This window comes from Bufo gargarizans, chromosome 5 (genome assembly GCF_014858855.1).
Source record: "Bufo gargarizans isolate SCDJY-AF-19 chromosome 5, ASM1485885v1, whole genome shotgun sequence".
NCBI classification, from domain to species: Eukaryota; Metazoa; Chordata; class Amphibia; order Anura; family Bufonidae; genus Bufo; species Bufo gargarizans.
In genome coordinates, this window is record NC_058084.1 from 336,225,258 (window position 1) to 336,328,864 (window position 103,607).

The 103,607-nt window shown below is 47.3% G+C and overlaps 1 protein-coding gene across 1 annotated transcript; it reads right to left on the reverse strand.

Moving 5' to 3' along the window:
- Window positions 1–1,216: 1,216 nt before the first annotated feature.
- Window positions 1,217–49,811, reverse strand: FAM8A1 (family with sequence similarity 8 member A1). Its single transcript, XM_044294731.1, has 5 exons — window positions 49,414–49,811; window positions 31,533–31,653; window positions 15,015–15,138; window positions 10,068–10,207; window positions 1,217–2,171 (listed from the first exon to the last, which is right to left on the reverse strand). Exons 1-5 carry the CDS (start codon window positions 49,739–49,741, stop codon window positions 2,030–2,032), a joined length of 855 nt encoding a protein of 284 aa, XP_044150666.1. The 5' UTR covers window positions 49,742–49,811; the 3' UTR covers window positions 1,217–2,029.
- Window positions 49,812–103,607: the final 53,796 nt, after the last annotated feature.

Here is a 103,607-nt window from a genome sequence, read left to right on the forward strand (position 1 = left end):
AGTAGGCGATAGTAGTGTATGTCCTAATTTTACACACAAGCAAAAAAATCCTATTTCTCCCAGATATATCCCATGAATGTATGTCAAAAAGACCTGGGAGGGATAGGTCATGCTATGATTTAAACTTGTCTGTTTTGGTAATTACTTGCATTACCCATTATTTCACTCTGAAAACCTTTCCTCATCTTGCTTTGTGTCGTTCCTCAATTATTCCGCCTGGAAAGTTATGAATAAATTGACAATTTGGCACTCCCCCTACCACACATTGTTTCGTCTGGCTGTGACCAAGGTCCGGGATGGACCAAAACACTAGTCTCAGCCTCCATGCCTGATTGCTGGAAATACTAACACGATCATCTGAATTATTGCACGAGAATTTGAGAGCCGTGGTCACGGATGTATTCTTACTGAGCATCTCCCTGTGTAATACCAGACTCTCGACCAGTCCCATCACTGTACAGTGTCAGATTGTAGAGGCACGCCTTTTGACGAGGGGAATAATAACTCCCAGTTGTCACTTTACTCATACGTTTCCACCAAGAATTACAGAGGGACAGCAGAATGGAGAGTCACAAGAAAAGATATTTTAGCAGAAGGGTTAGCAAGCTCCGGCACGCTATCTGTAAAGAATAAATCAAGGCAACTGGACTTACTGTAGATTTCTTGGAAACGTTTCACTCGTTCTTTCAACGAGCTTGTTCGTTTGAAGAACGAGCGAAACGTTTTCAAGAAATCTACAGTAAGTCCAGTTGCCTTGATTTATTATTTACAGATATACCATGACCTGGATAAATGAGAACCTTCACAGACCTCCAAGGACTCTAGCTATTGTAAAACTACAACTCTCAGTATGGACACTTGCTAAGCTGTTCTCAGAACTATAACAGATGAAAACGGAGCATGCTGGGAATTGTAGTTTCACAACAGCTGGAGTGCCGGAGGTTGCTGACCCCTGCTCTAGCGTCGATTTTCTGCTACCACTAAAACAAACAGGTCTTTAAAGGGCATCTGCCAGACTTGCACCTATGAAACTGGCTGACCTGTTACATGTGAGCTTGGCAGCTAAAATCACCTGTGTTGGTCCTTAATGTATATATATGTGTCCATATTACTGAGAAAATGTATGTTTTAATATGTGCAAATGAGCCTCTAGGAGCAACGGGGGCGTTGACGTTGCTCCTAGAGGCTCAGCTCTCTCTGAAAATGCAGCACCCTCTGCACTTCAATTGACAGAGCCAGGCAGCATAAATGTCATCATGCTTGCCTGGCCCTGTCGATCAAAGTGCAGGGGGTGCGGCAGTGGCAGGGGGGAACAGAGACTCCAGGTGTAATGACAACGCCCCCGTTGCTCCTAGAGGCTAGGTTGCATATAGTAAAACATAATTTTTCTCAGCAATGCTGGCACATATGAACATGGGACCAATACAGATGTCTTCAGCTGCCAAGCGCACATGTAACAGGTCAGCCAGTGTCATAGGGACAACTCTGACAGAGGCCCTTTAAGGAAACCAGCCTGGAAAATGCTGCTTTTGCCTGTGGATTAGTTACACACACGTGCTAAAAATAATCTTTATTATTTATTATATTATTTACACTTAATATTTCCATTGTGTTGTGGATATTACATATTAAATATATGAGCATTTTTTCTCAAAGGTTTTTAATTATTATTATTATTATTATTTTTTTTACAAAAGTTAGAGTGTGCAGGATTTCTCACTCCATACTACGTGCTCTCTGTAAAAACCATGAGAAGGTCCTTCATGAGAAAGCATTAGATGGGTCACGTAGTTCAGAGTATTTTTTCCCCACTTCACAATACTGATCATCTGAAGAGATTGGTGACAATGAGAAGATCATTCTTCAAGTAGTTGTATGAAGATTACCTTGTGTGACCAATCAATAACACCTCTTGCTGTTAGCAAAGATTTAGAAAAGCCCTTGACAATAAATAGCCTCTCAGAGGAATCGAGCAGTAAATGATCCAACCGCACATAGTGTACTCAACACACGTTTTCATACGTTTGCATCATCTCATGTTCCGTCTTACAACGATGGTGCCTGCTACAATGTCGTAGGCTGTTCGGTTATGCTGAAAGAAGAGCAATGTGATGAACGCAGGGAAGAAGAACGCTATGGAGAAGTTCTTGATCACGGCTCGCACCGTCGACCTAGGGAAAACATCAGAAAGAAAATTAAAAATGGTATCAGCATTAGAGCCAGCAGCAAAACAAGTATCTACTGAAGAAAAGTATACGGACACAAGCAAACCCCCCAAATTTCACAGCCTACTCACTACAGAGCCATCCCTATAATTACCTAATATACATGCACAAAAAGATCAACACTGTATACAAGTAAAAAGAAGCAACCGTATCGGTGTATATATATATACAGTTGCAAGAAAAAAGTATGTGAACCCTTTGGAATGATATAGATTTCTGCACAAATTGGTCATGAAATGTGATCTGATCTTCATCTAAGTCACAACAATAAACAATCACAGTCTGCTTAAACTAATGACACACAAATAATGAAACGTTACCCTGTTTTTATTGAACACAGTCACACCATGTAAACATTCACAGTGTTAGTGAAAAAAGTATGTGAACCCCTAAACTAATGACATCTCCAAAAGCTAATTGGAGTGAGGTGTCAGCCAACTGTAGTCCAATCAATGAGATGAGATTGGAGGTGTTGGTTACAGCTGCCCTGCCCTATAAAAAACACACACCAGTTCTGGGTTTGCTTTTCACAAGAAGCATTGCCTGATGTGAATGATGCCTCGCACAAAAGAGCTCCCAGAAGACCTATGATTAAGAATTGTTGACTTGCATAAAGCTGGAAAGGGTTATAAAACTATCTCCAAAAGCCTTGCTGTTCATCAGTCCACGGTAAGACAAATTGTCTATAAATGGAGAAAGTTCAGCACTGCTGCTACTCTCCCTAGGAGTGGCCGTCCTGTAAAGATGACTGCAAGTGCACAGCACAGACTGCTCAATGAGGTGAAGAAGAATCCTAGAGTGTCAGCCAAAGACTTACAAAAGTCTCTGGCATTTGCTAACATCCCTGTTAGCAAATCTACAATACGTAAAACACTAAACAAGAATGGATTGCATGGGAGGATACCACAGAGGAAGCCACTGCTGTCCAAAAAAAACATTGCTGCACGTTTACAGTTTGAACAAGAGCACCTGTATGTTCCACAGCAGTACTGGCAAAATATTCTGTGGACAGATGAAACTAAAGTTGAGTTGTTTGGAAGAAACACACAACACTCTGTGTGGAGAAAAAGAGGCACAGCACACCAACATCAAAACCTCATCCCAACTGTGAAGTATGGTGGTGGGGGCATCATGGTTTGGGGCTGCTTTGTTGCGTCAGGGCCTGGACGGATTGCTATCATGGAAGGAAAAATGAATTCCCAAGTTTATCAAGACATTTTGCAGGAGAACTTAAGGCCATCTGTCCACCAGCTAAAGCTCAACAGAAGATGGGTGTTGCAACAGGACAACGACCCAAAGCATATAAGTAAATCAAAAACAGAATGGCTTAAACAAAAGAAAATACGCCTTCTGGAGTGGCCCAGTCAGAGTCCTGACCTCAACCCGATTGAGATGCTGTGGCATGACCTCAAGAAAGCGATTCACACCAGACATCCCAACTGTAAAGAGGAATGGTCAAGAATTACTCCTGACCGTTGTGCATGTCTGATCATCAACTACAGGAAACATTTGGTTGAAGTTATTGCTGCCAAAGGAGGTTCAACCAGTTATTCAATCCAAGGGTTCACATACTTTTTCCACCTGCATTGTGAATGTTTACATGGTGTGTTCAATAAAAACATGGTAACATGTAATTCTTTATGTGTTATTAGTTTAAGCAGACTGTGATTGTCTGTCTATTGTTGTGACTTAGATGAAGATCAGATCACATTTTGTGACCAATTTGTGCAGAAATCCATATCATTCCAAAGGGTTCACATACTTTTTCTTGCAACTGTATGTGGTCAGACATACGCCTGCCTAGTGCATGTGTCTAGGCAACAATCATGCCCCTTCCAGATAAGAAACTCCTCCATTATTCTAATGGAAATATAATTTTTTCTTTGGTTCAAGAAAAAAAAAAAAAACAACATTAACTGGGGAACAAACAGAACAATTACCTGGTGAACTTTTCATCTTTTTAGCTGCAGATCCGCAGTTTTCCAGGCTCCTCTTCTGTCATTCAAGATTGCTTCTCAGACTGCCTGATGAACACTGCGCTTTTGGTAGTCCAAGACACTTCCTGCTGCTCTTGGATTGGCCAGCACTGCTCACATGAACAGCACTGGCCAATCCAAGAGCAGGGCGGGATGAGTAGGAGGTGTTGGACTACCAAATGAACAATGTGCATCAGAAAGTCTGAGAAGCAGCACAGCCATCTTGGATGGCAGAAGAGAAGCCTGAGAATTTGCCAATCTGCAGCGGAAAAGATGAAAAGGAGGGCACCAGGTAAATCTTGTATTTCTTCCCCAGTTAATGTGAATTTTTTTTAAACCTGAGGGTTGATTTAAAATCCCAAAGTTAACACAAAAACAGCGTTTATACTGTCTAAAAATTGTTTGCTATAAACGTTAAAGAGTAACTAAACTTTTGAATACATTTTTGTGAACATGTCCCTAATGCCCTATTAGCAGTTTTTGTAATATACTTTATTAATGTATTTTGTATTTTTTAATAACCATGTGCTGTGGCAGGAATAGCTGAGCGGAGCAGGCTCCTGCCTGTGCCTGTTTCGCTAAGGCTACTTTCAGCATGCTGCGGTTTTCTTTCCATCATGGGATGCGGAGCAAGACGGATCCATCATGAGCCACAATGCAAGTCAATGGGGACAGATGCATTTTCTCTGACACAATAGAAAACGTATCCGTCCCCCCATTGACTTTCAGTGGAGTTCATGATGGAGCCGTCTTGGCCATGTTAAAGATAATACAACCAGATCCGTTCATAACGGATGCAGATGGTTGTATTATAAGTAACGGAAGCGTTTTTGCTGAACCCTGCTGGTTCCTATAAAAACGCTAGTGTGAAAGTAGCCTAAGCCAAGAGCTGACAGGGTACCCATGTGCTATGGCAGCATTTAGTAAACCTCTGGGGAGCAAGGGCAGGAGCAGCAATGTGCGCTCCTGCCCGTATTCACTGCGAGGGTTGAGCTGTAAACCGGTGTCAGCGATATACTGCATTATTAAGAAACAGTGATATGGCGATATCGCTGTTTCCTAATAACCGCAGTATTTTGTGACGTCATAGGAGCAGTCACATGTGCGCTGACAGCTTCTAAATCTGTGTCCGCCCGTCCCTGCATCCTGCATAACGGTACTCACAACCACATTACTGCCCGCAGCAGCTGCCCCGGCTCTTCCTAGCTCCACATATTCATGTCTCCGCCCACCGACGTCGGAATCGGATAACAGCAGAGGCGAGCACAACAGCCGGGGGGGAAAAGTCTCTCCAACTCCCATACAGAGTTTGGCATGGGAAGAGTGAGAGAGACCTTAAACATAGAATAGAACCGGCCCGGGTGTCATACATAAAAGGTGCTATGTCTGTCTGTCTTCTGCAGCCCTGTGGCCTGGTCCATCCTTCCTGCCTGCAAGCTGCAGTCTGCACATTGATCTATAATAGCAGGCATTCGGGAATATTAAGTCCTCCATACATGAGCAACATGACATTACTATACTGAGGGGGGGGGGGTCAAAACTTGTTCATACAGTATGTCTCCTTGTGGCTGCCCCCATACGGTAGAACGTCTCCTTGTGGCTGCCCCCATACGGTAGAACGTCTCCTTGTGGCTGCCCCCATACGGTAGAACGTCTCCTTGTGGCTGCCCCCATACGGTAGAACGTCTCCTTGTGGCTGCCCCCATACGGTAGAACGTCTCCATGTGGCTGCCCCCATACGGTAGAACGTCTCCTTGTGGGTGCCCCCATACGGTAGAACGTCTCCTTGTGGCTGCCCCCATACGGTAGAACGTCTCCTTGTGGGTGCCCCCATACGGTAGAACGTCTCCTTGTGGGTGCCCCCATACAGTATAAATGGGTATTTATCGCAATAAATTTCTTAATATCGTTATCGTTTGAATATTTTTGATATCGCCCAACCCTAGCTGCGACCCAATTGATAAACTGTCAACTCCGTACACATTAAAAAGTATATTACAAAAACTGTTATTAGGGCATTAGGGACATGTTCACAAAAATGTGTTTAAAAGTTTAGTTACTCTTCAAAGTAACAGCTGGATGCAGCATTTATGGAAAAAAAAATTGTTAAAACATCAATGAAAACACTGCAAACAAAAGCAAACTGCACAACACGATGTACAAATCAAAACTGTCATAATGACATAAAAGGTTTTGATCGGAGGGGCTTGAGTCCTGAGACCCCCCCACCGATTGCTCGAACCCTCACATAGCGCTCTCTCTCCTTGCTGCAGAACAGGAAGAGAGATAGACCCTTCTGGATTCAGTGTCCTGCAGTGAAGAGAGAGAGTGTTATGTGAGGATTGCTCTCTACTCGTTCTAGTTACAGTCAGGTCCATAAATATTGGGACATCGACATAATTCTAACAATTTTAGCTCTATACACCACCACAATGGATTTCAAATGTGCCTCCCACTAGTTAAGGAACCAAAAGTAATGGGACAGAATAATAATCATAAATTAAACTTTCACTTTTTAATACTTGGTTGCAAATCCTGAAGTCTGGAACGCATAGACATCACCAGACGCTGGGTTTCATCCCTGGTGATGCTCTGCCAGGCCTCTACTGCAACTGTCTTCAGTTCCTGCTGATTCTTGGGGCATTTTCCCTTCAGTTTTGTCTTCAGCAAGTGAAATGCATGCTCAATCGGATTCAGGTCAGGTGATTGACTTGGCCATTCCATAACATTCCACTTCTTTCCCTTAAAAACACTTTGGTTGCTTTTGCAGTATGCTTTGGGTCATTGTCCATCTGCACTGTGAAGCGCCGTCCAGTGAGTTCTGAAGCATTTGGCTGAATATGAGCAGATAATATTGCCCGAAACACTTCAGAATTCATCCTGCTTCTTTTGTCAGCAGTCACATCATCAATAAATACAAGAGAACCAGTTCCATTGGCAGCCATACATGCCCACGCCATGACACTACCACCACCATGCTTCACTGATGAGGTGGTATGCTTAGGATCATGAACAGTTCTTTTCCTTCTCCATACTCTTCTCTTCCCATCACTCTGGTACAAGTTGATCTTGGTCTCATCTGTTTATAGGATGTTGTTCCAGAACCGTGAAGGCTTTTTAGATGTCGTTTGGCAAACTCTAATCTGGCCTTCCTGTTTTTGAGGCTCACCAATGGTTTGTGGTGAACTCTCTGTATTCACTCTGGTGAAGTCTTCTCTTGATTGTTGACTTTTAAACACATACACCTACCTCCTGGAGAGTGGTCTTGATCTGGCCAACTGCTGTGACGGGTGTTTTCTTCACCAGGGAAATCCACCACAGTTGTTTTCCGTGGTCTTCCGGGTCTTTAGGTGTTGCTGAGCTCACCGATGCGTTCGTATGGGCGTCTACTTGCTGGTAGCAGCCGCAAAAAAACGCCCCCTCCTCCTGTTGATTGACAGGGCCAGCCGCAATCTCCTCCTCCGGCTGGCCCTGTCAGCATTTCAAAAATCGCGTGCCTGTATTGATTTGGCGCAGGCGCTCTGAGAAGAAAGCTCGCCTCCTCAGCACTCCCTCAGTGCACCTGCGCCGATGACGTCACCGAAAGAGAAGACGTCATCGGCGCAGGCGCACTGAAGGAGTGCCGAGGAGGCGAGCCGCCTTCTCTCAGAGCGCCTGCGCCGAATCAATACAGGCGCGCGATTTTTGAAATGCTGACAGGGCCAGCCGGAGGAGGAGAGCGCGGCTGGCCCTGTCAATCAACAGGAGGAGGGGGGCGGTTTTTTGCGGCTGCTACCAGCAGGTAGACAGGTAATTAGCATATCTTATAGGGTTTCTACCACCTGATTTTGACCTAATTAGCTCTCAGACACTAGCGATCTGCTAGTGTCTGATCTACCTAACAATGCTATTTTCAGACCTTTGTGTGGATCCGTTTCACTAAAAAACGAACTTTTATTGATATGCTAATGAGACTCTAGGTGCTATGGGGGCATCTTTTCAGCACCTAGAGGCTCCGTCTACTCACCCGGTATTCCGCCCCGCTCGTCCGTCAAGCCCACCCATCTCCTCTAGAATGCCATCCTCCATCTCAGCCAGCGGACGAATTCTCGCGCCTGCGCCGTGCGCGTCTGTATTCAGCGCAGTGAATGTCTAACCGCTCCCTGCACAGACATCTCCACTGCACCTGCGCCGATTACGTCAGAGTGCTCCGAGGAACAGATGGCGCAGTGGAGATGCCGGCGCAGGGAGCGTTCAGACAGTCACTACGCCTGCGCCGAATACAGACTCACACGGCGCAGGCGCGAGAATTCGTCCGCTGGCTGAGATGGAGGATGGCATTCTAGAGGAGATGGGCGGGCTTGATGGACGAGCGGGGCAGAATACCGGGTGAGTAGACGAAGCCTCTAGGTGCTGAAAAGACGCCCCCATAGCACCTAGAGGCTCATTAGCATATCAATAAAAGTTAGTTTTTTAGTGAAACAGATCCACACAAAGGTCTGAAAATAGCATTGTTAGGTAGAGCAGACACTAGCAGATCGCTAGTGTCTGAGAGCTAATTAGGTCAAAATCAGGTGGTAGAAACCCTTTAAAAGTACGTTTTTTAACATATCAACAGAACGAAAATGATTGATAACATAATGTATAACAATATCAAAGGATAGGGATTATAAGTACCCCAAAAAAAAAAAAAAAAAAAAAAAAAAAAAGGAGTTTAGTGGGGTGACAGAGGCCCTTTAATAATGTTCCAAACAGTTGTTTTGGCCACGCCTAATGTTTTTGCTATCTCTCGGATGGGTTGCTGTGTTTTTTCAGCCTAATGATGGCTTGCTTCACTGATAGTGACAGCTCTTTGGATCTCATCTTGAGAGTTGATAGCAACAGATTCCAAATGCAAATAGCACACATGTAATTAACTCTGGACCTTTTATCTGCTCATTGTAATTGGGATAATTAAGGGAATAACACACCTGGCCATGGAACAGCTGAGAAGCCAACTGTCCCATTACATTTGGTCCCATAACAAGTGGGAGGCACATATGCAAACTGTTGTAATTCCTACACCGTTCACCTGATTTGGATGTAAATACCCTCAAATTAAAGCTGACAGTCTGCAGTTAAAGCACATCTTATTTGTTTCATTTCAAATCCATTGTGGTGGTGTATAGAGCCAAAAATGTTAGAACTGTGTCGATGTCCCAATATTTATGGACCTGACTGTATTTTAACTTACAATGACACTAAGGCTTTGTCAACGTTGTGGATTTCCCATCTGCAGCATTTCCAAGTGCCAGCAAAGTGAATGCGACTTTTAAATATCTCATTCGCACACTGTGGAAACAATCTTTGCCCACACTGTGGACAATTTTTGCCCTATATATCGGTCCCTGAAAAAGTATCTTTAAGGTCCGATAACATGACGATATTTTCGGTCCTCGTCCGCTCCCCATTTTTTGCGGATTGCATGGGTATCCATTACAAAACATGCAGACAGCACACGGATGTCCACAGCCGTGCAGCCATGCCGCAAATGACCGAGTATGTTCTATTCGTGCTGCAGACAAGAATGGCCTTTTTTTTATTTTTTTTATGGGGTCCACGAAAGGTGCGTAACACATGGACAGCATCTGTATTTTGCGGATCCACAATTTGCAGACTGCAAAATGTACATGGTCGTGTGACTGCACCCTTACTCACAGAGACACCACGGAACATCAGGTCATTTAGAAGCACATCTGAAGACCTCACTTCAATCGCTCATCGTGTTCTTACCCAATATGCCAATAGCATCTGCGCTGACGGCAAATCCTTTCAGTTCAGTACAAAAACCAACCGAGTATCAGATTTATAACACACCAATAGATAGAAGACACCAGAAAGTACTTACGCCGTCAAATTTACATTTGTGGAAGGGATCACTAACACTCGGTTGGGTGCAACCAGCACAGAGGTGTCGCATGTCACAACTCGAAGACCAAGAAGGAACTTTCCTGGAGTTGCACCTCCAGCTCCCCAAATGCAAATAATCTTAAAAATGAAAAGAAAAAAAATAAAATAATGTGTAAGACATCTTGCAAGATGTATAAAAAGAAAACTGCCTAACTTTAAAACCGTTGAGTGTAACTAACTGCAAATTACAATATAGTAATGATTTAGATGATATATGGTACTTGGTAGCCAGGTCAGTGAACTGCTTCCATATCAGGTCATTATAGTAATGCTTTTGTCTTAAAGGGGTATTCTCATCATACCAACCAGAAACCACTTTTTGCATTGGCTCTTCACACTGACTGAGTGGAGGGTTCTCCTTTTACATTTATATGGTCATGTGGATAGAGGTTGGCAGCTTAAAAGGGTTCCCCCATCTCAGACATTCATGGCATATCCTGCGGATGCAGATCCTTGGACTTGCAACCCCTCCCCCATCCTGACTTGTGCCACTGTGAATGAAGTGGTGGGTGGGCATGCACGGCTTCCTCAATTCAATTCTACAGAAGCTCTGAAAACAGCCAAGCGAGTGTAGTTGCAGCTGCTTCCTGCTGCTCACCTCTCCATAGACTTCTATAGGCAGCAACTGTAACCTGATATCTCAGTGAATAGATAATCCATCTCATCTATGCCTCTCTAAAGATAGATTTCACTAGTGAACTGATAGTGAGTGACCAGTGCATAAGGCAACGGGAGAAGAAGTCTGATAAAGAAAGAAAGCTACAGTTTGTAGCTAACGCACTACCCAGAAAGGTCACTGGAGTAACTTTTCATCCGGTCTTACAACTGCAGCCTGAAAGATGGCATCATCCCAATATTTGTAATATAGTCTTGTCTTATATTAATCTTTACAAAGCAGGTACATGTCTTATCACAAATGCTGAAGTGCATAAGACTCCAGCAATTAAAGAGCAGTAATTATATGACTGGATGCAAATTATATATATATATATATATATATATATATATACACACACACACATATACATACACACATATACATACACATATACACAGTACAGACCAAAAGTTTGGACACACCTTCTCATCCAAAGAGTTTTCTTTATTTTCACAACTATGAAAATTGTAGATTCACACTGAAGGCATCAAAACTATGAATTAACACATGTGGAATTATATACATAACAAAAAAGTGTGAAAAATGGAAAATATGTCATATTCTAGGTTCTTCAAAGTAGCCACCTTTTGCTTTGATTACTGCTTTGCACACTCTTGGCATTCTCTTGATGAGCTTCAAGAGGTAGTCACTTGAAATGGTCTTCCAACAGTCTTGAAGGAGTTCCCAGAGATGCTTAGCACTTGTTGGCCCTTTTGCCTTCACTCTGCGGTCCAGCTCACCCCAAACCATCTCGATTGGGTTCAGGTCCGGTGACTGTGGAGGCCAGGTCATCTGGCGCAGCACCCCATCACTCTCCTTCATGGTCAAATAGCCCTTACACAGCCTGGAGGTGTGTTTGGGGTCATTGTCCTGTTGAAAAATAAATGATGGTCCAACTAAACACAAACCGGATGGAATAGCATGCCACTGCAAGATGCTGTGGTAGCCATGCTGGTTCAGTATGCCTTCAATTTTGAATAAATCCCCAACAGTGTCACCAGCAAAGCACCCCCACACCACCTCCTCCATGCTTCACGGTGGGAACCAGGCATGTAGAGTCCATCCGTTCACCTTTTCTGCGTCGCACAAAGACACGGTGGTTGGAACCAAAGATCTCAAATTTGGACTCATCAGACCAAAGCACAGATTTCCACTGGTCTAATGTCCATTCCTTGTGTTCTTTAGCCCAAACAAGTCTCTTCTGCTTGTTGCCTGTCCTTAGCAGTGGTTTCCTAGCAGATATTCTACCATGAAGGCCTGATTCACACAGTCTCCTCTTAACAGTTGTTCTAGAGAGGTGTCTGCTGCTAGAACTCTGTGTGGCATTGACCTGGTCTCTAATCTGAGCTGCTGTTAACCTGCGATTTCTGAGGCTGGTGACTCGGATGAACTTATCCTCTGCAGCAGAGGTGACTCTTGGTCTTCCTTTCCTGGGGCGGTCCGCATGTGAGCCAGTTTCTATGTAGCGCTTGATGGTTTTTGTGACTGCACTTAGGGACACTTTCAAAGTTTTCCCAATTTTTCGGACTGACTGACCTTAATTTCTTAAAGTAATGATGGCCACTTGTTTTACTTAACTTAGCTGCTTTTTTCTTGCCATAATACAAATTCTAATAGTCTATTCAGTAGGACTATCAGCTGTGTATCCACCTGACTTCTCCACAATGCAACTGATGGTCCCAACTAGGGCTGCAGTAAACGAATATTTTTGTAATCGAGTATTCTATCGATTATATTTCTCGATTCATCGAGTAATCTAATAAGAAAAAGCTACTTAAAATAACGTACGTAATTAGGCATGTATAAAGTTATTGGTTTGAAGGGGTTAATGGAAACACCTTGGCATTAGGTATGTATAAAGTTATTGGTTTGGAGAGGTTAATGGAAGCACCTTGGCATTAGGCATGTATAAAGTTATTGGTTTGAAGGGGTTAATAACTTTATACATGCCTAATGCCAAGGTGCTTCCATTAACCCCTCCAAACCCAATGGGCATGTATAAAGTTATTGGTTTGAAGAGGTTAATGAAAGCACCTTGGAGGTGCCTTCATTAACCCCTCTCTAAACCAATAACTTTATACATGCCAAGGTGGTGCCTGCAGCCTCCATTAACCACTCTCTCTCCATCTTCCTCCCCCCAGCCTCTGATCTGCCTGCCCCCTCTGGTAACGCAACCCCCCCCCCCCTCCCCAGTATTAATCATTGGTGGCAGTGGCCACAGGGTCCCCCTCATCATTGGTGGCAGTTTGCAGTTCCGATCGGAGCCCCATGCTGGGGCTCCGATCGGTTACCATGGCAGCCAGGAGTCACGCTACTGAAGTCCTGGCTGCCATGGTATGTTAGTGAGCAGAGAGCAGCGCTTTATACTCACGTGCGCTGTGGCCGCCGGTCGCTCCTTCTTCTCATAGGTCTGTGCGGCGCATTGCTAATGCTGTAAGCATTAGCAATCCGCCGCACAGACAGAAGAAGGAGCGACCGGCGGCCACAGCGCACGTGAGTATAATGCGCTGCTCTCTGCTCACTGCTCACTAACATACCATGGCAGCCAGGGCTTCAGTAGCGTGACTCCTGGCTGCCATGGTAACCGATCGGAGCCCCAGCATTACACTGCTGGGGCTCCGATCGGAACTGCAAACTGCCACCAATGATGGGGGGGAGTAGGGGGACCCTGTAGGATATGGCCGGCACATTCATTGGTGGCGCAGTGGCCACAGTCCCTCCCCTCCTCCTCCTACTCTGTCCTCATTGGTGTTCAGCGGCAGCCGTGCAGAGTGGGGAGGGAGAGACTCCCCCCTCCTCCCTCCGCTGTGCCGGCCGGCTCAGTCCTGCCTCTCTGGCCCCCGGAGGACACGGAAGCGGTGAGTGAGACGCTTAATTTCACTCCCGCTCCGTGATCATGTGATGTAAACGATTACTCGATGCAGGGAAACTGCATCGATGAATTTTTTTACTTGATTTAATCGAGTTATTTGAATAATCGTTTCAGCCCTAGTCCCAACCCCATTTTTAAGGCAAGAAATCCCACTTATTAAACCTGACAGGGCACACCTGTGAAGTGAAAACCATTTCAGGTGACTACCTCTTGAAGCTCATCAAGATAATGCCAAGAGTGTGCAAAGCAGTAATCAAAGCAAAAGGTGGCTACTTTGAAGAACCTAGAATATGACATATTTTCAGTTGTTTCACACTTTTTTGTTATGTATATAATTCCACATGTGTTAATTCATAGTTTTGATGCCTTCAGTGTGAATCTACAATTTTCATAGTGATGAAAATAAAGAAAACTCTTTGAATAAGAAGGTGTGTCCAAACTTTTGGTCTGTACTATATATATATATATATATATATATATACACACACACATACACACATACATATATATATATATATATATATATACACACATACATACATACACACACTTTTTTTTTTCGCTTTCTAAGACACTTTTTTTTATCCAAAAGTGGGGGGAAATGGCAGCACATCTTATAAAGCAAATACTGTTGAGCGCTTCCATTATGGAGGCAAGTGTAGTGCTGCTAGTGCTGGCTGTACTTATCGTTACTTAGGTCTTCTCTGGGACGACTGTGTACAGCATCAGGACATAGTGCCCATAGGCGTGCACTATAATATGATGCTGTGCAACATCAGGTCACAGTGCAGTGCAGCTCCGGCAGAAGACCAAGGAGCGACGAGTGCAGGAAGAGTGTTGATAAAGAGGTCTGACAAAGATTGGGGATTCTGATCTGAGGTCTGCTAAAGATTGGGGGTCTGATCCGAGGTCTGATGAAAAATATATTTTTTTCTTATTTTCCTCCTCTAAAACCTATGTGCGTCTTATGATCAGATGCGTCTTATAAAGTGAAAAATATGGTACTTCTATATATGGTTCTTAGTTTTATCACCCCTATTCTAATGGCCACTATGGGAATTTAAGGTTTTGATTACACTAGTAAAATGGCGGAGCCATGGCGGCTATGACTGATATTACACAGATCCCAGTGACTCCTAAGAGAGCACAATGACTTACAATGGGATTGTCAGGTTTAGGGTATTTTGCACTTCAAGAATAACTCTGCAAATTACGCTAATCATGCTGTGTAAAATACCAGGACCCTGAAATTAAGGGAAACAAGCAGCTCACTGGTTAACTTGATCCTATTGTACATAGGCTTTAGGTGTAACCAGTCCAAAGCAAAGACATAATAAATAGTAAATGTTACTCACTTCATAGAAGCAGACCAGTAGCCTATATATGAGGGCTACAACCATCATTTTCTGTAAGTCTTCCATTGATGTATCTTCATCTACTTCTTCAATTATGTAGTGCATAGCAAACTTAGAAATATCTCTGAAGATTTAAAAGAAAAAAAAAAAGCTTAGAATTAACAAGTTTTAAAGAAAAAATAAAAAAAAAAATCAGCATTTTTCAGGAACTGGTTCCATAAACTATATTAAAGGGGTTGTCTGTTTTAGACAACCATGTGTCGTCAAAAGGCTCCACTGACCCCCGATCATAAGCAGATGACAGGGTGTCCCTATTGCGACCTCCAGTCTTTTTTTTTATAGTTATCTACAGCAGCGGTCCCCAACCGCCGGGCCGTGGACTAGGACCTGGAAGATGGGGGGGGCCAGATGGCCGACATGGCGGGGGGGGGGGCAGATGGCCGACATGGCGGGGGGGGGGGGGGCAGATGGCCGACATGGCGGGGGGGGGGGGCAGATGGCCGACATGGCGGGGGGGGGGGCAGATGGCCGACATGGCGGGGGGGGGCAGATGGCCGACATGGCGGGGGGGGGGGGGCAGATGGCCGACATGGCGGCGGGGCAGATGGCCGACATGGCGGGGGGGGGGGGGCAGATACCCGACATGGCGGGGGGGGGGGGGGCAGATGCCCGACATGGCGGGGGGGGGGGGGCAGATGGCCGACATGGTGGGGGGGGGGGGCAGATGGCCGACATGGCGGGGGGGGGGGGGGCAGATGCCCGACATGGCGGGGGGGGCAGATGGCCGACATGGCGGGGGGGGGCAGATGGCCGACATGGCGGGGGGGGGGCAGATGGCCGACATGGCGGGGGGGGGGGGCAGATGGCCGACATGGCGGGGGGGGCAGATGGCCGACATGGCGGGCTGATAGATGGCTAAAGGTTGGGGGGTTGATCTGAGGCATTGGGGGTCTGATCTGAGGTCTAATTGACATTGGGGTCTGATTAGGGCTGTCAGCAGAGGTCTGATTAACATTGGAGGTCTGATTGCTGGTCTGACCTGAGGTGTAATGGAAAATATTTTTTTCTTAGGGCTGTTTCACACAAGCAATTCCATTGCGGGAATCGCGCTTCGTGTGTGAGTGTGATCCTCTGCTCTGGACTTGCAGGAGCGCACAGCATTATCATGATTTATAATGCTACGTGTCTCTGCATGGCCTTTTTTCCACAGAATCATAGTGACATAAAGTTGTCAGTATGATTCTGTAGAAATAAGGTCAAGCAGAGGCACATAGCATTATAAATCATGATAATGCCGTGCGCTCCAGCAAGTCCAGAGCTGAGGATCACACTCGCACACGAAGCGCGATTCCCGCAATGGACTCGCTCGTGTGAAACAGCCCTTAGTGTTCTCCTCTAAAACCTAGGTGCATCTTATAGGGCAAAAAATAAAGGTACAGTGCAGCAGAGACCCTAGTCAGTTTATAAAGTCGCTATATATTTTAATATGCACCTTGTGTTTTGTTAGAGTGAGAGGGCATTTCTGTAACCTCTCTGTGCTCTGTTTAACTCAGAATTCCTTAGGGTAGATTCACATTTGCGTTAAACGGATCCTGCTGGAACAGCCTGCCGGAGTTCTCCAGATCCAGCCTAGCTAGATACTGGTGTTAACTGCCAGACCCCACTGACTATAATGGGAATTGGCCACTTTCCGGCGATATGCCGGTGTTCTATAATATGACAGAACACCGGCTTTCAGCCAGACAAAAGAAATGCTGCATGTACGATTAAAAGCCAGCACTTATGCCAGAAAGTGGCCGGATCTTATTAAAGTCAATGGGGTCCAGTGCTGATCAGCATTGTCCAGGTAGGCTGGATCCAGTGAACGTCGCCTGGCCGCTCTCTGCTGGGACAGCGTGGCGGATCAGTTAAACAGAGGCGTGAACCTACCCTTAACTGGTTTACAAAACCCACTTTTAAATAGACGGACAACCCCCGTGAAGAAAGGCAAGTTCCATAAGTTCTGGGATGGGACAGTTTATAGTGTCACTCCTTTCTTCCTAGAAATGTTAAATATCTATGTCAAAAACTTTAACTCTTTTTGTTCATTATTTTCATAGAAAAACCAAATTCTGATGGGAAGAAATTGAGATTCAGGGAGGGATCAATAAAGCAAATCTAGCTGGGAGACTGTAAAACAGGTTTGCGTCATATACCTTCTGATGGATTGTAACACACACCCTCCCCCTCTCTGGCCCATGGTTACAGGAAGAGAGATTGCTTTATCTGCTACTGTACCAAGTATGCGGTCCCGGATGACTTGTATTGGATGACTATGATTAGGGTTGAGTGAAGCAAAGCATTCGAAGCAGAATTCGGTGAGAAGGATAGGAAAACTTTGTTTCGCAACAAAGCCGAATTTCCTCGCTCTTCGTGGTAACTAATCAGGTTTTCCTAAAATGGTGGCTGCACATGTTACAAAGTGAACGTTTGAAGCCCAGGAACTCAAGATCACCCATAATGCCATGCAGCCAGCCAATCTGCAGTTCTGTATTGACTAGACACACCTGCCCACACTGTAACACCACCACCACCAAAGGCTCATCTGCGGCTGATGCATAGCGCTCTCATTGATGTCTCCAACATCGTTGGCGGCCATCATTTCTGCTCAGCATAAAACAACTTTCATCAGTGAAAACGAACTGGGGCCCACTGGTCCCTCGTCCAGTGTAGATGCTGCCTGGCTCATGCAAGACAACTATGACCGTGTCTGGTGGTGTGGTCAGGTACCCTTACAGGTCATCTAGCATGCAGACCACGCTGATGTAAATGGTTTCGAATGGTCTGGCGTGACACTTGCGTGCCTGGAATTGTGTGGCATTCATCATCTGGTTCCGCAGGGCATTGTTCACAATGAAGCGGTCATCAGTGTGGGATGTGGCCAAAGGACGTCCCCTTCTATGCCTTTATGTGACTCTTTCAGTCTCTCTGTTGCAACCTGCTGATGACACTCTGTGATACTCTAAGCTCATCCTGCTTGAGAACATCCTGCTTGAAACCTCGCAATGGCGAGGTAGTGTTGATCAGTTGTTAGGTATCGTCTTGGTCTCATGATGTCAAATGTGCACAGCATGATGAGGAGGACTGTTTAAATACCAATTCTAATTGAACCAGGAAATTTACTGGGAGATTCCTGGATCAAACACCTGTTGTGAATTTTGCCATTAAGCTCCTTGTTAGAGAACAGCAGGTTGTGCAAAAAGTACTGAAACAATGAACAGTTGGACACGTGCATTCAAAAGTTTAGAGAAGGTCACATTAAGTTCACCTGTGAAGGTTAGAGTGCATTTTAGGTTCATCTTGAAATTTCACCCACAAGCCAAACGTCCCTAACTTTTTGTGAGTAGTGTATAATAGCCGTTTCCTGATCTACCGCAACTTAAAGGGGTTGGCCCATCTCAAATAGTGGTGGTATATCACTAGGATATGCCATCAAGGTCCAATAGGTGCGGGTCCCACACCTATCTCTAGAATGGTGCCCGTGAAGTTAGAGAGAGTGAATAACTCAGTGGGTATACTACATTGTTACTCACATGCAATGACAAAAGTATTCAAAGCGAGATGCTGGTTTGAAAACTACACAGATTTTTGTGACACAACCCCTTTAACCACATCCAATGACAGGAGAACTGAATAAAGTCTCAAAAATACTGTGGATAGTAGCTTTCCTTGCATAAATCCATTTGGGGCCTACCCCAATAGAGAAAATAACCTTTCCCAGATACTCTGTCCGAATCTGCGCCAATATTTTAATATCCATTTAATATTATTAGTCAAATAAGCCTCTATGACAATATTAATATTGGGCCCTTATCAGATTTACGAAAAATGTGATCATTGCTTTATGCATTGATTCAAGGAAGCTGCAATCTTTGTAGGCTGGTAGAAACACCTCCTCAAAAGAATCGTCAAACTCTTCATATACTTCAAACAAGAGACCATTAAAGGGAATGTGTCACCAAAAATGTTATTCTACCAGTTAAAACACATTTTATTTCCTGCACATGATTATGGGGGCAGCCATCTTGCCTCAGGTGTTCTTATTAGCATTTATAGATATGCCTTACAGCAGTCACCATTGGCCATAGGCACAATGGGCAGGAGTGGCCCTCACTGACTTTTACATGAGTTTTCTAGACGTGCCCCGCAACCTGTGCAGAGGTCAGGAGGGAGTATGTCTGTGAAAGCCAAGCTTGAATAGAGGCGGGGGGGGGGGGGGGTTAGACATCTATTGTCTGCCACATACAATGCTGTCTTGACACCTTTTTCTAGGCGGTCATTATCACCTACTGACTCCAATGAGGCTGGGTTCACACTTGAGCGTTGCGCAAACGCGCGTTTTACGCGCGTTTTTGACGCGCATTTTTATGCGCATTTTTGTAATAGTAAACGCGCGTTTGACGCGCGTTTGTGTGATTCACTACAGTGTCCTATGGCCACAAACGCCCCAAAAGTCGCTCATGTACTTTTTGGAGCGTCGGGCGTTTTACAGCGCGATCGTACGCGCTGTAAAACGCCCAAGTGTGAACCATTCCCATAGGGAATCATTGGTTTCTCCTTGTTGAGCGTTTTACAGCGCGTAGGAACGCGCTGTAAAACGCTCAGGTGTGAACCCAGCCTTAGGATAATGGAATCAACACCTTTGACCCCATGCTGGGTATAATGACCTCTGACCCAATGCTGGGTATAATTACCAGATGTTGATTCAGTTACATATTTATTCCCAGAGAATTCTTGTACAATCACTCAGAATTGAGAAAGCTCGTTGGAAGAACGAGTAAAACGTTTTCAAGAAATCTACAGTAGGTCCAGTTGCCTTGATTTATTCTTTACAGATTTCAGGAGGGAGTAGATAAGCTGTGATATCACCTATTGTGAATGGTGGATCTTGTGTCACCTAGTGGTGATATCTGTCACTTTAATCCTAACTGTAAAGATAAGCATATAACTGCAGTAAAGTGATTTGTGCAGAACATATTCTGATGACACATTCCCTTAAAGACCAGGCTCCTTTCTTTAAGGACTCTTATTAACCCTTTCAAGACCAAGCCATTTTTCACCTTCGTGTCAAGGCTTAATTTTGCATCTGACGTGTCACTTTATGTGGTGATAACTTTAGAATGCCTTTATTTATCCAAGCCATTCGGAGACTGTTTTCTCGTGACAACTTGTACTTGATGTTAGGGGAAAATTTGGGTCGATAACTTTTAGCTTTATATTATAAAAAAAAATTAAAAATTTACAGAAAATTTGGAAAAAAATAAATGTAATCGTCTAAATTTGAATTTCTACACATTAACCTCTTCCGGACACAGGGTGTACAGGTACGCCCTTATGTCCTGGTACTTAAGGACACAGGGTGTACCTGTACGCCCTGTGTATTTCTGATCAACGCCGCGCAGCGGGCGGTGATCGGAAGCCGGTGCCTGCTCAAATCATTGAGCAGGCACCTCGGCTAAATGCCCGGGGGGGTCCCGTGACCCCCCCACATCGGCGATCGCCGCAATTCGCAGGTCAATTCAGATCTGCGGTTTGCGGCTCTTCTAAGTTGCGGCGGCGAGCGGTGCCATCGGGTCCCCATGCGGCTGTAGGGGGGACCCGATGGCATGGAAGGCAGCGCGATGTCTGAGGAAGGCATCTGCGCTGCCTTCCTGTGACGTGCCTGTCATATCCAGCCCCCTGGATCTCACAGGCCCCGGAAGCTGTATGAGTAATACACTCAGTATTACTCATACAGCCAATGCATTCCAATACAGAAGTATTGGAATGCATTGTAAAGGATCAGACCCCCAAAAGTTCATATCCCAAAGTAGGACAAAAAATTAAGTGAAAAAAAAAAGTTTTCCCCCCCAAAAATTAAAAGTTTCAAGTAAAAAAAAAAACTAAAATGTAATTTTCCCCAATAAAGTTACCCCTCAGATGAACACCGTAACAAATAAAAACTGTGCTAAATAAACCATTTTTTTGTCACCTTACATCCCAAAAAGTACAACAGCAAGCGATCAAAAAGGCGTTTGCCCACCAAAATAGTACCAATCTAACCGTCACCTCATCCCGCAAAAAATAAAAAAATAAAAACTATGGCTCAGAATATGGAGACACTAAAACATCATTTTTTTTGTTTTAAAAAAGCTGTTATTGTGTAAAACTTACATAAATAAATAAAAAAAGTATACATATTTGGTATCACTGCATTCGTATCGACCGGCTCTATAAAAATATCACATGACCTAACCCCTCAGATAAACACCGTAAAAATAAAAAAATAAAAACTGTGCTAAATAAACAATTTTTTGTCACCTTACATTACAAAAAGTGTAATAGCAAGCGATCAAAAAGTCACACGCACGCCAAAATAGTGCCGCAAAAATCATACCCTACCCAAGGTAATCGCCCAAAAACTGAAAAAATTATGACTCTCAGACTATGGAAACACTAAAACATGTTTTTTTTTGCTTCAAAAATGAAATCATTGTGTACAACTTACATAAATAAATAAAAAAGTACCGTATTTTTCGCCCTATAAGACGCACCGGCCCATAAGACGCACCTAGGTTTTTGGGGAGGAAAATAAGAAAAAAAACATTTTTAACCAAAAGGTGTGCTGTGGGTTTGGAACTAATGGTGGTCTGTGGATGGCACTATTACTGGGGATCTGTGGATGACTGACACTGTTATGGGGGGGATCTGTGGATGACGGACACTGTTATAGGGGGGATCTGTGGATGACGGACACTGTTATAGGGGGGATCTGTGGATGACGGACACTGTTATAGGGGGGATCTGTGGATGACGGACACTGTTATAGGGGGGATCTGTGGATGACGGACACTGTTATGGGGGGGATCTGTGGATGACGGACACTGTTATGGGGGGGATCTGTGGATGACGGACACTGTTATGGGGGGATCTGTGGATGACGGACACTGTTATGGGGGGATCTGTGGATGACGGACACTGTTATGGGGGGATCTGTGGATGACGGACACTGTTATGGGGGGGGATCTGTGGCTTGCACTGTTACAGGGGGGGGGTCTGTGGCTGACACTGTTACAGGGGGGATCCGTGGATGGCACTGTTATGGGCTGGGGGGGGGGGTCTGTGGGTGGCACTGTTATATATGTGCCATCCACAGACCCCCCAGCCCATAACAGTGCCATTCACAGATCCCCCCCCCCCCCCCTGTAACAGTGCCATCCACAGATCGCAATCTGAACTGTCGACCCCCCCCCCCCCCCGCGCCCGTCGCCGCACAAAATATAAGTTGTCATATTGAATTAATATTAATTAAACATGCCCCCCAACTCCTATTACTACCGTTCATCCTAATCGCTGCTGTAGAAATCAGACCGGCAGGACGGCCGGCCGGCGCGTCTCACTGACGTCACTTGCCTGCGCCGCCTACTTCATTCATAAAGTAGGCGGCGCAGGCACGTGACACGAGTTACGCTGCCGCCCGCCCGACTGGCCTGAATTCTACAGCAGCGATTAGGAGGGAAGGTAGTAATAGCAGTTGGGGGACATGTTTAATAACTATTACTTCAATATGATTTCTTATATTAGTATACCAGAGCGGCGGGGCGGTGCTATACTACACTGACTGCACCGCCCCGCCGCTATTGCCGGCCCCCAGCTCCTCCCAGTCCCTCCCCGCTCACTGATACATCGCTGGCAGCGATGTAAAACTCCACGCATTCGCCCCATAAGACGCAGGGGCATTTCTCCCCCATTTTGGGGGAAGAAAAAGTGCGTCTTATGGGGCGAAAAATACGGTATACATATTAGGTATCGCCGAGTCCGTGACAACCTGGTCTATAAAAATACCACATGATCTAACCTGTCAGATGAATGCTGTAAATATCAAATGGGACATGGTGTAAAAAAAAACTGTCCAGCAAAATCTGCCTTCCAAAAACCGTATGACATTACTTTCCTTCTGCGCCCTGCCGTGTGCCCGTACAGCAGTTTAAAACCACATATGGGGTGTTTCTGTAAACTACAGAATCAGGGCCATAACTATTGAGTTTTGTTTGGCTGTTAACCCTTGCTTTGTTACTGGAAAAAATGGAAAATGTGCCCAAAAATTTAAATTATGAAATTTCATCTCCATTTGCCAATAACTCTTGTGGAACACCTAAAGGGTTAACGACGTTTGTAAAATCAGTTTTGAATACCTTGAGGGGTGTAGTTTCTTAGATGGGGTCACTTTTATGGAGTTTCTACTCTAGGGGTGCATCAGGGGGGCTTCAAATGGGACATGGTGTGTAAAAAAAAAAAAAAAAAAAAAAAAAAAAAACAGTCCAGCAAAACATGCCATCCAAAAACCGTATGGCATTGCTTTCCTTCTGCGCCCTGCCGTGTGCCTGTACAGCGGTTTACGACCACATATGGGGTGTTTCTGTAAACTACAGAATCAGGGCCATAAATATTGAGTTTGGTTTGGCTGTTAACCCTTGCTTTTGTAACTGAAAAAAAATTATTAAAATGGAAAATCTGCCAAAAAAGTGAGATTTTTAAATTATATCTCTATTTTCCATTAATTCTTGTGGAACACCTAAAGGGTTAACAAAGTTTGTAAAATCAGTTTTGAATACCTTGAGGGGTGTAGTTTCTAGAATGGGGTCATTTTTGGGTGGTCTTGATTATGTAAGCCTCGCAAAGTGACTTCAGACCTGAACTGGTCACCAAAAATTGGGTTTTTGAAAATTTCTGAAAAATTTCAAGATTTGCTTCTAAACTTCTCTATGCCTTGTAACATCCTCAAAAAATAAAACATCATTCCCAAAATGATCCAAACATGAAGTAGACATATGGGGAATGTAAAGTAATAGCTATTTTTGGAGGTATTATTATGTATTATAGAAGTAGAAAAATTTAAACTTGGAGATTTGCAATTTTTTGCAAATGTTTGCTAAATTTGGTATTTTTTTTAGAAATAAAAATGAAATTTTTTTTACTTCATTTTACCAATGTCATGAAGTACAATATGTGACGAAAAAACTCAGAATGGCCTGGATAAGTCAAAGCGTTTTAAAGTTATCACCACTTAAAGTGACACTGGTCAGATTTGCAAAAAATGGCCTGGTCCTTAACCACTTAAGGACCACAGGTTTATACCCCCCTAGTGACCAGGCCCTTTTTTTTACAAATCGGCACTCCACAACTTTAACGGTTTATTGCTCGGTCATGCAACTTACCACCCAAATGAATTTTACCTCCTTTTCTTCTCACTAATAGAGCTTTCATTTGCTGGTATTTCATTGCTGCTGACATTTTTTTTTTTTTTTTGTTATTAATCAAAATTTACCAAAATTTTTGCCAAAAAAATACATTTTTCACTTTCAGTTGAAAAAAATAAAAAATACATTTCTATATAAATTTTTCTCTAAATTTATTGTTCTACATGTCTTTGATAAAAAATAAATGTTTGGGTAAAAAAGAAATGGTTACAAACTATGGTACAAAAATGTGATTTTCCGCTTTTTGAAGCAGCTCTGACTTTCTGAGCACCTGTCAAGTTTCCTGAGGTTCTACAATGCCCAGACAGTAGAAAACCCCCACAAATGACCCCATTTCAGAAAGTAGACACCCTAAGGTATTAGCTGATGGGCATAGTGAGTTCATAGAACTTTTTATTTTTTGTCACAAGTTAGCGGAAAATGATGATTTCTTTTTTTTTTTTCTTACAAAGTCTCATATTCCACTAACTTGTGACAAAAAATAAAAACTTCAATGAACTCACTATGCCCATCACGAAATACCTTGGGGTGTCTTCTTTCCAAAATGGGGTCACTTGTGGGGTATTTATACTGCCCTGGCATTTTAGGGGCCCTAATGCGTGAGAAGTAGTTTGAAATCAAAATGTGTAAAAAATGCCCTGTGAAATCCTAAAGGTGCTCTTTAGAATATGGGCCCCTTTGCCCACCTAGGCTGCAAAAAGTGTCACACATGTGGTATCGCCGTGCTCGGAAGAAGTAGGGCAATATGTTTTGGGGTATATTTTTACATATACCCATGGTGGGTGAGAGAAATATATATCTCTCTAAAAGTCAACTTTTCCAATTTTTTTATACAAAGTTGTCATTATAGAGAGATATTTCTCTCACCCAGCATAGGTATATGTAAAAAGACACCCCAAAACACATTGCCCAACTTCACCTAAGTACGGCGATACCACATGTGTGACACTTCTTTGCAGCCTAGATGCGCAAAGGGGTCCAAATTCCTTTTAGGAGGGCATTTTTAGACATTTGGATCCCAGACTTCTTCTCACGCTTTAGGGCCCCTAAAATGCCAGGGCAGTATAAATGCCCCACATGTGACCCCATTTTGGAAAGAAGACACCCCAAGGTATTCAATGAGGGACATGGCGAGTTCATAGAAAATAAAAATTTGGGGGCACAAGTTAGCGGAAATAGATTTTTTTTGTTTTTTTTCTCACAAAGTTTCCCTTTCCGCTAACTTGGGACAAAAATTTCAATCTTTCATGGACTCAATATGCCCCTCAGTGAATACCTTGGGCTGTCTTCTTTCCAAAATGGGGTCATTTGTGGGGTGTTTGTACTGCCCTGGCATTTGAGGGTCTCCACAATCATTACATGTATGATCAGCATTAGGAGCATACGGGTAATGAGATTTTTTTTTTCCGTTCAGCCTCTGGGCTGAAAGAAAAAATGAACGGCACAGATTTCTTCATTCGCATCGATCAATGCGGATGAAAAAATCTCTGCCCAAAAAAAAAAAAGGAGGGGAAAGGCGTCTGCCAGGACATAGGAGCTCCGCCCAACATCCAAACCCACTTAGCTCGTATGCCCTGGCAAACCCGATTTATCCATTCACATCAATTGATGTGGATGAATAAATCATTGCCAGGATTGCCAAAGCATATGAACACCGCCGCCCCCTCAGCTCATAAGCCTTGGCAAACGTATCTTTTTTACTACAGAGGAGAAATCTCGTCTTGCAGCGCCGCATACACCGACTTTTGTGTAATCTGACAGCAGTGCAATGCTTCTGTCAGAATGCACATCAGTGCTGCAGCTGCTTGATCGCTTGGTCCACCTAGAAGTAGAAAGAAGAAAAAAAAAAAAAAAAAAAAAAAAAAACCAGGCCGCAACGCAATAAATTTATTAACATTAACTTTAGATAACATTTGAACTGAACATTAACTTTTATAAACTTTTGAAACAGAACAATAACTTTTTTGCTTACAGGTGATTTTTTTATTTTATTTTTTACCTTTTTTATAGGACAAACCTCTCCTTCCCCATGGGACAATGTGTAAAGCGCAAATCGCCCAGAGATGTGGCGAAGTACATTATGCACTTTGTCCCAGGTGAAAGGAGAGGTTTGTGGCAGCTCTGTGTGAAAGGGCCCTAAGACCCCTGTGTGCCTGTCCTGTGTCACGCAATCCCTATGCTAATAGTGTACCTGAGTGTGGAACTTGCAGAAACACTCCCCTATGCATAGGGCAGGCTGGTCAGGACAAAAAAAGGTGGCGTCACGCCTTATTCCACCCCTGCTACAGACACGACATCTTTTTCTTGGGGAACGTTGAGTTGGGGTACCAGGATAGACAGACGGGAAGTGTCTGTCATGTTGCCGGCTAACTACATCAGGGACTTGGGGCACGGACCCTCCTGGATACAGGATTTCCAAAATGATCTCTTCCTGGAATTTTAGGAAGGATCCTGTTCTCCCAGCCTTACTGTAGAAAACAAAACTATTATAGACAGCCAATTGAATCAAATATACAGACACCTTCTTATACCAGAGTCTGGTGCGTCGGGAAACTAAATAGGGAGCCAACATCTGGTCATTGAAGTCCACCCCTCCCATGTGAAGGTTATAGTCGTGGACAGAGAGGGGTTTCACAATGACTCCAGTTGCCCTTTCAATTTTGACAGTCGTGTCTGCGTAAATGGTGGACAGAAGGTAAACGTCCCTCTTGTCCCTCTACTTCACCGCAAGCAGTTCTTGGTCACACAGGGCAGCCCTCTCACCCCGTGCAAGTCGGGTACTAACGAGCCGTTGGGGGAAGCCCCGGCGACTAGGTCGCGCGGTGCCACAGCATTGAATTCCGACTAGATGCAAGTGCCGAAAGAGGGCCACGCTTGAGTAAAAATTGTCCACGTATAAGTGGTACCCCTTGTGGAGTAAGGGTGACACCAAGTCCCAGACAATCTTGCCACTGCTCCCCAGGTAGTCAGGACATCCGACCGGCTCCAGTTTTGAGTCTTTTCCCTCATAGACCCTAAAACGATATGTATAGCCTGTGGCCCTTTCACAGAGCTTATACAGTTTGACCCCATACCGGGCGCGCTTGCTGGGGATGTACTGTTTTATGCCAAGGTGCCCGGTAAAATGTACTAGGGACTCGTCTATGCAGATGTTTTGATTAGGGGTATACGCATCTGCAAATCCGGATGACAAATGGTCTATAAGGGGCCAAATTTTGTGGAGACGGTCATAAGCAGGGTGGCCTCTTGGATGACAGGTGTTATTGTCAGCGAAATGCATAAAGCACATGATGACCTCAAAATGTGCCCTGGAAATTGCAGCAGAGAACATGGGCATGTAATGTATTGGGTCTTTAGACCAATATTACCGCAATACATTTTTTTTAGTTAGACCCATGCTGAGGATAAGGCCCAAAAAAATGTTAAACTCGGAAACTGTGACTGGTTTCCACCGGAAAGGTTGGGCATAGAAGCTTTCCGGATTGGCGATTATATACTGTGTGGAGTAGCGGTTGGTTTCTGCCACAACTAAGTCATAGAGATCCGCTGTGAAGAACAGCTAAAAAAACTGAAGGGACGATCCTAAATGAGCCATCTCCACGCGAACTCCAGACTGGGCGGTGAAAGGGGGCAATACGGGTGCGGCAGAAGCAAGGGAGTGCCAATTAGGATTTGCCAGCACCTCCTGGAGACTAAGGGTTCTACGGGCCTGTGAACGTGGTGGCTGCGATGAGAGAGTTACTGCACGTGCCACCGTACCAGCTTGAACTGCCCTTCTGGTGCTCGCCACTTCACCAGGGAATACGGCAGTGCTGGTAGAAGGTCCAGGATGTGCTGCGCTGCTGGTGTATGCCGCACCATAAACAAGATCAGCGCTAGCACCACTCTGCTGCAAATGAGTCTCATCATGTGGGGTATGCAGAACCCGGACATTGGATCGGGTACGCCTGACCGTAGCAGGGACCTCTACCTGGCTATGAGCTGTGCGCTGTGATTGGCCAGTGCTGTAGCAAGGGACACGCCTCCTACAAAAAAATCAGTCCAGTACAACAGACGGAGCTGAGACACCGGAGCCTATACCGGGCGAACGGATCGGCGCCCAGACATACAAGTAAGTGCAGGGGGACCCCTGGGTGCCGCTCTGCCCACTGATATAGTTAGTTTTTAGTTTGTATACGAGTGAAAGGTCCTCTTTAAGGTGAAATAAGGCTGCGTCCTTAAGGAGTTAAAGGCAGATACTGTTACCTCTTTAGATAGTTTTTACTTCCCTATATGCCTACTTTATGTTGGCATCATTTAAAAAAATTACATTTGATTTTTTTAAGACGTTAGAAGGCTTAGTATTTAAGAAGCAATTTTTCTAATTTTCTATAACATTTTCAAAACTGACTTTTTCAAGGACCAGTTTAGTTCTGAAGTCACTTTGAGGTCCTTCCATAACAGAAACCAGCCATAAATGACCCCATTTTAGAAACTACACCCCTCAAATTACTCAAAACTGGTTTCACAAACTATGTTAACCCTTTAAGTGTTCCACAAGAATTAAAGCAAAATGGAGCGAAAATTAAAAAATTTCAGTTGTACAGATTTTAATCCAATTTTCTGTATAACACAGCAAGGGTTAACAGCAAAACGAACCTCAATATCTATTACCCTAATTCTGAAGTTTACAAAAACAGCCCATTTATGTTCATAAACTGCTGTATGGGGAGGACACAGAAGAACAGGAGCAACATATGGTTTTTGGAGAGCAGATTTATTTATTTTTGCACGATGGGCTGTAGTTTTTAATGGTACCATTTTTGGGTACATATGACTTTTTGATCGTTTTTTACTTAATTTTTTGTTAGGTGAAGTGGGCTAATATTGCAATTCTGCCAGTGTTTCTTTATTTTATTTTTTTATGAGGTTCTCCATGTGGTATATTTGATAAGACAATTTTATTCTGTGGGTTGATACGGTTATGGCGATACCAAATTTATATTGTTTTATTTATGTTCTACCACTTTTATATCATAAAATCACTTTTTATAAAAAAAAAAAATTTTTTGCATCACAAAATCGAAGACCCATACCTTTTAGATTTTTCTATCAATGCAGCTGTGTGAAAGCTTGTTTGCAGGACCGGCTGTAATTTTTACTGGTACAATTTTGGGGTTTATATGACTTTTTGAGTGCTTTTTATTCCATTTTTTAGGAGGTGAAGCAGGCAAAAATTGCATTTCTGTCAGTGTTTTTTATTTTTATTTTTTATGGGGTTAAAGATAATTTTATTCTGTGGGTTAATAAGGTTATGGCAATACCAAATTTGTATTGTTTCTTTCATGTTCTACCACTTTTTATCATAAAATCACTTTTTATTAAACATTTCTTTATTTTTGCATCACCAAACACCCCAAAATTTTTTTTCCATCAACATAGCTATATGAGGGCTTATTTTTTGCGGGATGGCCTGTAGTTTTTATTGATATAATTTTTGGTATGCATATGACTTTTTGATCACTTTTTATTCATTTTTTTGGGAGGTGAGGCAAAAAGCCAGCAATTCCACCTGTTTTTTTTTACTTTTACAGCATTTATCATGCGGGATTAGTACCATGATAATTTTATAGATCAGGTCATTACAGACGCGTCGATACCAAATATAAGTAATTTTTCTTAATTTTTTTGATCTCTTATAAATGAGCGGATACGTGAGAAGGCTATTTATTTTCTTTTTAATTTATTTTTTACCTTTTTTTTTTACTTTTTTATTTTCACACTTTTTTTTTTTATTAAGTCCCACTTGGATCTTGAAGATCCAGTGGGGCTGATGGCTGTACTATACTTTGCAATGCTCTTGCATTGCAAAGTATAGTACTATCAGGTTTCCTGGTAGATGGCAACACTGGACACCTTGGCAAGGCGTCCGGTTGCCATGGCAACCATCAGGCCGCTGACATCAAAGCGCAGCAGCCCAATGGTTAAGAGAGAGAGCACCCTCCCTCTATTAACCCCATGGATGCCGCTGCATCTAAGGGGTTATAGCAGAGTGTCAGCATACAGCTGACACGCCTGCTGATGGCGGCAGCTCAGGATCTGAGCCGCCACCATCACATTCAGGAGGACCACAACAGGGGGGACAGATGGGGGCAGGGGGCTCATATGGGGGCAGTGGACACAGACTGGCACAGTTAGGGACACAGGAAGCACGGTGGGAGACAGGGGCCGGCGCATGTAGAGCACGGCTGGCAAAAGGTAGATTGCGTACAGGGCACAGACTGGGGGAGGCAAGAGATACTAGGGCACACAGATCGGGGAAGAGGACACATCAGGGGGCACAGATCAGCCAATGCCTGATTTCAGGCTCTGATCTGCAAGGTGCAGTTCAGAGCCTGAAACCGGCATTTTAACACTGCCGCGCTCCGATTGGTTAGTCTGCAAGAGACCTCTCTAATTTGTCCCTTGCCGGCATTACTGCACTGTATGCTGTCCCTGACAGCGGCAGTGCAGCGGCAGAAGCTTTAATCCAAGCGCTTTGCAGCGCTTGGATTAAAGAGCTACCATGACGTTTATATACGTGCTATCTGCACGGGGCATGTGCAGATAGCACATATATGGCTGTATGGCAGTCGTGAAGAGGTTACTCACCATTGTCACCTCTTCCAGTATATGGGTAAAATTGATCAAACTTATGTAAAGGAACACTGGTTTAGTTGTGCATACCCACCAATCAGATTCCACCTTTCATTTAGACTTCGTTCACATCAGCGTTCAGCTCTTCCGTTCTGCTGCTCCGTTTAGGAGCAGGAGAACGGAAATTACAGATTCGGCACATAACTGACGCCAAACTGAACCTAAAGACCCGATAGACTATAATGGGGTCCGTTAGGTTTCCGCTCAGAAGATGATTTTGGAGCAGAGACAAAAGTCGTGCATGCAGGACTTTTGTCTCCGCTACAAAAATCTTCCTCTGAGCGGAAACCTAACGGACCCCATTATAGTCTATGGGTCTTTAGGTTCCGTTCAGCTCAGTTATGTGCCGAATCTGTCATTTCCGTTCTCCTGCTCCTAAACTGAGCAGCAGAACGGAAGGGCTGAACGCTGATGTGAACGGATCTTTTGGAAAAGGTAAGGTGGAATCTGATTGGCTGCTATATGCAAATAAGCCAGTTTTTCTTCACACTGGTTTTGATGAATCTCCCCCTTGTCACCATGCTCTTGAGCTCTTGCCACTAATTTGCCCATATAGTACACTTACTTGATGCCACTGAAGTGTATTATGGTTAATATAACAGCCGCTTTGATGAAAAACAGAATGAAGAAATCCACCATTTCCGCTCGAAACCTTTGTGCCAAGGATGGAATGATATATTCACGGCCTACAATGAGAGACATACAGCGCTAGTTAATGATATTCATTACTAACGGGAATATGCTGTAGACATGCACTGTATTTCTAGCAAAAGGTTAAAGGGATATTTCCATCTTGGACACTTATGGTATATCCATTCAAGAAACAGGTGGCCCATTCTAGACATAGGTGGGGGTCCTATAGGTGGGACCCACATCCATCAAATATTTATAGCATGTCCTATGACTAAGATGGAAATATCCTCAATTCGCCAACTGCTGGGTGCCCCCATCTTCTTCCAGCGCACGCGCCCACACTTCCGGTCCCAGGTAAATTTTCCCAGAGTGCCGTTGCATCGCATGTGCAGACGCCACAGTCGAGCCCAGAGCTCGTTCATAAGTGGCATCGACTTCCCCGATACGGCAGCCTACTCCAGAAGAAGCTCCAGCGCCACCTAACAGGTATCACGGGAAAAGCTAGGACCCCTTCCCAGAGGAGCTGAGAGGAGAGGCATCGACCCCCCGACTCAGTCCCAGCTCTTTTCCACTTCACCCGGTGGTACATTTAGACCTTTATACTTCATCCCAAAGCAGGGACTCTCTCTGCTTCACTATCCCTGTAGGGACAGGAAGAACACTGGAAATTGGGGCGGGGAGGGGCCTTTTAACCTCTCTCGCTTCCTGTCCCTACAGAGATCACTAAGGACATCCTCCAGTGGGGCTGTCATGGGGGGCTGTCCTGGACTGAGCTTTCAGTACTAGTCTTTAATGTCCCAGAGAGTGCGGCAGACTGTCAGACCTGTAACATTTCTATAACCGTGTTCACACAACATATTCAGCTAACCGACTACCATGAGAAGACATGCACAGCACTGGCTGGTGGTCACTAGATCTGGTCAGTCATAGACATAAGCAGCCATCAGATGGTCAATAGCAGTAGGTGCCCTTACAGGTTGTCTAATCAGCCACACTCACAAGATGGCTGACTACCGGACAAAACCTTGTGGTACTTTCACACTAGCGTTAGAAGAATCCGGCAGGCAGTTCCGTTGCCGCAACTGCCTGCCGGATCCGTAAATCTGTATGCAAACGGATATCAATCGTTTCCGGATACGGATCCGTCTGACAAATGCAATGCAATACCGGATCCGTCTCTCCGGTGTCATCCAGAAAAACGGATCAGGTATTTATCCTTTTCACAGATTTAAAGGTCTGCGCATGCTGCGGTATTTTCTCCGGCCAAATACAGTAAAAGGGACTGCACTGAGGACATCCTGAACGGATTTCTCTCCATTAAGAATGGGACAAAACTGATGCGTTTTTTTTCCGGTATTGAGCCCCTAGGACGGAACTCAATACCGGAAAACTTGAACGCTAGTGTGAAAGTACCCTAAGCCCGTCTTATAGCTACCTATGGGACACTGGGCCCGTCAGACCTCTCTACTAGAGAAATCTAATAGTAATAATATGGCAGGTGTGACCGCCAGCCCCTCCTTTAGAGCATATTCACATGCTGCAGATATGTTGCAGAAACTTTTGTGACCGCCATAGGGCTCAATCAGGCGACCGTATCTGTTTTTGCAGTCTGCAAATTTGCGGATACACAAAACACCAGATACCAGACGCGTGCATTCCACATATTGCGGAACGGCCAGCCCTATGATAGAAATGCCTATTCTTGTCTGCCATTGCAAACAATAGGACATGTTGTATTTTTTTGTGCGGCCGCTGAACAGATGTGTGGGGCCGCTGAACAGATGTACAGATGCGGACAGCCCCATTGAAATGAATGGGTCCACATCTGTTCCACAAAATTGTGGAACGGATACGGACCTAAATATACGGTCGTGTGAACGTGCCCTTATTCAGGTAAATGGGGGGTTGCAGAAATCCATGAACCTGCAGCAGAAACAGCCCCAGGAATGGATTATTAAGTAGCAATAATGTGATCACCAGGATCCTGTCACTGAGACCCCCAGTGAGGAAAGAGGCAGCGGATTTCTTTTCTTGGTCCGCGTGGACCCCACAGGAAACTGCGTCAGGAGTCTGTTTGCGGTTTAGCTCCATTCAATGAGGCTAAACCATAAGTAGGTTGGTGGCTCAAACTTTTGCCACGGAATAAAAGGTGGTTTTTGACAGTGTCAAAATCTGCAGTGTGAACGTGGCCCAAGTGTTATTAACCCCATGACAACACATTGCACACAAAGGAATCACATCAGTGCGGCTAAGGCTACTTTCACACTAGCGTTTTCTTTTCCGGTATTGAGATTCGTCATAGGGGTCTCAATACTGGAGAAAACCGCTTCAGTTTTGTCCCCATTCATTGTCAATGGGGACAAAACGGAACTGAACTGAACTCATGCAGACGGTTGTATTATCAGTAGCGGAAGCGTTTTTGCTGAACCCTGCTCCAGCAAAAAACGCTAGTGTGAAAGCAGCCTAATAGAGGGGAAGGCTATCAGGGACCCCGGCCTCCCTGGAGAGAAGCAGTTTATTAAAAGCTGCACATGTTCCTGGTTCCTAAATGCACTGAAAAAATATCATTTCCCTAAAGATTTTACCTTTCACATCCTCAACTTCCCTAGAAAGCAGCGTCTATCATGTGCAGTGACATCTGTACCAGACACAGTGATGTCACCGGAATCAGGAGGGAGAGTCAATTACACTTAAGAGGACCCCCAAATATACGCCATTATCTAAGCCAGATGGACCTCAAACCATAGCCCCCCACAGTGGGTGACAGGCGGTGATCTACCGGTGCTACATACAGGACTGGAGAGTGCATGGCAGTAAGGCAGCTGGGCACCACCAGTCTACCTGGGCTACACTGGGAGATCCCTGGAACACTGAACGATCATATACAAGGACGCTCATCCTGCAGCGACAGCCCCCGCGGGTGCAGCGACGGCCTCTATATATATATATATATATATATATATATATATATATATATATATATATATATATATATATATATATACACATACACACACACACGATCAGCGACGGCCTCTATATATATATATATATATATATATATATATATATATATATATATATATACGCGATCAGCGACGGCCTCTATATACACACACGCACAGCGACGGCCTCTATATACACGCGATCAGCGACGGCCTCTATATACACGCGATCAGCGACGGCCTCTATATACACGCGCTCAGCGACGGCCTCTATATACACGCGCTCAGCGACGGCCTCTATATACACGCGATCAGCGACGGCCTCTATATACACGCGATCAGCGACGGCCTCTATATACACGCACGAACAGCGACGGCCTCTATATACACGCGATCAGCGACGGCCTCTATAGACACGATCAGCGACGGCCTCTATAGACACGATCAGCGACGGCCTCTATAGACACGATCAGCGACGGCCTCTAGACACGATCAGCGACGGCCTCTAGACACGATCAGCGACAGCCTCAGCGACAGCCTCTAGACACGATCAGCGACAGCCTCTAGACACGATCAGCGACAGCCTCTAGACACGATCAGCGACAGCCTCTAGACACGATCAGCGACAGCCTCTAGACACGATCAGCGACAGCCTCTAGACACGATCAGCGACAGCCTCTAGACACGATCAGCGACAGCCTCTAGACACGATCAGCGACAGCCTCTAGACACGATCAGCGACAGCCTCTAGACCACGATCAGCGACAGCCTCTAGACACGATCAGCGACAGCCTCTAGACACGATCAGCGACAGCCTCTAGACCGATCAGCGACAGCCTCTAGACACGATCAGCGACTAGCCTCTAGACACGATCAGCGACAGCCTCTAGACACGATCAGCGACAGCCTCTAGACACTATCAGCGACAGCCTCTAGACACGATCAGCGACAGCCCTCTAGACACGATCAGCGACAGCCTCTAGACACGATCAGCGACAGCCTCTAGACACGATCAGCGACAGCCTCTAGATACGATCAGCGACAGCCTCTAGATACGATCAGCGACAGCCTCTAGATACGATCAGCGACAGCCTCTAGATACGATCAGCGACAGCCTCTAGATACGATCAGCGACAGCCTCTAGATACGATCAGCGACAGCCTCTAATACGATCAGCGACAGCCTCTAGATACGATCAGCGACAGCCTCTAGATCGATCAGCGACAGCCTCTAGATACGAGTCAGCGACAGCCTCTAGATACGATCAGCGACAGCCTCTAGATACGATCAGCGACAGCCTCTAGATACGATCAGCGACAGCCTCTAGATACGATCACGACGCCCGCTAGATACGATCAGCGACAGCCTCTAGATACGATCAACGACAGCCTCTAGATACGATCAGCGACAGCCTCTAGATCGTCAGCGACAGCCTCTAGTACGTCAGCGACAGCCTCTAGATACGATCAGCGACAGCCTCTAGATACGATCAGCGACAGCCTCTAGATACGATCAGCGACAGCCTCTAGATACATCAGCGACAGCCTCTAGATACGAACGACAGCCTCTAGATACGACAGCGACAGCTCTCTAGATACATCACAGCGACAGCCTCTAGATACGATCAGCGACAGCCTCTAGATACGATCAGCGACAGCCTCTAGATACGATCAGCGACAGCCTCTAGATACGATCAGCGACAGCCTCTAGATACGATCAGCGACAGCCTCTAGATACGATCAGCGACAGCCTCTAGATACGATCAGCGACAGCCTCTAGATACGATCAGCGACAGCCTCTAGATACGATCAGCGACAGCCTCTAGATACGATCAGCGACAGCCTCTAGATACGATCAGCGACAGCCTCTAGATACGATCAGCGACAGCCTCTAGATACGATCAGCGACAGCCTCTAGATACGATCAGCGACAGCCTCTAGATACATCAGCCAGCCTCTAGATACGATCAGCGACAGCCTCTAGATACGATCAGCGACAGCCTCTAGATACGATCAGCGACAGCCTCTAGATACGATCAGCGACAGCCTCTAGATACGATCAGCGACAGCCTCTAGATACGATCAGCGACAGCCTCTATATACGATCAGCGACAGCCTCTAGATACGTCAGCGACAGCCTCTAGATACGATCGCGACAGCCTCTAGATCGATCAGCGACAGCCTCCTAGAGACGATCAGCCGACAGCCTCTAGATACGATCAGCGACAGCCTCTAGAATACGATCAGCGACATGCCTCTAGATACGATCAGACGACAGCCTCTAGATACGATCAGCGACAGCCTCTATATACGATCAGCGACAGCCTCTAGATACGATCAGCGACAGCCTCTAGATACGATCAGCGACAGCCTCTATATACGATCAGCGACAGCCTCTAGATACGATCAGCGACAGCCTCTAGAATACGATCAGCCGAACAGCCCTCTAGATACGATCAGCTACAGCCTCTAGATAACGATCAGCGACAGCCTCTAGATACGATCAGCGACAGCCTCTAGATACGATCGCGACAGCCTCTAGATACGATCAGCGACAGCCTCTAGATACGATCAGCGACAGCCTCTAGATACGATCAGCGACAGCCTCTAGATACGATCAGCGACAGCCTCTAGATACATCAGCGACAGCCTCTAGATACGATCAGCGACAGCCTCTAGATACGATCAGCGACAGCCTCTAGATACGATCAGCGACAGCCTCTAGATACGATCACGACAGCCTCTAGATACGATCAGCGACAGCCTCTAGATACGATCAGCGACAGCCTCTAGATACGATCAGCGACAGCCTCTAGATCGATCAGCGACAGCCTCTAGATACGATCAGCGACAGCCTCTAGATACGATCAGCGACAGCCTCTAGATACGATCAGCGACAGCCTCTAGATACGATCAGCGACAGCCTCTAGATACGATCAGCGACAGCCTCTAGATACGATCAGCGACAGCCTCTAGATACGATCAGCGACAGCCTCTAGATACGATCAGCGACAGCCTCTAGATACGATCAGCGACAGCCTCTAGATACGATCAGCGACAGCCTCTAGATACGATCAGCGACAGCCTCTAGATACGATCAGCGACAGCCTCTAGATACGATCAGCGACAGCCTCTAGATACGATCAGCGACAGCCTCTAGATACGATCAGCGACAGCCTCTAGATACGATCAGCGACAGCCTCTAGATACGATCAGCGACAGCCTCTAGATACGATCAGCGACAGCCTCTAGATACGATCAGCGACAGCCTCTAGATACGATCAGCGACAGCCTCTAGATACGATCAGCGACAGCCTCTAGATACGATCAGCGACAGCCTCTAGATACGATCAGCGACAGCCTCTAGATACGATCAGCGACAGCCTCTAGATACGATCAGCGACAGCCTCTAGAACGATCAGCGACAGCCTCTAGATACGATCAGCGACAGCCTCTAGATACGATCAGCGACAGCCTCTAGACTTACGATCAGCGGACAGCCTCTCGCTTACGATCCAGCGGACCAGCCTCTCGATACGATTCAGACGACAGCCTCTAGATACGATCAGCGACAGCCTCTAGATACGATCAGCGACAGCCTCTACGATACGATACAGCGACAGCCTCTAGATTCCGATCAGCGGACAGACTCTAGATTACGATCAGCGACAGCCTCTAGATACGATCAGCGAACAGCCTCTAGATACGATCAGCGACCGCCTCTAGATACGATCAGCGACCGCCTCTAGATACGGATCAGCACGACAGCTCTAGATACGATCAGCGACGCTCTAGATACGATCAGCGGACAGCCTATAGATACGATCAGCGACAGCCTCTAGATACGATCAGCGACAGCCTCTAGATACGATCAGCGACAGCCTCTAGATACGATCAGCGACAGCCTCTAGATACGATCAGCGACAGCCTCTAGATACGATCAGCGACAGCCTCTAGATACGATCAGCGACAGCCTCTAGATACGATCAGCGACAGCCTCTAGATACGATCAGCGACAGCCTCTAGATACGATCAGCGACAGCCTCTAGATACGATCAGCGACAGCCTCTAGATACGATCAGCGACAGCCTCTATATACGATCAGCGACAGCCTCTAGATACGACAGCGACAGCCTCTAGATACGATCAGCGACAGCCTCTAGATACGATCAGCGACAGCCTCTAGATACGATCAGCGACAGCCTCTAGATACGATCAGCGACAGCCTCTAGATACGATCAGCGACAGCCTCTAGATACGATCAGCGACAGCCTCTAGATACGATCAGCGACAGCCTCTAGATACGATCAGCGACAGCCTCTAGATACGATCAGCGACAGCCTCTAGATACGATCAGCGACAGCCTCTAGATACGATCAGCGACAGCCTCTAGATACGATCAGCGACAGCCTCTAGATACGATCAGCGACAGCCTCTAGATACGATCAGCGCAGCCTCTAGATACGATCAGCGACAGCCTCTAGATACGATCAGCGACAGCCTCTAGATACGATCAGCGACAGCCTCTAGATACGATCAGCGACAGCCTCTAGATACGATCCCTAGCGACAGCCTCTAGATACGATCAGCCGACAGCCTCTAGATACGATCAGCGACAGCCTCTAGATACGATCAGCGACAGCCTCTAGATACGATCAGCGACAGCCTTAGATACGATCAGCGACAGCCTCTAGATACGATCAGCGACAGCCTCTAGATACGCTCAGCGACAGCCTCTAGATACGATCAGCGACAGCCTCTAGATACGATCAGCGACAGCCTCTAGATACGCATCAGCGACAGCCTCTAGATACGATCAGCGACAGCCTCTAGATACGATCAGCGACAGCCTCTAGATACGATCAGCGACAGCCTCTAGATACGATCAGCGACAGCCTCTAGATACGATCAGCGACAGCCTCTGAGATACGATCAGCGACAGCCTCTAGATACGATCAAGCGACAGCCTCTAGATACGATCAGCGACAGCCTCTAGATACGATCAGCGACAGCCTCTAGATACGATCAGCGACAGCCTCTAGATACGATCAGCGACAGCCTCTAGATACGATCAGCGACAGCCTCTAGATACGATCAGCGACAGCCTCTAGATACGATCAGCGACAGCCTCTAGATACGATCAGCGACAGCCTCTAGATACGATCAGCGACAGCCTCTAGATACGATCAGCGACAGCCTCTAGATACGATCAGCGACAGCCTCTAGATACGATCAGCGACAGCCTCTAGATACGATCAGCGACAGCCTCTAGATACGATCGACGCCTCTAGATACGATCAGCGACAGCCTAGATACGATCAGCGACAGCCTCTAGATACGATCAGCGACAGCCTCTAGATACGATCAGCGACAGCCTCTAGATACGATCAGCGACAGCCTCTAGATACGATCAGCGACAGCCTCTAGATACGATCAGCGACAGCCTCTAGATACGATCAGCGGACAGCCTCTAGATACGATCAGCGACAGCCTCTAGATACGATCAGCGACAGCCTCTAGATACGATCAGCGACAGCCTCTAGATACGATCAGCGACAGCCTCTAGATACGATCAGCGACAGCCTCTAGATACGATCAGCGACAGCCTCTAGATACGATCAGCGACAGCCTCTAGATACGATCAGCGACAGCCTCTAGATACGATCAGCGACAGCCTCTAGATACGATCAGCGACAGCCTCTAGATACGATCAGCGACAGCCTCTAGATACGATCAGCGACAGCCTCTAGATACGATCAGCGACAGCCTCTAGATACGATCAGCGACAGCCTCTAGATACGATCAGCGACAGCCTCTAATACGATCAGCGACAGCCTCTAGATACGATCAGCGACAGCCTCTAGAATACGATCAGCGACAGCCTCTAGATACGATCCAGCGGACCGCCTCTAGATACGATCAGCGACAGCCTCTAGATACGATCAGCGACAGCCTCTAGATACGATCAGCGACAGCCTCTAGATACGATCAGCGACAGCCTCTAGATACGATCAGCGACAGCCTCTAGATACGATCAGCGACAGCCTCTAGATACGATCAGCGACAGCCTCTAGATACGATCAGCGACAGCCTCTAGATACGATCAGCGACAGCCTCTAGATACGATCAGCGACAGCCTCTAGATACGATCAGCGACAGCCTCTAGATACGATCAGCGACAGCCTCTAGATACGATCAGCGACAGCCTCTAGATACGATCAGCGACAGCCTCTAGATACGATCAGCGACAGCCTCTAGATACGATCAGCGACAGCCTCTAGATACGATCAGCGACAGCCTCTAGATACGATCAGCGACAGCCTCTAGATACGATCAGCGACAGCCTCTAGATACGATCAGCGACAGCCTCTAGATACGATCAGCGACAGCCTCTAGATACGATCGCGACAGCCCTATACGATAGCGACAGCCTCTAGATACGATCAGCGACAGCCTCTAGATACGATCAGCGACAGCCTCTAGATACGATCAGCGACAGCCCTCTAGATACGATCAGCGACAGCCTCTAGATACGATCAGCGACAGCCTCTAGATACGATCAGCGACAGCCTTAGATCCGATCAGCGACCAGGCCTCTAGATACGATCAGCGACAGCCTCTAGATACGAATCAGCGACAGCCTCTAGATACGATCAGCGACAGCCTCTAGATACGATCAGCGACAGCCTCTAGATACGATCAGCGACAGCCTCTAGATACGATCAGCGACAGCCTCTAGATACGATCAGCGACAGCCTCTAGATACGATCAGCGACAGCCTCTAGATACGATCAGCGACAGCCTCTAGATACGATCAGCGACAGCCTCTAGATACGATCAGCGACAGCCTCTAGATACGATCAGCGACAGCCTCTAGATACGATCAGCGACAGCCTCTAGATACGATCAGCGACAGCCTCTAGATACGATCAGCGACAGCCTCTAGATACGATCAGCGACAGCCTCTAGATACGATCAGCGACAGCCTCTAGATACGATCAGCGACAGCCTCTAGATCGATCAGCGACAGCCTCTAGATACGATCAGCGACAGCCTCTAGATACGATCAGCGACAGCCTCTAGATACGATCAGCGACAGCCTCTAGATACGATCAGCGACAGCCTCTAGATACGATCTCAGCGACAGCCTCTAGATACGATCAGCGACAGCCTCTAGATACGATCAGCGACAGCCTCTAGATACGCAGCGACAGCCTCTAGATATCAGCGACAGCCTCTAGATACGATCAGCGACAGCCTCTAGATACGATCAGCGACAGCCTCTAGATACGATCAGCGACAGCCTCTAGATACGATCAGCGACAGCCTCTAGATACGATCAGCGACAGCCTCTAGATACGATCAGCGACAGCCTCTAGATACGATCAGCGACAGCCTCTAGATACGATCAGCGACAGCCTCTAGATACGATCAGCGACAGCCTCTAGATACGATCAGCGACAGCCTCTAGATACGATCAGCGACAGCCTCTAGATACGATCAGCGACAGCCTCTAGATACGATCAGCGACAGCCTCTAGATACGATCAGCGACAGCCTCTAGATACGATCAGCGACAGCCTCTAGATACGATCAGCGACAGCCTCTAGATACGATCAGCGACAGCCTCTAGATACGATCAGCGACAGCCTCTAGATACGATCAGCGACAGCCTCTAGATACGATCAGCGAACAGCCTCTAGATACGATCAGCGACAGCCTCTAGATACGATCAGCGACAGCCTCTAGATACGATCAGCGACAGCCTCTAGATACGATCAGCGACAGCCTCTAGATCACGATCAGCGACAGCCTCTAGATACGATCAGCGACAGCCTCTAGATACGATCAGCGACAGCCTCTAGATACGATTCAGCGGACAGCCTCTAGATACGATCAGCGACAGCCTCTAGATACGATCAGCGACAGCCTCTAGATACGATCAGCGACAGCCTCTAGATACGATCAGCGACAGCCTCTAGATACGACAGCCTCTAGATACGATCAGCGACAGCCTCTAGATACGATCAGCGACAGCCTCTAGATACGATCAGCGACAGCCTCTAGATACGATCAGCGACAGCCTCTAGATACGATCAGCGACAGCCTCTAGATACGATCAGCGACAGCCTCTAGATACGATCAGCGACAGCCTCTAGATACGATCAGCGACAGCCTCTAGATACGATCAGCGGACAGCCTCTAGATACGATCAGCGACAGCCTCTAGATACGATCAGCGGACAGCCTCTAGATACGATCAGCGACAGCCTCTAGATACGATCAGCGACAGCCTCTAGATTACGATCAGCGACAGCCTCTAGATACGATCAGCGACAGCCTCTAGATACGATCAGCGACAGCCTCTAGATACGATCAGCGACAGCCTTAGATACGATCGCGACAGCCTCTAGCATACGATCAGCGACAGCCTCTAGATACGATCAGCGACAGCCTCTAGATACGATCAGCGACAGCCTCTAGATACGATCAGCGACAGCCTCTAGATACGATCAGCGACAGCCTCTAGATACGATCAGCGACAGCCTCTAGATACGATCAGCGACAGCCTCTAGATACGATCAGCGACAGCCTCTAGATACGATCAGCGACAGCCTCTAGATACGATCAGCGACAGCCTCTAGATACGATCAGCGACAGCCTCTAGATACGATCAGCGACAGCCTCTAGATACGATCAGCGACAGCCTCTAGATACGATCAGCGACAGCCTCTAGATACGATCAGCGACAGCCTCTAGATACGATCAGCGACAGCCTCTAGATACGATCAGCGACAGCCTCTAGATACGATCAGCGACAGCCTCTAGATACGATCAGCGACAGCCTCTAGATCGATCAGCGACAGCCTCTAGATACGATCAGCGACAGCCTCTAGATACGATCAGCGACAGCCTCTAGATACGATCAGCGACAGCCTCTAGATACGATCAGCGACAGCCTCTAGATACGATCAGCGACAGCCTCTAGATACGATCAGCGACAGCCTCTAGATACGATCAGCGACAGCCTCTAGATACGATCAGCGACAGCCTCTAGATACGATCAGCGACAGCCTCTAGATACGATCAGCGACAGCCTCTAGATACGATCAGCGACAGCCTCTAGATACGATCAGCGACAGCCTCTAGATACGATCAGCGACAGCCTCTAGATACGATCAGCGACAGCCTCTAGATACGATCAGCGACAGCCTCTAGATACGATCAGCGACAGCCTCTAGATACGATCAGCGACAGCCTCTAGATACGATCAGCGACAGCCTCTAGATACGATCAGCGACAGCCTCTAGATACGATCAGCGACAGCCTCTAGATACGATCAGCGACAGCCTCTAGATACGATCAGCGACAGCCTCTATACGATCAGCGACAGCCTCTAGATACGATCAGCGACAGCCTCTAGATACGATCAGCGACAGCCTCTAGATACGATCAGCGACAGCCTCTAGATACGATCAGCGACAGCCTCTAGATACGATCAGCGACAGCCTCTAGATACGATCAGCGACCAGCCTCTAGATACGATCAGCGACAGCCTCTAGATACGATCAGCGACAGCCTCTAGATACGATCGCGACAGCCTCTAGATACGATCAGCGACAGGCTCTAGATACGATCAGCGACAGCCTCTAGATACGATCAGCGACAGCCTCTAGATACGATCAGCGACAGCCTCTAGATACGATCAGCGACAGCCTCTAGATACGATCAGCGACAGCCTCTAGATACGATCAGCGACAGCCTCTAGATACGATCAGCGACAGCCTCTAGATACGATCAGCGACAGCCTCTAGATACGATCAGCGACAGCCTCTAGATACGATCAGCGACAGCCTCTAGATACGATCAGCGACAGCCTCTAGATACGATCAGCGACAGCCTCTAGATACGATCAGCGACAGCCTCTAGATACGATCAGCGACAGCCTCTAGATACGACTCAGCGACAGCCTCTAGATCGATCAGCGACAGCCTCTAGATACGATCAGCGACAGCCTCTAGATACGATCAGCGACAGCCTTAGATACGATCAGCGACACGCCTCTAGATACGATCAGCGACAGCCTCTAGATACGATCAGCGACAGCCTCTAGATACGATCAGCGACAGCCTCTAGATACGATCAGCGACAGCCTCTAGATACGATCAGCGACAGCCTCTAGATACGATCAGCGACAGCCTCTAGATACGATCAGCGACAGCCTCTAGATACGATCAGCGACAGCCTCTAGATACGATCAGCGACAGCCTAGATACGATCAGCGACAGCCTCTAGATACGATCAGCGACAGCCTCTAGATACGATCAGCGACAGCCTCTAGATACGATCAGCGACAGCCTCTAGATACGATCAGCGACAGCCTCTAGATACGATCAGCGACAGCCTCTAGATACGATCAGCGACAGCCTCTAGATACGATCAGCGACAGCCTCTAGATACGATCAGCGACAGCCTCTAGATACGATCAGCGACAGCCTCTAGATACGATCAGCGACAGCCTCTAGATACGATCAGCGACAGCCTCTAGATACGATCAGCGACAGCCTCTAGATACGATCAGCGACAGCCTCTAGATACGATCAGCGACAGCCTCTAGATACGATCAGCGACAGCCTCTAGATACGATCAGCGACAGCCTCTAAGGGATACGATCAGCGACAGCCCTCTAGATACGATCCAGCGACAGCCTCTAGATCGATCAGCGACAGCCTCTAGATACGATCAGCGACAGCCTCTAGATACGATCAGCGACAGCCTCTAGATACGATCAGCGACAGCCTCTAGATACGATCAGCGACAGCCTCTAGATACGATCAGCGACAGCCTCTAGATACGATCAGCGGACAGCCTCTAGATACGATCAGCGACAGCCTCTAGATACGATCAGCGGACAGCCTCTAGATACGATCAGCGACAGCCTCTAGATACGATCAGCGACAGCCTCTAGATACGATCAGCGACAGCCTCTAGATACGATCAGCGACAGCTCTAGATACGATCAGCGACAGACTCTAGATACGATCAGCGACAGCCTCTAGATACGATCAGCGACAGCCTATAGATACGATCAGCGGACAGCCTCTAGATACGATCAGCGACAGCCTCTGATTACGATCAGCGACAGCCTCTAACGTCAGCGACAGCCTCTAGATACGATCAGCGACAGCCTCTAGATACGATCAGCGACAGCCTCTAGATACGATCAGCGACAGCCTCTAGATCGATCAGCGACAGCCTCTAGATACGATCAGCGACAGCCTCTAGATACGATCAGCGACAGCTCTAGATACGATCAGCGACAAGTCCTTCTACGATACGATCAGCGACATGCCTCTAGATACGATCAGCGACAGCCTCTAGATACGATCAGCGACAGCCTCTAGCTACGATCAGCGACGCCTCTAGTACGCTCAGCGACAGCCCTCTAGATACGAATCAGCGACAGCCTCTAGATACGATCAGCGACAGCCTCTAGATACGATCAGCGGACAGCTCTAGATACGATCAGCGACAGCCTCTAGATACGATCAGCGACAGCCTCTAGATACGCTCAGCGACAGCCTCTAGATACGATCAGCGACAGCCTCTAGATACGATCAGCGACAGCCTCTAGATACGATCAGCGACAGCCTCTAGATACGATCAGCGACAGCCTCTAGATACGATCAGCGGACAGCCTCTAGATACGATCAGCGACAGCCTCTAGAAGATCAGCGACAGCCTTAGATCCGATCAGCGCGACAGCCTCTAGATACGATCAGCGACAGCCTCTAGATACGATCAGCGACAGCCTCTAGATACGATCAGCGACAGCCTCTAGATACGATCAGCGACAGCCTCTAGATACGATCAGCGACAGCCTCTAGATCACGTCGATCAGCGACAGCCTCTAGATACGATCAGCGACAGCCTCTAGATACGATCAGCGACAGCCTCTAGATACGATCAGCGAAGCCTCTAGATCCGATCAGCGACAGCCTCTAGATACGATCAGCGACAGCCTCTAGATACGATCCGCAGCGACAGCCTCTAGATACGATCAGAGACAGCCTCTAGATACGATCAGCGACAGCCTCTAGATACGATCAGCGACAGCCTCTAGATACGATCAGCGACAGCCCTATAGATACGATCAGCGACAGCCTCTAGATCCGATCAGCGACAGCCTCTAGCTACGATCCAGCGGACAGCCTCTAGATACGATTCAGCGCCAGCATCTACTACGATCCGCGACAGGCCTCTAGATACAGATCAGCGACGCCTATAGATACGTATCAGCGACAGCCTCTAGATACGATCAGCGACAGCCTCTAGATACGATCAGCGACAGCCTCTAGATACGATCAGCGACAGCCTCTAGATTACGATCAGCGACAGCCTCTAGATACGATCAGCGACAGCCTCTAGATACGATCAGCGCAGCCTCTAGATACGATCAGCGACAGCCTCTAGATAGATCAGCGACTAGGCTACGGCAATTAGATAGATCAGCGACAGCCTCTAGATACGATCAGCGACAGCCTCTAGGACGATCAGCGACGCCTCTAGATCGCAGCGACAGCCTCTAGATACGATCAGCGACAGCCTCTAGATACGATCAGCGACAGCCTCTAGATCCGATCAGCGACAGGCTCTAGATACGATCAGCGACAGCCTCTAGATACGATCAGCGGACAGCCTCTAGATACGATCAGCGACAGCCTCTAGATACGATCAGCGACAGCCTCTAGATACGATCAGCGACAGCCTCTAGATACGATCAGCGACAGCCTCTAGATACGATCAGCGACAGCCTCTAGATACGATCAGCGACAGCCTCTAGATACGATCAGCGGACAGCCTCTAGATACGATCAGCGACAGCCTCTAGATACGATCAGCGACAGCCTCTAGATACGATCAGCGACAGCCTCTAGATACGATCAGCGACAGCCTCTAGATACGATCAGCGACAGCCTCTAGATACGATCAGCGACAGCCTCTAGATACGATCAGCGGACAGCCTCTAGATACGATCAGCGACAGCCTCTAGATACGATCAGCGGACAGCCTCTAGATACATCAGCGACAGCCTAGATACGATCAGCGACAGCCTCTAGATACGATCAGCGACAGCCTCTAGATACGATCAGCGACAGCCTCTAGATACGATCAGCGACAGCCTCTAGATACGATCAGCGACAGCCTCTAGATACGATCAGCGACAGCCTCTAGATACGATCAGCGACAGCCTCTAGATACGATCAGCGACAGCCTCTAGATACGATCAGCGACAGCCTCTAGATACGATCAGCGACAGCCTCTAGATACGATCAGCGACCAGCCTCTAGATACGATCAGCGACAGCCTCTAGATACGATCAGCGACAGCCTCTAGATACGATCAGCGACAGCCTCTAGATACGATCAGCGACAGCCTCTAGATACGATCAGCGACAGCCTCTAGATACGATCAGCGACAGCCTCTAGATACGATCAGCGACAGCCTCTAGATACGATCAGCGACAGCCTCTAGATACGATCAGCGACAGCCTCTAGATACGATCAGCGACAGCCTCTAGATACGATCAGCGACAGCCTCTAGATACGATCAGCGACAGCCTCTAGATACGATCAGCGACAGCCTCTAGATACGATCAGCGACAGCCTCTAGATACGATCAGCGACAGCCTCTAGATACGATCAGCGACAGCCTCTAGATACGATCAGCGACAGCCTCTAGATACGATCAGCGACAGCCTCTAGATACGATCAGCGACAGCCTCTAGATACGATCAGCGACAGCCTCTAGATACGATCAGCGACAGCCTCTAGATACGATCAGCGACGCCTCTAGATACGATCAGCGACAGCCTCTAGATACGATCAGCGACAGCCTCTAGATACGATCAGCGACAGCCTCTAGATACGATCAGCGACAGCCTCTAGATACGATCAGCGACAGCCTCTATATACGATCAGCGACAGCCTCTAGATACGATCAGCGACAGCCTCTATATATACGCTCAGCGACAGCCTCTATATATACGCTCAGCGACAGCCTCTATATATACGCTCAGCGACAGCCTCTATATATACGCTCAGCGACAGCCTCTATATATACGCTCAGCGACAGCCTCTATATATACGATCAGTGACAGCCTCTATATATACGATCAGTGACAGCCTCTAGATACGATCAGTGACAGCCTCTAGATACGATCAGTGACAGCCTCTAGATACGATCAGCGACAGCCTCTAGATACGATCAGCGACAGCCTCTAGATACGATCAGCGACAGCCTCTAGATACGATCAGCGACAGCCTCTAGATACGATCAGCGACAGCCTCTAGATACGATCAGCGACAGCCTCTAGATACGATCAGCGACAGCCTCTAGATACGATCAGCGACAGCCTCTAGATACGATCAGCGACAGCCTCTAGATACGATCAGCGACAGCCTCTAGATACGATCAGCGACAGCCTCTAGATACGATCAGCGACAGCCTCTAGATACGATCAGCGACAGCCTCTATATATACGCTCAGCGACAGCCTCTATATATACGCTCAGCGACAGCCTCTATATATACGCTCAGCGACAGCCTCTATATATACGATCAGCGACAGCCTCTATATATACGATCAGTGACAGCCTCTATATATACGATCAGTGACAGCCTCTAGATACGATCAGTGACAGCCTCTATATATACGATCAGTGACAGCCTCTAGATACGATCAGTGTCAGCCTCTAGATACGATCAGTGACAGCCTCTAGATACGATCAGTGACAGCCTCTATAAACGATCAGTGACAGCCTCTATAAACGATCAGTGACAGCCTCTATAAACGATCAGTGACAGCTCACCTGCAGCTGGCGGGGCAGTGGTCGCAGAGTTAGTATTGGCAGGCGCTGTGCTGGGGGCAGCTCTCCCTGCGGTACCGCTGGCCACCCTGCTCTGATCCCCGGAGATGCCTGCATTCATCATGACAAGAGCCGCTGCGGTAGCGCAGTTGTTCTGCCAGCACAGGGAGCCGCAGTAACACTGCCACAGCCATTCCTGCAGTTTCCGGGAATACTCCGCAGCGCTCATGTTGGGAGTAGTTGTCGGAGGATCTCTTCCTGCAGCAGCCTCCCCCGCACTGTGCGTTTTCCTTTCCCGCAGCTCTGCAGCTACTTGTGGCGCCTCCGCCATGACTCGTTACACAGAACCCATGGACATCTGCGTCATCAGCACGGCCGGAGTCTGACTGCGCGCGCTGATGACGTCACCCAGGGACCTGGGGGAAAGGTGCTGCTTGTAATCGCTGTGTAACACGGAGCTGATGCCATACACTATGGTTGTGTCTAAACTCCAGACACCAAACGGACCTGGTCGTTTTGCAGTATGGGAAATAGCCAGCTCTCTATGAGCTGTCTAAACTCCAGACACGGTACGGACCTTTTTGCCCCCTAGTGGACGGGTCCAGAACAGAGCTAGTGTTTAGCCAGCTCACATTGATTTGGCTAAACTCCACACACGGTGCGGACCTGGTCCTTACTAAGTATGGGGAATAGCCAACTCTATAGGAGCCGTCTAAACTCCATACACGGTACGGACCTCTTAGCCCCCTAGTGGTTAGGTACAGAACTATGATGGGATTTAGCTGATTCAAAGTGAATTGGCTAAACTCCATACTCCGTAAGGACCTTCTTAACCCTTTGTGGTATGTGATCCATTACAATAATTTTGCCAAATAAAGTTGAACAGATGAGTGGTAGAAAATCTCATTTTTATTTTTAATCCTTATAAGGCCTCCTGCAGAAGACCGGATGGTTTTGAAGTCCGTTTTAAAAGGATACGTTTTTTTATTTTTTTTGTTTCAGTACTGTCTCAGTTTCCGTTCTGTTTTTCTGTTTGGTTTGCGTTTTTTTAGGAACTTAAACAAGGCATATACAGTAATTACATTCTAAAATTCCGCTGGGCATAAAATTTTCAATAGACGGTTTATCAAAAAATGGAACAAATACGGAAAACATACGGATGCATTCTGTATCCGTTCATTTTACAGCCCCATTGACTTGAATGGAGCCACGGAACATGATTTGCGGGCAATAATATGACCTGTTCTATCTTTGAACTGAAAAACGGAAACTGAATGCATACGGAGTACATTCCGTTTTTTTCCATATATGGGATTTAAAAAGCCTTTTGCTAAACGGAAACAAAACTTTTGTGTGCAGGAGGCCTAACTGTTTAATATCACTATAAAACGTGAATCCATATCATGGACGCCCTTCACCCCGAGTCCTGTTAGAACAAGGTGTGACCTCAGATGATGCTGCAGAGGAGCCTCTAATCACTGAGAAATGTCCGCCTTCCAGTGTCCGAGAAAACGAAAGTATCGGCTCAAATTTTCTATTCATCAAGTGTTATCTGTGAAATGTTACCATCAAATTATACATCCAGATTGCAATACTCTGGCGGTAACCTGTGATTTCACCATCATCATGGTCAAAGGAAAGCTCAGCATGAGCCCCATCAGATCTGCTGCTTGTTAGGTCCTCTTCAGACATGGAGTTTAGCCTGCTCACAGTGAACTGTCTATTTCCCATACACCAGACGGCCCTTTTCTATGTGTTATATACAGAGAGGTTCTCCTGCTGGTGAGGTCCTCTTCAGACATGGGGTTTAGCCTGCTCACAGTGTAATGTCTATTTCCCATACACCAGACGGACCTTTTCTATGTGTTATATACAGAGAGGTTCTCCTGCTGGTGAGGTCCTCTTCAGACATGGAGTTTAGCCTGCTCACAGTGTAATGTCTATTTCCCATACACCAGACGGACCTTTTCTATGTGTTATATACAGAGAGGTTCTCCTGCTGGTGAGGTCCTCTTCAGGTATGGAGTTTAGCCTGATCACAGTGTAATGTCTATTTCCCATACACCAGACGGACCTTTTCTATGTGTTATATACAGAGAGGTTCTCCTGCTGGTGAGGTCCTCTTCAGACATGGAGTTTAGCCTGATCACAGTGTAATGTCTATTTCCCATACACCAGACGGACCTTTTCTATGTGTTATATACAGAGAGGTTCTCCTGCTGGTGAGGTCCTCTTCAGGTATGGAGTTTAGCCTGCTCACAGAGAACTGTCTATTTCCCATACACCAGACGGACCTTTTCTATGTGTTATATACAGAGAGGTCCTCCTGCTGGTGAGGTCCTCTTCAGGTATGGAGTTTAGCCTGCTAACAGTGTAATGTCTATTTCCCATACACCAGACGGACCTTTTCTATGTGTTATATACAAAGAGGTTTTCCTGCTGGTGAGGTCCTCTTCAGGTATGGCGTTTAGCCTGCTCACAGTGAACTGTCTATTTCCCATACACCAGACGGACCTTTTCTATGTGTTATATACAGAGAGGTTCTCCTGCTGGTGAGGTCCTCTTCAGACATGGAGTTTAGCCTGCTCACAGAGAACTGTCTATTTCCCATACACCAGACGGACCTTGTCTATGTGTTATATACAGAGAGGTTCTCCTGCTGGTGAGGTCCTCTTCAGACATGGAGTTTAGCCTGCTCACAGTGAACTGTCTATTTCCCATACACCAGACGGACCTTTTCTATGTGTTATATACAGAGAGGTTCTCCTGCTGGTGAGGTCATCTTCAGACATGGGGTTTAGCCTGCTCACAGTGAACTGTCTATTTCCCATACACCAGATGCACCTTTTCTATGTGTTATATACAGAGAGGTTCTCCTGCTGGTGAGGTCCTCTTCAGACATGGGGTTTAGCCTGCTCACAGTGAACTGTCTATTTCCCATACACCAGACGGACCTTTTCTATGTGTTATATACAGAGAGGTTCTCCTGCTGGTGAGGTCCTCTTCAGACATGGCGTTTAGCCTGCTCACAGAGAACTGTCTATTTCCCATACACCAGATAGACCTTTTCTATGTGTTACCTACAGAGACATGGGTTTTAGCTGCCATTCAAACCGCTTCGGGTTCATGGTCTGACTGAAAATTGGAGTCTGGTAGAAAATGTCAGAATTCCAATATTGTCTAACGTTTGGCTTCTTTACTACGCCCATATGCAGCACGAGTCCCCAAAACTTCATCATCTCTGCTGCATCTACTGGGGTCCAACCTAGGGGTCTAGCGTATGGAGAACTCGGGTTCTGAGCAATGAATTGTTGGGCGTCTAATTTGGTTTCGGTCACCATTAGATTTACAAAATTTTCAGAGAAGATTTTGAAAAAATCTAGCTCAGCGAAGTCCGCACAATCTATCAGAATTCCTGAGTGGCCCACGAACTCCGGAATTTGGGGCTGATAATGGTCAGGGGGTGGGGTCCATGTGGGCTCACTCTGGGGGGCTGCCTCCGCTGCTACCCTGGGGCACCTTCTAAAGCAGGCATGCTCAACCTGCGGCCCTCCAGCTGTTGCAAAACTACAACTCCCAGCATCCCCAAACAGCCTACGTCAGGGCATTGTGGGAGTTGTAGTTTTACAACAGCTGGAGGGCCGCAGGTTGAGCATGCCTGGTCTAAAGGGTCCCTCATCAGCGGATGAGGGGGTAGAGGAAAGTGGCATCCTCTTCTTCCTCACTGGCAGACTCTGTATCGGAGGCAAGCATGGCGTATGCCCCTTCAGCTGAATATAGTCGTTGGGATGAATGGGACATTTTTATTTTATTGAGGTGTGAAACGTGTAAACCTTTATTTAGTGTGGGGAGTGTATGTAGTGTTTTCACACTTGAAGGGGCTTGTAATAAATTTGAAATTTAAATTTAGAAGAAAAGTTCTAAAAAAATAAAAACATTTTCAGCAAAAAAAAAAAAAATTACTTGCAGCGCAAACTGAGCAGACGCGATCAGTAATGGACACTACTGATCGGTGCTCAGTGGTTGCAAAATGCACGTACACAGATGGTGCGTTCGTGCTGAAATCTAAACTGACTAACTGAAATTGAGATAGAGATATCTATGTATCTATCTAACTAACTAACTTAAACTAACTACCACTAACTGCAGTTATTTTTTCACACACAAATGTGAAAAAGAAAAAAACCCTCAAATGTGCAAATGCTACTGAGCACACTACTGATTGTGCGCGCTGCAGAGCACCAAAGATCGTATAAAACGTTACTACATTGGCTAAAATTTTTACTTATATCTATATAGAAATATATAACTCTATATATATTTATATAAAGCCCTAACTACCAGTTCTTTTTTAACCCCCAAAAATTTATATGAAAAAAATTTGCCAAAAAATCTGCACAAATAGTCCGCAGGTGCTGATCAGGCAGGTACGCACTGAAAAGCACTTGGCGGTCACAGGTTGCACACAGAAAAAGTGATGCAGAGCTGGAAAATGGTTAAAAAAATAAATAAATGCACGGACCAAATGGTGTCCTTAAAAAAAGGATGGGGGGGACTGCAAAAATTGTGCAGCTATTCCAGATGTTGTTGTTCTTTCTTCTTTTCAGCAGCAAAGGCGTTAAATTCGTAGTGGTGGTACAGCACAAGTCCCAGCAAGCCACAGAGGCACAGAACCTATCTGCAAGCAGTCACTAGCTAGAATGGCTGCATGCAGGGACGTTCTGCCTCTTCCTGTGCAGCTATAGCGCTGCCATTGGCTGGAGCGTTGTTTCAGCCAATCGCAGCGCTGGCAGGGGACCCAAAACACTGGTGTTCCCTGCCTCACCTCGGAGGTGACCGGTGCTGACCAGTTCAGCACCGGCCACTGTCCTCTGACCTCCTCCCAGCAGCTGTTGACAGCTTCCTGTGCTGCGATGTGACGACACATTGATCATCCAATCGCAGCGCTTGGAGCTGCAGGGCATAGCTGCCTGCCGGTAAGAGCACCCATGGTGCAGCGATTCCACCCCGATCTTCCCCCAGACCTCATGAAGTACATGTACGTCATGGGTCCTTAAGGGGTTAAAACAGCACCCAGCAGCTATGGTGCTCACGAGCGGCCACCATATTTAAATACCCACCCACCGAGGTACAATCCTGATCAAAAGTTTAAGACTACTTGAAAAATGGCAAAAAATCATATTTTACATTGTTGGATCTTAACAAGGTTCCAAGTAGAGCTTCAATATGCAACAAGAAGAAATGGGAGTGAGACAGAACATTTTTTGAGCATTCAATTAATTAAAAATAACGATTAAACTGAAACAGGCTGTTTTTCAGCTGATCCAAATTTTCGGACCACATGCCTTTAGGCCTCTTTCACATGGGCGTTGCGGGAACATGCGTGATTTTTCCACGCGAGTGCAAAACATTGTAATGCGTTTTGCACGCGCGTGAGAAAAATCTGCATGTTTGGTACCCAAACCCGAACTTCTTCACAGAAGTTCGGGTTTGGGATCGGTGTTCGGTAGATTGTATTATTTTCCCTTATAACATGGTTATAAGGGAAAATAATAGCATTCTGAATACAGAATGTATAGTACAATAGTGCTGGAGGGGTTAAAAAAATAATAATTTTTAACTCACCTTAATCCACTTGATCGCGTAGCCCGGCTTCTCTTCCGTCTTCTTTTTTGCTGTGTGCAGGAAAAGGACCTGTGGTGACGTCACTGCGGTCATCACATGGTCCGTCACATGATCTTTTACCATGGTGATGGATCATCTGATGACCGGAGTGAAGTCACCACAGGTCCTTTTCCTGCACACAGCAAAGAAGAAGACAGAAGAGATGCCGGCTGCGCGATCAAGTGGATTAAGGTGAGTTAAATTATTATTATTTTTAACCCCTCCAGCCCTATTGTACTATGCATTCTGTATTCAGAATACTATTATTTTCCCTTATAACCATGGTATAAGGGAAAATAATAATGATCGGGTCTCCATCCCGATCGTCTCCTAGCAACCGTGCGTGAAAATCGCACCGCATCCGCACTTGCTTTTCACGCAGCCCCATTCACTTCTATGGGGAATGCGTTGCGTGGAAAACACACAATATAGAGCATGCTGCGATTTTCACGCAACACACAAGTGATGCGTGAAAATCACTGTTCGTGTGCACAGCCCCATAGAAATGAATGGGTCAGGATTCAGTGAGTGAGGTGAACGTATTGCACCCGGGCGGAAATCTCACCCGTGTGAAAGGGGCCTTAAAAGGCCAAATCTGTGGATTCATTGTCATTCTCTGTCAGGTAGTCACACGTTGTGATGACAAAGGCAAAAAAACTCTCCCTTTTTGAACGTGGTCGGGTTGCTGAACTGCATAAGCTGGGGGGGACACAGGTGGGACGCAGTAAGACAGTCATTTGGAATTATCATTTTTTATGATCCTGAGGGTTATGGAACAAAAAAAAGTCAAGTGTTAGACCCAAAAGCATTTCATCAGCACTGAGCCGGAGGATCCAATTGACTGTCCATCAAGACACTGGACGATCCTCGACCCAAATTAAGGCCCTTACTGGTGCTGACTGCAGCCCCATAACCATCAGACGGCATCTGAGACTGAAGGGCTTCAAAAACAAAAAACATCTTCAAAGACCGCGTCTCCTTGAACGCCACAGAACTGCTCGTTTGGACTTTGCAAGAGAGCACCAAACATGGGACATTCAAAGGTGGAAGAAAGTTTTATTCTCTGATGAGAAAAAATGTAACCTTGATGGTTTCCAACGTTATTGGCATGACAAGCGGATCCCACCCGAGATGTTTTCTACGTGCCGCAGTGGAGGGGGCGCCATAATGGTCTGGGGTGCTTTTTCCTTCAGTGGAACAATGATGCTTCAGGAAGTGCAGGGGCGTCAAATGCAGGGCTGTGGAGTCGGAGGCAATTTTGGGTACCTGGAGTCGGAGTTGGCAAAAAATGAACCGACTCCAATCCCTACTAGATTTAAATTGGAATAAAAATATAAAAAAAGCTAAGTTTAAATGTCCCAATTCACAAAAAGTTATAATTAATTACCATATTTTTCACCCTATAAGACACACCTAGGTTTTTGAGGAGGAAAATAAGAAAAAAAAATTTTTAACCAAAAGGTGTGCTTTTGAACTAATGGTGGTCTGTGGGTGGCACTGTTATGGGGGCATCTGTTGGGGGCACTGTTATGGGGGATCATTGCAGCATACGGGTAGGCTACCCGACACTGCTAAGATTTGAGTGCGTAGTTCCCTTTAAGCCAGTCAGGCCGGTTACCGGCAATCCTTATCACAGCCAGCAGAGGGAGCCCCCAGTTCAGTATAAATAGGCTAGGGCCTAGCTCAGGAAGAGAGAAGTTTCCAGACTCAGTGCAGAGAGGGTTCCCTCCTGAGTCCGTATGCATAGAATTCAGAAGGGCATAGCTAATCAGCCTGAAGACACAGAATACCACAGAGGCCGATCAGATAAAGCAAGAGGTACTCAAGATAACAGAGGAGGTACTAGATAAGGACAGCTTCAAGGGTACGCCAGATAAAGGGCATTAGACCTTGGAGAGAAAGTCACATGTAGCAGGACCAGTCAGGAATAGTGTGCAAGCCGCCTGTACTGCATCTCCTGTAATCAACACTCTGTATAATGCCTTGCTAAGACCGGCCATTCTGTAATCCCAAGAACCAGCTGTATTCACTGATATTCAGTAAATGTTCCAGTTTTTGTTGGCTATCCTATGCTTGCTTCATTCTTCTACAATACCATACACGGCGTGTCACCGTTTAATTGACACTGGCGTCACGAACTGTTAAATACCTGCCTGTTCCAGTATTTGCCCCAATTGAAGACGACAGTGGATCCCAGGTTAGTGAGTCAATCTGCACTACAAAGCCCAGCATACACTACTGACCCCCTGGGACACTGCATCGCTCTTTTTGGCGTCACGAACAGGATCCGCATACTTCTACAGTGCAGAGAAGTGTGAACTGTGTGCTTTAACTATTCCACCACCGTATTGCGAGGACTGTACCCTTTATTTCCAAGCCGGTGGATTGAAATTGTGCCTGGGAGGAATCAGAGACGCTGTACTGTGTTGCGCTACCCCCAGAGAGAAAATCGTATTTGTGGACTGTGATTTATTGGACTTTGCAACACCCTGCTTGCTGTCAGGGAATCGTGATCAAGATGGCCACCGGCCGCCTGGAGTAAAGTTTCCCGCGCTGCTGAGGACCTCCGTGGGCGGATCCCTTCAAAGACACAGAGAATCCCGCCCCTCTTCATCATCACACCGCCGCGGCCCTGCTTTTCCTGCGTCAGCAACGTCACCGCGTACACAGGACGTCCGGAGTCTCACGAGATTTGGCCTGCGCACACCCGGCGAAACCGGTAAGAACTTGTATCCGGAGGGAAGGGGATTGTTCCGGCCCCTTTAGTCACCAGCGGCCACCTCGTAATAAGTTAACATGTCAGATCCGGGAGTTGCCGAGCGACCGGACCCGGGAGAGCTTGCGGCTCCTAATCATCCTATAGCCCCCAGCATGATGCCCTTTACCATGCCTTACTATTTTGGGGCCCCATGGTTTCCCCGCTATAACGGAGAGGTCCATACCCTAAGAGACTTTAAAGAAAAGTTGCTGGCCTTATTCAAACTGTACCCCATAAATGCCGATCAGCAAATGGAAATCTTGCTAGCGCAACTGGAGGGGGCTGCCCGCAGAGAGGTATTATCCTGGCCTGCTGCTGAAAGGAGTACTCTGGAGCAGATATTCACCCGCCTCAGGGCCACTTTTGAAACGAGGACTGCCTCAGAGATAAAGATGCACTTCTTTGGCAAGAAACAGAAGTCCGGTGAGTCCCTCCGTGACTATGCCCTATCACTTCAGGAGGCTTTGGGGGCTGTAATCCAGATAGATCCCAAGGAAGCTGATAACCAGGATCAGACCCTGAGGGAACAATTTATTACCGGAGTGTCTAGTGAGCAAATAAGGACCCAATTAAAGATGCTGTCCGCCCAACACCCTAACAGTACCTTTCTGGACTTTAAAGAACTGGCTATAAAAATTCTGGGGTCAGCAGTATCTACAGAGTTGAGCACCCCAACTGAGTTACCAGCCTGCAGGTCAAAACCGTTTATTATTAACCGAGCTGAGGCCGGTCAAGCTGTTCAAGCTACAGCTACCGATACTATCGCCATGCTGACAGAGCAAGTAAATCACCTCACTAAAAGCCTAGAGAGAGTGTGCAGAAAAATGGAGGAATGGGAAAAACCTATGATGTCAGAAGAAGAGTTCCTGTCACCCTCTAAGCCGTTCCCACCTCCATACCAAGAGACTCACCCCAGGGATCCTGGGAGGCGCAATAGGGGTCGCCAGCGGCCCGTGTGTACATACTGCAAAAAGATGGGACACACAGAATCCACTTGCTGGCAGTTAAACGGGCAACCCCTGAGGCTGAGGACCACCCCTCGGGAGGTAGAACACTAGGTCCAAAAGATCCAAATTGGATGCCACGGTATGTAGGATCCCATCCTAAAATCAATGTGGAGATTAACGGGGTCCCCTTTGAAGCCCTATTAGATACTGGGTCTCAGGTCACTACTATTCAGCTGCCCGCCTTTGAAAGATTCTGGGACACCAATCAATTGACCCAGCCGCCTGAATCCTGGGTAGAGATTATCGCCAGCAATGGCAAACCGGTAAAGATCCATGGATACTGGGAACCCACCCTGCAGGTGGGAGAAGTAACCTTGCCTCAACAGGGGGTGATAGTAGTACAGGCCGGCGACAGAGGAGGACATCCTGTCATTCTAGGCACCAATGTCTTCAAAAACTGTTATGCTGAAATACTTGCCGTATTACACGAGACTCTGCCCACCGCTTCCTCTGCGTCCAAGAGGGTGATTCAAAAGACTATCACTGTGTTAAGTGCCCAGCAGAGGTTTGCTAACGGGAAAGGAGAAATTTGTACTGCCAAGATTCGTGATAATAAGCCTGTGACTTTGCCTCCTAATTCCCAAACTCTCTTATGGTGTCGTGCTGTCCTGGGAGTCCAAGGCCAAGATTATCCAGCCCTGGTGGAGCCAATCCAGATGGAGAACTACCCTTATGTGAGAGCTGCCAAGTGCCTGGTGAACGTCTCCCAAGGTAAAGTACCTGTCCGTCTGATTAACCTGAGTGATCATCCTGTTGCGCTTACTAAGCATTACCCTGTTGCCCAGCTTTCTCAGGTGTTCTTCCAAGACATCATCCGTCTTCCAGTGACAGAAAAGCCGCCAGCTGCAGGCAGCGGATGTCCGCCGGTGCCCCAGTCACAGGTACCCTGGTGGGAAGAGCTACATGTCGGGGACGAGACTACCCCCCAACATCAACAAGAAGGGATACTACGGCTTGTCAAAGAGCACCACCAGGCCTTCAGTAAACATGCTGCTGATTATGGAGAGGTTAGTGCCATACAACACACCATACCTACTGGCTCTCATCCTCCTATCAAGGAGAGATACCGACCCTTACCGCCTACTTCATATCAGACTGTAAAAGAAATGATCCAAGAGATGAAAGACTCTAATGTAATCCGGGACAGTCGTAGCCCGTGGGCGGCACCCCTGGTCCTTGTAAAGAAGAAGGATGGTGGTATCCGTTTCTGCGTGGACTATAGAAAAATTAACCAAATAACCCACAAAGACGCGTACCCACTGCCCCGCATTGAAGAGTCACTAACTGCTCTGGGCTCCGCTGCCTATTTCTCCACATTGGACTTGACCAGTGGCTACTGGCAAGTACCCATGGCCCCGGCAGATAGGGAAAAGACTGCTTTCACCACTCCCATGGGCCTGTTTGAATTTAATTGTATGCCGTTCGGGTTATGTAATGCCCCAGGAACTTTCCAGAGACTAATGGAGCGGTGTTTGGGTCACAAAAACTTCGAAACAGTGCTGCTGTATCTAGATGACGTCATTGTGTACTCAAAAACATATGAAGACCACCTGAAACACTTAGCAGAGGTCTTTGAAATCCTTGTCAAATATGGCCTGAAGGTAAAGCCATCTAAATGCCACTTGCTCAAACCTGCGGTAAAATACCTGGGGCATGTGGTAAGCGGAGAGGGCGTACAGCCTGACCCTGATAAGTTAGCGGCTGTCCGTAACTGGCCGGTACCCACTACCGTCAAAGAGGTGAGGGGTTTCCTGGGTTTTGCCGGCTACTATAGACGTTTCATCCCCCATTTTGCTCAAATAGCTGATCCTATCCAGGAACTCTTGAGGGGGCAGCCCAAGAAAAGTCCTAGAACTCCAGTGCTCATTGAGTGGAATGAAGAGAGAGAGATAGCGTTCCGGTTGTTAAAAAAGAAACTGACCGAGCCTCCCGTGTTAGGTTATCCCGACTACAGCAAGCCCTTCCATCTGTATACTGATGCTAGCAAGCGAGGCCTGGGGGCTGTGTTAGCCCAGATTCAAGAGGGAAAAGAAAGAGTAATAGCTTATGCAAGCCGCTCCCTGAAAGGAGCTGAGAAAAATGACCAGAATTATAGTTCCTTCAAACTAGAGTTCCTGGCATTAGTGTGGGCAGTGACGGAAAAATTCAAAGATTATCTAGCCGCTACCCCATTCATTGCATTCACTGATAATAACCCTCTGGCACATCTAAATACAGCTAAATTGGGGGCTTTGGAGCAAAGATGGGCCTCTCGTCTCGCCAACTATGATTTCTCTGTAAAATATCGCGCTGGACGTACTAACGACAATGCTGATGCTTTATCCAGACTTCCCACAGAGACAGCTCCTGATGATGTGCGAGATGCTTGGGAAGATGTAGAAATGCCGGCCTTCTACCATAAATTTGCTCAACAGGATCAGGCTCGGGCTACCAGTAACAGAGCTGCAGTTCCTTCACCCCCCAGTAGGCCGAAACTCAAAGAAGAAAGGTGGGTGAAACTACAGTCTGAAAGTAGAGTGCTGGGTGAATTGTTGGACTTCATTACCAGTGGCAGAACCCCTGAGAGGATTCGGCGTAAGAGTACCGATCCTGAGCTCATCAAACTGTGGAGACAGCGCCATCAACTCTTCATACAAAAGGGCCTGTTGCTACGGAGAAGCCTAGACCCAGTGTCCAACGAAAGAGTGCATCAAATTCTCATACCCCGACGAGATGCAGGTATGGTGTTGGAGATGTACCACAATCAATCCGGTCACTTTGGGGTCCAAAAGACTGAGGCAAATATCCGCCAGCGGTTTTACTGGGTGGGCATGAGAGAAGACATGGAGAAGTGGTGTCGGGAGTGTGTAGCCTGTGCCTTGAAACGAGGTGAACACCATGATCAGAGGGCACCACTGAGACCCATTGTAAGTACTCGTCCTCTTGAACTTGTCGCCATCGACCATGTGAAACTGGAGCCTAGTCGCTCAGGGTATGTGTACGCTATGACTATTATTGACCATTTCACTAAGTTTGTTGTAGTGGTGCCTGTGAGAGACCAGACGGCCAAGACTACAGCCGAACTGTTCTGGAAACACTTCCTCCTGCCCTACGGTTGTCCAGAAAAGATCCTCACCAATCAAGGTCCTGCTTTTGAGTCCCACCTGTTCCATGAACTGTGCCGCCTGCACAACTGTAAGAAGATCCGGACGACGGCCTACCATCCGCAAGGTAATGGATTATGTGAAAAAATGAATCAGACCTTGATAGAGATGCTGAGGACCGTGCCTCCTGAAACCAGGGGAGATTGGCCTAATCTGTTGCCACAGCTCATGTTCACATACAATCATACCATACACTGTTCCACCGGGTATACCCCCTTTTATTTGATGTTTGGGCGCCAAGGGTTATTGCCTGCTGACCACTCCTTGGATGTACTCGTACCTGATTGCATCAACCCATTCCCTAATACCGACTGGGTTGCTGAACACCAAAGGCGATTGAATACGGCCCAAGCTATTGTTCAGGAACGTATGGACTATGCTAGAGACCGGCAGCAGAGAGACTATGACCAAGCAGCCCATGCAGAACCCTTGACAATAGGGGCTGTGGTATGGTTAAAAAATAACCGCCGTACCAGTAAACTGGACAGTAAATGGGAGCAAAGTCCTTATGTTGTCACTGCAATCCCAAATGTTGGAACTCACACTTATGAGATCACCCGGGAGGGCAGGGGATCCCAAATTGTACACCGAAACCGGTTAAAGCTCTGCCTGACACCAGGACCCAGTGCCGAGAGTTCTATATCTGAAACCCCTGTGTCAGAGTCATCGATACAGCCCGAGGATCCTATGCAGGCTGTCCGAAATCTAAGGTATGACGCTGATCCCATGCATTGGCTTCTGACACCATGGTTGAACTTGTTGGTGCCCGCTCCGGCACCTACTGTACCTTTACTTCCAGAAGAGCCGGTTCAAGATGCCCCGGATCCAGTTCCCCCTCTAGTGGATCCTGTTGTTCCTGTTGTTCCCGTTGTTCCTGACCAAGGTCTCACGGATGGAGATCCTCCTGTTGCTCCTCTCTCTTCTACCTCGGTGCTAAGGGAAGAGGAAACCCCTGTGTTGAGAAGGTCCACCCGGATGACCAGGGGACGTCCGCCAGTCCATTTAAGAGACTTTGACTATGCTGGTGGTGTCTCCTCCCGAACAGTTATTATCGGAAATAGCCTGCTTGATGTTTGTGCGCAAGAATGGACTCCTCCACGTGAGCCCTTGCCTGTTCTACACCCACGGGGAAACCCTGTGTAGTTCCCTATTATACTTCAGTCAAGAAAAATAGACTAACCTGGTTCACCTTAAGTCCGCTGTACCAGGTCAGCGGCCGTGCCTAAGAAGAAAGAAGACGCCCCTTTTTCTTGCGTCATTTGTTGCAAATGTTATATTTTTTGTGTGAAATAGTTGTTTATCATATTTATAATGTCATGTTTAAATTACGCATCAGCTTATGTTGGTTCAGGCATGTGTGTGAGTACGAGGCCTTACTCACGTTAAAGTCTGGGGGTGTGCAGCATACGGGTAGGCTACCCGACACTGCTAAGATTTGAGTGCGTAGTTCCCTTTAAGCCAGTCAGGCCGGTTACCGGCAATCCTTATCACAGCCAGCAGAGGGAGCCCCCAGTTCAGTATAAATAGGCTAGGGCCTAGCTCAGGAAGAGAGAAGTTTCCAGACTCAGTGCAGAGAGGGTTCCCTCCTGAGTCTGTATGCATAGAAGTCAGAAGGGCATAGCTAATCAGCCTGAAGACACAGAATACCACAGAGGCCGATCAGATAAAGCAAGAGGTACTCAAGATAACAGAGGAGGTACTAGATAAGGACAGCTTCAAGGGTACGCCAGATAAAGGGCATTAGACCTTGGAGAGAAAGTCACATGTAGCAGGACCAGTCAGGAATAGTGTGCAAGCCGCCTGTACTGCATCTCCTGTAATCAACACTCTGTATAATGCCTTGCTAAGACCGGCCATTCTGTAATCCCAAGAACCAGCTGTATTCACTGATATTCAGTAAATGTTCCAGTTTTTGTTGGCTATCCTATGCTTGCTTCATTCTTCTACAATACCATACACGGCGTGTCGCCGTTTAATTGACACTGGCGTCACGAACTGTTAAATACCTGCCTGTTCCAGTATTTGCCCCAATTGAAGACGACAGTGGATCCCAGGTTAGTGAGTCAATCTGCACTACAAAGCCCAGCATACACTACTGACCCCCTGGGACACTGCATCATTGTGGGGGCATCTGTGGATGACACATATATAGCATCTTATCTTATGTGTCATCCACAGATCCCCCCATAACAGTGTCCCTGTTTAGTGAATGGGGGCCGGAATCTGTTTCTGTAATGGCAGCGGGGCCCGGTGCCTGCTTCATTCATAAAGTGGGCAGAGCAGGCACGTGACGTAGTGAGCTACGCTACGAGCGCCCGCCCGGCCCCCTGACTGCCAAGAAGTTTTTAAGATGATTGGAATACTTTAACAATACCCACAAGTTAGATATGATTACTGTATACTACAGTGAGCGGGGCCCGGTGTAGGAGAATACAGTGACTGCCCCGGGCCCCGCTGCCATTACAGAAACAGATGCCGGCCCCCAGCCCCTCCTCCCTCTCAGCCTATTCACCGGACGGTCGTAGCATTCGCCCCATAAGACGCACTGCTATTTTCCCCCCACTTTTGTGATAAATATGGTACTTCTCTACTGTAAGAATAAAGGCCAATGCATGCAGTGCGTCACGTTACCGCAAAACGAACACGTTAAGTGACCATGAAGAAGCATGCTTTTCATATGCTTCACTATACGGCACGCCACACACAGTTAAGGAGCGGCAATACTTATACTTTCCATTGTGTTGTGTTCCGCTGTTACAGGGAACGCAACGCCCATGGTTAACCTAGCCTCTCACTGATAACTGATTAAGTAAATATGTTTTTTGCAGGACTAGACCCTTGTATAAGTGAAGGGAATGGATGGTCAAAAGTTCAAGACTGAAGCTGTAAACCATTTGAAAAACTGCCGTCATTCAGCTAAGGCTATAAAAACTTGTAAACTCGATTGTTAGCTTAAACATGACTATGGGATTCTACTGGGGAAATCATGTTTTACAATAAATGCCCCGTCCTGGATCCTCGCACTGCCCGATCTTCAGTAGAAGATCAGCACACAAAGGAGAAGGCAGCAGCTTCCTGGCCAGTAGTTCCGTGGTAATGACATTCGCATATTAAATACAAAGGAGTAGGAGTCGGAAGTTCCAAAAACGGAGGAGTCGGACCATTTATCTACCGACTCCACAGCCCTGGTCAAACGGCCGCTGGCTATGTCCAGATGTTGCAGAAAGCATTCCTCATGACTGAGGGCCCTCGTCTGTGTGGTAACGACTGGGTTTTTCAACAGGGCAACGCTACAGTACACAATGCCCGCAGGACAAGGGACGTCTTCCAGGAGAATAACATCCCTCTTTTGGCCCATCCTGCGTGTTCCCCTGATGTAAATCCAATTGAGAACCTTTGGGGATGGATGGCAAGGGAAGTTTACAAAAATGGACAATAGTTCCAGACAGTAGATGGCCTTCGTGCGGCCGTCTTCACCACTTGGAGAAATGTTCCCACTCACCTCATGGAAACGCTTGCATCAAGCATGCCGAAACAATAACGGCGGAGCTACTCATTGTTATGTTTGGAAGTTGGATTTCTGTTTTTATTTTGGGGGGGGGGGGGGGGGTTTAGTTCTTTTTTGGAGGTGTGGTCCTAAACTTTTGATCAGCTGAAAAACAGCCAGTTTCAGATTATTCGTTATTTTCATTAAATTGAACGCTCAAAAAATGTTTGGTCTTGCTCTCATTTCTTCTTGTTGCATGCTGAAGCGCTACTTGGAACCTTGTTAAGATCCAGCCATGCCAAAAAGGATTTTTTGCCATTTTTCAAGTGGTCTCAAACTTTTGATCAGGACTGTATATTTACGTTGGGTGGTCAGAAAGGGGTTAAAGCATTGTACAGGGAGTCCCCCTTGTAGCAGTAAATGCTGTTCCTCACAGATCAGCAGGGCGGTGTAATGTGAGCGTCCGTTAGGCCATTGTCAGTGTCAAGCGCAGTGAGCGTTGGAGGCTTCATCCGAAGGCACTTTGTTTAAAACTTCGGATTAATACTGTACACTACAGTGATTAGACTACGTACAGTCTTAGAATGTATGGGCTCCAAGGAGCCGAAGTCAGTTATTCATGAAGTTGCACGAGACTCCATTGAATAACTCAGGTAGTTGATTTTTTAAGTGGAAAAGCACTTGAAACCGAACTCTGCTTCGGTCCCGTCTAGAACCTCTGAACCGAAGCAGAGTTCTGTTTAAAGTTTTACGTTGGGTTCACACCTGAGCGTTTTACAGCGCGTTCAAACGCGCTGTAAAACGCTCAACACATGAAAACCAATGCTTCCCTATGGCCCTGGTTCACACTTGAGCGTTTTACAGCACGTTTGAACGCGCTGTAAAACTCCCTACGCTCAAAAAAGTTATTGAGCTTCTTTGGGGCGTTTTGTCGCGCGTTCCTGTACATAGACTTTCGGGAACGCGCGACAATGGGCGTTCGCTTGTCTCTGTATGCGCGATTGCAAACGCCGGTACAATCGCGCATACAGAGCGCTCCTTTCAGAACGCTCAGGTGTGAACCCAGGGTCAAAGTGTTTTTCCACTTTAAAAATCCACTACTCGAGTTATTCAATGGGGTCTCACGCAACTTTGTGAATAACTGACTTTGGATCCTCGGAGCCCATACATTCTAAGACTGTACGGAGACGAATCACTGTACAGTGTTACTCACAAGTTTTGAATGAAGCATCTGAAGCTTCTTTCAACACTGACCATTACAGACGTCTGCGCCCGTCTCTATGCACAGCTACAAGCGCCGAGAATACAGAACTGCAATAAAAAATAATAAAAATAGAGAAATGAACATAAATATATAGAATACCTTTTTTTGGGGTTCAACAATAAGTTTTTATTAAACAGTAAAACCTGCAGCTTTCACTTCGACTTGTACAGTAGAAAATATATAAGAATAAATATCAGGTGCGGAGAAGATGGAAACCTGTTCTATTCAGTAAAACATGTGACATACAACGTGGCCCCCCAGATAGCAGCCCGCAAACAAAATCACACAGCGCCCCCCCCCCCCCCCGCATCCAATATTATACGGGGCCCTACCCCCCCGCATCCAATATTATACGCCCCCCCCCCGCGTTCAAATATTATACGGCCCCCCCCCCCCGCATACAATCCCGCACCGCAGCGCCCCCCCCATCATACAATCCCGCACGCCCCCCCATCATACAATCCCGCACCGCCCCCCCATCATCATACAATCCCATCCCGCACCAGCCCCCCCCCCCCATCATACAATCCCGCACCGCCCCCATCATACAATCCCGCACCGCCCCCCCATCATACAATCCCGCACCGCACCGCCCCCCCATCATACAATCCCGCACCGCACCGCCCCCCCCATCATACAATCCCGCACCGCCCCCCCATCATACAATCCCGCACCGCCCCCCCCATCATACAATCCCGCACCGCCCCCCCCCCATCATACAATCCCGCACCGCCCCCCCCCATCATCATACAATCCCGCACCGCCCCCCCCCCCATCATCATACAATCCCGCACCGGCCCCCCCCCCCCATCATCATACAATCCCGCACGGCCCCCCCATCATCATACAATCCCGCACGGCCCCCCCATCATCATACAATCCCGCACCGGCACCGCCCCCCCATCATCATACAATCCTGCACGGCCCCCCCCCATCATCATACAATCCCGCACGGCCCCCCCCCCCATCATCATACAATCCCGCACCGCCCCCCCCCCCCATCATCATACAATCCCGCACCGCACCGCCCCCCCATCATCATACAATCCCGCACCGCAGCGCCCCCTTCATACAATCCCGCACCGCAGCGCCCCCTTCATCATACAATCCCGCACCGCCCCCCCATCATCATCATACAATCCCGCACCGCCCCCCCATCATCATACAATCCCGCACCGCACCGCCCCCCCATCATACAATCCCGCACCGCCCCCCCCCCATCATACAATCCCGCACCGCCCCCCCCCAATCATACAATCCCGCACCGCCCCCCCCATCATACAATCCCGCACCGCCCCCCCATCATACAATCCCGCACCGCCCCCCCCCATCATACAATCCCGCACCGCCCCCCCCATCATCATACAATCCCGCACCGCCCCCCCCCCATCATCATACAATCCCGCACCGCCCCCCCCCCATCATCATACAATCCCGCACCGCCCCCCCCATCATCATACAATCCCGCACCGCACCGCCCCCCCCCATCATCATACAATCCCGCACCGCCCTCCCCCATCATCATCATACAATCCCGCACCGCCCCCCCCCCCCCCCCCATCATCATACAATCCCGCACGGCCCCCCCCATCATCATACAATCCCGCACGGCCCCCCCCATCATCATACAATCCCGCACCGCCCCCCCCCCCATCATCATACAATCCCGCACCGCCCTCCCCCATCATCATCATACAATCCCGCACCGCCCCCCCCCCCATCATCATACAATCCCGCACGGCCCCCCCCCATCATCATACAATCCCGCACCGCCCCCCCCCCCCATCATACAATCCCGCACCGCCCCCCCCCCCCATCATCATACAATCCCGCACCGCCCCCCCCCATCATACAATCCCGCACCGCCCCCCCCCCATCATACAATACCGCACCGCCCCCCCCCATCATCATACAATCCCATCCCGCACCGCACCGCCCCCCCCCATCATCATACAATCCCGCACCGCCCCCCCATCATACAATCCCATCCCGCACCGCCCCCCCCATCATACAATCCCGCACCGCCCCCCCCCCCATCATACAATCCCGCCCCGCCCCCCCATCATACAATCCTGCACCGCCCCCCCCATCATACAATCCCATCCCGCGCCCCCCCCATCATACAATCCCGCACCGCCCCCCCCATCATACAATCCCGCACCGCCCCCCCCCATCATACAATCCCGCACCGCCCCCCCATCATACAATCCCGCCCCATCATACAATCCCGCACCGCCCCCCCCATCATACAATCCCGCACCGCCCCCCCCATCATACAATCCCGCCCCCCCATCATACAATCCCGCACCGCCCCCCATCATACAATCCCACACCGCCCCCCCCATCATACAATCCCGCACCGCCCCCCCATCATACAATCCCGCACCGCCCCCCCATCATACAATCCCGCACCGCCCCCCCCCCATCATACAATCCCGCACCGCCCCCCCCCCCCATCATACAATCCCGCACCGCACCGCCCCCCCATCATACAATCCCGCACCGCACCGCCCCCCCCATCATACAATCCCGCACCGCACCGCCCCCCCCATCATACAATCCCGCACCGCCCCCCCCATCATACAATCCCGCAGCGCCCCCCCATCATACAATCCCGCACCGCCCCCCCCATCATACAATCCCGCACCGCCCCCCCCATCATACAATCCCGCACCGCCCCCCCCCCATCATACAATCCCGCACCGCCCCCCCCATCATACAATCCCGCACCGCCCCCCCCCCCCCATCATACAATCCCGCACCGCCCATCATACAATCCCGCACCGCCCCCCCCTCCCATACCGCCCCCCCCCCATCATACAATCCCGCACCGCAGCGCCCCCATCATACAATCCCGCACCGCAGCGCCCCCATCATACAATCCCGCACCGCAGCGCCCCCATCATACAATCCCGCACCGCAGCGCCCCCATCATACAATCCCGCACCGCAGCGCCCCCATCATACAATCCCGCACCGCAGCGCCCCCATCATACAATCCCGCACCGCAGCGCCCCCATCATACAATCCCGCACCGCAGCGCCCCCATCATACAATCCCGCACCGCAGCGCCCCCATCATACAATCCCGCACCATAGTCCCCCCATCATACAATCCCGCACCATAGTCCCCCCCATCATACAATCCCGCACCATAGTCCCCCCATCATACAATCCCACACTATAGTCCCCCCCATCATACAATCCCGCACCATAGTCCCCCCCATCATACAATCCCGCACCATAGTCCCCCCCATCATACAATCCCGCACCATAGTCCCCCCCCCCATCATACAATCCCGCACCATAGTCCCCCCATCATGCAATCCCACACCATAGTCCCCCCATCATACAATCCCACACCATAGTACCCCCCATCATACAATCCCACACTATAGTCCCCCCCATCATACAATCCCACACCATAGTCCCCCCATCATACAATCCCACACCATAGTCCCCCCCATCATACAATCCCACACCATAGTACCCCCCATCATACAATCCCACACCATAGTACCCCCCATCCCACATGGCAGCCCCTCCTCACACCTCCTAGAATTGTCAGGCCCCCTCCACAGGCTTCACATGTACCTCTCAGGCAGACACTCTCCCCTGTCAGTGCTAAAGACGCTGGTGCGCAGAGCGAGAGCAGCCATGCCTGACCAAGTTCCTGCTGTAATATAACTTCTGAAGCGCGCGCTGGCTGCCGACCCACGTGACCTAGAAATGTCACGTGATAGTGTGACGTCAGAAGGTCCGTTTGGTGTCTGGAGTTTAGACACTACCCATACACTATGGGGTCTGGTATGTGGACCCCCTCCAAGTGATGGACTTCAGGGGGTTCACAGGTGCTGCTTGGTGTCAGGCAATGCCCTGTATATCCTGATTAGCGTACAAGGGTAGCTCCCCACAGCACTGTCACTGAGCCATGCCGGTCTATACGTGCTCATTCCCCTTACCGGCCCCACACTGTAGAAAACCCCTTCACAGCAGTTATGCCCCCACACAGTAAAATGCACCCTTGGTGCCCCCTTCCCAGCAGTTATATCCCCTTTGTGCCCCCTTCCCAGCAGTTATACCCCCTTTGTGCCCCCACACAGTAAAATGCGGCCTTAGTGCCTCCCTCGCAGTAAGAATGTCCTCCTGTGCCCCCTCACTAGAGTTATGCCCCCACCTTAGTGCCATAGAGTACACTGCCCTCTTGGTGCCCTGCTCACAGTAGTTATGCCCCCACCTTAGTGCCATAGAGTACACTGCCCTCTTGGTGCCCCCCTCACAGTAGATATGCCCCCACCTTAGTGCCATAGAGTACACTGCCCTCTTGGTGCCCCCCTCACAGTAGTTATGCTCCTCTACAGTAGTGCTGCATCTTTAGTGTTAAAGGGGTTTAACAGGAATTTTTAATTGATGACCTATACTCAGGATAGGTCATCAGAATCTGATTGGCGCAGGTCTGACTGCCGGGACCCCTGCTGATCCATTGTATGAGAAAGCATACAGCAGCGGTGCTGTGACCTTCTCTCCTTTACTCAGGATAGGTCATCAGAATCTGATCGGTGAAGGTCTGACCGCCGGGACCCCTGCTGATCCGTTGTATGAGAAAGCATACAGCAGCGGTGCTGTGACCTTCTCTCTGCTCCCCAAGCACAGCGCCGTACATAGCAGCGGCTGTGCTTGGTATCGCAGCTCAGCTCCATTCACTTCTATGGGGCTGACCTGCACCTAGGCCATGCGACTAATGAACATGACATCACTGGCCTAGGGAAAGCTGGAGAAGGCTGCGGTGCTCACAGAAGCCCTGGTGCCTTCTCAAACAGCTGATCGGCAGGGGACCCGGGTGTCGGACCCCCACCAATCTGATACTGATGACCTAGTCACAGAATAGGTCATCAGTTAAAAAATCCCCATTGATAAAAAGTAATCCCTAGAGCTGTTCCCCCAATGAACAGAGCACATCATCACCTCTGCTGGGCTGAGTAGGAGAGTGCACACACCACGGGATGATCTGCGGCCTTTGCTCTGTCCCCCTCACTACTACTGGGGAGAGCACAGGCAGTCGAACTGTGGAGCAGGAGGTTGACGGCTCCCTTCTTCATCATTACTTTTTACTGTATCTTCATCCTCCCTGAGAAACAGTTGGAATCAGGACATGCCTCAGCCATCCCAGAACTAGAGGACACCTGCCGGATCTAGGAAGATGGGGAGGCTGTGGTTGTACAGGATTGTGGTTACAGGAGAGGCCAGAAGTGGACTCTGCCAGCGGCTTTACATATTCAGGAACACCTCCTGCAGCTCCTCACCTTCTCTATTCCAGACAGGAGTTTCAGTTTGGACACTGTCTGGGGATCAGTTTCACAGACCTCACCCTTCAGGTAGCCCCACAGATCTGTCACACACCGTTAGCTCTGGTGACCGTGGAGGCCGTCTGAGTGAGCCCTTAGGCCCCTTTCACACGGGCGAGTATTCCGTGCGGGTGTGATGCGTGAGTTGAACGCATTGCACCCGCACTGAATCCGGACCCATTCATTTCTATGGGGCTGTTCACATGAGCGGTGATTTTCACGCATCACTTAAGCGTTGCGTGAAAATCGCAGCATGTTCTATATTCTGTGTTTTCCACGTAACGCAGGCCCCATAGAAATGAATGGGGTTGCGTGAAAATCGCAAGCAAGTGCGGATGTGGTGCGATTTTTACGCATGGTTGCTAGGTGACAGTCTATTAACTGTATTATTTTCCCTTATAACATGGTTATAAGGGAAAATAATAGCATTTTGAATACAGAATGCTTAGTAGGTGATCAATTGAGGGTTAAAAAAAAATTAACTCACCTTCTCCTCTTGATCGCGTAGTTCCCGGTCTCTTCTTTAATGATGAGCTGTGGTCTAGAGGACCTATGGTGACGTCAGATCACATGCTCCATGACCACGGTGATGGATCATGTGATTGGAGCATGTGATCTGACATCACCACAGGTCCTTTAGCCCACAGCTCATCATTAAAGAAGTAAAGAAGAGACCGGGAACTACGCGATCAAGAGGAGGAAAGTGAGTTAATTTTTTTTTTTTTTTTTTTTAACCCTCAATTGATCACCTACTAAGCATTCTGTATTAAGAATGCTATTATTTTCCCTTATAACCATGTTATAAGGGAAAATAATACAATCTTCAGAACATCAATTCCAAGCCCAAACTTTTGTGAAGAAGTTCGGGTTTGGGTACCAAACATGCGCGACTTTTCTCACGCACATGCAAAACGCATTACAATGTTTTGCACTCGCGCGGAAAAATCGAGCTTGTTCCCGCAACGCACCCGCCTCTTATCCGGGCCAAAAATATGACGCCCATGTGAAAGGGGCCTTAGTGTTTTGCCCCTAAGTATATGATATTTTCTCAGGTGCCTCCAACACAGCACTCTCAGGAGGGTGTCCCCACCTCCCCAGGTAAGGAAACAACGTAGAAGCTCAAGTTTAAAAGGCCCCCATCATTAACATGATACCGTAAATAGGCAATAGAGGCTCTTGGTATCTGAGATGGGGTTTGGTTGGGGGGAGGTATAGTTTTCTCTTATGCAATCTCTTTAATATACACCTGTACGCACCAGAAATGGTGTTGATCTTCTGATATTGGCTTTAAAAAATATAATATAATCTTGAATAAAAATTATATTTAAAAAAAAAAAAAGGCCCCCTCCCTTTTATATTTTGGTATCAGTACTGCATGCAATATGTCAGTTTGAGATATTCACAGTTCTCACTCTTTAGGCTCCATTACCCCTGAAGACGCTGCCTCCGTACTGAAACATTTGGGGAGGAGGAGAATTGGGGGAGCTGTAGCTGTTGGAATTGTAATTAGCGAGGGTCTCTGACCAGTACTAAACTACAAAGGGAAGATGGAGTGGGCATCTCCCAGGGTCATTTAGCCTGCAGGCAGGATACGGTGTGATGTGGCTACTCCCTGTTCAGTGACCAGTAGCTATCAAAGCAATGCTGAGAGTATATTCTAAAGGTGGACAAGCAGATCATTTGAACACAAGCGGCAGAAGATGGGCGAGAATCGTGGCGTGTAAATGTTTCTAAAGATTGAGCGATCTGACCCAAAACGCTCGTTCAACGCCTGTGAAGTGGTTGGTGCGAACAAGTACAATCATCGTTTGTCGTTAATGAATTGCGTTATGTAAATGTTCATCGGGTACATTCTTGACAATAGAGAGCCCTGTGTAGGCAGGCGCATCAGTAAAATCTTACGCGATAATCCTTTCATTTAAATGCTAGTTGTCTGCTAGAACGTTCGGTTGGTGGTCGCTTAAACAATTATCTGCTCGTCTAAACCCACATTTAGGGTTCGTTCACACGGGCAAGTTTTCCGTCCTGATACGATGCATGTAGCAAATGCATACCATCAGGACTGCATCCTGACACATCATTGCTACGAGTCTGTGTTTTTCACGCATTAGCATTATCTTTGCGTTCAGGAAAAATTGCAGCACGTTCTATGTTGTTCGTTTTTCACGCAGCCCTGGCTCCATAGAAATTAATGAGGCTTACGTGAAAAACAGGGCATCCAGATGCAATGCATTTTACACTGATGGTGGAAAGACAGGGGCGGATTGGCCATAGACCTTACAGGAAAATTTCCCGTTGCGCCAATGCCCATGGGGCCACCCAAGCCCTACCCTCTGCCGCTGGCCAGGTACATAATGAGCTCTCAGCAGTAATTAACCCTGTGAGGATCAGAAACTCATGTACCCCACCAGCGACTATGGCCCACATCTCACCTCCTAGGACCCCTGCTCCATATCTTAATCAAAGACAACTGGAGGAGGACAGAAAATGGCATCTAATGATGGCCACAACAGAAGGACAGCTTTTGGGGCAGTATAGTTGCAGCAACCGGGACAGCAGGGGTGCAAGGAATGAGTGTGGTGGCCTGATGGGTTTAGTAGTTGTTACATTTTTGCAGCTCCCTGGGTTGACGTGCAGTCAGTGGAAGGATAGCACTCTGGTGTTACGGAATCTCCTGCCAGATGTTGGTTGAGGTGCCCTTGGTGGTATAGGGTTTTAGGTGCAGGGAAGGCAGGGTCCCTGAGGTTTGTGACTCCAGCCCCCTTGGGTGCAAAGGAGGTGTAAAGAGGAGTCAGTTCCTATAAATAACTGGAAGGTTTATTGATAATCACTTGCCTTAAGTAGGGGCGTAGCTATAAGGGGTGCTGATGTTGCAGTTGCTACCGGACCCAGGAGCCTGAGGGGGCCCATAGACCCTTAGGCCACATAAGAAGTCACCGGTATTATAGAAAATGAATGCTGGTCAAGTTACACCTCTGAGCCAACAAAGGAACCAAACCAATAACCCCCAAAAAAGGGATAAGAAACCGCACATATAAATTATATGTAATTAATTGAGACATAGTCAAAATAACAATAAGATATAACATAAGGCACACAGGTAAAGGAGGGGGGGGGGGAGACCTCATGTAAAGGGGTCATATACAACCTCCCTCACAAAAACCCAGCTGACATCTACGGAAGGATATTAGAGGCACTCTAGGAAAATTGAAAGTTTCATAAATGTGAGAAAGGGAAATAGGAAACGTATAGAGAGGTATAAGGAAAAGATAACAGTTGAATAAGGGAAGAGGTACATCCAGAAGGGGTTGGTTGGGGGGAGGGGGGGGGGGGGTTGAAATGCAGTTATTCTTGTGTTATGTACTACTCATTTTTTCAGATGTACGGGCTCTCCATTGTCAGTAGAGGGTGCAATTGGGTGCAATTGGGTGGACAAAATATCATAGATGTCGAATGATACCTGAGACATATGATATGTACATTTTATTTTTCACTACTCTATGTCTGATAAATTATTATATATGTGGAAATGAAATAAAATGTTTTTAAAAAAAAAAAAAAAAAAAAACAGCTGACAGGGAAAAGGGTCACAGCCCTGGGTATAGAGCAGCATAGACATGTGAGAACTGTAAGTTCACTCGAAGTAACATAATAATAAGTATGCTGCATGCATGTAAAAGGTAAGTATGATCGCACATGGCAGACTAGCCCACCCAGGGGTGACTGCGATGGCTGCCTGGAAAATGCAGGCAGCCAATTAGCTGTATTTACAGACAGGGCAAGTGTGCCAAGTGCAAGCAATAACATAGAAATAACGAACTAAGCGGAACAGCAAGTTACACCTCTTGCTGGAGGAAAGATGTTAGGCCAAGAATTTGCCATGGGGGGGGTGCTGTTTCACTTTTTGCCTGAGGCAGCATGAAGGCTATGTGCTTCCCTGACCCTGGCCACAAAGCTCTGACCAGGGCTGTCGAGCCGGAGGCAATTTTGGGTACCTGGAGTCGGAGTCGGGATTAAAATGATACCTGTATGTTAAACAGCTGCAGAGATATCTGAATTTTTTATCATATGCAATAAGCAAGTTGGAGCACCAGGGGGCGGGGTTGAATCCTTGGAGCACTGCTTTGTAACACCCCTGTGTTCTGCACATTCCCCCTTAGGCCTCTTTCACACTTGCGTTGTCCGGATCCGGTGTGTACTCCACTTGCCGGAATTACACGCCGGATCCGGAAAAACGCAAGTGAACTGAAAGCATTTGAAGACGGATCCGTCTTCAAAATGCTTTCAGTGTTACTATGGCAGCCAGGACGCTATTAAAGTCCTGGTTGCCATAGTAGTAGTGGGGAGCGGTATACTTACCGTCCGTGCGGCTCCCGGGGCACTCCAGAATGACGTCAGAGCGCCCCATGCGCATGGATGACGTGCCATGTGATCACGTCATCCATGTGCGTGGGGCGCCCTGACGTCACTCTGGAGCGCCCCGGGAGCCGCACAGACGGTAAGTATACCGCTCCCCCGCTCCCCACTACACTTTACCATGGCTGCCAGGCCAGCGTCCCGGCAGCCATGGTAACTATTCAGAAAAAGCTAAACGTCGGATCCGGTAATGCGCCGAAACGACATTTAGCTTAAAGCCGGGTCCGGATCAATGCCTTTCAATGGGCATTAATTCCGGATCCGGCCTTGCGGCAAGTCTTCAGGATTTTTGGCCGGAGCAAAAAGCGCAGCATGCTGCGGTATTTTCTCCGGCTAAAAAACGTTCCGTTCTGGAACTGAAGACATCCTGATGCATCCTGAACGGATTTCTCTCCATTCAGAATGCATTAGGATAAAACTGATCAGGATTCTTCCGGCATAGAGCCCCGACGATGGAACTCTATGCCGGAAGAAAAAAACGCAGGTGTGAAAGAGCCCTTACCCTTGATTGACAAAGCTAGACATCAGCATGCTGAGGGCAGAGCTGTGTCCGAGAATGTACATATAATACACATTTGTCTGTTTTATATTTAATCACACTTAGTGAATATTTTTATCACTTAGCCTGTTTAAAGGGGTTATCCAAGTTAAAGAAAAAATAAATAAAACGTCTTAAAACTCATCAGGATATACATATAATTTGGTTTTTGGTCACACTGAAAAATGAAATCTTCATCTCCATAAAGCTTTTCAGCAGATGGAAGCATGAAGTGCTCCAAAATCTCCTGATAGCTAGCTGCATTGACCCTGCCCTTGATAAAACACAGTGGACCAACACCAGAAGCTGACATGGCACCCCAGACCATCACTGACTGTGGGTACTTGACACTGGACTTCAGGCATTTCCCTCTCCCCAGTCTTCCTCCAGGCTCCAAATTTGCTTTCATCCGAAAAAAGTACTTTGGACCACTGAGCAACAGTCCAGTGCTGCTTCTCTGTAGCCCAGGCCAGGCGCTTCTGCCGCTGTTTCTGGTTCAAAAGTGGCTTGACCTGGGGAATGCGGCACCTGTAGCCCATTTCCTGCACACTCCTGTACACGGTGACTCTGGATGTTTCTACTCCAGACTCAGTCCACAGCTTCCGCAGGTCCCCCAAGGTCTGGAATCGGTCCTTCTCCACAATCTTCCTCAGGGTCCGGTCACCTCTTCTCGTTGTGCAGCGTTTTCTGCCACACTTTTTCCTTCCCACAGACTCCCACTGAGGTGCCTTGATACAGCACTCTGGGAACAGCCTATTCGTTCAGAAATTTCTTTCTGTGTCTTACCCTCTTGCTTGAGGGTGTCAATGATGGCCTTCTGGACAGCAGTCAGGTCGGCAGTCTTACCCATGATTGCGGTTTTGAGTAATGAACCAGGCTGGGAGTTTTTAAAAGCCTCAGGAATCTTTTGCAGGTGTTTAGAGTAAATTAGTTGATTCAGATGATTAGGTTAATAGCTCGTTTAGAGAACCTTTTCATGATATGCTAATTTTTTGAGATAGGAATTTTGGGTTTTCATGAGCTGTATGCCAAAATCATCAATATTAAAACAATAAAAGGCTTGAACTACTTCAGTTGTGTGTAATGAATCTAAAATATATGAAAGTCTAATGTTTATCAGTACATTACAGAAAATAATGAACTTTATCACAATATGCTATTTTTTTTAGAAGGACCTGTACACGGTAATGTGTCACCATGGCAACAGGGGTGTCTGTTATAATGTTTATTTATGGTAATATAATCTGTCCATGACCAGTTTTCTGGAGTCTTTCACGCTTCATTTGGTTGAAAGGATGATGCTAAGAAATACCGTAATCCTGTAGGGCTGTTATTTTAATATACTCTAATAGGTTAAAACATTATAATGAATACTCTGGATAGGCACATAAATAATTGTACCAATACTCCTATTATTGCTTCTCATTTTTAGTAAACCACTGTACATATATTGTCATTTATGTGGAGCCCCCCACACACAAACACCCTATACTCCAATATGTACAGTACTGTTCAAATGTTTTAGGCAGGTGTAGTAAAAAATGCTGCAAAGTAAGAATGATATAAAAAAAAGGGTTAATAGTTATTTTTTTTAGCAATTAACAAAATGTAAAGTGAATCAATCAAATCAATATTTGGTGTGACCACTCTTTGCTTTCAAAACCGCATAAATTCTGTAAAGTTTTTTGAAGGAACTCGGCAGGGAGGTTGTTACAGACATCATGAAAAAGTAACCACAGAACTTCTGTGCATGTAGGCTTGCTCAAATCCTTCTGGCTCTTCATGCAATCCCAGACAGACTGGATGATGTTAAAATCAGAGCTCTGGCGGGGCCTTTACGTATAATGACATTGGCTGTATGTTTGGGGTTGTTGTCCTGCTGTAGAATAAATTTGATAGTATTGCATAATGGATAATTATATGCCTGTATTTCCTAGCATTAAGGACACCATTACTCCTGACTAAATCCCCAGCTCAGTTTGCTGAAAACTTAGTGCAGTAGATGAAAGACACATCATGCTTACTCTAAATCGGAAGATGTATATCAGTGCCATCAGTTCATAATTGTTAGAACCCACGGGGACCCAGGTAAGGCTACTTTCACACTTGCGGCAGAGTGATCCGGCAAGCAGTTCCGTATGAGTTTGTAAAGAAGAATACAAACACTGCTATTTTTTTTTAACAGTCTAATATTCGCTTTTCTTCAATTTCTTTTAGAGGAACAACACAAATTTGATATATTTTTCTTCATGTTTTGATTTGGAATAGAATGTGTAGTGTTCCCAATGCATTTGTGTGTATGGAAATAAAAGCCATCTCCTTTTGGTGCCCAGCGCCGCCCTCTGAATTAAAATCGCCGCCCTCCCTTTCATTAGAGCCGCCTCCTCAGCCAGATCGCACGGGCGCATCAGGTTATACCTAGTGCGCATGCGCGGGGACTCTTGGCAGCGGCCTCATTATGCGAAGTGCGCCGGCCGGCGCATGTGCACTTCGCATAACGAGGCCGCTGCCAGGAGTCCCCGCGCGTGCGCACTAGGTATAACCTGATGCGCCCGCGCGATCTGGCTGAGGAGGCGGCTCTAATGAAAGGGAGGGCGGCGATTTTAATTCAGAGGGCGGCGCTGGGCACCCTGCATCGTGAGACGTCCCCTTGGACACATTTTGACGTGAGTGACAGGTTATATAAACCTGTTTTATATGATTATAGAGCCACAGGCGCATTTGATAAGGTCACTTTAGGATTCTGTGTATTAGTAGGGACCTGGCCATATGTTTAGCTTATAGGCCTAAATTCTGATAACAGAATATCTTTAAACACACTGCTATTATTTTGAACAGAACTGTATGTGATGGCGTTGCCCTAAAATGCAACCATTCTGGCAGGATCTTATCAAAGTGATTGGTGATATTGTTGGTTTTAAGCTATCCTTATCAATCTTTATTTGTGTACTGGGTGAGACTCTCTCTCTCTCAAGTAAACCAGACTATGGTGTATAAATCCTTCTTTATGGCTCGCTTATTAGTGGCCAGAAGGTGGATGAGAACAGATGTGCCCACTGTTAAAGAATGGATGAATATGATGAGTCTTTATAGCTCCATTGAGAAGGCTGGTTATATTAAAATAAATGAAATGTATATTCATCAAAGATTATGGAATAAATGGAAGAAATTTATGGAGAAGATCAATGGATACATATTTTTTTTCCCTTCTTGCTCTCTGGAGATGGGGGGGGGGGTATCGGGGTTGGGTATATTATTAAAAATGATATAGATATATATGTGTATATATATATATATATATATATATATATATATACATGCACTCACCTAAAGTATTATTAGAAACACCTGTTCTATTTCTCATTAATGCGATTATCTAGTCAACCAATCACATGGCAGTTGCTTCAATGCATGTAGGGTTGTGGTCCTGGTCAATCTCCTGAACTCCAAACTGAATGTCAGAATGGGAAAGAAAGGTGGGCTACAACAGCAGAAGACCCCACCGGGTACCACTCATCTCCTCTACAAATAGGAAAAAGAGGCTACAATTTGCACAAGCTCACCAAAATTGGACTGTTGAAGACTGGAAAAATGTTGCCTGGTCTGATGAGTCTCGATTTCTGTTGAGACATTCAAATGGTAGAGTCCGAATTTGGCGTAAACAGAATGAGAACATGTATCCATCATGCCTTGTTACCACTGTGCAGGCTGGTGGTGGTGGTGTAATGGTGTGGGGGATGTTTTCTGGGCACACTTTAGGCCCCTTAGTGCCAATTAGCCATCGTTTAAATGCCACGGGCTACCTGAGCATTGGTTCTGACCATGTCCATCCCTTCATGACCATCATGTACCTATCCTCTGATGGCTACTTCCAGCAGGATAATGCACCATGTCACAAAGCTCGAATCATTTCAAATTGGTTTCTTGAACATGACAATGAGTTCACTGTACTAAAATGGCCCCCACAGTCACCAGATCTCAACCTAATAGAGCATCTTTGGGATGTGGTGGAACGGGAGCTTCGTGCCCTGGATGTGCATCCCTCAAATCTCCATCAACTGCAAGATGCTATCCTATCAATATGGGCCAACATTTCTGAAGAATGCTATCAGCACCTTGTTTAATCAATGCCACATAGAATTAAGGCAGTTCTGAAGGCAAAAGGGGGTCCAACACCGTATTAGTATGGTGTTCCTAATAATTCTTTAGGTGAGTATATATATATATATATATATATATATATATGCTTGTTCTAATTTACATATGTTTCATATACATATGCCTGTTCTATTGTTTGTATATTTGTTGTTGGATTAAAGAATAATAAAATAAATATATAGAGCTGGTATAAAAATATAGTAAGACCGTTAACTAGTATAGCAGCTGCATCCATATATAAAGTGCATACTGACATAGCGGTGCCTAAAAGTAAAACTGGAGTGGTCTTACCACCTCTGCATGTGCGAGAGGAGTCCAATGGTGAATAGGAGGGGTCACGGTGCTGGTCTTCTTTCCGAATGACAACAGGACAAGGTATCTGTCCCTCCTCTTGCCCTGTTTGGCCTAGACTCAACTAATAAGGGTCCATTCACACGTCCGCAACATGTTTTGTGGACAAGAATAGGACTTTGTTCTGCTTTGCGTTATTGACTGTTGTATAACACTAGTCAGACAGCTTAACAATAATTCAGAAGTCAAGAAACGTGAGACATCAGATCTGTATGTATTCTTTTTTCTGAATAACTTTGTAAAACTACAACATAAACATAAACAAAACATATGTGTCAGTACATTAAACAATAATACAGCAGCCTCACTCCATCAGTGAGAGTACTCACAGACTTCCGGTGCCATTACAGCTTTCATCAGATCCAGATACCAACAACTGAGTCTGCTTATATAGCACCTACCAGTAGCCATTTGGCTCCAGGAGAAGTATATAGTGGGCTCAGCATGCATGTTGGTACTTGCATCCCTTGTTACGATGAAAGCTGTAATGGCACCGGACGGGGTTAAAAGGAGAATGTGCTTGGCGTGCATGCTGTACCTGCGCTCCCTGGACTTTGTGTGGCTGTCATGGCCAATAACAGGTAGGAACTAGTGTTAGGGACCACTCATTAAGGCGACCTTGACGTGGTGAGTGGCTTATTACGCTTTGGCCAAAATGTACACCAATGCCTCATTCAACATCCAGCATAGAGGCAGGGCAGAGTGCTGGTTGCAGTGTGCGATTGCATTTTGTGTTTTCGTGGTTGAGCAATTACTCTGTCCTCTGGTAGCTCTGCCATCTTTTGACTTTGTAATCTTCCTCGCAGCTTGCGGCAGATAATGCATTTGTGTATAACAGCTGATACCAAGCGTTTGCCACCAAGAATCCAGAAACCTGTGGATCTAATTGCACCCTCTGTGATGTGTCGCCCTTGGTGAACTACTTGTTCATGATAGTACCTAACAAGCAGTGTCGCAATGTGGTGATCATAAGGTATAATGACAGGCTATTTCTCTTCCTCTGAAAGTTCTGTAAGAGACAAACGTCCACCTACTCTCAACAACCCATGTTTGTCTAAAAAGGGGCTGCACCTCCTAAGATGGCTTTGTTTTGGGAATGTCTTTTGTTTTTTGATGCAGTCATTTTCCTTCTGGAAATGTTTGTTCTGAACAGAAGAGATTATAATGGACTTTGCCTGAGCAAGTTCTTCTAGATTGACCTGTTCATAGAAACTTTTCCACCTTCTGACCTGATTGCTGCTGGTTTCCCTCCGGAAGGTTTTAGCGACATGGATGAGTCTGGCTAGGGTCTTAACTAATATCTTCCAGCAAGAAAATCTATCAAAACAATGTGAGTGAAGTGTGGCTTCAGAAGCTCTGGTGCTGAAGCTTGTAATTTCAGATCTGATTTCAGGGTCAGCTTCAGGCGCTATGAGTGGATAAACATTAGCAGTGTTTATCTGCTCACAGTGTGGTTGGTACAGAAAGGATGGGCCTGAGAACTATATAGAGTTCTGAAGGCATGTTGCTTGAGTAGGCCTAGTGGCATAATCTGCAAGGTTTTGCTCTGTAGATATATAGAACCATCTGGGTGTCTAGATTGCCTGATTTGGTTAGGTTTGTGTGGATGGTAAACATCAAACATTGGTAGATACCAGTGTTCCCTGTCTGTCTTAAGTGGTCCTGCAACTTCAGCGTGATTATTGTCCAGCATCCCTTTAATGAATTCAGTGAAATCTCTTTTCACTTCTGGCTTTCTCTGCAGTGTTTTGCTGAGTGGATGCAAACGCTTCATGGCTTGCTCCCTGTTTCTAGGCAAAATACGTCTGGGTGTGCGAAAGGGGAGAGGGGCCACCCAACTGTGATTGTCATCTTGGTAAACCTCTCTATCCATAATCTGCAAGAAGGTCTGATCCTCTATAGAGAGGGCCTGTTCATCATCATCTTTAGTTTTCTGGAACACTGTAATCCCTAGATTGTCTGTCTCAATGTTGGAATTGACTTCCACTTTACCATATAGTGTAGAAGAGTCATAGTGTTGTGTTGACTTGTCAAAGCTTTCCCTGACAACGAAGCTGTTGTGACAGGGACTGAGAAGGGATATGCGTCCATTTGTTAACACAGACGTCTTCAAAGTGTTGATGTTGTCAGGCTGGTGCACTGTCCCCAGGCAAACTTCTCCTACAATGACCCACCCCAGGTCCAGTCTATGTGCATAGGGGGCATTATAAGGTCCATTGATTTGCTGGTGCACCTTGTGTACCTGAAGGATATCTCTTCCAAGAAGTAGAAGGATAGAAACATCTGGCTCAACAGCTGCGATAAGGTGAGCAATTGAGCAGAGGTGAGGCTGGTGATGGGCTACTTCTGGAGAGGGAATCTCAGTTTTGTCGTCAGGTATCATGCCACACTCTATTAGGGTAGGAAGTGGGAACTGCACTTTCTTATTGAAGGATTCAATGGTAAAGTCAGTAGCTCTTCTCCCTGTGGTTTCAATTGTCCCCGCACATGTCCTTAGAGTGTATGGAACTGCACTTGCCTTAAGGTTAAAGATATCAAAGAAATCTGACTTTGCAAGGGATCTGTTGCTCTGTTCATCTAGCACTGCATACATTTTCACTGCCCTTTCTCTCTTGCCAGTGGGATACACAGTCACTAAACAGATTTTAGAGCATGATCGTGCACTCTTGCCTTGTCCACATACTTCGGTGCAATTAGACATTACTGAAGAGAGTGGGGTCTCTTGTTGCTTCTTGCCCTGATCTTTCCTGGGTTCTAAAGTCTATAGTGGGGCAGGAGCAGGGCCAGGGTGCAAAGCTGCAATATGTCTCTCACTGCCACATTCTGTACATTCTACTGGTATTTTGCAGTCTTTGGCAATGTGATAAGTAGATCCGCAGCACTTGAAACAGATGCCGTTTTGTTTAAGGAAGGACATCCGCTCTACAATGGGTTTGCTTCTAAAGCCTTTGCATTTCTTTATTGGATGTGTTTTTATTGTGTATTGGGCAATGTCTATCAGGGTTTTCTATGGTGTGTACCTTGTGGGTGCTTTGGTAGTCTGTGACTTCTGAAGGTACAGTTGTTTTGTGTGTGGATACAGAGGTCCTACCGTGAGGTCGGTGAGGTCTCTCAGGTCTGTGTGATTGATTGCCGCTGGTGGTGAAGGCGAAACTGGGATCACTTCGGATTTTCGCTTGCTGTCGGACAAACCTAGAAAACACAGAGAAAGGGGGAAAAGCGACTCCATAATCTTCTTTGAATTTGCCTCCCACAGACATCCACTTGTCTTGCAGATTTGAGGGTAGTTTCTCTACTATGGGATTAGTGCCTCTAGCTGTATCTAGATACGAAAGTCCTTGCAAGTAGCCATCCTCTTTGGCATATTCTATCTCTATATATAAAGAGTGGCACAACTAACCCAGAAATAATGGTTGGTGCTCTGATCGGTATGATACCTCCGATCACATGTAAAAATGATATATAAAAAAAATCGATCGGCACTCAATACCTGTTACACGCTGATAGCACTTTAATAATAAACAATAAACAATAAATAGTAAAAATGCAATTGCCAATTTTTCACACTAAAAACAAACAAAATTGTACACTCTGAAGCAAAATACACAAAAATCCAAAATTGCGTAGAGTTGACCTAGTTTATGCTTGTATAAACACCAAAGTCCTGCATAGAACTTATTTAAATGTCAGGTCAGATAATCTATGAAAATCGCACCGAGGTGGTATTGCTGTTCATCCAAATTTGTTGCGATTATTTTGCAATCATTGTTTGCGATTTTTTCAATACATATTTATATCGATGACACCTATTCCTGTATTGAGGATGGACTTGAATCCTATATTTGACTTAGATGTCACATCCGATTATTTGTAAACATTATTAAAACTACGATTTTTCGTGAGCTTTTTCGTGGATTATCCCAACATGTGTTTTCAGGATCTCTACAGATTTCGATTTTACCACTTTAAACTTTCGTATATATATATGCGGTACTCACTGGTAGATGGGTTTCTCCGGGTGTTTGTCCGTGCTGTGTGGCGTCCCACGTGTAAAGCAGCCGGTGTACGCTTACCTCTGAGATCCCAATATGTCTTGTGAGATTACCGCAGGTGTGTAACTCGATTAGAGGTTTTGCAATCACAGCGTCCTCACATCGAATTTTCTATGTTTTCTCCACTATTCGCTGTAGAGTGGAAGGCTCTTATTAGTTTGCTGTTATAATCGCTTCAGAGATTGATGGAAAAGATTATCTATGCCGGCATATTGTAGTCGATCTTCTTATAGATGATGAGGTATTTTCCAATGGCAACCAGACGCGTTTCAGAGCTTTATTAGGCTTGCTCCTTCATCAGTGGTATGATGTTGCTGCCAAAAATACCTCTCATATATCCTAAAGACTCCGCCTCTCAGATTTGTAATAATCTGCGGATTGGATTTTACTCCATGGATCTTAAGTCCCTTCAAATTGGGTTGATTAGATCACATACTACATTGCACATGTAGTAAAAAAAATAGTCAAAAAGGTAAATAACCAAAAAATAACAAAAATAAAGGCTTTTCACCCCTGCATATCGAAAATAGAGCTCTTTTTTCTTTTTGAAATGGAAATACAATAAAGGATGAGATAGGACAAACTTCCTTTACTAAAGATACCCATACTTATACATGTGTATTTACTTACATTAACATAAAAATACATCAATGTTAATCTTGCAATTTTCCTACAGTTTTTATTATATAGACCTTTTCATATTGATAGTAGAATTAAGTATATGGAAATTGTCAGGGATGAGAACAGCGAATAGTGGAGAAAACATTATAAATTTGATGCGATGACGCTGTGATTGCATAACCTTTAATCGAGTTACACACCTGCGGTAATCTCACAAGACATTTTGGGATCTCAGAGGTAAGCATACACTGGCTGCTTTACACGTGGGATGCCACACAGCACGGACAAACACCCGGAGAAACCCATCTACCAGTGAGTAGGGATGAGCAAACTCGAACTGTATAGTTCGGGTTCGTACCGAATTTTGGGGTGTCCGTGACACGGACCCGAACCCGGACATTTTCGTAAAAGTCCGGGTTCAGGTTCGGTGTTCGTCGCTTTCTTGGCGCTTTTGTGACGCTTTCTTGGCGCTTTTTGAAAGGCTGCAAAGCAGCCAATCAACAAGCGTCATACTACTTGCCCCAAGAGGCCGTCACAGCCATGCCTACTATTGGCATGGCTGTGATTGGCCAGAGCACCATGTGACCCAGCCTCTATTTAAGCTGGAGTCACATAGCGCCGCCCGTCACTCTGCTCTGATTAGCGTAGGGAGAGGTTGCGGCTGCGACAGTAGGGCGAGATTAGGCAGATTAACTCCTCCAAAGCACTTGATTAATTGATCGATCTGCAGCTGTGGATCATTGAGCTGCTGATACTCAATTGCTCACTGTTTTTAGGCTGCCCAGACCGTTTGTCAGTCACTTTTTTCTGGGGTGATCGGCGGCCATTTTGTGTCTTGTGCGGTGCTGCGACCAAGTGCATCCAAGCTGCGACCAAGTGCATTTAACCCTCAATGGTGTGGTTGTTTTTTGGCTAAAGCCTACATCAGGGTGAAGCTGTCACACCAAGTGCATTTAACCAGCAATAGTCTGTTTATTTTTTGGCTATATACTACATCAGGGGCAAGCTGCGCCTGTCACCAAGTGCATTTAACCCTCAATGGTGTGGTTGTTTTTTGGCTAAAGCCTACATCAGGGTGAAGCTGTCACACCAAGTGCATTTAACCAGCAATAGTCTGTTCATTTTTTGGCCATATACTACATCAGGGGCAAGCTGCGCCCGTCACCAAGTGCATTTAACCCTCAGTAGTGTGGTTGGTCAAGCTATCACACCAAGTGCATTTAACCAGCAATAGTCTGTTCATTTTTTGGCCATATACTAAATCAGGGGCAAGCTGCGCCCGTCACCAAGTGCATTTAAACAGCAATAGTCTGTTCATTTTTTGGCCATATACTACATCAGGGGCAAGCTGCGCCCGTCACCAAGTGCATTTAACCCTCAGTAGTGTGGTTGGTCAAGCTGTGACACCAAGTGCATTTAACCAGCAATAGTCTGTTCATTTTTTGGCCATATACTACATCAGGGGCAAGCTGCGCCCGTCACCAAGTGCATTTAACCCTCAGTAGTGTGGTTGGTCAAGCTGTGACACCAAGTGCATTTAACCAGCAATAGTCTGTTCATTTTTTGGCCATATACTACATCAGGGGCAAGCTGCGCCTGTCACCAAGTTCATTTAACCCTCAATGGTGTGGTTGTTTTTTGGCTAAAGCCTACATCAGGGTGAAGCTGTCACACCAAGTGCATTTAACCAGCAATTGTCTGTTCATTTTTTGGCCATATACTACATCAGGGGCAAGCTGCGCCCGTCACCAAGTGCATTTAACCCTCAGTAGTGTGGTTGGTCAAGCTGTCACACCAACTGCATTTAACCAGCAATAGTGTGGTTATTTTTTGGCCATATCCCAGTCTAATTCTGTCACTAAATCCATACCGGTCACCCAGCGCCTAAATACTAGGCCTCAAATTTATATCCCGCTAAATCTGTCGTTACCGCTGTACTGTTGTGGCTGGGCAAGTTATTTAGTGTCCGTCAAAGCACATTTTTTGTTCAGGGTTGAAATACAATTCCCAATTTAGCAATTTCATAATTTAGTGGTTTCTGCTATATCAGAGCTATTTGAAATCTATCCCTAAAAGGGTATATAATATTCAAGGTGCACATAGGGTCATTCAGAATAACTTCACACACACGCTACTGTGCATTTCCAAGTCTAATTCTGTCACTAAATCCATACCGGTCACCCAGCGCCTAAATACTAGGCCTCAAATTTATATCCCGCTAAATCTGTCGTTACCGCTGTACTGTTGTGGCTGGGCAAGTTATTTAGTGTCCGTCAAAGCACATTTTTTGTTCAGGGTTGAAATACAATTCCCAATTTAGCAATTTCATAATTTAGTGGTTTCTGCTATATCAGAGCTATTTGAAATCTATCCCTAAAAGGGTATATAATATTCAAGGTGCACATAGGGTCATTCAGAATAACTTCACACACACGCTACTGTGCATTTCCAAGTCTAATTCTGTTAGTAAATCCATACCGGTCACCCAGCGCCTAAATACTAGGCCTCAAATTTATATCCCGCTAAATCTCTCGTTACCGCTGTACTGTTGTGGCTGGGAAAGTTATTTAGTGTCCGTCAAAGCACATTTTTTGTTCTGGGTTGAAATACAATTCCCAATTTAGCAATTTCATAATTTAGTGGTTTCTGCTATATCAGAGCTATTTGAAATCTATCCCTAAAAGGGTATATAATATTCAAGGTGCACATAGGGTCATTCAGAATAACTTCACACACACGCTGCTGTGCATTTCCAAGTCTAATTCTGTTAGTAAATCCATACCGGTCACCCAGCGCCTAAATACTAGGCCTCAAATTTATATCCCGCTAAATCTCTCGTTACCGCTGTCCTGTTGTAGATGGGAAAGTTATTTAGTGTCCGTCAAAGCACATTTTTTGTTCTGGGTTGAAATACAATTCCCAATTTAGCAATTTCATAATTTAGTGGTTTCTGCTATATCAGAGCTATTTGAAATCTATCCCTAAAAGGGTATATAATATTCAAGGTGCACATAGGGTCATTCAGAATAACTTCACACACACGCTACTGTGCATTTCCAAGTCTAATTCTGTCACTAAATCCATACCGGTCACCCAGCGCCTAAATACTAGGCCTCAAATTTATATCCCGCTGAATTTGAATACAATACATTGGGCCAAATAATATTTTTGTTGTTGTGGTGAACCATAACAATGAGGAAAACATCTAGTAAGGGACGCGGACGTGGACATGGTCGTGGTGGTGTTAGTGGACCCTCTGGTGCTGGGAGAGGACGTGGCCGTTCTGCCACATCCACACGTCCTAGTGTACCAACTACCTCAGGTCCCAGTAGCCGCCAGAATTTACAGCGATATATGGTGGGGCCCAATGCCGTTCTAAGGATGGTAAGGCCTGAGCAGGTACAGGCATTAGTCAATTGGGTGGCCGACAGTGGATCCAGCACGTTCACATTATCTCCCACCCAGTCTTCTGCAGAAAGCGCACAGATGGCGCCTGAAAACCAACCCCATCAGTCTGTCACATCACCCCCATGCATACCAGGGAAACTGTCTCAGCCTCAAGTTATGCAGCAGTCTCTTATGCTGTTTGAAGACTCCGCTGGCAGGGTTTCCCAAGGGCATCCACCTAGCCCTTCCCCAGCGGTGAAAGACATAGAATGCACTGACGCACAACCACTTATGTTTCCTGATGATGAGGACATGGGAATACCACCTCAGCATGTCTCTGATGATGACGAAACACAGGTGCCAACTGCTGCGTCTTTCTGCAGTGTGCAGACTGAACAGGAGGTCAGGGATCAAGACTGGGTGGAAGACGATGCAGGGGACGATGAGGTCCTAGACCCCACATGGAATGAAGGTCGTGCCACTGACTTTCACAGTTCGGAGGAAGAGGCAGTGGTGAGACCGAGCCAACAGCGTAGCAAAAGAGGGAGCAGTGGGCAAAAGCAGAACACCCTCTGCCAAGAGACTCCGCCTGCTACTGACCGCCGCCATCTGGGACCGAGCACCCCAAAGGCAGCTTCAAGGAGTTCCCTGGCATGGCACTTCTTCAAACAATGTGCTGACGACAAGACCCGAGTGGTTTGCACGCTGTGCCATCAGAGCCTGAAGCGAGGCATTAACGTTCTGAACCTGAGCACAACCTGCATGACCAGGCACCTGCATGCAAAGCATGAACTGCAGTGGAGTAAACGCCTTAAAACCAAGGAAGTCACTCAGGCTCCCCCTGCTACCTCTTCTGCTGCTGCTGCCTCGGGCTCTTCTGCTGCTGCCGCCTCGGCCTCTTCCTCCGCCTCTGGAGGAACGTTGGCACCTGCCGCCCAGCAAACAGGGGATGTACCACCAACACCACCACCACCTCCGTCACCAAGCGTCTCAACCATGTCACACGGCAGCGTTCAGCTCTCCATCTCACAAACATTTGAGAGAAAGCGTAAATTCCCACCTAGCCACCCTCGATCCCTGGCCCTGAATGCCAGCATTTCTAAACTACTGGCCTATGAAATGCTGTCATTTAGGCTGGTGGACACAGACAGCTTCAAACAGCTCATGTCGCTTGCTGTCCCACAGTATGTTGTTCCCAGCCGCCACTACTTCTCCAAGAGAGCCGTGCCTTCCCTGCACAACCAAGTATCCGATAAAATCAAGTGTGCACTGCGCAACGCCATCTGTAGCAAGGTCCACCTAACCACAGATACGTGGACCAGTAAGCACGGCCAGGGACGCTATATCTCCCTAACTGCACACTGGGTAAATGTAGTGGCAGCTGGGCCCCAGGCGGAGAGCTGTTTGGCGCACGTCCTTCCGCCGCCAAGGATCGCAGGGCAACATTCTTTGCCTCCTGTTGCCACCTCCTCCTTCTCGTCTTCCTCCTCCTCTTCTTCCACCTGCTCATCCAGTCAGCCACACACCTTCACCACCAACTTCAGCACAGCCCGGGGTAAACGTCAGCAGGCCATTCTGAAACTCATATGTTTGGGGGACAGGCCCCACACCGCACAGGAATTGTGGCGGGGTATAGAACAACAGACCGACGAGTGGTTGCTGCCGGTGAGCCTCAAGCCCGGCCTGGTGGTGTGTGATAATGGGCGAAATCTCGTTGCAGCTCTGGGACTAGCCAATTTGACGCACATCCCTTGCTTGGCGCATGTGCTGAATTTGGTGGTGCAGAAGTTCATTCACAACTACCCCGACATGTCAGAGCTGCTGCATAAAGTGCGGGCCGTCTGTTCGCGCTTCCGGCGTTCACATCCTGCTGCTGCTCGCCTGTCTGCGCTACAGCGTAACTTCGGCCTTCCCGCTCACCGCCTCATATGCGACGTGCCCACCAGGTGGAACTCCACCTTGCACATGCTGGACAGACTGTGCGAGCAGCAGCAGGCCATAGTGGAGTTTCAGCTGCAGCACGCACGGGTCAGTCGCACTACAGAACAGCACCACTTCACCACCAATGACTGGGCCTCCATGCGAGACCTGTGTGCCCTGTTGCGCTGTTTCGAGTACTCCACCAACATGGCCTAGTGGCGAATGACGCCGTTATCAGCGTTACAATACCACTTCTATGTCTCCTTGAGAAAACACTTAGGGCGATGATGGAAGAGGAGGTGGCCCAGGAGGAGGAGGAGGAAGAGGGGTCATTTTTAGCACTTTCAGGCCAGTCTCTTCGAAGTGACTCAGAGGGAGGTTTTTGGCAACAGCAGAGGCCAGGTACAAATGTGGCCAGCCAGGGCCCACTACTGGAGGACGAGGAGGACGAGGATGAGGAGGAGGTGGAGGAGGATGAGGATGAAGCATGGTCACAGCGGGGTGGCACCCAACGCAGCTCGGGTCCATCACTGGTGCGTGGCTGGGGGGAAAGGCAGGACAATGACGATACGCCTCCCACAGAGGACAGCTTGTCCTTACCCCTGGGCAGCCTGGCACACATGAGCGACTACATGCTGCAGTGCCTGCGCAACGACAGCAGAGTTGCCCACATTTTAACCTGTGCGGACTACTGGGTTGCCACCCTGCTGGATCCACGCTACAAAGACAATGTGCCCACCTTACTTCCTGCACTGGAGCGTGATAGGAAGATGCGCGAGTACAAGCGCACGTTGGTAGACGCGCTACTGAGAGCATTCCCAAATGTCACAGGGGAACAAGTGGAAGCCCAAGGCCAAGGCAGAGGAGGAGCAAGAGGTCGCCAAGGCAGCTGTGTCACGGCCAGCTCCTCTGAGGGCAGGGTTAGCATGGCAGAGATGTGGAAAAGCTTTTGTCAACACGCCACAGCTAACTGCACCACCACCTGATACGCAACGTGTTAGCAGGAGGCAACATTTCACTAACATGGTGGAACAGTACATGTGCACACCCCTCCACGTACTGACTGATGGTTCGGCCCCATTCAACTTCTGGGTCTCTAAATTGTCCACGTGGCCAGAGCTAGCCTTTTATGCCTTGGAGGTGCTGGCCTGCCCGGCGGCCAGCGTTTTGTCTGAACGTGTATTCAGCACGGCAGGGGGCGTCATTACAGACAAACGCAGCCGCCTGTCTACAGCCAATGTGGACAAGCTGACGTTCATAAAAATGAACCAGGCATGGATCCCACAGGATCTGTCCGTCCCTTGTCCAGATTAGACATTAACTACCTCCCCTTAACCATATATTATTGGACTCCAGGGCACTTCCTCATTCAATCCTATTTTTATTTTCATTTTACCATTATATTGCGAGGCTACCCAAAGTTGAATGAACCTCTCCTCTGTCTGGGTGCCGGGGCCTAAATATATGCCAATGGACTGTTCCAATGTTGGGTGACGTGAAGCCTGATTCTCTGCTATGACATGCAGACTGATTCTCTGCTGACATGAAGCCAGATCCTCTGTTACGGGACCTCTCTCCTCTGCCTGGGTGCTGGGCCCAAATTTATGACAATGGACTGTTGCAGTGGTGGGTGACGTGAAGCCTGATTCTCTGCTATGACATGAAGACTGATTCTCTGCTGACATGAAGCCAGATTGTCTGTTACGGGACCTCTCTCCTCTGCCTGGGTGCTGGGCCTAAATATATGCCAATGGACTGTTGCAGTGGTGGGTGACGTGAAGCCTGATTCTCTGCTATGACATGCAGACTGATTCTCTGCTGACATGAAGCCAGATTGTCTGTTACGGGACCTCTCTCCTCTGCCTGGGTGCTGGGCCTAAATATATGCCAATGGACTGTTGCAGTGGTGGCTGACGTGAAGCCTCATTCTCTGCTATGACATGCAGACTAATTCTCTGCTGACATGAAGCCAGATCCTCTGTTACGGGACCTCTCTCTGCCTGTGTGCTGGGCCTAAATATATGCCAATGGACTGTTGCACTGGTGGCTGACGTGAAGCCTGATTCTCTGCTATGATATGAAGACTGATTCTCTGCTGACATGAAGCCAGATTGTCTGTTACGGGACCTCTCTCCTCTGCCTGGGTGCTGGGCCTAAATATATGCCAATGGACTGTTGCAGTGGTGGCTGACTTGAAGCCTCATTCTCTGCTATGACATGCAGATTAATTCTCTGCTGACATGAAGCCAGATTGTCTGTTACGGGACCTCTCTTCTCTGCCTGGGTGCTGGGCCTAAATTTATGACAATGGACTGTTGCAGTGGTGGGTGACGTGAAGCCTGATTCTCTGCTATGACATGCAGACTGATTCTCTGCTGACATGAAGCCAGATTGTCTGTTACGGGACCTCTCTCCTCTGCCTGGGTGCTGGGCCTAAATATATGCTAATGGACTGTTTCAGTGGTGGCTGACGTGAAGCCTCATTCTCTGCTATGACATGCAGACTAATTCTCTGCTGACATGAAGCCAGATCCTCTGTTACAGGACCTCTCTCCTCTGCCTGTGTGCTGGGCCTAAATATATGCCAATGGACTGTTGCACTGGTGGCTGACATGAAGCCTGATTCTCTGCTATGATATGAAGACTGATTCTCTGCTGACATGAAGCCAGATTGTCTGTTACGGGACCTCTCTCCTCTGCCTGGGTGCTGGGTCTAAATATATGCCAATGGACTGTTGCAGTGGTGGCTGACGTGAAGCCTCATTCTCTGCTATGACATGCAGACTAATTCTCTGCTGACATGAAGCCAGATTGTCTGTTACGGGACCTCTCTCCTCTGCCTGGGTGCTGGGCCTAAATATATGCCAATGGACTGTTGCAGTGGTGGCTGACGTGAAGCCTCATTCTCTGCTATGACATGCAGACTAATTCTCTGCTGACATGAAGCCAGATTGTCTGTTACGGGACCTCTCTCCTCTGCCTGGGTGCTGGGCCTAAATTTATGACAATGGACTGTTGCAGTGGTGGCTGACGTGAAGCCTGATTCTCTGCTATGACATGCAGACTGATTCTCTGCTGACATGAAGCCAGATCCTCTGTTACGGGACCTCTCTCCTCTGCCTGGGTGCTGGGCCTAAATTTATGAAAATGGACTCTTACAGTGGTGGGTGACGTGAAGCCTGATTCTCTGCTATGACATGAAGACTGATTCTCTGCTGACATGAAGCCAGATTGTCTGTTACGGGACCTCTCTCCTCTGCCTGGGTGCTGGGCCTAAATATATGCCAATGGACTGTTGCAGTGGTGGCTGACGTGAAGCCTCATTCTCTGCTATGACATGCAGACTAATTCTCTGCTAACATGAAGCCAGATCCTCTGTTACGGGACCTCTCTCCTCTGCCTGTGTGCTGGGCCTAAATATATGCCAATGGACTGTTGCAGTGGTGGCTGACGTGAAGCCTCATTCTCTGCTATGACATGCAGACTAATTCTCTGCTGACATGAAGCCAGATTGTCTGTTACGGGACCTCTCTCCTCTGCCTGGGTGCTGGGCCTAAATTTATGACAATGGACTGTTGCAGTGGTGGGTGACGTGAAGCCTGATTCTCTGCTATGACATGCAGACTGATTCTCTGCTGACATGAAGCCAGATTCTCTGTTACGGGACCTCTCTCCTCTGCCTGGGTGCTGGGCCTAAATATATGCCAATGGACTGTTGCAGTGGTGGCTGACGTGAAGCCTCATTCTCTGCTATGACATGCAGACTAATTCTCTGCTGACATGAAGCCAGATCCTCTGTTACGGGACCTCTCTCCTCTGCCTGTGTGCTGGGCCTAAATATATGCCAATGGACTGTTGCACTGGTGGCTGACGTGAAGCCTGATTGTCTGTTACGGGACCTCTCTCCTCTGCCTGGGTGCTGGGCCTAAATTTATGACAATGGACTGTTGCAGTGGTGGGTGACGTGAAGCCTGATTCTCTGCTATGACATGCAGACTGATTCTCTGCTGACATGAAGCCAGATCCTCTGTTATGGGACCTCTCTCCTCTGCCTGGGTGCTGGGCCTAAATTTATGAAAATGGACTCTTACAGTGGTGGGTGACGTGAAGCCTGATTCTCTGCTATGACATGAAGACTGATTCTCTGCTGACATGAAGCCAGATTGTCTGTTACGGGACCTCTCTCCTCTGCCTGGGTGCTGGGCCTAAATATATGCCAATGGACTGTTGCAGTGGTGGCTGACGTGAAGCCTCATTCTCTGCTATGACATGCAGACTAATTCTCTGCTGACATGAAGCCAGATCCTCTGTTACGGGACCTCTCTCCTCTGCCTGTGTGCTGGGCCTAAATATATGCCAATAGACTGTTGCACTGGTGGCTGACGTGAAGCCTGATTCTCTGCTATGATATGAAGACTGATTCTCTGCTGACATGAAGCCAGATTGTCTGTTACGGGACCTCTCTCCTCTGCCTGGGTGCTGGGCCTAAATTTATGACAATGGACTGTTGCAGTGGTGGCTGACGTGAAGCCTCATTCTCTGCTATGACATGCAGACTGATTCTCTGCTGACATGAAGCCAGATCCTCTGTTACGGGACCTCTCTCCTCTGCCTGGGTGCTGGGCCTAAATTTATGAAAATGGACTGTTGCAGTGGTGGGTGACGTGAAGCCTGATTCTCTGCTATGATATGAAGACTGATTCTCTGCTGACATGAAGCCAGATTCTCTGTTACGGGACCTCTCTCCTCTGCCTGGGTGCCGGGGCCTAAATATCTGAGAATGGACTGTTCCAGTGGTGGGTGACGGGAAGCCAGATTCTCTGCTATGGGACCTCTCTCCAATAGATTTTGGTTAATTTTTATTTATTTAATTTAAATTTTAATTCATTTCCCTATCCACATTTGTTTGCAGGGGATTTACCTACATGTTGCTGCCTTTTGCAACCCTCTAGCCCTTTCCTGGGCTGTTTTACAGCCGTTTTAGTGCCGAAAAGTTCGGGTCCCTATTGACTTCAATGGGGTTCGGGTTCGGGACGAAGTTCGGATCGGGTTCGGATCCCGAACCCGAACATTTCCGGGAAGTTCGGCCGAACTTCTCGAACCCGAACATCCAGGTGTTCGCTCAACTCTACCAGTGAGTACCGCATATATATATACGAAAGTTTAAAGTGGTAAAATCTAAATCTGTAGATATCCTGAAAACAAATATGTTGGGATAATCCACGAAAAATCGCACGTATAATAATATTCAAGTTGCACTATCACCAATAGGAGGAACATTACAAAAAATTGGATGTGACTTTTGTTTAGCAACCATCATTTAAGTCCAATATAGGATTCAAGTCCATCCCCAATACGGGAATAGGTTGCATCAATATTCCAAATAAATATGTATCGAGTAAAAATCGCAAATAATAATCGCACCAAAATCGGATAAACAGCATTATCACCCTGCTGCGATTATTATAGATTATCTGCACTGACATTCAAATAGTTCTATGCAGGACTTTGGTGGTTATATAAGCACAAGCAGGTCAACTCTACGTATTTTTTTTATTTTTGTGTATTTTATTTTTAGTGTGAACAATCGGCAATTGAAGAATAGAGTGTCCTACCAGGATATTTAACTGCGGGGGCAGATCTCCTGGGTACCGCTCAGAAAAATAATAGAGTATGAAAACGAAGGGGAGCAGTAACAATTTAAAACTTAACTTTTACTAGATCAGTTCCCCCAAGGTGGGGAGTAAGAGACCCCTTACAAACAAAAATCACAAATAAGACAGACAAGACCCCTACAGAGGGGGTTTATTGGACGGTTTCGTGCAACATAGGTGGTGCTGCACACCAAAATAGGTCTCGTCCCCTCCCAAAAAAGGCCTATGGGGGGTATCACACAGACCTATAGTGGAGGGACCGAGTGATCCCTATTGTCTGACTCCCTTGAAGTGGTCAGGGGGACAGACGTAATAAAATGGAAAAATCTTACCAATTTATATATGGGCCTCGCTTAGCAACCACGTATTCGTGGGTCAAGGCAGGAGGAGGTCACATGTGGCAGGTAGGTACTTCATCCGATATTCAAGAAGACGGAGAAGGGCGTCAGGGGTGTCCAACTGGTCCGGTATTAGAGTGGTATCAGGGAAGAGACTCACCCTAGTACCTCCCTGCTTGGCCTGACCTGGCCCTAGTGACCTAACACGGGGTCCGTGCCCCGCAAGGGGTGGCCCCGTCCGGAACCTTGCCCTGATGCAAACGCCCTAGGTGGCCCTAACGGAGGGTGACTAGGGGCATTGTTCTTTGACTCAGGGCAAGTAGCGATTAAAATATACTTGAGTTGTATATATCTCTTAAGTAATTAAGGATAGTGGAGACTAAGACGCACATATGACTGCACGTGTCCAATGATATGTCAACGTGTCCCGACGCGTTTCCTTAGTATAACATATCCAAATAACATATCTAAATGAATCCACTGTTGTCATGAACTAAGACCCCAAAAATCATCAGGGGACACGGGGCTTAGTATTATGGCTCCTGTCAGTCAGATAATTGCCACTATAATGGATATCCCAGTGTAGCAAGGATGTGGGGGGTAAAAGGTTAAGGAGTACCCTCCAAAGAAGAGACTGAGGACCAAGTGAGGCATATGGAAAACCTATAGGGACATATAGAGAGAGGCAGAGTAAATACAGTACTCAGACAAAATGTCCCTGTTGCCCACCTCCTATTGACTTAGAGCATGTACTCACATTGCTGCTGGAGCGGTCTCACAAGTATCCAGGAGCTGCGGCCTACAGGTTCAGTGTGCCGCCCGTCACATGAGGTGTATGCCTGGCTAGTGCGCTTTGGCGCGCTGTATTTGAGTACGAAAGGGGGAGGACGCCGGTCCGTGCGCATGCCCCGTATGACGTCAAACCCCCGTGACATAGCCCGATCACGTGACAGGGTCGGACGGGGGTGTGGCGCCACTACGCGGCGCATGCGCTGACGGGCGACGCACTATCGGAGAGGACTAAGTGCAGAGGCAGAAGCTGTGACGTGGATGCGTCCCAGTGCCTGCAGGTCCGTCCGATGGGCGCAACTCAGTGGAGGGGGGGAGTGGAAAGTCACCAGACCGCCCCATTGAGGTGCGTCCCAGCAGTATGATCTGCCGATGAAGGGGGGTGGAGCTACACTAGGGGAGTACATGTCCCAACCCTCGTAGCTGCAACACTTTAATTCCTAAGGTGGGGAAAGATTAACCCCTTATTAAATGGACTAAGTGGGACATTTTGGCGGGTCAAGAAACTAACCGGCCTAGAAAGGGAAGATAGAGAGAGGGCAAACAACCTGTAAGTAGGATGTTGCGAGGAGTGATATAAAGCTAATGGGATTAGAGAAGGACTTAATTGGTGACAGTAAGGGTACTGTACCAGTAATTGTATAGACTGCATAGGGGATGCTACCGATGGGAGGAGGGTTCAAATATAGCAGCCAAAATGTAGTTATTCGTTTAGGCCGTGAGGGTGGGACGTATTGAGTTTAAAAATCCACCAGCATTCTCGCTGGAGGATCCGCCTATCCCAATCACCCCCTCTGACTGATTTGTTGACCCTTTCAATTCCCATAAATTTGATGGCTGATGTGCGGCCACCATGTGACGAGAGTACGTGCCTGGCTATCGGTGTGTCCCTTCCATTGCGGATGTCCCCCAGATGTTCGCTCATCCGTTTGCGGAGTTCCCTCCGGGTTTTGCCCACATAACGTAAACCGCATTCGCAGCTAAGAAGGTATATCACCCCTACGCTGCGGCAGTTGATGAATTGCTTGATCGTGTGGGTTTTATCCGGTGGGTTCCCCGCAAAGGATTTGCCCTTTATCAACCAATTGCAAAATCTACAATGGCCACACCTGTAACAGCCTACAGTGTCAATGTCCAGCCACGTCCTTTGGTTTACCGTGGGACTGAAATGGCTGTGTACTAATCTATCCCTTAGATTAGTGCCTCTCCTAAAGGTAACCGAGGGATATGGGCTCAGAACTTCAACTAAATCGGGGTCCATCAAAAGGGTCTCCCAGTTGCGGCCAAGGATCCCTTTTACTTGGGTCGCGGCAGAGTCGAAAGTACCTATTATCCTAATGGTTTTCTTCTTGTCAGAGTTAGATTGTGTGGTGGGGCATAAAAGGGTGGTCCTACTGCGTCCCAATGCCTTCTGATATGCTTGTCTCAAAATCCTATCTGGGTAACCACGTTCGCGGAACCTGGTTCTCATGATGGACGCCTGTTGTTTGAACTCGCTTAGTTCAGAACAGTTGCGTCTGAGGCGAATATACTGTCCGAAGGGAATTCCCCGTTTAAGTGGGACAGGGTGGCAACTGTCCCATCTCAAAAGTGAGTTGGTGGCTGTGGGTTTACGGTAAATGGTTGTCCTCAAGCCGCCCACATCGTTCCTTGAGATTGTAATGTCTAGGAAGGGAAGGTCATCCCTCATGATGGACGAAGTAAATTTAAGTCCGATGGGGTTGGTATTCAGCTCTTGGACAAAGCCGTTGAACTGCCCTCTGGTCCCACTCCACAAGATGAATATGTCATCTATGTAGCGAGACCAGAGGGCAACATGTTCTGTGAATTCACTCGGTGTGTCCCCAAAGACCAGTGTCTCCTCCCACCAGCCCAGGAGCAGATTAGCGTACGATGGCGCGCAAGAACTGCCCATCGCCGGACGGGGCCACCCCTTGCGGGGCACGGACCCCGTGTTAGGTCACTAGGGCCAGGTCAGGCCAAGCAGGGAGGTACTAGGGTGAGTCTCTTCCCTGATACCACTCTAATACCGGACCAGTTGGACACCCCTGACGCCCTTCTCCGTCTTCTTGAATATCGGATGAAGTACCTACCTGCCACATGTGACCTCCTCCTGCCTTGACCCACGAATACGTGGTTGCTAAGCGAGGCCCATATATAAATTGGTAAGATTTTTCCATTTTATTACGTCTGTCCCCCTGACCACTTCAAGGGAGTCAGACAATAGGGATCACTCGGTCCCTCCACTATAGGATTGTGTGATACCCCCCATAGGCCTTTTTTGGGAGGGGACGAGACCTATTTTGGTGTGCAGCACCACCTATGTTGCACGAAACCGTCCAATAAACCCCCTCTGTAGGGGTCTTGTCTGTCTTATTTGTGATTTTTGTTTGTAAGGGGTCTCTTACTCCCCACCTTGGGGGAACTGATCTAGTAAAAGTTAAGTTTTAAATTGTTACTGCTCCCCTTCGTTTTCTTAACAATCGGCAATTGCACTTTTATTGTTTTAGTATTAAAATGCTATCAGCATGAAACAGATATTGAGTGCCGATAGATTTTTCTAATATATTCTATCTTTAGTAGAAGATCACTTAGTTCTTGTAGCCGCACGTTGTCTCTGTAGCCCACCTTGGGAAAGACTTCAAGTTTTTTTTTTAACAGTGCTCCTTCTATTACCTCTGGGGATCCATACGTTTCTTCTAGTCTTTTCCAGGTCATGTTGAGTCCTGCTGCAGGGTTGAACAGGTTTGCTCTTCTCATCCTCTTAGCATGCTCTGCTGACTCGGTACCAAGCCATTTTATCATTAAATTAAGCATTTCTGCTGGTGATAAGTTCAGACCTTCAGTGGCATTCAGAAAGGAAGATTTCCATGCCCAATAGTTTTCAGGACAGTCATCAAATTGGAGAAAGCCTGAGCTAACCATTTCTTTGCGGCTGAGATATTTGGTGACATCCACTGCACATTGTTGTTCGCGCATGTAATCTGTTTTTTTGTTCTTAGGGGTTTCTGGTGCTTCATTCTTGGTTTGCTGGCAGCCAGCCGCTGACCTCATGTGGTTGCTTGGACCTGCTCAGGGGGTATGTTGATCTCGGCCTGAATTCCTTTGCTTCAGGTTTAAGAGACTGTTCCTTTGTGTGTGCATCAGTAGGGTTCTGGACGTACTTACTTGTATGATCTGCAGAGAATAAAGTTTTTTTTTGAACCTCTGAGTCTTTTTATGATTTTTCACTTCCTGACCGACTTGATCCAATGTAGGCAGCGGCCTCTGCTTCAGCAACTGCAGTCTGTCGCTGCAGGATGAGCAATTTTGATTCTAATTCCGCTTCTTCTTGTGCCATGACAGCTTGCCTAGCTGCTCTCTCTTGTGCTAGGGCAGCTTCCCTAGCTGCTCTCTCTTGTGCTAGGGCAGCTTCCCTAGCTGCTTCCTCTTGTGCTAGGGCAGCTTTCTTTGCTGCTAACTCCTGCATCATCATGGCTTCTTTTTCTGTGTACTGTAGCTGGACACAGGCAGCTTCTGCCTTGGCATGAGCTCTAACTGCTGAGGAAATCTTGCTAGCCCATGAAGTTCTGGACACACGCGACTTTGCATCGTCTTGCTGGGCACTAGGAATGTTCTCCTTGCCTTGCTGTGTCGGCGGTAGCGTGACATCAGCCTGGTACTTTGTTCCTGATCTTAGACTCATGCCGCAGTAATGGCGTCTCAGTTTATTCCAGACCGCCACGTGGGTGTCTTTTTACTGTTATGCTTCGCGTTATTGACTGTTGTATAACACTAGTCAGACAGCTTAACAATAATTCAGAAGTCAAGAAACGTGAGACATCAGATCTGTATGTATTTTTTGCTGAATAACTTTGTAAAACTACAACATAAACATAAACAAAACATATGTATCAGTACCAGGGATCTCAAGTCTCCCGGACATTCAGGGAGTCTCCCGCTATTAGATAGCGACTCCCTGACGCCCGCATGTGAAACAATATATCCCGGAAAGGTTTACTCGCAGTAAACCTTTCCGGCACCTGTAGCAGTGTCCCCTTCTCGGCGCGTGCGCACAGTGCAAGAAGAAGCCGATGCCAGCAGTCTGCAACGGCGCATCAGGCTGAGCCTGTGCGCACGCGCGGGATCTCAAAGCGGAAGGAGGGGGAGGGAGATGCGGCACTGAGGAGTAGAAGGCGGCGCTGGGCATGAACGGTGATGCGTGCGCCGGGCACCATGCATCCACAAGAAAACCTCCCGGAAATGAGTTTTTGCAGGTTGGGATGTCTGCAGTACATTAAACATAATACAGCATCACTCCATCAGTGAGAGTACTCACATACTCACAGACAATTCCATCATAAGTCCAGGAATAGATCAAGAGCTCCTCTGCATGCAGCCTGCTAGATCCAGGAGCAGTCATGAAATGGAGGAAATACAGTTCCAGGTTAAAGGTTAATGTCTCTGAGAAAAATACACTTCCTGTAAAGTTCTGGCAAAATAATAACTAACTTTGACCACTAGATGGCAGCAACATCAAACATAACATTGCAGTACAATCTTTTCAGCACATTACATACACTTACTATGCACAAATTGGGCAGAACAGACATTTTTTCGGGAACTGAATTGCGGGCCCGGAAGCGCGGGTCCGCAATTCCCTGTCCAGGCAGCACATCGTGCGAATGGACCCTTAGTCCAGCTAATCAAAGCACCCACCCTGAAAGGGGCGACCCATCTGGACAGTCTCTGACTAGTCTGAGAGCCCGATATCCAGCCCTGACCCTGGTGGTACCTGTCCTGCTGTTCAGGAATAGGAAAAGTTCCCAGATGCTGAATAATTCTTTTTCCTACAAGTTTCAAAAGGGCTGTGTCACCCAATCTGTTCAGAGGACATTTAATCAGGTTCGTTGCTGCGTATGGTAGTATAACCTGCTTAAGTCGCGTGTGGCAAACTTAAAGTCACCGCCACGCCGGCTGGTTTACATCTCCCGACGTAGCGAGCGGACTCTGCCCCCCCCCCCCGGATTTCCGGGTCCAATCCCCACGTTATCGGTGAGCTATGTTGGCTCCGCCTCTTATTGATGACGCTAGTGCGCCCCGCATCATCACAGTCCCGAGAAACCAGGTAGCAGGTGGTTCCACTCCTTGTTGATGACACATGGTGCATCCTGTGTCATCACCAGGCCGAAATTCCATGTGATAGATAAGCACTCCCATCATTGATGATGCGATCAGTGGCACTATAGGGCGTGCTCATGAATCACGTAGAGGAGTGGTATGTACCTCTATCTTTACACAGCGCCCATCCCTTTAGGATACCCACCC

Bases quoted from the DNA above. Each gene is read 5' to 3' on its own strand.
- FAM8A1 (XM_044294731.1), bottom strand. From the start codon at position 49,741: ATGGCGGAGGCGCCACAAGTAGCTGCAGAGCTGCGGGAAAGGAAAACG. The intron at 31,654-49,413 runs GTGAGCTGTCAC...CTCTCATTGTAG, and splicing joins CACTGCCCCGCCAGCTGCAG to GCCGTGAATATATCATTCCA. The intron at 10,208-15,014 runs GTGAGTAACATT...TTCATTTTTAAG, and splicing joins TACTGGTCTGCTTCTATGAA to ATTATTTGCATTTGGGGAGC.